The 119,148-nt window shown below is 39.6% G+C and overlaps 4 protein-coding genes across 8 annotated transcripts; 3 read left to right on the top strand and 1 right to left on the bottom strand.

The window, feature by feature from the left end:
- Positions 1 to 23,880: 23,880 nt before the first annotated feature.
- lhx3 (LIM homeobox 3) lies at positions 23,881 to 34,391 on the bottom strand. 3 transcript variants are annotated; one of them, XM_029516114.1, is made up of 6 exons: positions 34,048 to 34,391; positions 29,524 to 29,695; positions 29,212 to 29,414; positions 27,430 to 27,581; positions 26,047 to 26,218; positions 23,881 to 25,043 (listed from the first exon to the last, which is right to left on the bottom strand). In XM_029516114.1, the coding sequence occupies exons 1-6, from the start codon at positions 34,121 to 34,123 to the stop codon at positions 24,610 to 24,612; spliced, it is 1,209 nt and encodes a 402-aa protein (XP_029371974.1). In that variant the 5' UTR covers positions 34,124 to 34,391; the 3' UTR covers positions 23,881 to 24,609. The 3 variants fall into 3 exon arrangements, with proteins under 3 accessions (XP_029371974.1, XP_029371973.1, XP_029371975.1); XM_029516113.1 differs by having other exon boundaries at positions 34,054 to 34,391; XM_029516115.1 differs by having other exon boundaries at positions 27,430 to 27,578; positions 34,054 to 34,391.
- Positions 34,392 to 46,892: 12,501 nt separating this feature from the next.
- On the top strand, positions 46,893 to 66,394 carry gpsm1b (G protein signaling modulator 1b). 2 transcript variants are annotated; one of them, XM_029515576.1, is made up of 14 exons: positions 46,893 to 47,047; positions 53,391 to 53,612; positions 54,401 to 54,536; positions 54,637 to 54,779; positions 55,970 to 56,093; positions 57,065 to 57,180; positions 57,325 to 57,480; positions 57,590 to 57,698; positions 57,917 to 58,031; positions 59,304 to 59,374; positions 59,503 to 59,673; positions 63,939 to 64,098; positions 64,274 to 64,479; positions 64,645 to 66,394. In XM_029515576.1, the coding sequence occupies exons 1-14, from the start codon at positions 46,977 to 46,979 to the stop codon at positions 64,843 to 64,845; spliced, it is 2,001 nt and encodes a 666-aa protein (XP_029371436.1). In that variant the 5' UTR covers positions 46,893 to 46,976; the 3' UTR covers positions 64,846 to 66,394. The 2 variants fall into 2 exon arrangements, with proteins under 2 accessions (XP_029371436.1, XP_029371435.1); XM_029515575.1 differs by having other exon boundaries at positions 63,936 to 64,098.
- Positions 66,395 to 67,106: 712 nt separating this feature from the next.
- Positions 67,107 to 72,699, top strand: ak1 (adenylate kinase 1). Of its 2 annotated transcripts, none has more exons than XM_029515821.1 (7): positions 67,107 to 67,211; positions 70,776 to 70,801; positions 71,489 to 71,524; positions 71,636 to 71,799; positions 72,130 to 72,246; positions 72,335 to 72,526; positions 72,616 to 72,699. In XM_029515821.1, exons 2-7 carry the CDS (start codon positions 70,795 to 70,797, stop codon positions 72,682 to 72,684), a joined length of 585 nt encoding a protein of 194 aa, XP_029371681.1. In that variant the 5' UTR covers positions 67,107 to 67,211; positions 70,776 to 70,794; the 3' UTR covers positions 72,685 to 72,699. The 2 variants fall into 2 exon arrangements, with proteins under 2 accessions (XP_029371681.1, XP_029371682.1); XM_029515822.1 differs by lacking the exon at positions 67,107 to 67,211 and adding an exon at positions 69,866 to 69,998.
- Positions 72,700 to 78,815: 6,116 nt separating this feature from the next.
- On the top strand, positions 78,816 to 115,478 carry eng (endoglin). Its single transcript, XM_029516124.1, has 14 exons — positions 78,816 to 78,915; positions 79,872 to 80,045; positions 93,254 to 93,390; positions 98,987 to 99,100; positions 102,858 to 103,026; positions 105,805 to 105,985; positions 106,082 to 106,184; positions 106,425 to 106,617; positions 106,788 to 106,939; positions 107,225 to 107,455; positions 107,733 to 107,799; positions 111,038 to 111,148; positions 111,235 to 111,282; positions 111,368 to 115,478. The coding sequence occupies exons 2-14, from the start codon at positions 79,988 to 79,990 to the stop codon at positions 111,487 to 111,489; spliced, it is 1,686 nt and encodes a 561-aa protein (XP_029371984.1). The 5' UTR covers positions 78,816 to 78,915; positions 79,872 to 79,987; the 3' UTR covers positions 111,490 to 115,478.
- The last annotated feature ends 3,670 nt before the right edge of the window (positions 115,479 to 119,148 follow it).

Raw genomic sequence — 119,148 nt, 5'->3', positions numbered from 1 at the left:
AGGTTTCACTGAATCCAGCAAGCAACAGTGCATTCAAGGGCAGGGCAGCAGGCTATCTCTCTTCTTTACTTCATGGGCCCCTTTGAACAAAATCCAGCCCCTGCATTATTGCTTTCTTTGATGAATGGACATATACAGCACCATTACAGCTGCAAATGGCACTGAATGGTGCCAAGTTTAGATGTCGCCTTTCCCCTACATCTGGTTAATAACTGCATCACAGCTGAGGAAGCTCCTCTGTCTCCTACCATTACTAAGAAAAACGATGTCAGTAGAGTGGGAGCTTGTGATTTAGACTTCCAAGTGCCCTTGTAAGAGATATATACTGGATCTAATCATGCATTATGGTTATATTATTGACTCATATTTTTCTCCTCCAAAATATGTAGACCTTTAGAGTATTGCCTCATTTTCTCAAAGGTGGGGTTGGTGGAAAAAAGTAGTGGTTATAAGTACAATCTGTGTGCGTGTTTCAAGTTTCTTTGCAAGTTTGAAAGTAACTGAATAATGGCACTTTTAAAATGACATTGCCAAGGCTATTTCTTCATTCACTGACATACTGCAGAGGAACAAATAGACTCTGTACTTGTAGACTGCAGTTGCAATCCACAGCCCAAGCTTCACTTCCCGCCCTCCCCAAAAATTTGCCAATACATTGCCATCATGACCCAAAGAGTGTCTAGAATAAGTAAGATTAAAGGAGCAACATGTCAAAATCCTCTTTGACTCCTTCAAATACACTTGGGCTAAATCAATTAATTCATTAACTAAGTAGAGGTCACAGCCAATAGTTGAGAGAAGACAAATTAAATCAATTATTCGGGCTAATAAGATGAGAGAGACTTTAATTAGTGAAAGTTTAATCAAAGCCATGTTTACGCTGTGCTATGTTATAAAGCTGCTCAAAGATTCATTAGTCCTGTCAGGCAAAACTTTTACCATATGAAAATGCATGCCGGCTGTGTGGTGCGCTTTGTTTCAAGGGAAGGCTAGTCTGAGCATGTCTTCCTTTTGAGGAAATTATTCATGAACAAGTCTTGCCTAAAGTTAAATAAATAAATTGAAAAGATGAGGAAAGGGCCTAACACTGATCCACTTCCAAGGCAGGCATGCAGGGGATGCCAAGCTTAGGGGGCAAATTAAGTACTCAATTAAACTAATTAAAATAAAACATGATGCAAGCAGTCAAGTCAGGCTGTGGCTTCCAAGTTTCTTTGCTATATAAAGTTGAATTATGAAGGAAATAGCCTCAAGCCCGTTCAAACACTTTCAGCCCCCTTCAGTGTTTTTCCTTACAAATTCATCATCGTGTGTGTGTGTGTGTCAATCCTGTGAAGCCATATGCTATCGTTAAAACCTTTTTCTGTTGCAGCAAAGGTCCTAAGTCTTCATCTGGCCACATGTTAATTTAGAATTGCAAAAGTTTTGCATATGGTTTTCGCATGTGTCAGTGTTGGACTTGGTATTGTTTGGAGAGGAGAGAAAAGGCTGCAGGTAGAGATTATGATCAGTTTTCCATTATTTTGATTCCAGTAGATCTTTTTGGCCTGTCTTTCCTTTTCCTCTGTCTCCAGCCCTTGTGGCTGGATTGGGTTTGGCTGCTGTTAATCCTTGTCATAAGGGGGCTAGGCTGGATTATTGACTGATGTGGAAACATCTGTAAGGACAGATGAGAAGGCTGTGACGCTTGGACCCAGGAATGGAAGTAGGGGTGTTTGAGGCAGACTGACCAGGGGAGAGTGTTGAGATGCCAGCAAATGTGAATCTGCTGTCAGCATGACTAGGGATGGGAGAAATGGTGAAAGTTAGACAATCACATCTGATCTCTAAAATGTCATAATTGCATTGGAGAAAAAGCATAATTAAATGCAGACCCTCCCACCCACACAGTGTTGCGGGAGGGCACAGTATCTTTTAAATACCAGAATCAAAGTTAGAGGGTGCAAAATACTTTTGATCAGCCCATGCACTGTTTAAAAATCTGTGTACGTTGTCTTCTTTTTCATCATCTGCAATCACACCAAGCCTCGTTTTTGCATATTTGCATATAGACCTCTTTCTATCTGGTAGTGATGCACAGAGCTATTAATATGCAGGGATGATTTAGAGGGCAGGGGAGACTGGGGGATTAGGCCCGTTTCAGTCCTCACTGGGGGGAGTTTGAGAAAAGGAGGTGGTTTACATCAACAAACCCTGATTTACGTCGCTGAACAGATGGTGGAGAAATTCCTGTGTTTGGAAAAGATGTGCAATTTATTTTGGTTGATGATGTGGAAGCAGAGAGATTGAGAATAGATTGCTTGAAATGAATAAACAATAAAAAGGTGAAACAGGAAGCTTGTTTAAAGGCTTATGTTTTATTTCTGAGTAAATTCAACTTTGTCATTACTTTCATAGTTTTCCTGTTACTTTTCATAGTTTATCTAATTCTAGAGATCTGAGTTGAGCTAATGTAAAGACATCTCAGGCTAAACACTGATTGCTCTCCAAAGCATGTGTCAGTACCTTCCACCACCAAAACACTGCAGATCTTTCTGTGAAGGAGGAACATGAGAGGCTCACTTACTCACTAGCTGCTACAATCCCACACATTTAGGTCCAGATGCTTCTTTTTTTGAAGCTGAGCAGTCTCAAACCTAAAGCAATAGGGATGGTGCAAGACAAATGAAATTATTACAAGATGCAGCATTTGTAGCGAGCCAACAGTTACCATGAGAATTTCACACAGGGCTTTTGTAGGAAAGTCTTTTTAGGATGAAACATGGTTTAAAAATTGAAGAGTTATGAGTTCAGTTGTTTCAATTGAAATGTGAATTTCAAACCACGTGTGAGTCTGAGCATTTAAATTTCATATCTTGAAGTGGCCTAGCTAAGAAGTAACAATGAAAATATGGTATATTGGCACAAGTCCGTGGCAGAGCTGTCGCCTTTTTCTCTGTCCTCATGTATGCTGACCTGTCAATTAATGATCCATACACTACCATTACATCAAATAAGTGGAAACATGATACACTTACCAGATTCTGAGTCAGATCAATACAGCTGCTACTGCCACATCTCATCAAGACATCCCTCTTTCGATCTACAAGAATTATTATATTGTGCATAATTTTAAATCATTGATCTGTGGAGATCCAACTTGCTGAAACATATAGATTTTTGTAATGTTTGGAGGAAATATGGTGATTCTGCATTTCTTATGATTAATATTTAAAATAGCTCCACGTTTATTTTGTACATTCACATAAAAATGGCAATGGTCAAAAAGTTAGTAGTTATTCCAAAACAGGCTTAGACTTGTAGTCATTGTGTGTTATTGCATCGTAAAGTGAAATGATTTTAACAAGGATGCAGGGAGAGAAAGGTCAATGCTAACAAGAGTCCCCCAGTGAAGGGCGTGCCAATACAGGCAGTTAAAATTGAGATTGGTTAGAAACCCAGGGTGTGAGGTAGGCCTGGATGTCAGTTTGCGTTTGTTTATGTGTGTGTCTGTGGACACACAAGTAAGTGACGCAACTGAAAGGATACTATGAGCTAAAGCTTGAACCACTAGCTGCCATTAGCCTGATTGGCCTGAGAGGTCAGCAGGGGTCAATTGATGGGTCAATCACATTGTCGATTTGATGACCCAGCCACATTGGTTTGGCAAATTGAGGGCCGGACGCTGGACACGCTTGCTCCCTCCCTTCCTTTGAATTATTGTGCACACCACGGCAACGTTACATTAACACAGAAAAATCTATTCGATCACTTATGCTGATTTACGTTTGGATTGCATTGCCCCGTCAACCTTGTTGACCAGCTCAAGAGAACATTTTTAATGCAAGGAGATTTATGCTGCAAATTACTTCACCGTAAAATATGAGTGCATGAGATCTGACATCCGAATGGTATGTTTGTGCTGATTTTTTTCAAACTAGCCAGACTAAGCAAATGCATATAAAACTAACAGGGGATAACAAAGCAATTTAATGTATTAGTGAACGCTGACATTTGGACCCCACTGTATATTATTAAAACTTTTTAGTTTATCAATTAAAACCATCAGTTTAAAAAAACAAAAGTAAGCAAAACAAAGAAAAACAAGACCTACATGTGAGTTGAACCAAAGCGTGGCCTAGATGGAAAACGCAAGATAAACGCATCAGTTTTCGAGGCCTGTCTCCTCATCTGTAGCAAAGAGCCTGGAGCTCTGAGTATCTTTATCAGTGCCCCATTAATGATACAAGAAGTACAAAAGTACTCCAGCTCAGATACCACTCTTCCTTTAACCTGCCAAATCCAGATCAGACTGAGCCTCGAAAGAAATACCTCCACATGATGTCAGGGGTTAAAAGGCTAAGGGGCAGGAAGACAGGTGACCTCAAATCATTTTCATCATTACCTCCAACACAGTAAATAAAGGATTTTCTGCATACTTAGAGATTTACAAGATAAACTGAAACTTCTAGGTTTTGTTTGAGGCGTGAGCAAACCTGGTTCCAGGACCCAGAGTCAACACTTGGGAACACCTGAGCTTTTCCTACTGAGAAGTCAAATATGTTAAGAAGTCTGCTAAAAAATATCTTTTGTGGCTAAAACAGAGGTCAGAATAGGGACTCTAATGTCATACACATATTTAGACAACAAGTGCTGTAATGCTGTTAAAATAGGTGGAAGCTGTTTTGTTTGCGAAGAAATTCATAATTGTTTACATTTTTAAAATATGCATCAAAGCTGATTTCTTTAAGCCACTTGGGTCAGGAAGCTGTAGTAGGCACAAGTCTGAAATATAATGACTTTAAAGTTAATATGACTAGTATGTTACCAAACCAGCTGTTCTAGTGGCTTATTTTCTCTCCACCAGGAAACGATGGTCTACTTTGTATTTAGCTGTCTAAACCTTTCTCCTAGATTTCCCTTCTCCATACTTTACCCATAATGTCAGTCTAGAATTTAACTAGCTGAGTGGCTTCTCTTGTACTTCATGTTTCTTAGCTCACTGACAGATTACCAGTGTATGTTTGTGTTTTAAAGAGTTCCCAACACTGGTGTATCAACCTGCCTTTTATGGAATGAATCCAGTGTTTCTATTGTTTTTGTTGCAGATATTTCATATTCAAATTTGAATTATACATATAAATTGACCTTTAACAAATATACGATACAGAGGAGCAACTAAACAAGAGCCCTGTTTGCACCAAACCCGTCGGACACAAATTGTATCAATGAGTGCCGCAAATGGAACAAAAATCAGGGTTGGGATATCAGCCTTCCAGGCTGCCTTTTTTACAATAGCTGTGTTCAGCAGTGTTGCAGATCAAATATCCAGCTTCACACACAGTGGCCCCAGGTTTGCGGTTACCTCAAACTCTTCCAATATTAAACACAGACGTAAACTGCAACTGGTCTCCCTTTACACAGGGGACACATGCAGGAACGTAGATGCATGTACGTAGACAAGTGGCTGCCTGAAGGTGCACAATTGCTTCATTTGGTTATGTTGAATGAATCAGTATGTATGTGTGTGAAATAAGCACAACGGGTAGACTCACAATGAAATATTTAAGAAAAAAGAAGCACACAGCCTGTCGGGTGTGAAAAGGTCATGTCACCAGCAGCAAGAGGAGGAAATGGATAACATCAAACTTTGCAATCATGTGGAATGAACTGAAATAGCCCTGACCACCTGTCCTTCCCTGTCTGACTGTCAGCCTTCTCCTGTTCCTGATGTCCAGTCTGACTGAACTGACACTATACAGTACTTGGATAAAAAATATTCAGTATGCAGTAAAATTTCATAAAATGTGAAAATCCTTTTTACTTGAAATTAGTTGTAATGTTTTAAATGCAATTTTGTAAATTTTGCTATTCTCAAACTGAAATCTTCTACCCTTGCACTTGCAATTTATAAAAAATAATTATAGAAAATATAAAAGCTAACTTTAAAAGGTTGGAACGACACATGTTTTTGGTTTGGTCCAAAGCACAAGATTATTTCTAACACGACAATTAGTCTTGCCTTCTAGCATTTCTAGTATGTAACAACATTTTCATGCTATGAGAGCAGACTTTCTGCAGAGCTTGTGGTGGCTTATCCTGCCCAGGTGGAGTTTTGTCCCAGTCAGCTCACTACAAAGGGCGTTTAGCCTCTCCTGAATAATCCAATGAGAGCATCCGGCAGATGGAGACCTGGGGTTCGAAACCTGAGAGCGACATCTGACACATATACACAGGGGGGACCTGGGGACTGGACTTCATGTGGTTGGTGTTGGTGTGGCTTCTGTACATGTCATCTAACCCACAGCTCTTTGTGTTTCCCTCCCTCTGCTTACTTGTTGATGCCCAAATAGAGATGTGTGGGCAGAATAAACACAATCTCTCTCACATGGCCTTAAAGGGGAGAGTCTCTAGTATGATTTGGACCTCATCCTTATATCTGGCCTGTAATGTGCTTTTGCATTCCATTGTGAAGAGACTGGGAGAAAAATAATAATATGCCAAGTTCCTAGCTGTGAAAATGAACAAAATCTATATGCAACATTGAACCTTTTTCTTACATTTACTCTCAAAGTGCATCATGTAGTGGTTCATGTCCCAGCTCTCAAGCAATCACGATTACTGTGTATTTGTTGGCAACCTCTACAACTCGTCCTGAACGCAGTGCTCACTAACTTATTGCCCTGTCCCTAACCTTTCTGGGCAGAGGTAGCATCCGTCATCTTAAAGTGCGATCTATTCCGGTCCACCGTCAGTCATGAGAGAGAGAGTAAATGCCTGAGCCAGCGTGTGTGTGTGTGTGTGAGTTGGCAGAACTTATGGGCTGTCAGCACAAAGTGCAGAGCCTTGCCGGAAACTGACACCCACTGAATGACTGACAGTGACATTGCAACATTATGTTCACTCTATATATATATATATGTGTGTGTGTGTGTGTGTTCTTGTTGTGTATAATCATGCACATTAAACAGTTTTATTTCTCCCTTTGCCCTTAAGGATCTTTCTCCTTTTTTCATGCCACTGTTCACGTCGCAAAGATGCACAGGATCACCACTCATCATGATGATGGCTTCATCACTGTCACCAAGGAATGTTACTGTGGCAAATTAGACAAGCCTTCTTTACTCATTGCTACAGTAAGGGCAATCATTTATCCCTAAGGTTCCTACATATTCCTTTTTCTTTTCTTTTCTTTTTTTTTTTTTTTTTTAATTTTTATGTGCCTCCATACATTTTCATATCCTCAGAAACATAGAAATTTTCATTGACACAGACCCATAAACAAGTGGAAATTCCGCTGTCACCTTGCTGCTTTAACAGTACACCCATCTCTTTGCTCCAAAGTGCAGCTCTTATTCTCAAATTTTCCCTTATGTGACTCCTCCTCCTTCATTTCTCCTTTTTTCCTCCGTTTTTCTCACTTTCGGGTATTCTCAGCTCTTTTTCGACTCCCTCTCTCTCTGCCAAGTGATCCGTCGCTCCATCTCCCCCTCCTCCTGCCGACCCTCCTCTTTCCCATCAGCACCCAGGGGCTGATGAATGCGTGGCCTCCTATTGATCGCGATGGGTGATGGATGATGGCTGGGAGATGAGTGATGGGGTGCAGGCAAAGGTGCCAATAAGGGGGCAGCCAGAGGGTGGGGTCTCCCCTACTGGCGCTAATGGGAGAAGACTAGGGGAGATGGCTGCTGTGGTGAAGCCGCTCAGTGCTGCCGTCTCAGCCCCAAGCACACAAGGTGCTGCGTTTCAGCTCTGCTTAACATTTTCCTCCCACATGGAGAACCTGTGGGTCATACTTTTATGTCCTGCTTAAGATGGACATTACTTGGCATCAAGTGTGTGGTTGTGCATTCATGGCTGTAATTACATTAGTTTGCAGAAAGTTTTTGTGGGTTTCTGGATGTATGAATATGATAGTGAGGGCAAATCAGAGGCTAAGGGTGTGTAAATGTGCTTGTGTGTGGGTGGCTACAGGCTGGGGGGGTATGGGGGGTATGGGGGGTTGGAGTGCCCAAGTGGTGGTTAGTACGAAAAGATGATGGATGATGGGGCAGGAGGGGAAGACTGCTTCGCAGCTCCAAATTGATATCCCAGCAAATGTTTTTGTCTGCTGTGAAAAATGGTGCCGCAACTCTCATCTCCACTGCTCCCCTCCTCCCCCTCCCCCACTTTGGTCTCTCTTCGGGCTTCTCTCTCTGCAGTGAATCATGCCTTGCAATCCATTTCCAACACCCGAAGCTTTACTTCCCGCTCCCCCAGTTTTCTGACAGCACCTGATCACAGCACTGTGCTCCTGGCTTTCTGCTCTCATTGTATACCTGGCTCTCATTTCCTTGTTGCTATAGAAACGTGCCCTGGATTATTGTTCAGCACCTCTCATCCTTTATCTCTTTCTTTGCCTTGCCCCTTCTGGACCAGCATTTAGAGTAAACTACCTATCAGAGTGGGCTATCAATTGTAAGCTATTTCTGTAGCTCTATGGGGAGGTAGAGAGGAGGAAAAAAAAAAAGGCAAAAGTCCTCCAGGTCAGCTGGTTCTCTAATTAAGTGGGATGATGTAGAAGTTTAGTAATACAGCTACACAGTTTAGAAAGGCTAAGCTCTCAAATTAAAATTTATTATAAAACATGAGGAAATGTTCAGTCTGTAGAAAAATAGATTAAACGAAGGTCTGTTCTTGCAAGTTTTTGCCCTTTCATAGCTAATTCCACAACATTTCTGACCATTTCTGACTGCTTCACATTTTTAGATTCATTTTCCCACATTTCTAATCAGCCTTTGTACCAATTTCTTTGTTACAGTATGAAAATCAATTTGCAAACTCAGATGTGCATCTCCATAATAGATGGCGTCTGCATTAGCTCTGCAGTGCAGCATCTTTACTTTAATTTCAGGTGTTCTTATGTCATTTCTATTGTGTATTATTAAGGTTAGGGTTAGTTAACATATTCTGACCAACAGTTGGCTCCCACACAGCCTTGCTGAAAATCTATTCCCACATTTCAGCAATTTCCATATGTTACAACTGATAAAGAATAATCTACAAAAAGACCTAAGTTACATTATATTCTCATTATTTAAGTTTCACATGAGGGCCAGATCCCTCCTTATTCCTTAGGATTGAAAGGAACATTCACACACTCCGATGCCATATTTGAACAAGTTCTGTGCTTTATAGTTGTGGGGAAAATCAAGTGTTCAGGATGAGAAATGAGAGTGTAATGTTGGGGGAAAGGGATGAGCGAGTTTAGAGATAACAGGGGGATAACAGTAGAGATGGGGATGAGCTCACTTCTTTTGCAGTGCTTAAGGAGAGAACCATCTGCAGGAGAGATTGTGCCTCAGATTAGGAGTGAGGCGAGGCTCCAGTGGAGAGGATTAGGGCTGCGAAACAGAAGCAACACTAATAGAGGACAATCCAGCTGCCTGGAACGAGCTGTGCCACCCACCTAGGAAGACATATGAGTGCAAAAAAAAAGAAGAAATGGGAATACTCGCATACATACACACACACACGCACAAAATCATACTCAAATGTGGATTTTATTAGTTTTTCTAAGTTCAATGGCAATGAGGCAATGTGCCAAAAGCAATATTTGGAAGCAATAAACATTCATCTGTGCAGATGTTGTAAATCGGACTCATTAGTTTTCACCCTGATTGCTCTGTGCCTGAAACACCTTGTTAATTCGCCTTTATTCTGTTTTCATAGAGCATAACGCAACATAGATCAACCATAAACTGAGAAGGTGTCAGTGTCTACAGATGCCTTGAAACCATGACAGACACCAAAGATTATATGACAGTATTTTAGATAAATTCCTCTTTGTTCCTTAACCTTGCATACTTAAACTCTAAGGTTTGAGCGTGGCAATATTTTGCTCCATGATGCGTCGTGACACTAATCCTAGTTCGCTAACTGGGCTGCCCAGTGAAGGGGCCAAGAAGCCTACTCCCATAAGACCAATCTAACTGACATCTGGGCCTCTGCCTTTCTCTGGGCTTCAGACAGATGTTGGATGATTGTTGAGCTCCCAGGGTTCTTAGGGCGGAGAAGTGAGAGTTGCCTCTGGTTTAACGGTGGTTATAAAATAGTTCATGTTTAAGATGACAGGAGGTGTACTGATCCTGGGAATACATTGAAGTCATTTTGGAAGATTTTGTGGGGAAATAGATTTTGGCAATATTTATCAAAAAATATGTTTGTGGCAGTGCAAGCTGTTTTGACTTTGCTCACTGGAATATCAATTATTTTTCTAAATAAATCTGATAGCATTTGTACAACTCCATGCTCTAGGAGGCAATATTCACAAAGGACAAAAGCATCTCTGATCCAGATCCAATTTGACAAGGCTGTTGGCTGTTTTCTAACAACAAAATGACCTACTGTGTGAGACGTTTGGTCAATGTAAATGTGCTAAAACTCCTATCAGAATCGTTTTCCTGCCTCTGCTAAGTTCAACACGTTGCCCAGATTTACAGCTGAGGGTCAGATCTCTTGTTATTCTCAGACTCTGCAGATTTATGGACGATGGGTGAGTCTCTCTGGTCAGCCGCTACTGAAATAATTAACACATCCCTGACACATACACACACAGCAAATTGCTTATTAGTTCATAGAGACAGATGCAATATTAGCCATTAGCATTTGTGTCTTTGCACTGTGGAATTATTTTTAGTTGTTGCAAAGCCAGCTGTCTATCAGTATGTTTTTTTATTTTTTTTATTTTCCAATTTGCAGATAGAATAATAAGGGAAGCGTCTCTGCAGTTATAATTGTAGACAGCAGTGGAATGACAATAAAGCTTCAGGAACTTCCAACTCATAACTAAGACACAAGACAAGATGAACCTCAGGTAACATTAGCAAACCAGCTAAGAACTCAGGAACTCAGCTAACTTTTCCAACTTTGGTATAAATGAAAGCTAGCTGTGTTTCCTGCCCCTCTCCTGTGGTCATGGTTGGACATAGTAATAACTAGTTTTGATTAGAGAGAAGTTTGGAATTCAGGTTACATTAAAAGCAGTAACATCTCAATTGTGTATCCAACTCCTGCAAATCAAGTAGTTACTGTGATATAAACGTAAACTGTGGGGCTCACTTTATATGATTTAAATTCACTTCTGTAATTATCAAGCATTCTTTTAAAATACAAATAAGCAAAAATTATTATTTGTATATAGTCTAGCAAGTCTTTCAATCTTGCAGGAGCTAAAAGATGCAAAAGCGTTAGCCCAACCTGTTCACCCCATAATGCCTAGTTGTCACTCTATAATGGCCATGATATAGTTTGATTGGTGGATCAAACACTTATCCCTCCCCTCAGTCTGCCTTATTGATTTCCTCTGTCCGTCTCCCCCCCACCACCTTTCGAACCCCCTCGTCTCTTAAAGGTGAGGTGGACGCATGGCCTGATAAATGGCAGAGGATTGATTCGTATTTAATTAACAATTTGCTGGAGACTCTCTCTCCCTCCCTCCTCTACTCCCCATCCCAACCTTCTCCCTCTTCCTTCTATAAGGTCTAAGACTGCTTGTGAGACACGCAATGAGCAGAGGAGAGGTGATGCATGGGTAATTTATAGTCTGATCGATAAGTCCTGGCCTAACATCCACACTGCTGGGCTACGAGGGCTGGAAGGACTGTCAGGGTCCACAAACGGGTTAAGAAGGTGAATGCTGAAAAGGAAAGGAGTGACAGAGAAAAAAGGATTGAGAGATGCACAAAAAGACAAAAAGCAGTTCGGAATTTTTCATATTTCCAAAGATTGAAAACATAATAAAAATGGCAAGGGGAGAGTAGAATAGAGAAGCTTATGCAGTTTTCAATGGAGGCAAGGTAATGTAGCTGAAATGTGAGATGTACAATAAGAATAACTAAAAAGAAGTGCTTCTTTGGGTAAGCAAAAATCATCTTGATGAATGAGTGACAAAGGTGACATTAATTTACCCAGAATTCCATTGAATTAGTGTACCAGTCTTTATACATATATTTTTTTTAACACTTCATTAAACCTTTAAATGACAAAAATAACCTAAAGTAGCTTCTGAAGGTTACTAGAGTAACCAATCACAAGTGATCAAATAAAACATCCTTGTTATATCCATCACATTAAATAGTTGAAAGACAATTGCCTCATCAAAGAGTCTGTAATTCTGACAATGTGGTGTTAGTATTTTTAGTTTACAACTGAAGCGATTTGTATATTTATTTGCCTTTTTACAGAAAATTATTTTGCAGTTGATTTTGTGATTGTTTAGGATCATTTTAGGATTTTGGACAAAATGGGTCATTTTAATTACAATCCCTTCTGATTTTTACCATATTTATGACATCTTAACAATGAGTGTAATAATGCATAATTAAATAACTGTTGGTTTCTGCTCTATTTCAGTTATATAACACTTTATGGTAGTGCTGTTATTCTGTAAGTCATCCATGAGGGGGCAATACTGAGATCATATTTTCTTTCCACTTACACATGGTGCACAAAGGAAGGAGCTCTGCTTCAAACCAACTTGGAAAAACCTATCTTTGTCAGCTGTCCACAGCAAAATAAAGTCCTTGTTATGATAAAATGCCTCAAGAAGAGACAGATACTCATAAAAGTGATGCTTCGCTGATGTCTTCCACATAGAATCCAGTGTTTATGCAGAAGAAACGTGTATCAAGGTGAGAACAAAGACAATTAGTCAGTGTAGCTGCACCTCCATCTACTTGGGATCACCGGATCTGGACACTGGACACCATCACCCTCCCCATCCCACATACACACGTAGACAAAATGGGCTACTGAGTGAGTACAGTGTGGGATGAGACTGCAACATTTACAGCCCTCCCCATAAAAGTGTTTTATCACACATCTTGTAATGCAACACATTAAGAGTTGCTGTTGTTATATCCAGTAAGGTCATTTTTACCCCCTTTCCCTGCATCTTACTTGCCAACACCATCGTCTCTCTTCTTCTCTCTCTCTGCTTCTCCTCTTCGCTCTTTTCTGCAAGCCACCACACCATGGCATGATAGTGTGATTATACTCATAAAGGTGTGAACATGAGGAAAATATATAGACATGTAGGAATAGCTGAGGTCTGCATCGTGACAAGGTTATCTAGTCCTGTAGCAGCTGGCCTGTGTTTGCAGGCAGTGGTTTAGTTGTATGCTTGTGTTTGTGTACTGTCTGCATATAGGGTTTTTCTTTTTCTTTTTTTCTCTCCCTTTCACTTGAGCCAATGTTCACATTTCTTTGTTAGGGAGCCTATGTGAGATGTGTGCACACTAAGTTTCTGCTCACCACGTGTAATCGTGTGTCTTCTATGCCATTGTTGAACTGCTTTTGAGCTTATCGTGGGATTATTATTCTGTGTCAGACCTACTTTTTACTACCTTTTTATAAGTGTTTTTAGTCCGTTTTATTCAGGTTTTTCATTCAGTCATCATCTTAATAAACACATATATGTATTATTTATTATTCCTCTCTTCAAATTTAGGTCCACAAGCTTTTCTGGTAATCCTATCAGTTCGGGCCTTACCCCCAACCCCACAACTCTTCTTCAGATCTAGCAGTAATAAAAGAAAACCATAATCCAGTGTTTAGAAATATGAGATTTGCTTGTTGGAATCTGGCAAGCCATGTCAGATTAAGGATGGCCTAGCCTGGACCAGAGGCAGTGTGTTTGCCTCCTGGTGATTGTGGCTTGGGAAGAATGGAGAAAGACCAGGAAGCAAGTGTGAAGGGCACACGTTCCATTTGGTGAGAGCTTTCGTTCAAGAAAAATCAAAATTTTGTTTTTAAGCAGTTACACAATTCAGGCAAAAGAAAATGCACAAATAAATAGAAAATAACTTTTATAATAATTTGGTTACAGAATAACAATATCTGTAACTTGTGTTAAAAACAAAAAGGGAGATCTACGCTACATACAGTATGTGTCTGATAAATATATATATTTTGTGTGTGTGTGGACCTATAAGGGTGATTGAGACAGAAAGTGGTTGTGTGTTTGGGTTATTTATGGCTGCCAGGATTTGAGATGATAGAACAGGAAATTGGGGCGCTTTTTCATTTTTTCTCCTCCCTATTTTACTGCACCCTGCTCATTTCTTTAATACCCTCTAAAATGTAAATCCGTATGCACACATGCATCCAGGACAATGTCCCCGATGTGAATTTTATGTAAAACGTACCCATAACTCTAGTCCACAGAGTAACATATGACTCTATGTAATTTCATTACGTAAAAGGGTTTTGTGTTTGTTGCAGAGCTGGAAGTGTGTGGGGGTGTGGGGGTGGGTGGGTGGGTGGATTGGCACATGTATGTGGTTGGGTGAGTTAAGGAGATAAAAGAAGTGATTATTAGTAAAGCCTTATGTTTGTGTCGTGTGTGTGTGTGTGTGTGTGTGTGTGTGTGTGTGTGTGAGGTTGAATGCATGTCAGCATCAAGATCCAAGAGATGCAAATTGGGCAGAGGTATTAAATAAAGAGGAGAGCCTTTCATTGACATCATAATAACCCATGCAGTTTTTTTGTTTGGAGATTTTATTGTGTGCATATGTAGGTGGCCAATCAGGGACTGAATTGAAATGGTCTGATATCACAATCATTTCTAATATTGTAAGTAATGTAGCAGAGGCTGATCTCAGGTGCTATAAAGCTGATGAAAATCATAGAGGAACCTTAAAAGTATAATACATAAAATATTAAAATTTTGTTTACAGTAAATATATTCTGCTATTGTATTTAAAATCAAAATTCCAATTTACTGGAATCCCATGCAATCACATATGATAAAGTGAGTGTGTGTGTGTGTGTGTGTGTGTGTGGCATGCAGTGAATGGAAAATCGTGTATGTATAGCAAAACAAGAAGAAGAGGTGGGAAAAAATGTAAATGAGAACATGTCCTGAGTTATGTATACAATATTCAATGTTATTAATGTTACTGAAACATTTATTTTAAATATAATCTACTATTTTAATGAATGCAGCTCTACAGTCACAGCTGAGAGTAATTTCAATACTACTTCTAAGAATAATCATAATAATAATTATTTAGATTTATTTTGGGACGTTATTCTGAATTTCTTCAACTGTTTACAATAAATACCTGAATGTTCAAGCAACTGATATTTATTTTCAGATGTGTTGGGATGTTCCAGTGTGTTTATCACTCTGTCCTTGTGGGTGCATGTTATTATCTCCTCATGCATCGGCACTTATGCCATAATTCTTAGTAAATGTGTCCTTGTGTGGACTTCATCCAATTAGTGTAATTGGAGTTTGAGTGGGACGGGGTGTTGTGTCTTTGCCTGTGTTATTTTTTTTACCCATTAACCTTTTTCTTGTCTTTTGACAACTTAAATCTTTTCCACGCATGTGTTCGAAGCAGCCTTGCATGTGATACTCAGAGCTCTAAATAATTTTTCTTGTGCATATTGACAGGTGCAGATCCAATGTGTCTGTGGGTTGCGCTGGTTTAGTATAAAAAAAACAAAATAAAATAAAAAAAAGCCCGGTCATGAAACTACACCGCTTCAACTGGAAATATATTCACGTCACTCTCCCTTTAACCTCCTATTTCTTTCTATTCACAAACAAGTAGGCACACACTGCTCACACAGGAGTCGTACACAGATACTCACTTTTTCTTTTATTAAGAAGCTGCCAATCTATAATGTGGAAATCATGCTCTCTTGGTATTGATTGTGGAAGGAAAGGGCGGGCTGTTTTAGTAGCAAGACCATGAGTGTATTTGTACATATGTATTGGTGTGGTGTGTGTGTTTTTTTTTTTTTTTTTTTTTTGGTGTGTGTGTGTGGGCTGTACCAGACACTCCAGTCTATTGGATTGAGATTCATTCGCTGTTTAAGGGTCAGGGTTCGGGCCACGTGTGCGCTGCATGCCTCACTGATCAATATCACAGCCACACACCCTGCCTGACCTCGGCATTTAGTCACCGTAAATCCCAAAGCTCCCTTTTTCTCCTGTTCGTCACCCCCTCCATCTTCTCCTCCTCCTCCTCCTCCTCTTCCTCTTTTTTTTTTTTTTTTGGCTTCTTAAGTCATTTAAAGAAGTGATGGAGTCAAGTGGGAGCACTTTGTAAGCTCTAAATACATTTAATGTAACTGGGAATGGCTGTTTGATGGCTAACGGTCAGAGATTCAAGTGATGGTCTTGTCTCAGTAGGGGTGTGCATGTGATTTTCCTCTGGGTACTCCTGTTTCCTCCCACTGTACAAATCCAGCACCCCCGTGACCCGAAACCGATAAGCAGTAGAAGATGAACGAATGAATGTCTGGGTATGACTCTGTGTGAGGAAAAAGTTCCAAAAGGATTTGGATATTGTAATCAGTGGGATGCTATTTAGCTTTGTGCTGAAATATGAGCAAAACCTCACTCCATAAGGTTTTCCACTCAGTCAGGTTACACCTTTTTGCTCTAATTTTGGCCGGAGTAATATTTCCTAATGCTTCACTGTAACCAAAACCTAATTAACCTGCAAATGAGACCTGAATCTTCCATAAGATATGGCAATAACATTTCCTCTGTATCTCATGGAAATAAAGTTGAAAGCAACTCCCAGCAGAAACACCTACGTGGAAAGACACGCACACGCACACACATGTTGTGTATTTGCCCTTCAAACATCCTTCAGCTTTGCTCCTCATTCCATACAAAATGCAAACGTGTTGCCCCTTCACCTCCCATCTCTCCTACTCTACATATCTCCCCTCCCACCCAACTCTCCTGTCTGCCGGCGTTGCCTCCATCCTTCCCCTCTACCTCTGGGCCAACTGTGGCAGCCGTCACACTACTCAGACATGTCTGACTGTCTGCTTTGATATAGTGGCGTAAGGTTTGCCTGATCACCAAGGTCAGGGACGGACAATCTATTCAATCCACTCATTATTATTATTAGGGGTATGAATACATTTGAAGGGGAGACTGCACCTTGAACTCTGATCCTTTATCCTCAGTTGAAATTTATCTTTCATTCCCCCCCCTCCCAGTTGCTTGGTGACAAAAGGTGTTTTCAACCTGTACGTATTGACCTTATTTGTGGTCTTTGATCCTAGTGTGCAGCAAATCCATTAACCAAATGAGATCGGTTGTGCCATTCTACATATGCATTATTTGGACATATAATGTCCTTACTGAGGTTCACTGTCAAGTTAAATACATACAAACAAGTGAGTCAGATCATCTTCAAAAACCCATAGCCTCTATAGCCACCACTCAATGGTGCCTCCCAATAAAGATGTTTATGGTTTTTTGTCGACTGAGAGCTAATAATGAAGTGGTGTACCATCAAGGTTTTTGTAAAAACACATCAAATGAGAAGGTGCTGATATGAGATTCCTCTCACTGCTATCAAAAAATTTATTGCCAAGAGGATAAGTGCGTGTGTGCTGTAAAGCGTAAACCGTTTACATGCAGTACTTAAGCTCAAAAAGACAACACTGAAGTAACTGCAGTGCATTCATGCCCCCTGTGTTAACAATAGTTCAACCGCGCCCTCTTGTTTTTGTCCCTGATCCTTCCCCACCCTCCCTACCCCCAGAAACCAAATTATAAAATCATCGAGAGCATGATGAGATTGCTGCTTGGTTATTAATCTTCAATAAATACATCTTGACCCAGGGATTAAGTGTATGCCCTCTCCACCCCCTTGTCCCCCCCCCCCCCCCCACCCCAATACACACCACCCTCACTCATCTCTCCAGAGATCCTTTGACATGAATTATGAAAAAAAAAAGGAACAACAACCAAAGCGTTCAGGGGCTAGAACAAATGTTGCAGCCTGGATTGAGCTTTGGCGTCTGATGATAGTGACCTTGGGTTGCCCTCGGCCAGAAAAACGGGATTACTTCTTCTCTCTGGGAAAGACAAATAGCATGCTTTTAGCTGGAAATGTGGTGGAATAGAAAAGTGCTCTGGATAGACACAAATACATGAATTTACAGACAGGTATTTTTCATACGTATAAAATAAGAGAAATTTCAGTAAAGCCTAACATAATCAGAACAGTATCAGTATAGTAACACCTTGAAGAAAATATAACTATACTGTAGAAACAATTGCAAAAGAAACTGACCCAAAGTTGCACTGTGGCAGTTCCTGATCACAAAGCCCAGATCATACATTAGCAGAGGTAAATTTTTGTCTGTTTGGTTGTATTGCCCTGTTGTGAGATCTGATAGGACGAGACAAGCTTCTGGCCTCATCGATTACTTGTTGCCCTCAAACTCCGACACTCAGTGAGTAGTTTATCAATTTGAGAAATATGTGTATTCATTTTCCAAAAAGCATCATGAGAAAGGTTACCCCTTTGACCCAGAAGATTCCTACTGTCCATCTGAACGTTTTGCCCCTCTTCCCAGAAAACATATAACCTTTGATATCTGGTAATTTCTAATATGTTGAAAGAATCTGTTAACGGTTAACGATGAAAGAACGGATTCGCCGACTTCTGGAAACCGCTCGAGTAGAAAGTGATATGGTAAACATTTGCAAACTTATGGTAATTAAAAGTTTGGTAGCCATTGGCGATGACACTCAGTTTAGAAGGGCTAACTTAAAAAGTTATGGATCAAACATTGCCTCATTTTTACTCAACTGTTGAAAGACGTATCAGTTTTAATTTCCAGTCATGATCTTTGTTGTATCCAGCGGCTCATTAGAAAGGCTCAGAGGAACAGCTTTGTGTAGTTATGTCATGCCCACTGATTTGACACTTTAATCAAATGCTATCTACGCTCATAAGAAGGTAACTTAAAAATTCACATCCAGTAAATTTTTCCAAATCGTGTAAAATCAATTAAAAAAAGTGGCTTTTCTATAGTTTCTACCGTTTCATATCTCACAATATGTCATCATGGATTGCATAGGTACATAAAGTAAGAGCCTGTCATCCAATCACAATGCTAAGACAGGACATTGAATTATTCTGTAACAAACATGTTATAACTGTAGATTTGTCTTGAATCAACCAACCCGAAGCAACAACGTCATTACACTAAACAGCACTGTTCGTATTTCTTCTTCCCCGCCCCTAAATGAGGCAGTATTCAAATTAAAGCAATAACAAGCAAACATGCAGGGCTTGCCCTTCATGTCTCTGCCCCCCCTCCCTCCATCTCATAGCTGGCAACAAATGCGAACCATGAGTGCTTTTGCAACACTCTTTCCTCTGCCACTTCAACTGTTGGCTTCAAAAACAACAGTTATATGAAGTGATTTATTGACTCCTTCAGCCAGAGATCTGAGTGGAGGAAAGATCTTCTTTGATTGTCACAGCAGACTCATTGCATCTGCTTTCCTCAGGCATGTATTGCAGGTTGAATTTCTGTCGGGCAGCATCAGGGGATGCATTTGCGTCCTCTGTCTGTTTCTTTGAGGCTTTCCAAGTTTGGGATACTGGAATCCTCCATCCCCGATGCCTCTCTGGCTGCTCTCCTATCCCCCATGTCGCTGAGCGGTGACAGCTGAGCAATAGCCTTCCCTGGGCGTAGCGATAATTGAAAAGCCTGATGGTTGGCTGCTGGTATTGCGACCATCTGTGAGTCTGAGTGGTTTGCTGAGTGTTGCGTTCGTGGGCGGGGAGGTCGAGGGTTATGTGAGAGCCAGACAGCCTCCCGTGGGGAGCTGTTAACACCTCATAGATGCCAAAAGGCCCCGAGATGGCCCTTTGTAGAGCCAAAGCTTCTAATGAGAAAAAAGGTGATAATCCCACTGTGAGGAAACTATAAGCATGTACCGTTATGAATGCTGACAATAGTAAGACAGAAATAAGATGCAGCTGAAATACGGTAAAACATAAGTATGTAAAAATACACAAACAGGTTTTCCACAGCAAATGGCCACTTCATTGTTGTTATACTCCACCAATGAATCTGGTGGTGATAAACCAACAGATTTGTGGCTGGGAGATTTATAACCTATAAAAAATCAATTAATGCTAAAATAATTACTCTATTACCCAGATGATCCACAAAATTTTAATTAAAACCAGATCCAATAGTAAGGCATTTTAGTCATTTATCAAAACGGACTCAAAATGCTAACGAGCTATTCGCTTTTCTCGATATGAAAAATTTTTTTGAACATTGGTTTTTAGATTAAGTGAATTTAACACATTTTAGGTTTTGCATTAGCACAACTGGCAAAGGTAGAGTAATAATTATGGCATTTGATTATGATTTTTTTTTTTTTATGCATTTTATAAACATAACTGATTTGACAGAAATATCAAATGACTAAAAGAAAGGAACTGGGAAGTTGTGATTATCTAGAATACATGACCCAATATGCTATCTGCATCAATATGTGCCTCATGCTGCATTAAAAAAATGAAACATTTAAATGCAGCACTGAAAAGAAGAGCTGAGTTGTAACATTGACGAACATTCCCAGTGCGAATGTATCCGAACGCATTTCAGTCAACCATTGCAGATAGATTACCAGATATTGCATTCCCGTCTAAGAATAAAATGAAGAGATAATTATGCAGCTGGCGAGTAATGGAGAGGTGGAGCCATGATAGATTTGATTAAAGTTGTCAGTGAAAACACAGGCTAATGACCGTGTTGATTAGTTAGATTGCTTTAATGCTGCTGCTGCCATGAATCTAGAGCATAAACAAAACTATCCTGGTCAGTGCTGTGTTTGCAGTTTGTTTTCCTCTCTGCACCAGCATAAAGATTCCCTGCTTTGTATTTGTGTAAAATTTTTGTTTTTTTACTCTTCAGTCACTCAGCTTTCTGTGTTGAATTTTTAATGAGGAGTATTTAAACAAAAAATATTCTCTAGTCTGAATCAGATATAATTAATAGTAAGTGGTTTTTTAAAAAACCCTAATCATAACCTCTAATGATGTGCAGCTAACCCCCCCCACAACACCTTTATTTTTCTATACCTTCATCTCCATTCACCATACCTTTACCAATCCCATCTCTGCCTCTGCACAACCACAAAGCCCCAGCCGCTGGAGGATCTTGCTCATTAACACGTTGCCTTAATTGATTGATATCTGTACCAGGGATAATCCACCGTGCCCCCACCCTCTTCTCCTGCCCTCCCCTCCTCCAGAGGTCCGAAAATGAAAAAGAGTGCACTGCTGCTACCATGCACCCATGCATACATTTACACACACAGGCGCATGCGCACACACACGCACGCACTCACCAAGCGGCCTCCCCTCTGTTGCTGCTCCATTAGGTCTGAATTGTAGTGGTGATATGTGGGACCCAAGGGAGGTGTTATTGTCAGACCTGATTTACTCAGCACCATCTGACACATGGCTGTGGATTGGGGGGGCTTGTGCGTGTGCGGGCATGTGCGTGTATAAGAGACAACAGGCGTACTGCCAGGCTTAGAGTCCCTTACAGAAAGGACAGTTAAAGCAACAGTTTAACAGTCCCTGCAAAGCAATAGGCAGCCGTAACAGTCACTGCCATTCAAATTCATATTTCAAAATGTGTACGTTTTTAGTTTATATTTCATAAATGTTATTCTGTCAACACTGCTGACTTAAAGCTACACAATCACTATTTGTTTTGTAATTTAAAAACTGAAGTGGCATATAAATTTAATGACAGAATTCAGTTAAAAGCAATCTCTGAAATTGAAAATAAAGCCACGACAGTCCAAATTATATCGTTCTTTTGAAGCATTTTGAGGCATTTATTTAATTTTTAATATCAACAGAAAAAGATCTGTGAATTAACTGAAAACATTGGTAGAGTTATACCAAGAGAGAATATAAAAATTACATAAGAACACATTTGTTTTTGTATTTTTTGTCTTTTGTCTATATTTTTATGATTGGAGAAAAATTGCCAGTTTTAAAATGACGATGGACTGCTATCCTTTTAACTTTCTAATAACACTAAAGGAATATACTTCATTTTTATGTAGTGAATGGAAGATGAATTCAGCTCTCTAATAATACTGCTAATTAATACTGTATGATGCTTCAGCTCCAAGAGCTTTGGTTGGCATAGACTGTAAACGAGAAAATTTCTCGTAACACATTAGTAAGCAGTTTTTTTGTTTGTTTGTTTTCGTGTTTTTATGGAGTCAGGTTCATTCACTTTTCTCAGCCAACACTTAATATAAAAATAAAGTTTGTTTTCTACAATCATGAACTTAATTTTCTTTATTAAATTAAATCTAATCTGCCTTAGTGTCTTGTATCTCAGCATCATCATCTTTAGCAGCTTTAGGAACTAAGTGTTAACACAAACAGCCTTTTTTCCGAAAAGAATTCATTTCAACTAACTGCCTCACCATCCAAACATCTTTTCCCCTCCATTGCCTTTTTCTTATATTATTTTCCCACCGTTTTCACACCTTCTGCCATTCTTGTACAACCCATCTCACAAATTACAACTTGATCTAATTCTTTACTCAGAGAATGGTGGATTTCCAGCTCAATCTGGAAGATTGGGGTTGGATAATCCCAGTGATTTGCTTTAAAGAGTTCAGGCCATGGTCACCAAAGTCTCACACCTGCTGTGTGACAAACAATATGATCAAGCTGAGTGGTCACACACAACATCAACACATTCAATGATTTTTGTAAAAGTACAAACTCACCAAGACAGTGATCGTATGAGATTAACATAGTCTTTGACACTTCACTCTCACCCCCTTCCTGTCTTTGGGTCAGGTTACACACCTGTAGTTTCACCGAGGCAACAGTGATACCTGCCACTCAGCTGGAAGGATTCAGCTCAACATCCTGTCTGCTGTTCCTTTCTTTGTCCAGGGAAGCTGAGCAGCACAGTGGGCAGCCATCGATGGCGGAGGAAGGTGGAAGTTAATTTGAGGACACCTGCCTCTGACTTTCATGTATGTCATACTTTATTGATGTGCGTACACAATACCTAACACACTTTGAATGCCTTGCCTAGAGCCGAATTTACTGCTTTTGTAGGAAAGCAACACATTTGTGCAGTGAAAATATAGAAGCGCAACACTTTTTTGACCTGCAATATTTAGGAGAATTTATTTGAATTTGATGAGGTGGCGAAAAGGACTGTGCCAAAATGAATGAATGTGTTTTGCAAAACAAAGCAGATGGTTTAAAACATAACCATTGCTGTAAGGTGTATCTTAAAAGATTTATATGGATTATAATATAGCCAACTGAGAACCAAATGCGTAAACATGCAGTTTCTCTCTCTTTCTCACACACACACACACATTTCAAAGTTTAATCTATTTAATTGAACCTGACTTTGAATAACTAAACAAATGAGGAAATTCACAAGGGGTACATGATCCCTTCTCCGCTAATGGATTGGAGATTCCTTTCCCATAGTGGCGTTTAGACAAACAAGACCCAGTAATCTCTGAATTGATGAGTTGACTCAGTCTGCATCAAATTTCTCCACTAAAGAGCTTTTGAACCCATGATACAGTGTTGGTAGTTAGCCAGAGACTCAATTTGCAGACACTGGCAGAACTATGGGCTTGCTCTGGTTTCACTTTCACTGTTATGCTATAGATGTGTAAGATAAACGTATATGTGATTGATTGAAAGGGTGACTCTACCTGGTTTGTTGGCTCATGTTTCTTGGTTTTGACGAGAAAGGCCCAAAATTGTCAACTGTACACTTGTATTAATATAAATGTATTAATCGTGTTTCAAAATATATGATTTAAATATGGAAAAAATATAATTTAATTTTAGTGACACTCATTCTCATACATGATGTACGATTTACGTCGTCTGGCTAGAGAGGGGAGAACGCCAACTTGATTTAGGTGACAAATTTATTAAAGTCCTGTCATTTAATCAGGATCATCATCATTATCATTACCAGAAGGAATAAATAAGACAAAACATTTTCCACATAAACAAACATATACATCAGGCCCTGGATGCTATAGCAGTTCTTCCTCAGGGTTGTTTTCTGTAGAACAAAACGAACAAGATACATCTGAGAACACACAAATGCATAGAAGTAATTGGACCCCTAGGTACCATTTAAGACAACATCTACATTTATGTCAGTTTCCCTGTTTATGAATGTACAAAGTCTTCATATCTGGGTTCTTATTCATGTCCAAGGAGGGGTTTATATAAAAATAAAGTCTCCACAATGATAAACCATTATGTGTGGGTATATATATATATTTATATATATATTTATATATGTAGACATTTGGCAACAACCAGACATTTAAAGACTCTGAACGTTGAATTGAAGCCTGCACCTGAACGCACTGTAGAAAAGAGATTGCAGTAGTGGGAGTAGATGAGAATAAGAGGGGCGGGGGGTTTGTGAAAATCCAAATTGATATCTAAATTTTCTCAGTCTGTCTGTACATTGTTCTGAAAAAGCTTGCAGTGGTTTCTGAAAAGCAAAACGTTTTTGACAGATTCTTTGCTTTACATACAGTTTTTCTTGAAGGAAAATTGTTAGACCGAGTGCTTTTAAGGAAAGGCATTCTTCACCTTTCTTTCATCTGGATCACAAACACCGATCAGTCAGATATTGACAAGATCCAAGCCAAGGATGGAAGTCTTGTCCTTTACACAGTCACTGTCCAGTCCCCAAAATCCAATAGAAGACACAGAAAACCAAAAAGGGAAAGAAAATGTCCAGTTTCTTGTAGATGACCAATCAAAACTGCCCATGGTCAACTTCATCTAACCAGGAGGCAGGACTGGCAGGAAAGTCTGGGTATCCTCCACTGCTGCCCGTGGAGAGGTCCGAGCTGGGGCCGTTGGCTGCCCCCATGGCCACCCTCACAGCAGGATTGATCCCGGGCCCACTGCCCTGGGTCATGATAGAAAGGCCGGAGTCGGGGTAGACCAGGCTGGAGATGAGCGGCTGGTGTCGAGGTAATGCCTGGTGTGACCCTGGAGACTGAGGAAGACCATAGGGGCTGTTCGAGCGGATGTCGTGGAACTGGTCCTGAGAGGGCAGGACGCTGTGCTCCAGGGAGAAGGAGCCATGGTTGTTGCCCCCTTGGCGGCCCCCCATGGCTGGAGATGACTCACTCAGACTGTTGTAAATACCGTTAGTGTGGCCAAGGTCTGACATGGGTGGTTCATCTGTGCAGAATGAGAAGATAAAACAATTTTCTTCAAGTAACGAGAGAGATTTTTTTTTTTTTTTTTGGGAGTAAAGCACATCTGCACGGATATCTCTTTGATGAATGTTGAGATACTGACCAATAATCTTAATCTTTAAGGGCCAAGAAAGCCCAAATGGGGAAAATATGTATTATGTGTCAACATTATTTTTTTTTCTTTTGACTTCAGATACCAAACATAGCATTTATAGTTTTGAGACAGACTAACCATGTCAAAAGAACACAACATTTTATAAACGAGTAAATTAAAAATAAACTTGTGATATTGTGTAAATGACTAACTGAATGCTTGAATGTTTCTAGCTGCTGGTGTGTTAGCAGTTAGATCGTGAGCTCCGCTTATTGACCAGCTAAGCATCCATGAAAGTGAGTAGTTGCTAAATCGCCTAACTGATATCACTACACCTTCTGTGATGACGTAAATTTCTGGTGTGGTGAATTTTTTGAAATTCATCTTAAAGCTCAAAAATAGAAAATTGAGTCCCATGGCAACAAATTGGAAAAGATTTTTAAATGCTATATAGAACTGATCAAATATTTAAGGCTATAATCTTTATTATTTAGAACTATGAAAATCACATTTTAGCTTTTTGCTTAACAGTTTATCTTTGACATTTTATAGCCCTTTATAACAGCAGTCAATTTGAATTTTCATAGCAGCAAAGATGAAGAGCAATGGGATTGTGTCCCATTAAGCTCCTCTGTTGGCCATTACATATCAATATAGTGATGATGCATATTTTTTATTACATCTGTGCCTTCAGTCCTTTTCACATAGAAGACATTTTGAAATGCCAAAAGATGAAAAGCACAGGCAGGAAATAAAATAGATCCTTCAGCTTCAGGGTCCTGGAATCGTGCTACCTGAGTGGCAAAGCCATCATTAATGTTATTTAACCTGCCTCTTCCAAAATGTTTTTTATAGAAAACGGCTACACTAATCATTTTGTGCATTGGACTACCTGTGAAGGAGACCTCAGCGTCACTGTCCATGCCTTCCTCCTGGATGCTGTCCTTATCAGATTTGGAGCCTCCCCGAGACCGTTTCATGTTGCGGAAGTACTGGCCCCACCTCTGCCTGCCAGCATCTTTCTTCAGCCTTTTCTCTTTAGCTCGCCGGTTTTGAAACCAAACCTGGAAGGTAAAAACACAATATTTCATATTTGGTTATGGCTTTGGTGATTTATTAGAAATGCATTTGAATATTAAAAACAATGCCTTAAATTTTAATGAGCAAATATAGGCCTGAGCATGGAAGCAAATGTTTCATGGTCAAAAACTCCAGCCTGAGCTTTCTTTTAGTAAAATAAAACAAGCATACGCTTTCTAACAATTCATTTAAGTTTTTATTTTATTTTACACAGGCTTGAGAAACATACCCAACTGTCCAAATGCCCATACTGTTTTGTTTTTAGTCATCATACCTCTCATTCACAAGACAAACTCTGCTGCCTCTTTGCTTGATGCATGTATTATGGCTTGGCGCATTAAAACCAAATTAATTTTCAAGGACTGTCTGGACACCACTTCAGGCTTTGATGAGTCAGACTGGGGGACTAAAACTGTGACACTGAACAGTAATCCTGGGGCCAGCGTCCCCTTCACCTGATTTATCACGCATTTAATTAACTTCCGACAGCTACAAGTTGTCCTCACCCCGGGGAGCAGACAGGTTAGCGCGCCATTGACTTCAATTATCACTTTTTTTTTTCCTATAGCCGCATTTAATCGTATCTATAAATTCTTTTGCTTGCAGTTTAGAAAACATTTAAAGCACAAGCAGCGTGTGTGGCCCAGATTTCATCTAATAGCTCACTTCTTGTATATGTTAGTGACATCTGATACAAAATTAAAGAAGGTCCCATTTCTTATTACTTTTATTTTTTTTTCCCTTGCACACAAAATTTAATCCATTTCAGCCACAAGCCGTTTTATATTCTCCTTAATGATATTCAGCCCCGAGCGGAGCCCCCGGTCACCCCTTCCCTTTTACTGAATAATGAGGAGCATTTTAGTGGCTTCCCTCTCTACTTTTGTCCTTGCAAATAAAACAATATATATGACCAGCAGCCAGGACGCCGTGAGGCTCCTCTGCAGCAGACAATATGCGGGAGGCCTCAGCATTGTTAACGAGCCCGCACTTAAGCCACGCACACTTTCACTTGGACTTCATTTGACTCAATCTGGCCGTAAATCCCCCCCCCCAACACACACACACACACACACACACACACACACACACTTGATTGTACAGTTGGATTGTGCCATTTCAGCCACAATTGTGCCTTGATAATGAAGTCGGGACACTAATGGAGCAGCCCTTAATGGATAATGATAAACTCTACCTGCACAACCCGCATATCCAGGCCGGTCTCTGAGGACAGCTGTTCCCGGACGTGGCGGGCCGGTTTGGGGGAGTTATTGTAGGCGTTCTTCAGCGTTTCCAGCTGTTTAGCTGTGATGGTTGTTCGTGGCCTTTTTGCAGTTGAGTCTGCTTCTGAAATATGAAGAGACAACCCACACTGTCATCCAGCGCCTTCGTATGTAGACCTCCAATTTGTCGCTTCTTTTTTGAATAGATAGAGAAAGGTCGTCGTCTAAAAGCGGTTTCATTCTTGTATTCCACATATGTACAGTGTTAAAATAAAAAAAGGTATGGGGGGGGTTAAATATGAGGGTGAAGAGAGATTGCTTCCCAAGAAGGCTCAGGTAGTTATGTGTATTTATTCTGGGTCAGTAATTAAACGTCTCTGTTAAAAACACACATGTACGGCAGCATATAAAACAAACTCCATAATATACGACATTCTAATTTAACCTAAATGGATAAATTTTGTCCCGCCTATAAACTAAAATCTGGCATCCTGTGCTTAAATGCATCGTGTCTGTTGGCCAGCACAGCAAAATACAAAAACCATCATCCAAATGGATGCTGCCCAAGTAATTGCACCCTCTCATTAGTAAAATAAACGTGTGTGTTTTTTGTGAAAACTTGCGTTAACACGTTGCATAAATCAGCACTTGGTGTCGGGGCAGTAAATTCAAACAAACAGATGGGGAGATAAAACTTCACCATGGCCGTCTATCCCGTGAGGAACACAGGCTGCTGCCGCTGCTGGGATTTTCAGCAAAGTTAATGTTGTGTTGGCAGACTTGGTATTTAAACAAGCTATCCAGTGAAAATGGGTTTGTACATAAAAATGTATTCCCTGACAGCACTGCTACAAATCAGCTGTATCTAAAAGCATCTAAAGCTTTCCCCTGAAGAAACAAAAATTATAAAGTTTTAGAACTAAACTTTAGGTAGGTTCAGTATATATTATTATTCAGATTTAAAAAAATCTGTCACCTTTACAAATTGCATTGTAGTTTAGTCTGCCTGTGAGATTTCTCAGTAATTTTATTATTAGCAAATATGTGTAAGATTTGAAAATTTCTAATTACTATAGGTATAGATTACAGATACAATAACTGGAAGCATCAGCATTATTTTTTTCTGATTTGCAGTGTGGCGCCTTATTTGTATTTGTAGAAAATTCAAGTTGTCTGGCAACTGTTTGAATAGTAGTCCACCTGCTAGTTAAACTAATGCACTGACTTAATAACAGCAAACATGGAAATACATGGTTAAAACAACAAAATGAAATACATTAAAATAATTAAAATGAAATAAAACAGGTGACTATGCCTCAAAGGCTGAAAACTTGGTTGAATAAAGCATTAAACAGTAATTTATTGTTTGCAAGATAGTGTAAATAATAGGGAGCACAGGAAATTAGACACAAACACAGAGGCTGATTGGATCCACATGTTACTGAGTCCATCTTATTACAGACACACACACACACACGGGAATAAGGGTTATTGAAAACTGATTCCTTCAAGTGCAAAGTGCAAGTGCTCAGCCTCTGGGGTTTCAATGTTTGTTATCGATTGGGGTGCGGGCAACGATGCAATTAGCACAGGAGGGTCAAAGTTTATCGGTGACCTTATTGTCACGTCAGATTGAGAGTGATTATAAACAGGACAACACATCATACAACCTGACGCAATGTTTTACTTAGTTTGTTGTTGTTGTTGTTGTCGTTCTAGGCCTGTGACTGCAGTGTCCATGCGGCTCAGCTCACCTCTCTGTTTGGCGGTCTCGTAGTCGGCCTTGCAGACCAGCCTGCTGTCCTCCATCAGGTAATACTCGTCTCCCGTGGCCAGCTGCCTTTTGCACACGACGCAGGCAAAACAGTGCAGGTGGTAGACGAAGTCCTGCGCCCTCCTCACCACCTGAGTGGGCGGGATCCCCTGCTGACACGCTGCGCATTTGGTCCCGAATCTCCTTTTAGACAATTTACAAGGTTGCCATCAATAACTTGGAAAAAAAACAAACAAAACAAAACTGGAATTGAATAGAATATTTTTGATAAATAACCGGAGACAGGACTCACTTGAAGAAGTCGTCTTTGCAGTAAACGCTGTCGCCCCGGCTGAAACACTTATCGGCCAGCTGAGCCTGGCAGTCGCTGCATTTCAGACACTTGCTGTGCCAGTGACGGTCCAGCACTTTGAGGATGAAGCGGTCCACGATGTGCTGGCTGCAGCCTGCACACACCGGGATATCTGCAGGAGACGTGATGGAGGCACAGCAGCAGCTTGGTCACTTCAGTGGCTTCAATATTATTGATAACAACAAATACAAAACATTACAAAAAAAAAAAGGCCAGCGTGAATACACCGAACCCCATGAGCAATAAAATTACAATTTTATTTTCAAATTATAAAATAATCTTTAATATAATAATAATTATCAGATTATATTGGCTTGTATTTAATAAAATGACATCCCTTGACCTTCGTCCCCACTAAATCACCAACCTCAATGCTTTTGTCTCACATTATGGAACCAACTCAACTCATTGTAAATGTGATGAACACAACAGTTTTTGTCTAAATGTATCAACACAATTGTGATACAAGTGCATCACTTCCTACTTTCCCTAATGACCCAGCAACAATTGGAAAATAAAATAAATGACACAAAGTCATATTACCAGAAAAATAAATACATTAATAAATAAGCAAGAAATAAACTTTTTATTTATTTTTTAATTGAAATTTTTATATTTGGTCTTGTAATCCAGAAAGAAAATATGCAGGTTCAACAACCAAATTACCACAAGCCTGGAATATATAGGTGTAAAGGTGAAAAGGTAAACATTTAAAATTAATCAATTTCACATTGACTTTTGGATGCAGTTGCCCTTGTGGAGATTAGACTTCCAGAGGGGATTTCTTATTCATTTAATGACTGCATTCAACTTGAAACTACTTTTGTACACAGGCCTGTCAAACGAGGAATATATAATTCACTTGTTCACATTTCAGTGAATTTCAATTAGTGAATTTATTAAAACAGTTTTTCAGTTATTGGGACTACACGCAATTATTTATGCAAATGATCATCAGGTTGTTTAGACATGATTTGAATGATGTAAATTATATTTATACATTTATTTTGCTGTGATTCTCAAGATTGAAAGTGGGGAAAACTGATTGACGTTTCAAACACCCATTTAAGTTGTCCAGCACCCTCTCAGAATAAACTGCTCATGATGTATTAGGTCTGCAGTGTAACATTACACAACTCTCCCAACAACAACAACAGCAACTGCTGACAAATTTGAGTAATAAAGTAAATAAAGTAAATAAAAACGCAACAGGCCCAAACCAGAACAAGGCAAGAGGTTACCAGCGTCCTTATTACTAATTAAAAGAAGCACAACCATTTCATATTCGTACAGGGAATCGCATTCCTTTTGTCCTGCTGCGGACAATTCATGAAACATTAACGAGCCATTTCTTCTTGCATCACCACAAACCCTGCACAAGTGCGGTGGGAGCCACGTCCAGAACAGGTGGATCCAGGTCATCATTAATTCAACACGGGCTGTAACGCTACAGAGCTGCGGCCTCCAGTCCAAGCAATGTGCTCACAATAAGATCTTAACCTTTTATTATGTATGTATGTATTATTTATTTATTTATTTAGGGTCCAGGTAACTCCATCAAACTCCTCCCAAATTTTCAGTAGTGGATAATAAATCAGTTAGCAAAAGACTAAATGATCAGAAAAGCATTACAATTTAACTGAATTCATAGAAAGAGGAAAAACATCTCTTGGAGGTGGTTTGAATTTTTTATTATTTTGTAATCAAGTGCATAAAATTACGTTTTAATTAAAATGGCGTCGAAGGGAATTGAGCCTGATTAATTTACCCAAACAATATCGAAATTTGTCGAAATCTTTTATGTGCTTGAAAACCTGATGCTTGAAAGTTGCATTGCCGAGATCTGGAGCAAGGGACATAAAATACAATTCAGGTCACGGCTGCTGAGACTCAGTTTCCCAAAACCAGCACGTAGTAATGATCCATAAACCTCACTATTAATGAACTTATTGGAAAAGAGCCTCTCAGACAGCCAACACTCAAAGGCCTGATTGAGAAAGATGCAGTCCAACATAACCTCTGGCCACACTGACTGTGAAAAAACGGTAATATGTTATGCTGAGACTTGCCGTTACCTTTCCGTAGCTCTTCACTGTGCGACAGCAAAGCGAGAAGCATCTCCGCGTTATTTCGTGCCTCTTTTGGAGAGTTGCTCTCACCACCTCCATCCATTGCGCATGATCTACGCCCACTTTAATGCAAAACTGCCTTTTCTGCGCCCATTCACCGCACAGCTGTAGCCTAAATTGTCATAGCCCGAGCCGCTGACAACAGTAATAGTATTGCTAAGAATAATAATGAGAATGAAAATTAAAAAAAAAAAAAACCAACAAATATGCCGGCTGGCCGCGGAGTGCTGCTTTTATGCGCCACCGTGTTGGAGCCTGAGTTGGATTACGCTGCGCCGTTTCCCAGGCGACATCAGTTACTGAGCACCTCACCCGGAAGGAGAAGGTGGTGGTGGTGGTGGTGTGTGTGTGTGGGGGGGGGGGGTCAATGCTGGGTGGTAACGTTACCCAGAGACACGTTACTCTTCAATCCGCAGGACATCAAGGGGGAGACAAGAAAGCTGCTTTTAATTTGGGAACTTACTTCAAATGATCTAACTGTGAATGGACCTCATCATGTGACAGTGTGTTCACTTTGACAGTAAACGCTTTCGGTGGCTGACCTCATGTGGGAAAGGGCTGTAAATATTTTGAGAGATGCGTGCATTGTTTTGTTTTTCTTAAAAACACCACACCAGTCTCTGCGGTTCTTTGCCTTAAAGGCCGTAAAGTGTGTTAGATGCCCCAAAAACTATTAGCAGCAGGTGTTAATGAGTCCTCTGGGGAAAAGAGACTGATGGTAAAAACAGAAACTGTCCGGAAAATGATGCTGGCTGATTCTGTAAATCGACCAAAGCGGTTTCTGGTCAGGATTGTCCATGAGGCCCCGAGGAAACACTTCAACCTAGATTGGATCTATTTCCTGCTGCTCTTTTAAAACGTTTCCTTATTTACTGTGTAAAATATTGGCCCTTTATTTTCCAAATAGTTATTTTCTCATTCGTGGAATTTTAAAATAAAGCTTATAGTAGGACAAGTGAGAACAGCATTCTTTTAATTTAACTGTTTTAATATATTTAATATGGTGCTGTTACAGGATGTGTATCTGATCGTATTTAAATAAGTGATTTTAAACATCTTAAAGGTACACAGACACACACACACACACACACACACACACACACACACACGCATCTCGTGTGTTGAGTACTCAAAGACAAGTGTTTATTTAGGGGAGAGATTGGCTGTTCAATAACATGTTGATCGGGCCAACACCCCAATGAATTTTATTGACACTGATCTTTGGCACAAAAGAGCGCCTGGGGAAATCACTGGTAGTGCCACAGCCACCGGAGCCGCTGATGAATCTAAAATCAATGTCCTATTTGCCTGTATTTCAGCATTATATGAAAGGCGTTTTGGAGACAGCCGTGGGGTTCATGTGTGCCCCTTTTACTTTTCAGCTTTGTAATAATTTTTATGTCATATCGATCGCTAACTTTTGAGGAGGTGAGGCCCACAGTAATGTGACAACAAAGCGATAAAAGGGCCATCAGGCTGGTGGCCAGTCAGTTAGGGGCAGTCTCTTTTTCCTTTAAGTTTTTATTTTTCAATTGAAAACTTTTCAAACATCTATTAGGTGAGCTAATTTGATCTAAACTAACCCCCCTTTATTTAACAGGAAATTGAAGCATACTTTTACTTTTTAAGCGTCGGACACAATGAATGTCGATTTTCTAGAATAGCTCAAATGTTTATTGCAGAAAATGAAATTATCTCCTCTTATTTGGACGCAAAATATATATATATTGCCACAACTCAACAGTCAGCAAAATTAGAACAGGACTGCTCTTTGAGTAGGACTCCGTCACCACCTCCGGTGTCCCACCTGTCGGGGCGGGAACGTGACACCTGTTGAGAGGGAGCGGCTCCACGGCTGCGGCTCCGGTGCTCTGCCCGTGTCCGTGAGCCCGCACTCCGGTGACAGCCTCAGGCGGAGGCGGCGGTGTGAAATGACAGCGTGCGCACAACAGCTGTCGGTGTGACTCCTCAACAATGAAAACTCATTACAAATTCATAACGTCTCCCACACGCTCTGCGCGACCAACGTCAGCTCTCTCTGCAACTTTCAAAATCTGCACCATTTTACGCGCATTTGAGCAGAAACGGCAGCTCGTGCGTTGTCTTTTCACAACAAAATGCACACAATCTAGGGCGTCCTTTTGGTGTTTGTCAGTGCACTCAGCAGAACAAGCGCCCGCCATCCTGCTGCGCCGCATTATAATCGGTTTCACGCTTAAGTGTGACCCATTCACGCACCGCAGGACGTCAATTAAAGCTCGGTGTCCTTTCCCAAAAACAAAACACACACACACACACAAATGATACATCGTAGTAAAAATGAGTTAACTTTGGCTCTTACCTTGACCTGAATTGTACCGAGAGAAATTCCCGGTGTTTTGACAACTTGACCCCGGGTGCTCCAGCAGCATTTTGGAGACGATCCTCTGCTCCAAATGAGGGAAACGGCGCCGATATACGCACCTCTGCGATTCAATTGGTTTTGTTGCTTTGTTTGTTTGTTTTCTTTTAGTATAAGGATTTATATGGATTCAAAGTGGAGCTTTCCTGGCGTTTTATCCTCTTAAGGTGGAGTCGTTCTCTGTTCGATGCTGGCTCGGTCTCTGGAAGTCGACCGTCGATCTCTCTCCTCTCGTCAAGAGCCGGGAACGAAAACTTTGAATATTCATCAAGTTGCTCTTTGAGTCCACACTGATCAGCTAGAGATGAGCTGGAGATGAGCTGGATGGGGTGAAGGTGGGGGCGTCGGGGGGGGGGGGGGCACTCTGTGACCATCAGCTGACCTGGAGCTGGTCTGTGGGACTGGGACGTCTCTGCCTCTGTCCGCGGTGCTGAAAGGGGGAGTCTCTCTGAAGAGGTTGGAGGCGTGTGTTTGCTGCTCCTACATCCCCTGACTATCTTTAAGCGCGCTCTCACACACACACACACACACACACACACGTTTGCCCTACCCTCTCTCTCTCTCTCTCTCTCTCTCTCTCTCTCTCTCTCACCCTCTCTCCCTCTCCACTCCTTATCTCCGGTTGTGGTGCACGTGTCTGTCTTTCAGGGCGCACAATGGGTCAATTGGGCATTGCTCGGGACATTGTTGTGGTGCGTTTCCATCACTGCGTCTCTCTTTTGTTTGGGTCAAAAGAGACCGCATCGCATTAATGATACAAATGGACTGAACGTGCGTGCAGTTACGGTTAGGCTGGACTCAAAAAAAAAAGAGAAAAACTGACAAATGATGTGTATCCTAAAAGGCTTCACGAACTCCCTTCCTGGTGATATTAGTTTAAAGGCCATTCCAAATGAAAGTGTTCAGGAGAAAATGCTGACAAAGTTTTTCATCCAGTACAGATTTAAATTGAAAAGGCCTGTATGAGTTTAGTTAGAGATAATTGAGGTTGACCATGTAGGCTGATTCATTCATTCTTTCTTTCTATATCCAAGATACTGGTCTTTCAGCTAATTTTTCCTGTAAAATCTCATTTCAGGCTCACACTTGTGCAGAGCTGGGCTGGGCTGGATTTGGCTAAGTGCCATGCCTTCATCCTTTTGATAATGTGCCAATTTCCACCACAATGCACAGAACTACTCCAACATAGTCCTACAGCTTTGATTCAATTTTACTTGCCCAGCACGCCAGCCCACAAGTGGTGTAAGCCAATTAGACCTACGCTGATCATTAGACCACTCAGGGCAATTAGCTTCCCAAACTTGGAAAGAAATCAGCCACCCCTTTTCTCTCTTCTCGTTATTATACCTCTCTTACATCCTCAGCTCTGTCCAAAAAAAATCCACGCACAATCACACAATGTCAGTAATTTAAAAACAATATCCAGTTGTTAGTTGGTAGTTGTTTTCATAGACAAGGAGCAAGTTTTTGTGTTTTGGGGGACAGTAATCTCCTAGTCAACATGCCAGTGTGGATCTTTAGGCAGATTAAAGGAGAAGTGTTTGTAAATCTGGAAGGAGCTGTACACAGTAACTGGGATCCTTAAGCCACCACAGCATCAAAAGAGCTTAGATGACAAACACAACAACACAACCGCTTTCCTTTTCCTGTCGTCTAATGTGAGAACAGCATCTCCTTGGATTTGCCTTTGTTGTTACACTCTCGATATTGCAAGATGAATTGACGTATCATGTCTATTTATCATTTTGATGCCTATAATCACAAAATTGTGTTCAATGAGCAAAAATCTGAAATTGTATGAAAGATGTTTCCATCACTTTTTCCTGAAAAAAACAAACACAAAAAACCCAAGTTGTTTTTCTTGCATGAATATTGCAATGAACCAATCCCCTAAAGCACTCTGTCGCTTTTTATCCGGGTTTGCTTTGTCTGTGAAATGTAGAGCATCATCACAGAAAATTGGTAAAATGTTTATACACCTGAGCCCTACTTGAGAAAGCAGCTGCAATCAGCTGTTAATGCTCCTCCATCAGGACTCAGCCTGTTGCACCTATTACAACTTGATTTTTGACCTTGAATATGAGCCGGTTCAAGAGGCTTACAAGTGCTCTGTGGATAAGGGTTTCACTTCAAAAGAACAAAAAACCCTATTTTCCTTCAAGAGGGGACTCTTACCCGACTGAGAATGGAGTAGATTCACAAATAGAAATCCTCACTCAGGTCTTACATTTTTCTTGTATAACACTGAAATAGTCTATGACTCCAGCCAATGCAAAGACGTATATTTTTCCAAACGAAATCAGAGATTAGACGGTCCCAAGTTTTACTAAAAGTACTTGTGACTAAATTCTTGATTTTTGTAAACAGCATTCCATAAAACGTGTTTTGTAAAAATGTTTTGATTTCTGAATTTGTAGTCATGTTAAAAGGGTACAAAGTAAATCTCCACCAAAGGCACCAATTTGATATCAAAATTATGAGAAGAGGAATAAAACATTTAGAGAACATGCTCCTTCAAACTGCTGCTTTTGTGGTGGTGTTTTTGTTTTTTTGTTTTGTTTTTTTTTGCCCATCTCTTCAGCTTTGTGTATACTTGCCATTTTACACACGTGCGCATCTCCACAAGTGCATCTCTGTCTTGAACATGTGAATGTGCATACGAGTGTAAAACTTCTTCTGTACGGCTGAGCTGGATGACCAAGTCATACCCCCCGCATGTGTGTGGCCTTGCCACCCCTCTGACACCGGGCTGCCATTGTGCTCCTGTCATGATCCATCACATCCTCCAAAGGCTGCCCTTGTCCAAGAGGGAGGGGACCAATCACACGCCTCATTACCCAGGCTTGGTTACTCCTACGCTGAGTAGTCCCAGGACAACTCAGCCTGTTGCTGTCTGGAGAGACGGAGGAAGAAGGAGAGAGAGAGAGAGAGAGAGGCAGAAGGGAAAAGCAGAAACAGTAGCAAGACGTTGTCAGATGTCAGGGGAATGACGTCTGAATTTGAAAAACAAGCCTTGACTATAACCGTGTCACAGTCATTGAGCTGTTGTTCAGTTTGGTCTGAATTAGTTGCTATCAGAGTTCCTGAACCAAATAATATTTCTAGACATTTCTAACACCAACAACAATACATTTGCTGTCCATAAAGGTCCTCCTTCTGCGTCCCCAGAGTGACCGGCCTCTAGTTTTAAACGATAGCGAGCAGCACTCATTGTTTTGAAATGGCTCCATCTGGCAAGGTTTCACTGACCAGGCTGGCCGTGGCTGGCTTCCTCAGCAGCTGGCTAAACTGCCCAACCGCTTTTCTGCTTGGCCCTCGGAGTAACCGACACACTTTGGAGGCTTTGCCCCTCACACACACGCACACATGCAGAACAGGGGCAGGGGCTAACTGTCTCCCACCCTGCCAGTCTTGGGGTCAGCTGGCTCAAGTTGAAGAAGGGGAGGGATGTGTGCTGTGGAGTAGAGTTGCAGCACCAGAGAGCCCTTTGTGTTTCACCCCCGACAGAAATGGGTCAAAAGTGTTTTATGTGCGCTGTCAAACATTTGAAGCTATTTTTGTTTTTGTTTTTGTTTGTTTTTTTTTTTAAGATCGATCATGTTAAAATCCCCCCAGCTATGACAGAAACTCAGTCCTGCTTCTACTTCTTATCGTTTATAGGCTTAACTCAACAGCTGGCTCTTAAGAGTTGAATGCATGTTTCATTATATGTGCACAAGGGTCTACTCCTGGCTAAAAAGAGCTGCCACCTCTGCCCACCATCAGCCCCTTCCAATATTGATATGCTAATGATGAACAACACAGGGAACAAAGCTTGACTGCTACCACTGGAAACCAACACAATGGCTCCTCAATCAGGCTTTGACACTTTTACCACCCAACATGTGTCCCCAGTTTCATGCTCAGACAATGAAGGCCAACAACTGTCCTTCCATTTATGTGTATGGGGGATGCTGTCAGTTCCAACACACCGTCTGAGGACATGGTTGGTTATGTTTGACCCGGCGGTGTGTTTTACCCATCTTTGTCTAGGGTGGGAAATATCAGCCTTTTAGAGCAATGACAAGCCACCCTAGAGATGGACATAATGCCTGGGAGGTCAGAGTTCAAACCATTCAGCCGAAGCTTGCCATTACAGATGTTGGCCTGCTGTGGGGTTTCTCTGGGTATAGGTGACTCGTTTTGGGTTAAAAAAAAAAACAAAACAACCAGACAAAATCAGCCTTTGATACTTTGAAAATATATTTTTGTTGTGTTGCACAATAATGAACAAGAGGCATCAATACAACTAAGGACATTGTCCAAGACCCAACCCCAACACTTACAATACAATTAATACAATTAATAAAATATGACAAAGTCAAATAAGTACAGCAATTTAGTGGTTCTGCTTTCAGTGTTCAGGTTCTATGAGTTTTGAGTTTTGTATCATTAGAAGCATCATTATAAATCGTGCTGGAGTGCTTAATGAAAATGAACATGCTGTACGTTTGCATTCACAGTGTTCATATGTAGATCAATATTTCTACCTTTTTAACGAAAACAGCTACTAGACACAAAATGCTGAACCAGTTGAAAGGGACCCAAGGGCTCAAATTAGTATTGTGTTTGCATGTTTAAGGAGGTCATGTGTGGTCATGGCTGCTTATAATTGAACTTTAATTGAAATCTCTGTTCTGCCCCCGCCCCTCCTCTTTCTCTCACTCTATCTAATGAACCCACACAGACACAGCCAGTCTCCCCAATCTGGATCAGAACAGTAAGATCAACAGATGAGTTATATTTCTCTTTCTGCAGTGAGAATCACAGGAAACTGTGATTGTTGTCCTTTTCATTTTTCACTTTGTTCTGAACTGCTCTCTTACAACCACCTGTCCGAAGTATCCTCTCTGCCTCTTATGCATCCCTTTCATTTGCCATCACAGCACGGGAAGTAGAGAGGAGGACTGTACATGGCAACAGTGACCTCACATGATGGATGTAATCATTCTGCTGCAAAATGAATGTATTTATTATTAGTCATTTATTTGCTGATTAATCATGCTCTATGTCTGAGCATACCAGACAAGCAGCCTGCTGTTCGTATCACGGAGGGTCAGCTGTTTAAAAGCCAACATTTATCATTGTGTCGCTATTAGATGTCATTATTGTTGAGCTGGCAGGGATTCTGGAAACTATTCATTGAGAACTTAAAAAAAAAAAAAAAAAAAGTCACGTCCTTGGCTGACTTGTTTTTTATTTATTTATTTTTAATATTTAGGATAAATTATATTTCCAAGTCTTTAAAGAAGTTGAGCAGTTGCAACATGATGCCTTCCATCATCGCTGTTTGGACTCCTGAGGCGACTGGTGCAGTGTCTGTTCTGTTCTGTTGTCTTAGACTAACAAGTTCATGGCTGAAGATTAATTTTTGTCTGCCCATGAGTTGGGTAGTGGAGTAGTAGTGGTGTTTATTTTGGTTGTTGTTGTTTTTTTGTTTAGTTTTTTTTAGCCTTTCTTTTCCACCGGAGGGGGGAGTGTGGGGTGGTGGGGCGGTCTAAACACTACGGATAAGAGGCGGCCTGGCACACGCCTGCCTGATGGTCGGTAATCCCACAGTCTCAGACTCATGACCCACTTTCTTGGAGGAGCGTGATGGAGCAGCAGCCTCTTACCCAGGAGGAGCCTCCAGACGCAGTTTGGAGGGGTGGTGGAGCCCCCCTCACAACCACCACCACTCTGTAAAGACAAAGGAAAGATACTCTAATGAATAGACTCTGGAATCCAAATAAGAGGTTCAACCTGATGCTCTTATCATTCAGTCTATTGAATAATTTCGAGCACATGCTACTTATTTCTCAGTGTAAAATACCTGTTAGAGGAGCCATTTATTGTTAATTCCACCTGTTGTGCTTGTGATTCTTTATGGTATCACAGCATTTCAGAAAAGCTCAAAAATGAATGATTCTTTGCTTTACAACCAGGCAAATGCTCCCACCTCATAGGTCTGATCTTCATGTCGCACTAATCGTGATTCTTCTTGGGGTGCTATTAAACAGTGGATACACTTATGCTAGTGAAATGTAAAGACTTTAATTTGTAAAACCAGGAATCTGTGATCTGTGAGATAATATCGAGGACGTCATTAAGGATTTTAACCATTTCCTAATTAAAGCACAGAATTTAGAAGAGGTCATCCACTAACACAAAGGAAATGGAAAGAACAGCTTCTCCATTATTATGTCTTATCCATTGAAAACATATTGACTGAGATCCTGGCACGCGCCGTAGCCAAATAGGTCAACAAATGCTGCACTGGCGTCTCAGATCATATCAGCACCATACATCTTATTTTTTTTTTATTAACCGCGGCCCGCCCATCCTCTTTCGATTTTTGTTGTTGAAAACATCTACCCACGCACACCACAATGCACGCCGCTCTTACTTCTCCCTTTATCTTAATCCCTGGCAGACTTTAAGTGTCTGGCATTGGGGCAAAATCCCAAACTGGAGAGGAGCGTGTTTGGAGACCTAATCCCCTTACCCATAGACTAGAATTGCCCTCAATTCACCTCTCCCAAAGTAGGCCAAGAACAAGGAGCCACAACAGAGAGGACAAGCGGCTTCACAAGGCTCAGTATTATCACACTGCCAGACAGGCAAGACAGTAGGAAACACATTGGCACATGCACGTACACACAGACCAACATATGAACAGATGAACTGATATGCGGTGCAGTACGGACGCACATGCTACAAGGTGGCGTACACACAGTATACACACAGTTTCTCTGCTGCAGGACTCAGCTTCAGTCATAGCCTCCGTCACTGTCCTTCAGGAGTTTACTTCTAATGTTCCACCTTGCTATTGAAAGACAAAATGGATCAGCTCCACTCCAATATATGTATACTCCTGATGGGATAATAACTTTCTTTGAGTGCACAGCAGCTTAATGGGAGATAAGACCCAGCTCACGCAGAGTATTAGCTGCAAACGCAAATCATTAACTTTAGAAATCTTATTGACTTCATCAGTAACATGCTGCCGCTTCAAAAGTTGTTTGAGCTATTTTTCAGTCACAGAAGGACACATAAAATGGCAAATTTAAAAAGCTTAGCATGGATACCTGAACAAATGATAAAAGATCCCCTTCATTTATAGAAGACTATATCAAGACCATATCATATATCATATATCGTCCAGATTTAATGTAAGTGTGAGCCACATATGTAGAGGAAAAGCCACCACTAAATTAATTTGTGCAACAGTATAATTGCAAACACAACTGGATGGCAGAGCCGTGGTATCATTTGCCATTCATTTGACGATAAAAGCCTCATTGTTTTGTGTTTCAGAGACTGTGGATTTTGGCTCACAGCACTTAACTTTGAATCACAACGGAAAGGAATTTATTTTATTTTTTTTAAGGTGAGATGGATAGAGGAACAATAATATCAGTATAAATCTGCGTGTGCGCTTGTATGCATGTGTAGACACATATGCGTATGGAAACGTGAGCACTGACTCATCTAATGTCTGCAAGCTGTTTAAGTGTTTCATCCTTATGCATATGTGTGTATGATGTGTAGACTTGTGCCAGAGCAGAGAGGGGTAAACAACACTGCCACCCTTTGGTTATCAGGAGAGATTCTTCCCATGGCCACCATGGAGTTTCCAAAATTTCACAGAAAACATAGAATTTGATGACAGTTAGAGACGGTGTTTATCCCCAGAGGAAATTCATGTGTGTGTATATATTTATATACATGTACAGGCAGATACAAAAACACATTTTTTAGTCTACGTAAGGAGATTGTCACAGGCCTGCACAGTCTCTGCGACTGCCAGAGGAAAAGAAGTGTTTGAAGAGGTTTAAGGTAACTTAACTTAAGGTAACATCTCATCAGACTCTCAGATTTAGCGGCTCATCCATCGCAGCTCGCCTCTCTTTATCGTCTCTTCTTCTCTCGCAGCTCCTACACTGAGTTCTGGAAAAGATTAGGCCCGATTTTTTTTTTTCCATTACGCAAATTGTTTTCTCCTTCCCCGCCCGCTGTCATCGCTCACTTTTATAGAGAGATTGCTTCATCATTAGTACAAAAAAGCACAGACAGCTGTTGTACTACTTTCAGAGACTAAAAGGTCCAGATGCTTGATAGGTAATCAAGACACCACTGTCATGGACCAGGTGTTACAAAGGGAACCTTGTGCTTTAATGAATATCTGTTGCATATTTATGTGTTTGACCCCAAAAATGATGAAGCATTTGTGAAGCTTGTAACCCCAACACAGCCTATCTGGTACTTAATCCTGCCTAAATCACCGGCAGTAGATACATGGTTTTGATTATATATGATAATAACAGAGATCTGAAAATAACCATAAAGTTAGAAGGTCTATATTCACATCTTTAGATTAATGTAAATCCCTCTGATTAAACTAGAGGGCACAGATTGAAGGTAATCTTCAGACTGACTCACTGAAGGGGTCAAGTGTTTTAAACAGGCTTAGCTTATGTGCCAAAGCCCAAGCTTTACATATTCAGCAATCTGTACATTTGACAGGCTTCCTTTATACCTACTGTAAGTTTAGTATAATTAATTATATTCTGTCAGCGAGGACCCTTAAAATAGGATATATATTGCACCTGGATACCGCTCAGGAAGGCAGGAGACGAATGATGTAGGTATTGTTCTATCAGGCATGCGACCATAAATTTCCAATCTTTCATGTTGGGACAGTCCTTTCTGGTTATCTCTGTCTGGAGGAACTGCTGCCTATAACTCTGATATTTATGAAACTGGACACTTTCTGATATTTGTATGTGGCGAAAGTGGACAGTTCATACCTTTGTGTGAAACATTTAAGAATATCCTCATTCTGTGACTGGCAGAGAGCTAAATCTTCACCAGAGGAGAATTTTCTGAGTGGTGTGATCTAACTGTGGCTTTTCCATTGGTGTTTGTGCTGCCCTGCCACTGCTTTTCTTCTTCTGCTCGATCTCACTGTACATGCAGGCACACACAGATACAGTTTGAAATGAATCTGATTCACTGAATTTTATGTTTCAGTCTTTCTGACCACTAATAAGCAGATGAAGCAGAAAGAAAATTGCTTGTATTTTTCCCAAATTTGTACACCTGCTCCTTGTAAACTCCTCTCTATCTTTTTTTTCCGCTGGCAGTGAAATAATAGCTGGCAGCTACAGAAGTGTTCTGGCACAAACTGATCCATAGATGCTGATACAATGATAATGTTCACACAATTGTTTGGAAACACACACACACACACACACACACACACACAGAGGCAACCAAGTGTCCTGGAGTGGAATCAAGATACACCCTGGAGGGTTGAATATGAATGTTCCTGTCAGTGTGACAATTACAAGACAAGCATTTTATTTCAATTGTACACTTTCTGATTGGCTCAAGAGGATAATGCAAAATACACATACACATTCCTGCTTTTGTAGTGGCTGGTAGGTGCAAGGGGACCAAACCCAGACCACCTACTGACCACAGCATAAGACCAAAAATAGCCTAGACGTCCCTTACTTTGTTGATGTTGCTTTATGTTTAAACCAAACAGATTCAACCACTGTGAGTCACCTTCACCGAGGGGCTTAATCCCGCGTGTGTTTTTGCTCCTCTGAGCAGCGACGGAGCAGCATAAACTACCTTCTATATGAAGGCAGATGGTTTTGTTTTTGTAAAATGGGCGAGAAACAAATTTGAGTTGGTCAGTTTAAATCTGAAATCAGCTTACCTCAATCTCATTTTGCTTTTGTTGCTTCTTGTTTTGTGTAATGAGCTGTTGCTCTTTACAGAAGAGCCGCGGCTATGGGATTAAGGCAAAAACACAACAAAATATAAAGCAAAGAGCAAGGAAAAACAGGAGCTTTTGTAACAGCAACAAAAAGATTTTTTTTTTAGCAGTATAAAGTAGCTTCTTGGTAGGGCTCATTATTCTGAGTATACAAATGACATTTCATTAAAAAGAGTGGTCGCCAAAGCAATGGTACAGTAACAGACAAAAACAAATACAATATGAGCATATGCTGATGATTAGTAGCTGGTCCTTTGTCTTCCAGCAATATTCTCTTTCTGAATAAAAAAGAAATCTGAACATTGGATTAAAAATCATTATGCCGTTTATATACACAAAAAAAAAAAACTATAAAAAATTCTAAATAATCAATTGCTCTTATTTTAATAAATTATTTCACTGTAATGATACTGGAAATCAACAACAGCAAGTTAGTTAGCTTACCATAGAAAACTAAAAGCCAATAAGCACTGTTTGTGTCACTGGGGTCCACATAAAAGACATTTAAAAAAACAACAGAACAAAAATAGCAGAAACTTACATTAAACTTTACAGTCCACATAAGTCATCATCCAAAAAAAAAAGAAAAGAAAGAAGAGACGTACATGAATTATTAACCGCTGAAACCATCATAAACCCTGGCCTGTGCACGTGTGTATTATGTGTTGATCCTACAAATATGACATTCCAAGGTGTCTTTATTTGCTTCTTAAATATTGCTTTTTCAGTCAATTTAACCATTTGCAGTGGTAAAACGTTCCATGCTGTCATTGAACCTTTTACGTCTGTCAGCTTTGGAAACTGAGTGTTTGGGCTCAGAAGTGAAAACCAGCCTTCTGCATACGACTGTAAGTTATGTTTTTACTGATGTGATGTATTTTTTGATTGTAAAACTTTCAGCCATTGTAGACAGAACTGCTGGCTGCTGATGTTGGTATTGTATGGACATTGGAGACTGGAGTTTGCTGAAATCTTTTTTCGTGGCATTCAACCATATTATTCTGCAAAAGTCAAACGTTAAAAGAATAGTGCCATTTACGTCAAACCTGTTTTAAGGTATTTTCTGCATGGCCTCGCCACTACCAATGCCTTGCTCATTCTGTTTACAACAGTGTTAATGTGTCTTCATCAGGGTGGCTTATTGTCAAAAATGATGCCCAGGAGCTTAGTTTCCTTTACAGCCCCTGTGATGCTCCAGCAATGAGAAACACGTTCAGTGCCTTAGCCTTGTCCTTTATTAGTACATACTGCCATCTTATGGTGAACATTGGGCACTACAGAGAGCTCATATGTGAACTGCATCATCCCACAAACTGATTTATATGACAGTTGTTTTATTTATTACGATTTAGAGCGTAATTTTACTTTTTATCAACCAGAGCCAATAGACAATAGACAACAACATACATACACCAGAGCTCTGAGGAAAAGTTTGTTTTTCCTGCCTCTGTACCTCATACTTCTCAGTATAGTAACAGTTTCAACATGTTTTTTGAAATCCAGCTGACAAACAGCAAACGGACATGAGCAGGCTCATAACGCCCTGAGAAAAAAATCACAAAGGCTATGAATTTATATCTCAATCAGTTTTCCTGAGGATTACTAGGTTTCATTCATTTTCTTGTGCAGCATAATTGGCCTCAACTGCAGGAATAAGGCTGTGTTACCACTTCTAAGAATTATGAGCGCGATCAGCAGCTCAAAATGACATAATGAAGAAAGATCCTTCTCATGGTATGTTTAGTCATTGATGAGGGAGGTATTCGTTTTCCAGGTTGCAGTGGCAGATGGGTAAACAAAATAGCCCAGAGGTATATTTCCCTCCCTAACGTGAAAGAGGAGCGTTGTCACACGACTTTGCCCTGTTCGTCTTGTTGCACAACTGACCCTGAGGCTACGAGCAGCTCCCGAGTGGCTTGCCACCACCCAGGAGGTGAGAGAGAACCTGGGGGCAAGGCGTACTCTGGGAAACCAGACAGAGCTGCAGACTGCACGTCCCAATACTGCCAACACTTTCAGGTGTTGTTTTTCATTTTCTCAACAAGTTTGAATGAATTATGAGCTCAGACATGATCACACAAGCATATGTTAGTCATGTGGCATATTTATGAGTGTACAATACAACACAATACAAGTTTGTATAGTTGTGTTGCTGGCTCTTTTAAATGGTTTTGTGTGGGTGAAATTGAGACAAAAAATACTTCCATGCAACAATGCTTAGCAAAAGCAATCAAAGTCTGATCACAGTTGCGGTTTGCATGTGTTGCCAACGAGCATAATGAGGCCATGATATTACTGTCTTTTTGTGTTTAGCATTTAGCATTTCTTCAGGCCATGAAATAAAAAAAAATGCAGAGCATTCAGTTGCCCTTTGAGAGTATAGTGTAGCTGATAGACATGAAAACATTTACGTTTATTGTCAGTGAGTAAAGTCCAGATCATTTTAAGGGGGCTCGTTGGACTCATCCAGGCCATGTGGCGCTACTGTACTGAGTTATTAAACCTCACACTGGAACTTGGACACGTATAGTATCTGACATATCACATAATAGGGTGTAAAAGCAAAGTAAGCAATGAACCCAGGTGGACTCTGGGAATCTGTGACGTCACGGATGGAGGTGACACCCTCAGCCCAAAGTGTGTGTGTGTTGGAGGGTTTCTCCGTGAAGGAGGTTAGAAAGTTATAACACCAAGTTTGTGTCTTTTATTGTTATTATTATTATAATTATTTCTATGAATGAATTGTTTCCGTTAATGTGTGTGACACAGTTTCGGCAGCACGGCTCGTGACGTTTTCCGGGTGGGCGGGGCCTCGTGCTTCCTTCCGTCGTTCTTTTTTTTTTTTTTTTTTTTTTGTAATGGTTTATTTGCTCCCTTCCCTTCAGCAGCTGCCATTACCGTGCTGAATGAAGGAAGGGGAGAGGGGGAGAGAGGGGTGAACAACCAGACAGAGGGGAAGGACGGAAGGACGGAAGGAAGGGAGGGAGGGAGGAAAGCTGCGGCAGCCTCTGGAGGAAATAACTCGGGAGGAACGGAGCTCAGAGGCGGCGGGGCCATGGCTCAGTCTGCCGCCGCTAACGGCGTGGACCAGGACCAGGACCCGGCCAGCAAGAGGCTGCATTCAAGGTAGGACACCCACACCGACACCGAACCCTAACCCAAGGCAGGGAGGGGGAAAAGGGAGCGGCTGATAGGAGAAGTGCAGAAGCTGCCAGCTCAGGGCTTTGCTTACTAAAGGAGGAGCCAAGCTGAGGTATGGTGGTGGGGGGGCAGCTCTCAGTGATTTAAAGCCCAAGACCCAGCCACGGTTTTCAGCCAGAGCCCAGCTCCAAGCCTCATTCCTGGCATGGGTCACTGAGCTGTTGTGGCTGGAATGTGCAGACTGAGAGGAGCCTCCAGAGATGTGGACTGAAGGACGACTGTAACAGAGAAACAGAGACTGGAGATCACACCAACTAAACACAAAGTGATGCACAGAGGATGTGGGTCGGAAGTGTTAGCAGGGTTACCCCATGTTTTTGCACACTGGGGTAAATGGGATGAGCGCCTGCCGTCTCATTGGCATCTCCTGTCCTCTCTTGTATCATCAGCGTTTTCATTCTTTTCGCTGAGAACTGTTAGATAGAAAGCATTAATTGTTAAGTTTTCGATGCCGAACACTGACATGGACATGTTTAATCACTGATCAAGTTTCCTTTTAAAGTTCTGTCAAATCCATCGATTGAATAATGCAGCTGTTTGCTGAATTGTGCAGTATTTTAGACACAGATGATCAAGATTAGATGAACTGGTGAAAGAAATGTTCAGAGCCTTTTCGTGAAAATTACTCACTTTTAATACTGATTAGATCGGGACTTCCACAAGTTTGCTAGTAGTCAAGTAGAAAAGACAAGATGAACAAGGACTGACACAAAAACTTAGGCCATTGTGTACCAATTGGTCAAATGTTGATTTTCTTAAAAAGGAATGATTTTGGAGAAAGAATCTCCAGTTTACTTAAAAGTTTAAGTCAACAGCAAAGTCATTAACTAGCAACATCTTGCTCTTTCACTTGTGGGGGTACATACACTATATTAGTTAACATATACATAACATATACCTGAAACTATATATATATATATATATATATATATATATATTTTTTTTTTTTTTTTTTTCACAAAGTTAAATTACAAACATTTTTAAACTAACAAACATTTAACAGAACAGACTTTTAAGTGCAGTGTCTGTGACACAAAGCAGGCTACTGGGAATGCCTGTTTAGTTGTGAAGTGACTTTCAAAAGCCCTGCAAGGTTGTGAAGTCCTTGACAGACACACAAAGATAAATACACAAGAGTGAGTCAAAGTTCTGGTTATGGTCTTACGGCCAGATCTGCCCTCTGCCATTGCTTTCCCTCTATTTTAACAGATGAAGTCAAAGACATAAACACATGACCTTTCCTGTGTGGGTTGTCCTTTAACGATCTGTCAACAAACAATTGCTTTAAAATATATTCTGGAAATGTCCTGAATGTTACACCATCAGCCTGTGGAAAGAGGACACTGTGAAAGTATCTTTAAACTTGTGTTATCCATCTAGATCAGCCAGAATTTACTGCAGTCAAAAATATCTCGTTAAATGCCAATTCATTGTTAAAGGATGAATGCCTGACATTGAAAAGGGACATGTCATTTGATCCATGACATACCGTTCTGGAAGACTGTCTTGAATTTTGGAAATGAATGCTTATACAGTACAGGCCAAAGGTTTGGACACACTTTCCTATTCATTTGAATGAGAAGGTGAAACCTTGCAGTCAAAATCTGAAATGCTTAATTATGTCATATTCGGAGTGATGGGTGTGCATCACTAGCACAGCCCATGAATGGTTTTTATCAAAACTTTGTGGGTGAATTGGAACACAAACAAACAAACAAACAAAAAAAACCTCCCCACTAAAACAAACAAAACAAACCCATGGAGCAAGGTCTGGCTTGGTCCGTTGTTTCATTTAAGTCTCTTTATAAGAAGCGATTTATGGTCTGATCCTCTGTCTGATTTTTCCATAAAATTTTAGTATTAGTGAAGGTTTTAAAAATTTTATAGCATTGCCTCTGTGTCCTATTGTTGCTCCTAATTTTCTATCTGTTGTTTTTAAGATATATGGTCTCATGTTTGCTTTTTATCCTATAATGGCCCCTGTAAGCCTTTTTATGTGTGATTATGGATATATGTATTATTAGTAGTATTACTTATTTTGTTTGTTATAATTCCTTTTTTGGTTTTATTTTCTCCCAGTATTTTCTATAACCTTATCAGATGAGGCCACTCCATTAATACCACTGCTGATGTCTGGGTGAAAAGCTACGGGAAACAGAATAATGGAGAATAAAAATGAAAGAAAGAGCCGTCTCTGCTCTGAATGAGACATGAACTGCAAGAGGAAAAAACATTCCTGGAGAGTTTTTCTTTGGTTTCCCTGACAACTAGCCGTGGCACTCTGTAATTATGGCTGGATTACCACTCAGAGCACAGAGTTTCTTAGCTAAGCCAAGACTCATACGAAGAATAGTGCAGAACCTAAAATATGGATGAAGGGTCTACAAAAAAAAGGAAGAACTGCAAACGGAACAAGTTAAAAAAAAAAAAAGAAAAAAAAAAAGAAATTCTTCCAGAACAATATAATCAATTTCTTATTGGGTCAGATTTCCTTTTTCAGGTTGTTACATATATGAACATTAATTACAGTTGGAAAATAATTTTCTAATAGCTTATATGCCTGTTTTGATTACCCTGCCCTGCCAACTGTAGCAGACATTCAGACAGGCTTAAATTGTCATGGGGTGCACTACACAGTTTCTATAAAGGTTTTGTGTGGAAGCCAAAGTATTCGGCACAGCTTGAAACACAAAGCACAGACTCACACTGATTTGGGTTTGTGCCATTCTGGTCAGGGGTGTGCTTCATTTGAGAAACTGTTTTTATCACATGAAGGTTTGTTAAATGGATTGTGACCACTAACAACTTCGTTTTAGTCTGTTTGGCAGAGCCTGCCTGTTGAATATTAGTCAAAGCTGTTGCACGTCATACTCGGAAGTGTGTGCCGGGTGGAGCGGAGTTTCACTGGTTCTTCATTCATAAAATAACATGTCACTCACACTTTTTTTTTTTGGGGGGGTAGTTTGTGGATTCTATGGAGGGGGATGGGTTGTCTTCCTCAGTGAATATAGGAACTGTATAGTCACATTTATAAATGTGACTATGATCAGGTTTTACAGTGCTAGCGCTTAACCTCAGTTGATGTAACATTGTTCATTTCCAGTGTTTGGCCAAGCAACTCTTAGTCATTTATTATATCTAAGCTGTTCTATGTTTCAGTAACCATTTTGTGACATTTTAAGTTTGTTTTTTTTTTCCCCACTACCAATTCCGGAAATTAAATCAAATCAAATCAGGTTTATTTGTATAGCGCCAAATCATACCAAAGTTACATCAAGGCATTTTACATATAGAGCAGGTCTAGACCAAACTCTGTATACAATTATTTAAAGAGACCCAACAGATCCCCGATGAGCAAGCACTTGGCGACAGTGTCATAAACATGATGCTGGGTGTTTGTGCTCATAAGTACAACTAATTCTTACCTTAAAGCCTACCTCTTAATATTCATGTATTTAGATGATTCACCATTTGGCAAAGGCTCATTGTTGCCATAATGATTTTTCTTTCTTTCACACGAACATCAGTCTGACCTCCAACTTCCTGCCTGAAACCTGTCTAATATGTTGCATGTACTTTGTACTGCCATGGTAATGGCTCTGGTCTGTTCTTAGACCACAGGAAGGCTGTTATGGGCTGTACGTCTCCCAAACAGACCAATTAGAAGAGTAATCAGAGGAGAGAAAGGCAAACTGCACAGACTCATTCTTCCACCAACCACAAAGACTACAGGACGTAAATTCACTTTGTCAAAATCATCATGCGTGCTAAAACACGTTTTTCAGCCTCTGCTTTGCCTGTTTCCTTTAATGTCCACCTTTTTTTTTTTTTTTACATTTCTTAGTCTTCCATTTAACACGCACACTAATCCACATATTTTTAGTGATGCACAAGATTTTTAATTATGTCGCAAGACTTACTTAAAGCTGCAGCCATTTCCCACAAAAAGTTTTACAATTCATCAGAGGTTTTCAAAGAGCGCTTAACAATCTACAGCTGGACTCACTGTCTTTATAGCCTCCACCTCATCTTCTGCACGACCTCCAAAAACATTTCTGCTGTTCAAGGAACAACAGAGGAACTTTACTCTGCACTGCCATCATGATTCTTGAGATTACTGAGTAAATGTGGAGTTTTTAGTCTACCTTCTCCTTCATACCTCCTCCCTATGTGCCGTCCATTCATCCAAGTAGTCCTGCAAAGTGATGACTTTCCTCCCTTCCTTGTGATAAAATTTCTGGAGTACTTGTTGCCCTAAGGGCTTAGATATCTTTCTCCAAGAACAGCAAAAGTCATTTGTCATGAACGAGGAGAGAAGTTAGATCATTTCATTTCACATTTTTGAAGGACAAATAACAGACAAAGCAAAGCTCAGCAAGTTTATTTATACAGCTCATTTCATACACAAAGGCAATTCAAAGTGCTTTACATACATACAGGGAACATACAGAAAAAAGTAAGGACAGTGCTGAAACAATAAAACATAATTACAGGACATTTGCCTAAGCAAATGCTCATATGTGAATAGTTCTTATCGAATTTGAAAATATAAATGTAAACATACATCGAAGTGCAGCCTTGTCATTGAAGGCCTCACCTCCTCTTCACCCAGTCTTACTCGTCATGGCCAGTGACCTAATAATGTTCCTGCTAGTGTCAGCAGATAGTTGGATTAGTCCGGGCCACTCACTGAGCTGTGTTGGTTTCTACCAAGGAGATGCGGGCTACTGGATTAACCGTTCTCTCCCTCTCTCCTCCTTCCTCTCTGTCTCCCATTGGGGCGGTGGTCAAGCTTAGAAGTGCTGCACCCGCTTTGTCGTCACCAGCTGTCCCCCTGCGGTGACCTAGAACGTTCCCCACATTATACCTTCCCTCTTTCAAAACGTGGCTCATAATGACAGAGCACAACAATAGTTGTTGCTGTCACAGCTGAGGGCAGGTAGAGGAGGATAAAAAGAGGGGATTTATTTCTGTTGGGGAGCTGAATGATGTAAGATCGCTGGCATCTTAACCTTGTGGTTAAATCTTCTTGGATGAGTTTAACATTCCCTCCATGGACTTTTGATTAACAAATATTACTACATTTCTAACTGGGCTCGCTCTTTTGTGGAGTTTTCAACAATTCCCTCGTGGTCGTCTCGGTTTCAGGAGTAGACAGTCTATTGTTCTGTTTTTGGAGCACTCTGGAAACCTGAAAAGCAGATGTGATTCTTGGCCGATCGCAGACTGTGTGCAGCACTTCCAACTGGAAAGTGTCCAGGTTTGCAGCACCGCAGCTGACATTGTGGATTCTACTGGACTCATTCTGTGGACTTTATATTCATAGCTGGAAATTTCTTCTTAATGAGTGATGTCACCTGATAACACCAAAAATAGCAGTGATGATATCAGTGACACTAAAATAAGTGAAGACTTGCTGATTTCTCAGAGTTCTGGACTTAGCTAGCTCTTGTTAGCCCCTATCATCATGGCAGCCGAGCCTTGCCCTTTGACTGGAGCAGAGAGGGCTATGTGCAGGCTGGTCCACCATGGACCCAGACCTCAAGCTATGCTGCGGCCATTACACTTGGAGCTACAGGTGTATGTGGACAAAACACGAACCAGGCAAAAACACAGGTATGGCCAGAAGAGCCACAGGCTTTTAAGAGTCTGTCCAGTTGACAGTGTAAAGAACTGAATTAGAGTAATGGCAGCCCTACCAGAAAGGACTAAGACACGGTGAAACGTTATTTCAGAAAATGTACTGAGATGAAAAGATGAAACTCAATGACGCAAACTCTGTACATCAGTCAGTTTATGCCATGATATCCATTCCTTTGATACGTCTGGCTGTAAAGGGCTGACTCTGTGTCAGTTTTTTTCCTATGTTGACAGACTGTTGAATCATGGGTAAATGACTGTCAGTAATATTTTTACTAAAAGCTTCATCATACATAAAGTGTGAAGTTTATGTAGTCTTGTTAACTCACAGTGGGGTGATCCGAGCACCTTAATCAGCTTGATGTCGCTGAATGAACATGCAAGAATGATATCTCTGTAAATCCTTCTCATCTTGAAGCTGAGACTCAGTTGCTAAGACAACAATCCACAAATATGGCTACAGAACCTGTCGTCATGGTGATACTGGCCAGTTTGTACTTTACTGTGCAGAAGCTGCAATGCCACTGTAGTAAGTGGGCATTTCACTAAACTGTTCTGTCTCTGAAAGTGCCCCACATGCTGAGACTGTTTTCTGTGTTTTTTCTTTGTGTGTGCGCGCCACATTTAGGATGGAGGCCTCTTGCTTGGAGTTGGCCTTGGAAGGAGAGCGGCTGTGCAAGGCTGGAGACTTTAAAGGGGGTACAGCGTTTTTCGAAGCTGCCGTCCAGGTCGGCACAGAAGACTTGAAGACCCTCAGTGCAATCTATAGCCAGCTGGGCAATGCCTACTTCTACCTCAAGGAGTACGGCAAAGCCCTGGAATACCACAAACACGACCTTACCTTAGCCAGGTGAGCTCAGCACTCTTGAGTAATCCAACATTTGTTTTCAATACAGCAAGTATATATTTATTAATCTCAACGTTCCACACAGGCACTGAGAAACTTTACAGTATCATCTTCACAACAAAAGAAACTTATAGCAACAGGCAAATTGAATGAATATAAACTGTGACCAGTTTGTATTGATGAGTTACAAACTGAAGCCCTGAATGAAATTAATTTCAAAAGAAATGCTCATGATTTTCTTTTTCTTCAGAATTTTAGCCAATTGATAAAGCAACATATTTGACTACATTTATGAAGCAAAGGCTGTAATCTGCTTCACTCTTTCAGCAAATGATTCTTCTATTTGATGTGTAGAAGGAGAAGAATCCAGGTTACTGTCTGCAAAAGAATTTATGCACTATTCTTCTACTATCAGATGGATCAAAAAATCAGGGATTCTGTTGTGTTGACTGTGAATTCCATGAAAAAGTCAGGGGACTTTCATATAGTAACAGCTAGCAGCTGGATATTTAGCTTGAATGAGTAATCCACTCCCCTGCTGTGAGTGCAGCTGGTGCTTCAGCAGGGAAGTGATTAAAGGCCCTGGGGAGATTTACCTTGTTACATTACTGTCTCACCAGGGCTGCAGGGAACAAGTCTTAGAAAGTAAGCAGCCAATTACAAACATGCAATGCAACATCTCCCAAATGAATCTTGTTGTCTTAATGGCTGTTGTTTAACTAAATGAACTCTTAACATAGAAAAGCTATAGTCTTTTCCCCCGTGACTTAATTTTTCTGTTGTTTTCTCAGAACAATAGGAGACAGAATTGGAGAGGGGAAAGCCAGTGGAAACCTTGGTAATACATTAAAAGTGTTAGGGCGCTTTGATGAGGCTGTGGTGTGTTGTCAAAGACACCTGGATATCTCTCAGGAGCAAGGTGACAAGGTAACATGCGTTCTTTTTGCTGAAAATCTGCACACACACACGCTAAAAGATCTTTCTGCAGACTTTACCTTCTCTGTATGTCTCTATTCTCTGCCTGCAGGTTGGAGAGGCCAGAGCTCTGTATAACATAGGGAATGTGTTTCACGCTAAGGGCAAGCAGCAGTTATGGGGGTGCACCCAGGAACCAGGGGACCTGCCTCCTGATGTCAGAGAAACACTGCAAAGAGCCACTGGCTTCTACGAGTATGTTCAGTTGTCAATGTAAAGAACACACATGTGTAATAGCTAAATTTTAGTTTGTTTGGCGGTAAAATAAATCCACAAAAGTGGGACTTTTTATACACAGAAAAGTCCCATCAATTAGCACAAGCGGTTGGTCCAACATTGTCTTGTTACACCTTCACACATCTGTACCTGTCTTCTTTTTTTTTACCTGTAAATTGTGACCTAGCTTTAGCTTTAGCCGCACCACTATTTCAAGAAAAAGACGTCATTTTGCTGTGAAATGAACCACCCGATTGAAAGCTCTTGCTCCCTCATGTGCAGAATAACATTTACTTTACTGCGCTGCAGCGTGCTGTCACTGTTGTATCTCACAGATGGGACGCTGTGAGAATTGATAAGTTGAAGATGAGTATCAGTTTTCAACAGAATGTCACTTTACATTGCTGCTGAAGATTTCAATGTATTCTCATCTGACCACAGAGGGATTCACCCTGTATTTGTGGCATTTCACATGCCCTCTGGTAAACCTCAGGGGTCAAATTTGGGTGAAAGAGATTCTTTCCAACTAATTCACTCCATAGCCAAGTTTTTTGAAATTCTGAATGGATTGTTATTCTTCTGACAAAATCTTTCTTGCTGCCACAGAACTTGGCAGTCTTGCCAGATGTGTCCTCGGGTCACTCAGTTTAGTTGGAAAAAAGCATTTTGTGAAGAAAAAATATAAAACACAGATGTCACCACACACAACTTCACTATCACGACATACAGGCTCAGAAGTACTGCAAACTTTTTAATTCATGATCGGTCCAGTTGAATTTGTCCCATTTTTATGTAATGACAAAATGCTTAGACGTTAAAAACAATGACATACTTTGATGTTTACATTTTTTTGTGGAAAAGGCCCATTATAATCCAAATTAAACTGTTAGAATATCTCTGTAGCCCCATGGATGTAAAACAGTTTGATAGCGAAAAATAACAGCTGTTTAACAACAAGTGGTAGAAATTCTGTCAATATTCGTAATAATAATATTTCTTTCTATAATTATTTATTAAATGCAAGCAAAATAAAAATCTAGTAACTAAACAAGTAATCAGTTTGGAATTGTTTTATACCAGTATTTAGAGAAATGGCTTGATGCGTAGTTGTAATTAAAATGTGTTGCTAAAATATCATCAAGTAAATTGGTGTCTACGTTTTTCTGCAGGATGAACTTGTGTTTGGTCAAAGAACTTGGAGACCGAGCTGCTCAGGGGAGAGCTTATGGAAATCTGGGCAACACCCACTACCTGCTGGGAAACTTTGTTGAAGCGATCAAGTTCCACCGTCAGGTGCGAAATCCACAATATTTACTAGCGTCATATTCATGCTACTGCAGCGCATCACATGCGCTATTGGCCATTGTTGTTGTGCCAGAACAGCACAGAACAGAGTCCTTCTGTCAGCAGAGCTGACCTTGTGATACAAGGTCGCTGACCTCACAGCTGTTCAGTGACTTTGTGACTGGTTGTGAAATTTTCTGCAGAATTTTGAGCAGGAAATGGACCTCATCACAATGGAAGTAAAATTAGGAAAATATGAATGTTCATCATTATGTTTTTATGTGTTTGGTTGGTCTTTTCTACACCCCCTGACCAGCTGTGTCTGAGTGTGAGCTTCCTGTCTGAGGCCACAGCACCACATCATAAACTTCCAGTGTGTCCTCATCACCCTGTTCCTTGTAAACAGTGAATAATGAGTGGCTACTTAATTTGTCATCAAATAACTCTGTTAACAATCAGTAAAATACACTTATTTTTAAATCTTAGTCATTCCCTCCAAACAAGTCAAGTTTTCACCCGTCTGTTTTCTGGTTTGTCAGCATGATGCCACAAAATTCTGAACAACCCGTGAAATCATCAAGCCGTTCGGGATAATTTGCTATAAATTGGATTTTTTTCTCTCTCTAAAGATTGGTCTATGTTGCTTGAAATTGGTCTCAGTGGAGATCTTAATTCTACGCTTCCTACGTTGAACTTGAAGCTTCTAGGTGCTATACTGCTGTGTATTACAGGGAAGGCACCAACTCAGTGTTGAGAAAGGCTCTTATCTAGTTTGCCTTTTCTCAGACTTGAGTATGACTAAAATTTTACATGCAAAATAGCAAGACTCACCAATGCCCAGTGGGTTAGTATGGCGGAGGACAACTTGAGTCTCTGTTCTGAGAAGAGCATTTGATTTAACTTATCTTCTAAAAAGAATAAACATCCTTGCTATTGTGTCATACTGATTTGATTTGACATTTCTGCTTTGTCATTCACAGCGATTATCCATTGCCAAAGAATTTGGGGACAAAGCAGCAGAACGGAGGGCCTACAGTAACCTTGGCAATGCCCTAATATTCCTGGGCCAGTTCAACACAGCTACAGAGTACTATAGGTAAGGAAAGAAGCTAGCCTGACATCTAGTGGATGGAAGGTGAAATTAACACATTTCTGCTAAATTAAAAAAGCTTTTCTCTATATTATCCTCTGCAGATTCATTTTCCTGTACTGCCCTTTAATCAACCATTATTTTTCTTAGGAAAACTCTACAACTCTCCAGGCAGCTGAGGGACCAGGTGATGGAGGCTCAGGCCTGTTACAGCTTGGGAAACACCTACACTCTTTTGCAGCAATATGAGAGGGCCATAGAATATCACCTGAAACACCTGTACATTGCCCAGGAACTTACTGATAGGTAGAGTGAGCCTCAACAATATCTGGAATACCCACAAAAACATACGGAGGCAGAAGAGCATTTTTTATTTTCCTGTTTTAATTAAGTGTGTATGTCCATGACTCTGCAGGGTCGGTGAGGGCCGTGCTTGCTGGAGTCTGGGAAATGCATATGTGTCTTTGGGGAACCACAAACAAGCTCTGCATTATGCCCGAAAGCACCTGGACATCTCAAAAGAAGTGAGACATGTTCCTAAAGTCAGCAATAAAAAAGATAAATGAATGAATAAAATCATTTGTAAAATTTGTCATTTGTATGTTTTCTTGTATGTGAGCTAATTTATTTCCCTTCTGTATCCTTGCTTTTATCCTGAAGTACTTTGAGTTTATGCTTGCCATAGGAAATGTGCTATACAAATAAAATTGCCTGTGACTTTGTGTCTTTGTCCCCGTCTCAGATCGGAGACAGAAATGGTGAACTGACAGCAAGAATGAATGTGGAGCAGCTGATGGAGGCTCTGGGTGTCAATGACAGTGACCTCTCACCTTCTAGTTCAGAGTTTGAGATGCAAGGTTTGTCTAAAAGTTCTTTCTACCTTTTGGATGGAATATTAGCATTTAATTTTATTTTAGGTCAACACATATATAAACAATTTTACACAATTTGATGTGAGAGTTTATGATTTAAAGTATGTTTGTCACAACTCTGAAAGGATGTGACAAATAGACACTTGACGTCTCTTGTTATTACTATGTCAATAGATTGTGACACAATTAACGTCCCCACTAATTCAGATAATGAGATGCGGTGAAAGACAAATATAATATTACATTTTCATGATATATTAATCTAAGTGTGTTTCTTCTTTAGTAAAAGTGCTACTAAACTCAGAAATTATTCATTTTATCTAATTAACACAAACATTATCTTTACTTTGGTTGAATTCTGTTTGAAAATTAATGCTTGTACTTCTTATCTTTTTTTTTTTTCCAACTATAGATTGTTCATCTTTTCAAATGTTAGAATTAATCTTCAACAATAGATGTAAATAAACCAAATTATCACGTGGTGTCATTTAACAGAAGTGAAATGATGAGTCTCCTGTCTTGGAGCTGAACTTCTTTTTCTTTTTTTCTGTTTTAAAGAAATTGCCATCATGCTCTAGGAAATTGCTCAAATTGTACAGATCATTTATTGGGCATAGTGTTCTGTAAACTTTTCTCAAGCTCATATTTTTGCATGTGTACACAATGTGGCCATGTTAGATGAAAAACTAACTTGACATAACAGATAAACATTATCTGTTATGTCTGAGCTAAGTGGGACTGTGAGAAAGGGCATTTGGGGTAAGATGAGTATTCTTTTGGCTGGAAGTAACAAGAAGGAAGGTGCATGTGTTTTCTAAAACACAGCCTGTCTTGAACATTGATTATTATCCATTCCACTCAGATGACCTGAAATAACAGAGGATTTCCAAACTCTTTATGATAAATATAATAAAGCATGGCAGGCAAGGCTGTATGATTTTTGTTCAATCATTCTGGCTTTTGGTGGTGATGTTTGCTTTCATTAACTTTTCTCCAGCCAAACACTCACACCAAGATTCTACATTTCCCTCTCTGGTGCAGAATTGGCAAATATACTCTTCTTCAGACTGTTTGTCCAGTAGTCTGCCTCGAACTCACAGCCACAGAGGGCATGATGGAACCACTACTGACAAAAAGACAAAAGAGGAGCTTGGAACATATGAAATCATTTTTTTCTACAGTAAATTGCATGAGCGTTTCTGAAGTTGCAAAATATTTCTGTTATGCTTAATTACGCATCTCTTTTTTTTTCTATAGGAGCGAGACCCAAATTCACTAAGAGGAACAGCATGGACAGTGTAGAACTGTGGAAATATTCTTCAGATAAGGTGATGTGTCTCTCTCTCTCTCTCTCTCTTGGTTTCAGTATCAGACACCATAGGAAAATGTGGCTGTAAATGTAAATGAGATCCCCACACAGTCATCAGACCCTCACTAATATGTTCCTGTACTGCAGAATGGTGAAAACCAAGAATTGGAAAGTATACCCCGGAGATCCAAGAGTCAGCTGTCTCAGCCTGGGAAGAGGAAAGGCTATCCTGACAGTCAGTCGTCAGATGAAAGGCCGTGGTTGGACTCTCCTGTAGACACTGATGACATCACTGTGCAAGTCCCGCCTCCAGCACCAGTGAGTGGTGTACCTTTGCTGCCTTGTCTTTTTTTTTTTTCTGTTTTGGTCTTTACTCACCTTCACTCAGACACATTGGACCAATGTGTTACGTGCTATCCACTCTGTTATGACAGGATAGAGCCAGGTTAGCCCTTTCCCATTGTTTCCAGTCGTAAAGCTTATCCAACTAAATGGGATCTCCTCACCCACCTATCACCAAGACAGTGAGCAAGACATAGTGTACTCTTACCAGTAAATCAAATTTCAACATATAGCACCATCTTTTTCTTATTTATAATCTCATTCATTTTAAGCATGTCTATCTTCCCAACCTGGGATTGATGTTTTTAGGTAACATAAGTCTACAATATAAGCATATTTAAACACAAATATATGAGCAAGATATACCATATACAAATTATTAAATTATTCTAATTTCTAATTTGAATAACATGTATGTAATATATCAACATTTCATAGTTGCACGCTCGCATATATATGTAAATGAAATTCAATACCAGAGCAGCACCAAAACACACAAAAATATTGATAGCCTCTTGTTCATATTTTTCTTAAATCTAAGAAAGATATTCTAGCTACTTAATTTAGAGTCTGAGAGAAAGTCAAGTTTCTTTTTTTGCTGCTGTTCATCTCTTGCCCAATATGTCCTCAGGGCTTGTGCTTTAAAGAGAAGAGGAGAGAAATTAGAGAGCTTAAAATGGGAACGTTACTTTTAATTTCCCAGGAGCTTGTAGGTATGATGTCAGATGTCAGCTATAGTGTAAGGGTATCTTCTCATTATAACAGTGATCCATTTGCTATGAACTAGATTTGGAAGAAGAAGCCTTTTCACAGCTGTGGTATCCCTAAACTTCTGTGTCCCAATGGCCCCTAATCACAGCCCGATTCTGTGCCAATGCTAATTGTTGTAATCGGGAGGCTAACATCCTAGAAAGAGGCAGAAATTACTGGGCTGCATGATGATAGTTCATCACAAGGGACTGGAAATAGCATCCAAAACTAAATGCTGGTAATCCTGCTGTCATTGAAATATACCCCTTTTCAAATATGCTAATCTTTCTGAGACCACTGTGTGTGTGTGTAAACTCAGAGGGACATTTACTGTGTGACGTCATGAGGAAGTATCCTCAGGACCAGTTACAACATAAATGCTGCACTAACGTGAAGCCATCAATTATGATCAAATTGGCTCAGTACTCAGTAATAACATGATGCCCCATTAAGTATATGATGTAATGCGAGGAGATCGAATGTAAAGCTGCCTGTTTTAAGTCAAAAAATTTGAAGATGATGATCCATATTGAAGATGTAGACATAAGTAAGTTTCAGCACAGACCTGGTTAGACCAATTAGATTTTTAAGAATCATAAAAACTTAAGGGGCAGCATGCCAGCAGAGTGGATAGCCCTTTTGCCCTACAACAAGAAGGTTGTAGCTTCGGTTCCCGACCTCAGGCTTTTCTGTGCAGCGTTTACATGTTCCCCCTGTGCCTGTGTGGGTTTCCTCCCACCATTCAAAGATATCATGTTTGGGTTAATTGGTGACTCTAAATTGTCTGTAGGTCTGAATGTGAGTGGTTGTTGGTCACTGTCTCCTCCTCCCACACACATGAATGATTTCATTTCCAGACTTCTTTCTATCTCCCTCCCTCTTTTCTATCTCTTTTCTTTCTTTCATCATCACATGTCCCTCACTATCTCTCTTTCTCTCTGTCCCTTTGGCCTACTTGATTAATTGGACAGTACAGAGAGGGAAGTGAGGAGATCCACTCAGATACCAGGGGGCCAAGGACACAGGATACAAACTGTTTATAAGTCACAGCTGATTAATGTGCAAAGAGCAAGTAAATAACAATTTTAATGTGAAAGGTAGTAAAAAACAAACAAAAAAAAAAAACAACAACCTTTGAAAAAGAGTGCTGTTGTATTTGTCATTTATGTTTTTAAAAATTCAGTTCAGGTATTGGTGGTTGTAGTCATTTTTAGTGTACTCTCTGCAGGGATGCAATATACTCGTAACTTCGCCCATTCCTATGCTCAGTTTCTCCCCCTCTCCCATATCCTCCCTCCCCCTTACCCCCAGCTCTCCCTCTCTCCTGATAATGTGACCTTGATCACAGAACTGCAACCCTCTCCGAAGAGTCACCCCCCCCACCCCCCCACCCTTTTGCTTCCCATAATGAGTTGTTTTCCCACAGTGAGTGAACGGACAAAAATGGTCTGCAGGAGAGCCGCAGAGAGAGAGAGAGAGAGAGAGAGAGAGAGTGTGAGAGGGAAGTGGATGGAAAAATTAAGAGAAGCTGAAACAGAGGGATAAAAGAAGAGTGGAAATTAGAGGGAGGGAGTTGAGCACAGTGGAAGAGCGAGGAGAGGGAGCGAGAGTGATGTAAAGTGGTGGGTTAAATTAGGGGAGGAGGTGTTAGCGGGTCATGTGGATAAAGTGAGGGGGAGAGAGAACTCTGAGAGAAATGACACTCGGATAGTTGGAGGACAACGAAGAAGCGCCGTTGGTAAGACTTTATTTGTGTGTTACAGCTTAAATAGGAATACGGTGAAAAATATGTCAGATGTTGTTGACTTTTTTCAGTTTGAGTCTTGACACGTGGAAGTGTGTATTTGCAATTTGTGTGTGTGTAGGTATTTATTTTATTCATTTGTATTTGTAGTAAATCTTGTGTCTTCGATGATACTTCACCTCTTCCTGGAGGCAAAGCAACAAATCCAAAGTGATTTTCACTTTCCCAGCTAGTCGGTGTCAGAAGTGTCATATCTTCCCCATGACCAAAATAACGAAATTTTTCTGGTTTTGTTGACCCTGTAATTTCTTTTGAAACCTTTTTTGTCAACCTTCAGGCAAATCAAATTCCTTTTTGCAATGTTGTGGATATTCCAAATTCTTTCACTATAAGGTGAAATTTGTTGTGGAATATGAGGAGGATTCTTAAATGCCACACAAAATTTGGCCATTTGATAGAAACAAAGTAATCAAGTTTTTCATTAAATGAAGTTGTAGTTTGCATAGAGAGTTACTTTGACAGTTTGATATATTCTAGCAGTTCATATTTGTTCCATATTTGAGGGGATTCCTGTGCTCACTCCACAAAGTTTCGCAGAGATCTACGTAACCTGCTTCTCAAAACAGACCTAATTTCTAAGGAAAGGCACTTTTCGTAGTGAAAGATGGAGAAAGTTCACTTTGTTCATTTGTTCGAAGATACGATTGCAAGCTTATTTCTTTTATTATGTTTTTGTTTTTATCTGTTCTGACTTCTGCTGTTGGCAATTTTGTCTTCTCAGATAATATACGAACCTAATACATAAAATCCACTGCAGTTGAAAAACTTCAGCACATATCTATACTGAGTGTGTGATATCTGGACTGTGGCATTTGAGAACAGAACAAGATGCAGCACAATGTGAAGGAACAATTCTTGATGGTGGATGAAGCACTGTCAGGGTTTTAAGACTTTTCATTGGTTGAATCATTGATAAGCTGAGTTACACAGTAATTAAACACCGCTGGTGTTCGAATAACACGTCACCAAAACATATCTAATTAATTAAAAGTGTCAGTTTCAGCTTATTAGGTCAAATACATACAGTAGTCCAATATGCTATAATATTTAGGTATAACTCTGTGTCTTAAAAGAGAAGTATTTTTTTGATATTTCCAACTGATTTTCCAGGTAAACTACACTGTGAGCTACTTCACTTAAATGTAAATGGGTTATTTATTCATATACAATGATTTAGAATATTATCTCATCTTCAGTATCTAGGTCAGGGTAGTTGCAGGTAGCACTAGGATGGTGATCCATTGGGAATTAATCACATTATTTTCCCCCTCCACCAGTTGGCCATCTTGAAAAATCCTCATTATGTAAGTCATAATGGCACTGAGTTTAAAATTCAAAAGATTATGTTTCCTAGATGCAGACCCAATAAAAGATAGGCAGCTGAATTCTCTTAGCTTGGAACTACATGTTGCACTTGGCTTTGTGCTGTATTGTTAAACAAACCAAAGTATCAAGCCTTAGTGCTTCAGATATAATAAAACAAACCTGTATGAGATGAAATGCTTTGACAAATAGAAAATGGAACAAAGGCATCTTTGGAGTTGGGACAATATCCGCCATTTATGTAGTTAACTGGAGATATGAGCACAAAGACAAATGGCAGGATTTCCAGATGAAAGAAGAACATATTGGTTTATTTGTCCAGCACAAGAATGTTTTACTAAGGTGTCCCTTTTTGTTTCAGAAGCTGGGCCGTGACCCCTCCAATGAAGACTGCTTCTTTGACCTCCTCAGCAAGTTCCAGAGCAGCCGCATGGATGACCAGCGCTGCCATCTCGATGAGCCACAGAACGGAGACAGTGGAGAAGGTGCTGCGAACTCTGTGCCTTCCCTGAATGAGATGATAGGTCAGTGGATCTTTAGCGCAGATCTCTATAGGATAAGTGAGAGTTGAGCAACACCTGAACTCCTAAACAAAAAAAAAACAAAAAAACTTTGATACATGAAATATGTGAAATTTAGAGAATAAACAATCTCAGCAAGAGACACATCTGTACTCACTGGGTTCTCCTCTTCTCTTAGATCCTGTGGCCACCACTTCCCCTCAGACTGAGGAGCTATTTGATTTGATTGCAAGCTCCCAGAGCCGACGTCTTGATGACCAACGGGTTAATGTCGGTTGCCTTCCTGGCCTGAGAATTACCCACAACAACCTGGGACACCTAGTGGGTGAGGGAGATCATCAAGAACCCAGTGATGACTTCTTCAACATGCTTATCAAGTGCCAGGTGAGTCCACAGTTCTCATATGATGACTGTCAATGGTTTTTTTAACTTTAGGACTTTGGAGCTGCTTTTTTCTTCACCAGATGTGCAGCCTTATTGGTTCAGTGTTTCGATGCAACAATCACATTTGCCAGCAGTCTCTAAACATAATCATATTTGCATCTTCAGTCCTCCAGGATTGACGATCAGCGGTGCTCCCCACCAGAAGCCGGCCCCCACGCCCCCACAGTGCCTGATGAGGACTTCTTCAGTCTAATCCAGAGGGTTCAGGCCAAGCGTATGGATGAGCAGCGTGTCCAGCTGCCCACAGAGGACCCTGACAACGCTCAGTCCCCTGATCCAGAGCCACCCGGTGGATTTTCCAGCTAGGACCTGGTGAATAATACTGCATGACTTCATGTCAAAGGAAATAAAAGCTGAGGGAGGGAGGGAAGGAAGGAAGGATGGGCCACCATTAAAGAAAAGAAACAGCTGTCAAGGCTGAACTAACGCAATTTGTAATAACAAGACAAATTCCATGTGCAATAGGTGGGGCCTGTCAGATGTTGCTCTATGTATTATGTTCTAAATGTCTGTAAACATAACGGGAAAAACAAGCAGGATTTAAGCTTGGCGGTTTGGGAAAGAAGACGATATACTGTAAGTGATGAAATATGTACTCAATCTAATGCCTTAATCAGCAATTTCCAAGACTAAAGATTGTGTCCCCAAGTTTCAGATTTTTTTTTATTTTTTTTTTTTTTCAAAGAAGCACACAATGGGCATAGAATTTATACAATTAATATATACAATTAATGTGGAAAGGTACCATGTAAGTCATGAAAACAACAAGGAATTGTGTTTAAAAAGACGCAAGATGAAAATTTGCTGAAATCTTAATCTGGAAACTAATAATTTTCAGCAAAATGTCAGTCAGCTCAGTTATACTCAGATCAATGCTGCTTTTACCAATCAAATTTTATGATTCCACCACTTAACTGGTGTTACTTGTGCAGTAGCAGTATTACGGGAATGACCTTCCAGTGTTCGAGAACCACTCCCTTGATTGGAAACCACCAATTTAAATTGACACGTAAGCTCCAACCTAAATGTTGTTGATATGCATTTATTAAATGCATCAGTCTCTTCACACAGTATGCAGTAATTGAGATTGCTGCCAAAAAGATACGAATTAGCTGCTTATCTTATAGATTTAAGGTTAGCGTTTTGTGATCATCTCCAGTTAGTGTTTCTGCTTGGCTTTTGAAGTGACGCTATATGCTGCCCATCGTGTCCTGAACCTCTGATGACAGACTGACTCTTACTGCCTTTATAAATAATTAACATACAAATACAAGCAGTTGGATAAGATGGATGCTTCATATTTGGAAACATATGAAGCTCTTGGTTGTAGTACTGGTTTAGTGCCACCCTGTGGTCAAAATATTGTATTTCCTGTAACCTCTGAAATGCAGGGAATGCAGACTGGAGTCTGTTTTTCAGTAACTGTTGGACCACACTGTAATTGTGATATTCTAATTCAAGTAAGACAATTTCAGCATCAAAATTTTCCCAAACTCTACCTTAAATGGGCATTTTTGTAGAAGTAGGCACAGTAAGATGCAGCTTATTGTGCATTTCAACTCATTTGTTGCTTTGAATGGATAAGAGATCAAGAAAAGCATTTAGAATTTTAATTGGGTTTAAGTTTAAAACTTCTTTGCTGCAAAAAAAAAAGCAACAACAAAAAAAAAGTAACATTTTTACATTCAGGCTTGCTTTTTATTGAAAAGTAGTGCATACCTCATTTTTGTACCTCAGAGAACCCTGAAGATCCTGAATTCTGAACCAGGATGGATCATGTACCAAGTTTTAGTGGTTATGTCTGATTCATCCCTCTTTGATTTAAAAAAAAAAAAACAAAAAAAAAAAACACTCATTGGGAGCAATGTTAAACGTTTTCTTTCTTTTTTTTTTTTTTTTTTTTGTGAATTAACATTTTCAGAAATTGCCCGGTACGCTTCTATTTGTCTCTGCCATGATTTGTACATATAAATATATTTTGTATTTATGTTCCATTTGAGGACATGAATATGTCCCTTCATGCTTTTAATAAAATGTTTCAGATGTTTTACTTGGGCTCTGTTTTGTTTATTTTTGGCAAAAACACCAAAAAAGCTCAGTCAAGCTTTGGAAAATTACACTGTAACATGAGGAACTATTGCACTGAATTTCATGCCATTCAATACAGTAGAAATGCAATGATGGGTTTGATTTCTCAAACTCAATCCTTTTTGTGAAACAACAAACAAAGGGCTAAACAGCCTGTTGGCTAAGTTTCACTTCATTTGCGTAACCAAGACTGTGTAGGAATGTAACAGCAAGTTACAGTTTCCCTTCAATTAGTAGAACTGATTGCTTCATAAGAGAAAGATAAGACTGCCGCTTTCTGAATACACTCATTCAGGCATGCTAATGATTTGAACTCAAACTTGCTGTCAAACACACTCCCCTCCCCTCCCTCTGCCTCCTCCTGTCATTCATCCAGTCTCTCCCTCCCTCATGCTTCTTGCTTGTGCTTCCTCCCTCTTACCCAGAATGCAGCACTGGCTGAACAGGCTCAGCTGAGCTATAAAAAGGCATCGCATGGGGGAGGGAGGGCTGCCGCTCAGTAGGAACTGTGCAGACACACACACGGGGATCCAGGGACAGCAGCCCCTTTGCACTGGGATCTAAAGCCACAGCGCGAAAGAGAGGTCAGTACAGAGGACAAAGGCTCCATGAAGGAGAAGCAGGCAGGAAATGGCCGGGTCTGGTTCTGAGTGAGGAGTAGATGTCAGAAGGAGTGTGGGCAGGGCTGTTGGATGGGATAGAGACAGGAAATAGCAGGAGACTGTCATGACCAACTGTCATGGTTAATGTTTTCTCAACAAACTTTGGTTATTCACAACGTTTAAAATGGTTGATGATATGAGAAGTTCCTGCATTTCTGTCCTGAACAAAGGCATGTCCTCCTGTGTGTTGCATGCAGTGTGATGATACTGAGCTGGGTTTGAGCTGAAATAAGCCTTCATTCATTCTTCTCTTTATCTTCAGGCGTTTAGGTTGACACTTCACTGCAGATGGGTTGCTTTCCCTCGAATCTACATTTTAATGTTCCTTTTCAAGGGACATTTTCATACAATTTGCTCTTGCCTTCTCTTTTCACTGGCATGCTTTGATTAGCGGGAAAAGGTCATCGTCAGCTCATTAGCAGTTAAATGTTAGTGTTCTTACGGGACAATGGTGCACATTAAAGGGAACCAAGCTTACATTTCAGAACGCAATCATGTCCCCAACAGCCACAGCTGACAGTGAATTTCATCTCGCTCCATCCTTTCACAAACAACATGGAATATCTCCTCCTGCACTGACGTCAAAGGGTCCCCTGTTCTCCCTTAAAGGAACAGTACGCTCAATTCTCCTGCACAGTACCTAAGTAACCAACATTACATGGAGAGAATGTCCAAGTTGGCCATGTGCTTGGTTCTGTTTTCACTCCTGTTGCTTCGAGGGACCGTCAGGGAAAGCTTCATCCCCATGTGCTCTTAGACATGCTATCCCTCAACAGCTGCAGACTAGCTCAGTCTTTTTTTAGCACGGCCGCATCCTAAATAACAGTAATAAGACATGAAGGCAAGATGAACAAAATGTATCAGTGTGTCTATATGCCATTTCAAGGACTGAGTGACAAAATTCCAGTTTGAATGTGACTGCAGTCTGCTTGAGAAGTGCACTCAGTTTCATGCTGTTAGATTACTTATGCAGAAATGAGTGTAAACAATATAAGCTCACTCACAGCATAAAAATCTGTTGGCTTTGTCTGCATACGACCAACCAAGCCAATGAAGCAGGGGTCCCAGAGCTTGGTACCATAATAGGCCAAAAGTGGGATTCCCAAACAGGCTCTCTGCTGACTCAGATGCCAGCCTCCAAGTGACATTTGAACAGAGTGCAGGGTTAATAGCTGCTGACCTATAATAGGACACCTGAGAAGCAGCAGCACCAGTATGAAGGCGCATTACAAGTGCGAATCAGAGAACAAGTGGGCAACATTTGCAGCTTTGGTTTGCTGAAATATATCTTTAAAGTCAACATGGTGAAACTTGTTAACTCAAGACATTTCCAGATCTGTCATTTGGGCCATCTATAGTGCAATTATCATTTAGATTTTTTCTTCTCTGATGCAGTATTTCTATTATGAAACATACAATCAGGGCAATTTTTGCCATGGCATTTGGAATGAATGTCAACTTTCAGCAACCCCTGGTGCCTTATGGCTGGGGCCATGAATTTCTTGCTTTTTTTGCACTGATGTACGATCATAACAGTCATTCTATGTGTGCTGCTCACATTTTACTACCCAATTTATAGATGTCACTTTAGCCACTGATCCTACTGAAACACATCTGTGCTCCAACAATGAACCCCCTGTCCAAGCTACCTTTTCTCCTTCCCTTCTACCCAAAATCAGGATCAAATGGGCCTGCTCACATTTCTTTGTCTGCTTAGGAGCCCAGCTGGATGTTAATTCCTTAATTATGTCATAACCCTTTTTGAAAGTATCTGGGTTATTTGTATTTCTCTTCTCATTTATGTAGTTTTTAATTTGATTTGCCTGCAGTTTGTATTTGTAATAGTACACATTTCTTAAAGGGCCAGGGTGTATGATTCAGAGCTATTTAGCAGTCAGGCTGCACACTGCAGTCAGTCATCAATGGAACTCAAACCTCCCCTTCAGGTAATGTAGAAACATTAAATCTCCTCTCTAAAGCCAGATTTTGGTTTGTTGTACTAGGCTACAGTGGAAACATGCACTCTGTGGAAGCGGCCCCATTCCTAATGTATAAAGGAAGGGCCTATTCCAGCCTAACCAAAATATAATAATTCATAGTTTTTATAGTCATACATGAGGGGACATTTAATTATGAATATTTTATCCCCCTTTTTAAATAGGTCTTTCTAAAACTCACACACTGGCGCCTTAAAATGCATTCATTAATCTCTAGAAGCTTTTTTAAAAGCAGGCAGTGAGCAAACAGCCACATTGTCACACAGTTAAAACTTAAAACACAATATATTCAGTCGCTCCCTGAGGCTTGTGACAGACTCGAATCTTAATGTATGAGGTCTAAGTAAACTGGTGAAAAGCAAATAGAATAGCCACAACATCAGGATGCAAAAGAGAAAGTCACCATAAAATGATAATATAGACAGATGGCACTACTGTAAAGTTAGTCAGTTCTTTAGAGCACACCCACTTTTAACAGGAGCACAGAACACAGACAAGCAGCGACTTGCACATTTCTATTTTCACATGCTGGTGTGACTGACGCCACCTCCTTCCTCATTCTCTGCAAAGTTAAAATGAAAGTATAACCAAGAAACTCCATGGCTGTTGTCTTCTTTAGATCTATTGAATATATTCAGGACCAGTGATAGCACCAATGAAATGCTGAGGGACTCGAATGGATCTTAATGTGAACTGTCCGGCTGACTCTCCAGTAAATAACGGGCTTTCATTGTTTTTTATCAGCGCCATGGAAATAAAAAAAGGAAAATTAATTACTGCTAAAGGGCGTCAGTGTGGTTGCTGTTGAAATTCGATACGAGTTCAGACATACTGTAAATGCTATGTACCACTTGTTACGAGTTAAGTGCAGCTATGTTCTACAGATAAATAAAACAAAATAAGCGAAAAAAAAAGTTTTCCCGATTACTCCTCCACATATTTGGGAGCTGTATATGTTGACATCAGCAATATTAATAGTACAGCCAGCAGTTAGACATCTATTCCTGTTTTTATGTGTGTGAATTAGAAAGTCTGCATCAGAAGGATACATAGTCTACGAAGAACAGGCTCCCGTCAAGGAAATGTGTTTTCTGTTAAGAGCAGATTGTGTTGAAGTCAAACAAAGTGGTCTCTTAAATACAGCAAGACAGATAAAACTGTCATGCAAATAATGACATAACAGTAATTACTTAAAAGGCGATGTAGTAATCTTGCATTCACGATGGTGAAGAATTTATTGCATCACTCAAAATGTAATATTTGATAAATCAAATCCTAAATGCATGATCACTAAAGCTGCACCTGTCTTTTTTTGACAGACCCATTAATCCTGGCCCTAAAAAGGAGCCACTAATTGTCCACTCTTGCCACAACAGTGACAGTCTGTAACTGATTAACTGATTAAAAATCTGTGTGACCTCCTCAAAATGTCTTGCTAATATTATCTATTATTTGCATTTCTCTGTCCTTCTCTGCCTTTTCTCTTTAGTTAAAGGAGAAGCATCACAATGGCAGGTAAATAAATTACTTGTGATTTCATGTGATTAAATTATTTACCAATGATGATTTGGTGCTATGGGAATTTGTTTTCTATTTGTATTATGAGTCTTGTGGAGTAAAGCAGAGGCAAGTTTGCTGTTTTCTTTGACTCTACTGCCATCCTTTGGTGATTTCTGAGATTGCAGTGAACGCCTCGTACTTCACATTTTAAGATCAAGATATTGCACTGTGACAAGCTGTTCTACTTTTAATGTCAAAGAATGTGTTATGACATGACATGAACATAACAGCACAAATATTTATTATGATATGATAGCTGTACAACATGAATTTTTAGATTGATTAATTAGATTAATAGTTGTTTTGTTTTTTTTTCATTCTGTGTAAATTTGTTAGATTTCTGATTCAAACCATTCATGTTGTTTGAACACTGAACAGTTCTACCTGAATACATGACTTTGTGAGTGACAACAGTTGCCAGGGCAACACTGTTTGAGAAATAGCGCAGACCGGCATACCGACTCTCCATACAAAATCTGTACTCTACTCTTTAACTTGAATGGGAAATTTATGTATCACTGATTCCACATGTCCTGACGGTTTGTTTGAAAACACCTCCTGAATTTAACTTTTGGCTGAAAAGAATTTTCACCCTGTTTGCACATTTGGACTCAAACCTCTTTTGCATTACTCTTATTTCAGACAAAATTAAAGATGCCAAGATCATCTTCGTTGTGGGTGAGTACAATCTGTTTGGATTTTGTCTTTTTCCATCTGCAGCAAGACATGTAAACACTAGCAGCTGTCTCATTTTGTGCTATGCTAATGCACTCTGTCTTTCCTTTTCAGGTGGACCTGGCTCTGGAAAGGGAACCCAGTGTGAGAAGGTAGTTGCAAAGTATGGCTACACCCACCTGTCATCTGGGGACCTGCTCCGTGCTGAGGTAGCCTCTGGCTCTGAGAGGGGCAAGCAGCTCCAGGCCATCATGCAAAAAGGAGAGCTTGTGCCCCTGGTAAGAGAGGGAGCGATAGTTAATCTGAATAAAACTATTTCGATACTTTTACTAATAAATTAAAACGTTGTGCAAGTAAAATTTGTGCAAAGATGAGAACTAAAGTGAAAGTTCACGTTATTTAATTGGGTACTTTCAGCTGCTTCTCTAAACTGGCAGTGCACCATTTCTAACCTACTGCAGGTAATTTACTGATTATGTATAACTATAACAGCCCCATGTGAAATAACCTGAACTATTGCTTAAAAATGTTCCCTGGAAGTTATTTTCAACTACAAGTGCTAAATTATGCTGTGAGGGTTGGTCATAATACTTTGGGGTTGCTTGCAGGATACAGTTTTAGACATGATTAAGGATGCCATGATCGCCAAGGCTGATGTCTCCAAGGGCTTCCTTATTGATGGCTACCCCCGTGAGGTGAAACAGGGTGAGGAGTTTGAGAAAAAGGTAGGAGAGATTGTAAGATTTTGGGTCTATAATTCATCCCTGCAGGAGTGGAAACAAGCTTAAATCATTAAACTGTCTTTGGCCCCAGATTGGCAAACCCTGCCTGCTGCTGTACGTTGATGCAAAATCAGAGACTATGGTCAAGAGGCTTTTGAAGCGTGGCGAGACCAGCGGCCGTTCTGATGATAATGAGGAAACCATCAAGAAGCGCCTGGACTTGTATTACAAAGCAACCGAGCCAGTCATTGCTTTTTATGAGAGCCGTGGTATTGTGAGGAAGGTGAGCGTGTTGCCATGATCGTCTGTGAACACATTGTTTGTGAAATCAAATATATTTTCTCACTTATTGTGTTATGTTTCTTTGTCTAGGTGGACTCTGAGCTGCCAGTGGACGAAGTCTTCAGCCAAGTCTCCAAGGCTATTGATGCACTGAAGTAAAACAACATGCTTAGACAGGCTGTGTCTCGTTTTTGTTTGACTTTTTATTTCCTGTGTTAATTTCATAAGAAAAAAACCTGAACATATGAGGAAATAATTACATTTCCGCGGAGTTTGTTAAAAAAAGAAAAAAGAAAAAGAAAGAAAAAAGTACAACTAAAGGCCATGAAGGATCAAAGACGCCTTAACTCCACCTCTGATCCAGCAATATGAATCTACAGTAAGGCAGCATTTAGAAAGCCATTTGTTTTTTCATAAGTTCATTCAAGTGACATTATGAAACAGGGGGTGTCAACAACATGCCCCCTCTTACGTACCCTGCCATAGAGTTCTGGAAAATAATAGACTCCTTCTTCATTATGTGTTTTGTCCAATGACATTAACATAAATTTCTATTCATCCATTTATATAAATATTTAAAGCACAGAAACTTTATAATTTTTCATCAAGATGTACATGTAATATGGGTGTCAATAAAAAGGGTATATGTAAAAAAAAAGTCAATTAAACTATAAGAGAAAAACAGGGTTGGAAATCTATTTATTTGTGCCGTTTGTGTCTTTCCTGAGACATGTACATGGACTGACATTGTGCGGACTTCTGAACAAACACATATCGTAATCCCAACAGACACAAACAACAAGCTTCCAAGTTGAAAACGGAAACGCTTTTTACTTCAGAAAGCATGTAGACACAACAGGATGCAGGGCACGCTGCTACAGCCATAGTTCATCACTGTTATTATAACTTCTCCTTTGAGTCCGTGATGACCAACAGGTCTTCCTTTGCCTCTCACCTTCCTCACATACACGCACACACTTCCAGGCGGCCCAGCAAACACTGCAACAGGTATCCGGACTAACCTCCAAGGAGAGCTCTGATCATGACTGCGCGCTGTAGGGATGAGGAAGAGGAAAAGGGCTTCTGAGGGGGGACAGGATGTGTCTGTCGGAAAGTCAATCAAGAAAAGGCGTCTGTAAGCACTTTCGTACAGTCATCGAGGATAATGCTTGAATGTGAGGAATGCAGCGCTTACCTCATGAAGGTGCAAAACAAAGCTGATGAAAGGAGGTGGCGGTGGAGTCAGTCACATACAGCACAGGGTGAAGGACAGGTCTGATCCTGTGAGTCACTGCGAGCTGCTGTTCAGGTATCATGACATTGCATTACTTATTCAACATGTGCAGAACATTTTTGCACGGAAAACAACTGACAAGAATACAAACAAAACCTCACCATTTTCAATTTGCTCTAAACTCTCGTCATAGTCCTCGCCAACCCTGTACATCTAGTCCTCAAGACTGAACTGAAATCCTGCAATAAAGGGGAAATATATTCATTTTGCATCCTTGCCCAGAGAGAATTGCCTGCATTCCATCAAATGAGCACCGTTTATTCATTCATCACTTGCAGACAGATGCCGACCGAATAATTTATGGTCCACCTGTGTGTTTTAAATCGGCTTAATGGTGATGAAGATAGGTTGATAAGCAAACTAAGTTTTCTAACACAGCAGATAATATGAACTGATACTATATCATTGTACATGCACTCACAGCAGCTGTAGACTCCCATGTAATTACAGTAAGTGCGTGTGCAAATAGCTCTTAATAACATATCAGTATGTTATCATTAAGTCTGGAAATGCAGAAATGGATCTAATAGAAAACCGTGTAGTCACAGGCTGATTGCATGATGACTGATACCATGTGAAATGGTAGTGGCTTTGTTTCTGCTGTTAGATGGCTGAAATACACAACATGAAGAGCCCACGAATAAATGTTAAAATGGACACTGTCTCTCACAGGGGCTCTAATCCCTCTGAGGGTGATCTGGGAACATTCATAGCTTTAGACATGCCCTGCTTGCTGAGAAAATTACCCCCTTTTTTTAGTCTGTTGCAGACAATTACATGTGGCGTTGTGACTCTGAGGTAAAATTAACCAGGACCACTCCACTTTGCTGCATTTTCCAACAAAAACACTGAATCACATTCAAGAGTGAGATATGATTTTGCAAATAGCATGTTTCTGTAATGAGGGCCTTGTCAATTAGCTGCCTTTGATGCTGACAGGCTTCAGTTCTGTTCTCTTATCAGTCCTGTATATTACTGCTGTAAAGCCATGCGTCAGATCAGCCCTTGGAGGACGGTAAGGAAACAAGTAAGCTGGTGCGTACTCTTTATTCTTTCTCTCTCACTCTCATTTGCTGTGGACTGCGGCAGGCTGGCTGGCTGGCACCACAGAGACCCTGTGGCACCGTGTGGGAACCAACGTCAACCTGTGATGAAAGACGATGGCCGATTGTTTCCTGTTATTGAAAAACTACTGATGGGTGGGGATGGAGAGTCGGGGACAGGCTCTAATATAAAAAGGAAAGCTATTGAAGGAGAGTGCTACTGTAAAAGTGTCCTTTGGCCGGCCTCGGATGACAGAGTAGCATAAATGAATGCCAACTGTGACATATGCCTCCACTCTTAAATCCAAGCCATGCAAACTGCTAGAAGACTGAAGTTATTTTAATCAACAAAATAAAAAGTAGCGTAAAACCGTGTCTACTTAATCTTATATCCCATTTCTTTTTTGTTGCTGCCTAAAGGAATGGGGTCATCACAAGTTCAGCCAATAGACAGAATATTAACTAGTCCAACCAAACTAGTAGCTGTGAATGGCTGCGTTTGTCACGACACTGACTGAGTTATCTGCATTCATGGAGTAACTGGACCAGCCCTGAATAATATTCAGGAGCATACCATACCATGTAGAAAAAGAAAGCAAAAGCATTCTTTCAGTTTGTTTTTTTTCCGTAGTGTCAGGATGAGGAAAAATGCAACTGAAATGCCTAACTGACTTTTGTCTAAACGCTGAGAGTACAGGCGGACCGAACACGAGTATTGTTAAAATCACCACTTATGATGCACTTGAAGAGGAAAAGAAAAAAAGGAAATGGGGAGAGACAAACAAAGTTGCTGTTTTGTATAATTTTCTTTGCTATGGCAGCATTGCAATTATTCTAAATGCTTTTGTGCCATTGTTAAACTCTAGTCTACAGTATATGTCTCCTCGGCTTGGGTTGATTTGATGGGATGATGACTCCTCTGTGTCGGCTCTTTTTTTCCTGACACAGTGGCAGTGGTGCAGCAGCCAGAGATATATTATCTTGTTCAAGAGAAGCTTTTTTTTCCCCCTTGTTAAGTTTAATTCAGTTAAACAAAGGAACCAATAATTGAAACACAATGTTTTTGAATATGCATCGATAAAAAATGTGACGTGTATTGCAAAAATATCGTCTGATTTCTGAATCTCCGTTATTTTGCAGATTGCGTACTATACAGCACATTAGACTTTATCTGTAATTGTGTTTGAGTTATAATGGCTGGTCCACAAACAAGTCATTTGCTAATTTTTCTGAGTTTGGTAGCCCAGCCCCATTGTTATTATAATAATAAGATATTCAGTGAGCCAAACGTTGATAACGTAACAGCATAAACAGAAACGTAATAGATAACATTAAAAAGTTAGCTGAAATGCAGTGTCTCCTAGTGCTGGCTGACTGCTTTGGCTTGCCAGGACAGTTAAAGGGAATGATCATTTGTCCATGAGATTGTTCCACCTGTGCTTTTTCCTGTTATGACAAGTCAAACTGTCTGCAGCGGAAACATCTGCCCATGCTGGCTCGCAAACTATATTTCCATCCACCTGTTTAGATGTATATTTTTGACAAAGCCATTAAAGAAAAACCTGGATGGAGATGCTTGAAATAACTTTTACACTTGTCTGTAATGGAAAAAGTGATGTATTGCAAATTGTGCCAAAAACAGGCACAGCAAACATAAATCATGTTAGACAAGACAAATTAATACAAGAAATAAACATACAATAAATGCTGTTGTTTGAAGTCAAGCTTGAGTGCTTTTGTTATGACTAATCTAATGTTATCTTATTGAAGCATATTCCTCTGCCATTATTTTTTAATGATATCAAATATTTGTTATTAATGATGCCTGTAATTTTCCCATTTTGACAAATCAAAATGTCTGCTTAACAAAACCCTATCAATATGTTGCTTTTTTTTTCCTGTTTGCAAGTGTCAAACTGTTATCATTTATTAGTGCTGTGTTGACTGTTTTCCTTCTCTCAATATAAAAGTCACCAGTAGGCAATAAATCAGATGTCACGATTTATGACTCATTGGCAATATGTATTGTCACTGATAAATATAAGGTTTATAAAATGCATTGCTCTGCATTATGTGGTTGTTAACAGAAAATAGTATGCACAGGAATGGCACCTGTCATATCACCTGCTGAGTGAAAATAGGTAAATCATTTTCACTAAACTAAACTTACAACCATCTTAAAATTTTGCAGCAATTTTCTCAGTATATACGATAAAATTCAGCATTGACCTTTAACTGACAATAGGCAAATGTTTCCCATAATACCACCATATTAACACTGAAATTGCCTCCTTGAGGCAGAGCAACAAAAACTCACACACTGTAGTAGATTACATCTGAGTGTGATGACTATATGAGCACAGGTAAAAAAAGAACATTAAAGTAAATTGGGCAAAAAGTCAGACATTTGTGGTTATGCATTTTGGGAACATGCTATCAGCTCTGGGCAGCTTCGACTTGACTGAAGAGCTATTTGCAGATAAATGTAGATGAGAAAGAAACATGAATGTAAATGAGAGGGTGAAAAAACACACCTACTAAGCCAGCTGGTCTCATCAGCATCAAATTGCAACACAACAAAGACACAGTGCTATACTGTACTGGGTTGTATACAACATGCATCACATGTGCTGTGCAGGTGAAAAGCTGGAAAGGTTTCTGCAGACACGTGTTATTGTGTATATGTGGGGGGAAACATCACTGTCAGTTGTATCTGTGAAAACACTTAGTGTGGCAGGTATTTGAGTGAATAACCTTACAACTGTTTCATACTTCATACTTTATTTTATCATCACACTCTGCTGAAAGATTAAAATAGCCCCCTAAACCTTGATGACAACAATGTTAGGATATTACACATGACATACGGCTGGAACTCTGTCGGAAACAGCCAGATGCCAAAAAAATGATCATTATGACTCATAAATTGTCATATCCTTTCTGGTTAAATGCTAGTTCTCTATCCACCCACTTGTAAAAACCCAAATGTTGAGCAACTTTGGAAAGAAAAACCAAAGAAATTTCTTTATCAGTCCTCATTATTACACTTCTGTGGGTCAGATGTCATAAGATAATCTTAAGATTATACACAAGACATTTGTTTTCTGCTTTGCAATATAACAATACGCCAAGATTAAAATTATATCACAAGCTTTTTTTACTGTTAACGTTGAGGAAATATGCTCTCTTGCCAAGGGAAAGTCTAAACAATGATTAAAAACATTCTAATCTTATAGTCGAGACAAATATATCTTATATTGTGTCATGTTATGTTATCTTATCGTATCATAAAGATTAAAAGTAGTGAGAAAAACTTCAATAATTAAATCCAGATTTCACAATCAGGGCTTAATTGTAATTTTTTCCCTTTTGATTGTTTTATTAAGAACCATCTGATCTTGTCCTGTGTCGTTGTATACCATTGGCGTACAGTGAATGTCTTTGGTAAGGAGGAAATCATGAAAACACACACATACAACACAAGTTCTGCTTTTGGGAGTGATGAAACATTTGATGTGGGTCTTATGATATTGTTTTTCTTTCCTTTTTGTTGTTATTATACGATTGTCAGTAAAACAACCCTGATCATCGAAGTTGTGTCCGTTTTTTAATCTATATATATTTTTTTATTTTTTAGTATTAGTATAAATTATTGGCTGTAACTTCAATAAGTTGAGATCAGACGGCAATTGGCGGCACCTGGGTAACCATGGAAACAAACCACTTTCAGGAAGACCCTGTAAAAGTTCGTTCCCCCCTAAAAAAAAAAAAAAAAAAAAAAAAAAAAAGCAGAACAGAGATAGATTTTTTTTAAATTTATTAACTTTAATTTATTTTTTATTTGAGTTGATGATTTACCCCCATTTACCCCCCCCCCCCCAAAAAAAAAAAAAAAAAAAAGCCGGTGGGAGGGGAACCAGTGTAAATCTGCACCGCCCAGCCAGCACAAAAACTTAGGAAAGTCCTGCCGCCGCTACTCCGCCGAGTGCAGCCAAGTCCTCTCCTGTGGATTATCAAGCCTGCCCCGCTGAAGGAAGACCACCTGTTTGAAAAGTAAGCCGTGAAACTCACTTCACTTTGAGTCTCCCCCCGTGTTTTGTTTTGTTTTGTTTTGTTTTGTTTTGTTTTTTTTCCAGAAGTGTGTGTGTTTGTTTGTGTTGTTTCCCTTGTAGCCCTAAAGTGGGCAGCTAGTTAGCTTCGGTGCGTTTATGTCTGCTGTCAAATGATTAACATTAGCTGATACTAACGGTTAAAAAACGTCTGTTTGTGTGGTTAAAAACAACAACAACAACAACAATTAGGTCAATTGGGTGAATTAAGTTGCCTCTTTGTTAGCATCTTATTTTTTTTTTTTTTTTGTCTGAAAATGGACACAATACCTTTTTCACTTATTATGTCTTTTTATTTATTTATTTATTTATTTGGAGATCACTTTTACTGTCGTTGTTGCTAGTTGGAGACATCACAACAGTTTACACGGACTCTTCCTTTTACCTCACATGAAACATATAACAAGAGCAAGTCTGCCGTCTTATCTGATCCCGGCATTGTGATATTATTTAAAGAAAGCCACGTCGTACTGCTTCCTGAAGTTAGCGGTGACCAGCAGATAACCCTTAGGTGCTGACCCTCATTGTGGGTGAGAGAAATATTGTGGGATTGCCCCATGTCCTTCTCCTTGAAGGAATTTTAGACATTTAAGCATCGACTCCCTCACCGTCCGGTTGTGCAATTTCTCTTATGTTTTAGTTTTGTTTTGTGTTTTTTTTTTGCTGCATAGAGCATTTAATCCAGTGACTGAACAGTTAATCTTAATGTTAGTCATCAATAATTATGACCATGTGTTTGGTTAATCAGCAGCAGAGAACATATTTCTTTGAATAATAGGAGATAGATTTGCATTGAATAGTTGTTTTCAAAGTGACATTGGCCTGAATTAGCCACATCCTCACCTATCACATCCCCTGCCCCCCCCCCTCTCTCTCTATCTGACCTTTTGACCTTTGAAGACTGGAATGCTGCTCTGCTGCTAGACAAGGACAATTCGGCCACCTGCTGCGTACCCTTGTACTTCAGAGAACCACACTCACCTTCTACCAACTCCTGAGACTTAAGCTAAGCAGACATGGAGAATCGCCTGGTGTGGTTTGCCCTGCTTCTGTGCATCGCTGCTACCGCCTCTGGTAAGCTTCATGAGTGATACTCTGTGTATTCAGCATTTCGATCTTTATATTACTGGATTTACTAGAGCATGCATTTATTTTAAAGAGTATCACCTTGGCCAGACTCCAAAGTGTGTTTCTGTCAGCCTTCAGTTTGGAGGAAGATATTTGTCCTCTTCTGCGCTGAAGTCACGCAATTCTCAAAACATAAAAGTGCAATATTAGCTTTGTCTTTTTTCTTGCATGCTACATCAGGTTTTTCCAGCTATACAAAGAAAGGTTATTTTCAATTTTAAAATAGTTGCACCTCTTGGCTTGAATGATGATTTATCTTTACAACAACTTCTTCTTATTTGATTAGAACCAAAGCTCAAAGCTTTTGTTTGTGTCATTCTTCTGTTCAGTTTTAGTGATGAAAACTTCCACAATCTTCCACAAGGACAATCCAAGCACAATAAACAAAATAACATTGTGGAGTGCACAGAGAGTTAGAGCAACTCATCTGTTGGCCACCTCTAACACTTCCTCCAGTGGATATCTGTGACTGCCCATATCAAATTCAAACCTGTAATCCCTACAAGGTGGCTAAGGGATCTGAAACCCTCTCTATGCCCTCAGGCCATAATCCAGCATGATGCTCTTACCACCGTGCTGCACTGTTGCTTCGGGTTGTTTGGATCTCACTTCCCTGCAGCAATCTGGCATTTGGGAGGGCCACATCGAACTAGTAATAAAACAATGTTGATATATCTTATTATTTGCTCACAATTGCCTATTATTGCAAATATTCTCTATATGATGATCATTCAATCCATCCACTGATTAGATTTTTACAATTTTTCAAAAATTTTAAAAATAGTTTTTTTGGGTAGAGCATATAGTTCCTCCAGGTGGTGGTTTTGTTAGTTTAGTATAATCTTTTGCCTCCTGAGAGCACTACAAAATAAAATGTAAAAAGTGATAAATGAAACTGCAAATTCAATAATCACAGTGGTGTTGTATTTGAAGGTTAGAGTATCAAATCAGTCCCAAGAACCTTTTATTAAACAAGAAATTTAGAAAATTAACTATATCTATCTAGATCCATAATCACAAAATAAACACAAAAATAAACCTCTCCAACATGCTTTTTTAATAAGGCAAAGTGGTCTTGGCAATCATGCATCTCCTTTTAGATTATGTGGCATAAAAACAAGCCTGCTCACTGCTTCCACTTCCAATGCTGATCTACTGTATGTCACAATATTGCCACAGTGCTAAACACCCTCTCAGCAGATAGCGGGTTGCAGGGATACAGAGGTATTTTTTGGCCAACTGGCAGACCTGCAGAGAGTTGACCTCATGAAGTTTACACCGCAGGGGACCACTCTTACTGTCTGCTGTTGGAGCCTTAATTGCCTCTCTGACACATGGTCTCATAGTGAATATTTTGTTATTTATCTCTTGTAAGAGGTTCCAAGATTCTTCTATTTCCTTTTTATTTTTGCATCTGGTACGGCTACTTTAGGAGAAGGCCCAGAGGAAGATGTAGAACTGTTCTCAAACAGAAGGCTACTCTGTGTTGACACATTAATCAAAACATTAGTGTGACACATATTGCTCTTCTATCTTTTTATTGTTTATTGGACGTCATATAGTCCAGTATTGTCATATTAATTTGTCATTTTCTCCGATTTTGTCTCCTGGGCTTAGCGCTGCGCTGTTGAACAAATGAGACACAAACATCAGACTGACCAAGGCCGACAGTAAACTCTATACCAAATCAAATTTACACATCGCCAGACTGAATGTGGCTCATTGGGGGGGGGGGTATTTTTGTGTTTTCGCTGGGAATCAAGGGCTGTTTGTTTTTAATGGCATCCATGCCAGTTTTGAGCAGACACGATATGAAAGTTCCTCCAAAGACGGAGTAAACACAGAGAGAGTGCAAATAACCCAAAATAGGCTTCAGCTGGCAACAAATCTCGTGACACTCTTGGTCTATTGTGTTTTGCTTGAGCTCAGTTTTATTTTATTGGAATTTTTTTTAATATGTTTGAGCTTCTATCAGTTCCTTGATATTAGGCTTTTTAAACAATCTAACATCCTTTGAAGCATGTCTTAAATGTACAGCATCTGTTAAATAGAAGTACAGTTGAAGGCCATCGACACTTGATGGGTTTTGTTCTGGTTGTGTGGGATGAATGTTTGATAGATAAACTGGTGCAACAGTCAGTATAATGACACTTACATACTGCTGGTTCATTTTTAATGTTCCCACAACTTTATGAATACTCTGAGTTGCTTTAACATTATTAAATCAAAATTTAACAACTCCATAGTTGAATCAAAATGATGTATGTCTCCCAATCGCCTTCTCTTGGTGGATCTAAAATTCGGGTTACCTTAATTAGCCCACCAGACTCCAGTTCTTTTGTTCCGACACTGACTTTCTGTCTACCTGTCTTGAGCTGCAAGCAAAAGAACCCTGAAACAACTCCTAACAATACCTTGAAATTTGAAAAACACAGAAACATTCTGTTGTAAGATCCTATTTTACTCAGTTCTGGATTATTTATGAAGTCAAACCAAGCCTACATCTTCCAAACCAAGAAAAGCTCATCCATCTTGCAGCCTGATTATTAAAATTCCCTATGTTTTGGGATCTGCCAGGGCTGTTTTGTTTGCTTGTCTGCTTCTGGGAGGCTCAAGTAAACCAGACATCACACCAGTCTTAGTTTCACTACACTACCTCCCTATGTGGTTAATTGTTTAAAATATTGCTGTTTGTTTTGAAGGCCTTGTTTTGTCCTGTGGTGCCACAATTCATCTAAATCTCTGAAGTCATTTAATCTAGGGTAGGATTAGTTGTTTGTGCCAAGATCATGGAGGCTTGTGAAGCCTCTGTAGTGGAGGAATTTGTTCTTCCTTGGTGTTGGATCTGTTGAGACCTTCTTTTTTAATAAAACATAGCGATGACTTGCCTTTTCACTTTGGTTCCAAATCTGCTCCCTATTTACTTTTTTTGTTTGAACATTCTTCTTTTGTTAATCTTTATTCCATTCTGTTATTCATTGCTGCCATTAAACACATTTGTCACTTGGTGCTTAAAGACAATTAATGAAGACAATGCTATCATTATGGATGTAATAATATCTGTCTTAGGGGCACTGGGGTTGATTTGTTTTATTCCTCCATCAAGTTGGGTTATGAAGTGAATTGGTGACTTAAAAATGGAAATAATTGCATGAAATACATTAAAAGTAAATCATTACTAGATTTTATACTCTGGCTTTAGTCTCTTGTTTTACTGCAGTGCCTACATTTCCCATAATACAACTAGACAATTTCTGAATGAACTCCAAGCTCTCAGTTTGAAAGAGGCTTATACATTTATACAGTTATACATTACCCACTTGAAGCTGCAATGACTTGATTGACATCCTCTAGGATATTTTCTCATCCCCTAGAGTAACAAAATACATTATACAGCTGATATTCACGGATAAAGTTTGTGTCTTGCCCTTAAGGCTTTTAAATTCGGTGCTGCAGGACTGACTGGCCTTTAAAAGACTCAGTCTGTCAATCTGCTTGTTAAATGTGAAGTATCCTACTTATATAACAATTTCATTGGAGATGAATGTAATTATTTATTTTCAGACCACTTTATAATGGCAAGCACAATAACCCAACCACTTAAACCAACTGTAGCAGTCAAACACATAAATAATTTTCTATGCATCTCACTAAAGTCTTTGTATTAAGTGATTTTTATCCACTCTGTGCCTGGCATTTCCTGGCAGGGAAGTGTTGAATATGCCCCCTGCTGCAACAACTTTCTCAGTGGGAGCCAGACATCATGATGTTAACTGCCAGACCTCCCGCTACATTTCTGCCTACCCCAGAGTCTCCCTCCATGGGCTGAAGAAAAAGTACAAAAGTGACTAGCGAGCCACTTGAGGGGGAGGGTGGGCTGTCAGAAAATGGATCTCAAAGAGGGAAAGGGTGCCAGACAGACAGACAAACAGAGATAACAGAATTCATAAAGACTGAATCATGGAGACAGAGGGAGTGGGGGGGGGGCAGTTTTTTGTGACTGTCAAAGAGCAGATAAGTGGTTCAGAAGAGAGATGTGGGGAAACAGAAGTAAATATGGGATTAAAGAAACAGATGTAGGAAAAAGGACAAGACAGATAAAGAAAGGGAACTAAGTGATAAGTGAAAAGCAAGACTAGGTAATTAGCCAAAAGATAAATTAATGATGATGATAATGATGATGATAATAATAATAATAATAATAATAATAATAATTTAAAAAAAGGGAAGTTTGTAAGTTGAAAGAAATGGCATGGCAGGGGTTTAAAAAGAACAGAAGACGTATGAAGATATTACAAAGGCATGCTGGAGCAGAAGCACAAAAAATTAAAAAGAAAGGATAAAAAAAAAAAAAAAAAAGTCATGTTAAAAATGGCGTCAAGTCAAAACAGTCCACTTCCCCTGTTTTACTGTAGTACGCCAGCTCAGGCTGCAGTCAGACTGGGTGGCAGGGAGACGCGACCACTTGTCGCTGCCTCAGACCGATTTCAATCTCCTTCAGTGTTATGCCCCTCCCAAATAACAATCCATTTCTGACTGCCTTGCTTTTCCTCTGTTTGACTACAGAATGCAGAGTGAGGGAGCCTCACTAACACTCTGTTCCTCTCATACTTTTGTTCCCACATGAATTTCACTGCCTACAACTTGATTGGTTATTGAGACCATATGATATAAGTTATGAAATTGTGGCACCCAAAAAGAAAAATTCAAAGACGTGAAACCTACATCTGTTTAAGAGAATGAATGAATCCCATTTACCAGTATTGGATATGTGTATTAAAGCAGCTTGAAATCAGATGAAAAAAAAAAAAATAAAAATAAATAAAATAATAATAATCATGGATGGCTTCAGCACAATTATTATTTTATTTCTCTGTGGGACTCTATGGCTAATCTGCAGCATACTCTGCAGAGCATTCTGTTGTCTTCCCATTTTATTTTTCACTTTTGATTACCTGAAACATACTTTTCTCTGTAAATTATGTTGCAGGTGTGCTTCAGCAGAAAAAGAGCAGACTTAAATCTAAAAAATAAATCCCGCTGTATCTCATTGTGACTCATATAATTGTATCCATCTGATAGCATACCCTATAATGGCATGGTGGATTAAGTACAGGAAGAGTTTAGTAGATCACTGTACATCATTTACATTTCAGGCTTATTGCCAAGTCTTTCTGCATCATCACTGTGTGACTGGTAAGTCTTGGACCCTCAGGCCTAAGGCTTGTCATGATGCATTGCATTATGCATGTTCACTGAATGGCTCATTAGTCATGGGCAAGATAAATGCCTCGTCAGCATGGCGACCACTTGTGCCCATGTTAACATGCCTGCTGTCTGCGCAGATAAGGCATGGCATTATGTACTCTTATCTTTAGGTCTGTCTGCTCAACCCTGGAATCTGCACAAACACGAGAAATGTACATGCATAGTATGAGAGAAACTGAAGGAAAAACTCTTAATTGAGTCAGGTGACTGACCTTTTAACCCAGGTTGGGTTAATGAAACCTCTGTTAGGGTGTGTATTTTAAGTAGTCTGCCTCCTATGTCTCTAGTTCATCAAAACTTCATTCTCTGGAGGGTTAATTATAGACAGTCCTTTAATCTTCCTTGGCTGAGAACTCTTGAATAAAGAGTTCTCACATAAAATATTCCTAAATGCTTCATGGAAATATAAAATGCCTTTGCTTTCAACCTTTCTTTTGGCAAAAAAATTCTAACAAAAATCAATACCCTAAAGAACGCTTAGCATGCTAATGCAATATTTTTTTTTGGTTCTACACATGTGGTATTTGTCCTTTTAGAGAACCTATCTGTCTACAAAGACCATGCTGGATTCAAAAATAGCTAGAGCTGGACAATGAGCAGTGTGCAGCTGTTGAGTAACTGCAGAGTCCCCTGATTCATGCACTGGGTGTATAGTTTCCCTGTTGATTCTGGTGAGACGCCGGTCAATCCGTATTTAGAGAGCTGAGATCTCTCTGATGTTTGACTGTTTTTGTGTGCATGTTCAATGTGATGAGAACATTCCTTTGTGGACACTGGATGTTTATTGGTTTTTGCCATATGTCAGAAAATAGAATATGTGACTCAAAGGGAATGCTTTGAGACAGCTGACAGATTACTGTAATTTGCTAATAAACTATATCTACAACAGATCTAACAGTCAAACTGGCAATACTTAATAATGTTTTCACACAGATGCTGGAGGGAATTAAGTTACAATTGTCACACAACTCACCATATTCCAGACACGTCCATTAGTTAAATTGTAGAAAACGAAACCAGAAACGTGAAGCCATCTCATTGTATGAGATGATTTAAAAACCCTTATACTCTTAGAGGCTGAGTGTGCGTTTTTGTGACCATATTAATTCAAATGTACCCCCATGCATATAGAAATAAAATATTTATTTTTTTATTTTTTTTTTAAGTCCCCCTTACACACTTGGATTGGGGATTGGATTGACTATCTTCACTTAAAATATGTTAAAAAATATCAGAGCCGTCATTACTATGCTGCCCTCACGTCAGAAGGCATTAATATTTGCTGGCAAAAATCAGTCAAGAAAAACGAGCTAATCTCTGTTGGTTCTACTCCAAGCATATGTTGTGTGAAGCTACATCAATCTTGAATGATTGGGAGCAACCACTGTGCAATGAATCTCTAACACTTTAGTCTGCTTTGGTTGCACGCAGTTAGAATGAAACTTACTAAATTAGTCTGTCCACCAATTACCATTCAGATGATTAATTATGTTTTGCTTTAAATGTTGTTTTTCTGTGTGTGTGTGTGTGTGTGTGGGGGGGGGGGGGGGGGGGGTCTGTCTAACAACGAGTAAATGGAAAGGATGCTCTGTACCCAGTAACTGATGGTGTCTGGACTGTAATAGATCACCCATACATAAGAGCATTAACATGAAAACAACCATATATTTTTCATGCCTGGAGGTGGGATATGCTGACCACTGACAACGAACCACAATTAAGTGAATCTGCATCAACGAATATGGGATGTCTAATGACTAGGAGCAGACAGGTCATAGAATGAGTGAGTGAACAACTGAGGAAGTGAGCCATAGACCTTTCATACGCCACTGTTGGACTTGTTTTTCCGCTGGCTTCCGACAACGATGAGACGACGGATGAATGGCTCCCAGAGGTGTAAACAGAACTAGTGTGAAGACAGGCTGTCTCCAGACCCGCTATCACATCCTCAGTTCCTCTCCAGCAAACATTGGAAGCAGGACTTGGCACACAGGCACACAGACCAAAAGTCTTAGGCCAGTAAACTGACAAGGCTAATCAGAAATTTTTTTGGGGGGGGGGTTAAAACTTCAGGACTTACCAGAGGGAGGTGAAATGGTGAGGAAGCTTGTCTGTTGTATGGACTGAGTAATGTGTAGTATGCAGGGGTTAGAGGCCAGGGGACAGTGCAAGCCCCTGCAGAGCACTGATAAGGGCTTGTTTACCTTCCTGTGGATGGTCAGGCCTCAATCTGCAGTTGCGGAAACTCCGGGACAATAGGTGTGTGTGTGTTCGTGTGTGTGTGTGTTCGTGTGTGTGTGTGTGTGTGTGTGTTTGTGTGTGTGTGTGTGTGTGTGTGTGTGTTCGTGTGTGTGTTCAAAAAGGGGGGCTTGAGCAGCCCTTGAAGCTCCCTTTTCCCTCTCCGTCTAACGCTGATAGGGCCACTGACCCCTCCCTGCCCCTTCCCCATCATGACTCCGTCGCCCGACCCTGGACACAAACAGTTTACTCTACCCCAAGGGACCAAGGGAGACAGTTGGTCTTGACGTTGTCTGCTGTCAGGGTTTTCCCTCCTTTTTTTTTTTTTTTTTTTTTTTCCTTCCTTCCCTCTCTCACTTCTTGTTCTTGTTCTCTCCAGCTAAGAAAGTTCTGCAGTTATCCATTGTGTATTTAACCTCGAGGAAAGTAGATGATGCTCTTCTCCTCAGTGACTGACAATGAGGGAGGGCATGAAAAACAGCCCGTGAAATCAAGCCTGCCTGCTTTTTTTTTTTTTTGCCTGGGGTGAGCGAAAAGGCAGATAGTTAGTGGGCTGCAGATACTCAACCCCTGGAATCTAAATCAACATTTAGTTAAGGTGTGATAGCCATTTTAAATTCAATGTGCTCACCACTGCTTGTCAGTACGCAACATTGCCTAGATACTCAAAATTCAAGCAATATGAACAGACAGTCAGAGATCTTTAATTTACAGGCAGAAGTATTTAAATGATATAAACAGCCCTGGCAGGAACAATCCTAATCCTAAAATTGAACATAAATATGCTTAACAAATCACTGAATTCATAGGAAAGCACCATAAATATTGACTCTGATTCTTTGCTGATTCCCAGCAAATCACAGCAAACAACTGCAACAAAAATGTATAACTTCAAGGGGACATCAGTCTGATTTTTATCAATTCAAATTTCCTGATACTTATTATGGTGCTTAATTAAAGAATGGCCTTCATACATCAAGTAACTTGTTCTTTTTGGTCGTGACCCTTAATACCAGAACTTATCTAATTTACATTTTAGCTAAGGTCATTTTTATTTCTCTTTACCAATGAATTTCTGACACTTTTGTGTAAAACCAGAAGTGAAATTATGATGTCCAGTACTGATTACTGACTTACTGTAGAAGATCTGTTCCTCAACATATACTTCTACTTTTTGTGCAGTCATAAACAGCCAGGCACTTTGTGTGATCCGCGATTTCCAAGACATTGCTTAAGGTGTTCTGTCATCATGCCACTATAGGTTTTTTACTTGAGCTCTTCACTCTTAAAAAGAGACAGCCCTTTATAGTTTGCTCTCTAGGAAGTGCGCGTGCACTTGTCATGATATGCTTTGAACCACATAGCCCGTTCTGTTTTGCATTCACACACACTATTTAAGGGCACACTATTTAATTTTTGCAGTGATTGGACAGTCAAGGAATAGTCTGTGTTTACACATTGTTTGCTCACGCATTATTTTTTGATTTTTAGCTTTCTATTTTGAACTATTTTGATGAAAAGAGGAAGAAGGTGGAGAAGAATAGGATGTCAGTGCTATGTAGGACTGCTTTGATTGCTAATAATGTCAAATCACCTCAAGTCTCTTTTTGTGCCCAAGCTCAGCCACTCAGTTCAGCTATGAAACACTGCATAATTATGTTGGTCTCTCCTGGACGGTGAAACTGGATTTGGGAGGTTCAGTTTAGCATCTTCAATTGATGAGGTTTTTAATTTAAATTTTTACTTGTTTTTAATTAAAATCTTACACAATATAAAAGCAACAAATTTAACACACATACACAGTCCATTACTGGGATGGTTACAGATATTTTAGTTGACTCTCTTCAGCAGAGAAAAGGGGGGGGGGGGGGGGGGAGTTATAAGGTCAGACTGGGAGAAAAATTTTACTTTTGATATAACTGCTAATGCCAAGAGTGTGGGGTGCCATTGGTGGCTCAGATCAATTAAGTCACATCAGGTGAACCCCTCAAATGACAGCCACACAGAGAAGGCTAATAAAGAGACAAATTTATAAATCCACAGGCACATAGCAATTTATCCCAGTATAAACAATGGCTAGTCCAATGCTAAAGGTTTTTGTTGTATAGCATCATGCAGGGTGAATAGATATATAATAATAATAAAATTCTGACTTAATGTCAGTTTGTTTAATCTACAAACTTCCTTTGCTTTCAGTTTCATTTTTTATCTCTCCCTCTTGCCTTGGTGGGGTGTTTCCACTTCCTGTATATATTGTTCCAAATGAGTTTTTACATTGCTGAAGTTTCATGACATAGCAGTGATGGCAATAATTTTGCAGATGCCACAAAATGTTTAGAATGGAAATATAATAAAATAGCAATATTGTAAGAAAAAGTGTGTATATGCGAACAAATTGAAGCAGAATGTAGTTTATGTTAAGCTGATTGCAATGTCCCAAAATGTTCTTGGAAGTAGTACTGGTGTAATTGTGCGATGTGTATTTGAACACCTTCGGAAAACGGATGTCTGTGATTTGGCCAACTGGTCTGCTATCTTCTTCAGGAATGCCCTGTGGGTTAGGAGAGCAAAGGCAGAGAGACCTTGGACAGGGAAACAGTTGATGATTCTCTTTTCGCTTTAGATGTGGATGAAGGGTACAGCAGACAACCAGGAGAATTGATGAGGGGGAGTTTCAAATGCATGATATTGTTATTCATTACCTGCAAATATTGGCACAATTCACCAAAATTTGCTGTTTCTTGAAGAGCAAACTTGCAGCACGGTGGCGTAGTTGTTAGCGCTGTCAATAAGAAGGTTGTGGGTTTGGTTCCCAGCTTGGGTCCTTTCTGTGTGGAGTTTGCATGTTCTCCCTGTGTCTGCGTGGGCCTCCTCCAGGTACTCCGCTTTCCTCCCACCGTCCAAAGACATGCATGTATAGGTTAACTGGGGACTCCAAATTGACCGTAGGTGTGAATGTGAGCGCGAGTGGTTGTTTGTCTCTGTTTGTCCTTGTGTGTTGGCCCTGCGATGGACTGGTGACCTGTCCAGGGTGTACCCTGCCCCTCGCCCAATGTGAGCTAGGATTGGCTCCAGCAGCTCCGCGACCCCGAAACACACAAAGCGTTGAAGATAAATGAATGATTTTTGGCTGCACATTCATTGGTCTTAATTTTATGAGCAAATTCTGCAATATAGTGCTATTAATATGGCAATGAACAAAGCTTGAATAAAGAATTCACATTTATGTAACAATACCTTTTTAATGACATTTGTAACTGTTGAGATTGACTTTTAATTTGAGATAAAGGTAAACTTTAAGATGAAATGTGATTATATGCACTTTTCATGAATTGAGCCTGTTTTCTGTGCACCTTAATTCCCTAATGGTTTATATTCTTCCCTTCATACCTAGCATCAAAATGGAAATTGCCAGCATCCATAAACATGTCTTCTCATGGAATGGGAAATGGAGGGGACTGATATAAGTAGATAAAGAGGACAGGGAATGAAATGGTTCTTCTATACCTCATTTACCAGCAAACCGCTTAGTGAGGCCATTGGCATTTCCGGGGTCAAGAGGGCAAAATGAATGTTCTTCACATCCTATGGTGACTCGTAAAAATTGAGACTTGTGACACATGCATTTACGGAGATAAACACACACACACACAGTCCTGCACAGTCAGTTTGATTTATACCAAGACCTCTTGGGCGACAGTCATGGGCCGTTAACTCTGTCACAGCAGAACAGGAGAGAAATAACTTCATGGATGTGGGTATTGAGAAACAAACATTAGCACAGAGGGCCAGAATAACAGGAAACCAGCCTTGACCTCCAGGGTGAGTGAGAAAAAGAGAGATGGCAAGTGAACATGGATGACTCTCTGTCTTGATTTGAAAGAAAGACTGAGGTCCAAAAATGAGAAAAGCAAGAAACAGTGAAGGTGTTGGCCCCCTAATGCCCACACACCATCACAAACCAAATTCTAAAATTACTTCCAAATGTGCCCTTAAATTTGCTAGAGGGCAGTGGTGAACTGCAAATTATGTATCAGGTCCCAAATCTTTCATCGATAAGCAGCCCCTGACAAGCTATTTTACAAAATCACATTACTGTGGAAAAAAAAAAAATAAAAGTAGCTTTGCATCAGTAATTTTGTGGGTGACTGTCATTATGAACAAGTCGATGAATTGAACAAATGACTAAGAGTGGATTACACCAACCCATTTGCATTATGGAGACGACAACAACAACAACAAAAACAACAGAATAGGCTGGTTATGTAACGTGTCCTAGCTCCATTTTTTTTTTTTTTTTTTTTTTTTGCTCTCGTTTATTGCATGTCCATCCTCCTCCACTGCTGGTTATGACTTTGCCTCAACCAAGGTCTTTGATTAGTCCTGCTTCTAAATAAGGCACATCCTGTTGACCTTATAAACTTTGCAATTTCCTATTAACCCTTTCCTCGTGGCTACTCTTTCTGTCTCATCTCACTTGCTCCACATCTCCACTCTCAGAGGGATTGAGGTCTTTTGGGTAAACAGACCAAATACATCATAAAAGTTAGTGGAGCGGCAGGTCATGCAGCATTTGCTAACTAAATTAGGTGTTCCTGTTTTGATATCACACTTGCTCTCTCATGCTTCAGCATGAACTACTAGGGCTGATGGAGGCATGCACAGTGGATGCACAGCCATGCATTGCTAAGTATTAATCTTGCTGTAGATATGCTTATCTTGTAATTGGGCACAGGACAAAGTAGTTCTGGTTAATCCCATGAGAGCCAACTTCATCGTGAAGATGAATGTCCTCATGGGCCAAATATTGCAATGCTGAGTTTCACAGGACTTTCTTAATTCCTCAGTAAGATGCTTTCTTCTTTGACCAGCTAAAGGTGGAAGATGGGCAAGGAAGGAAAGTTAAAAAAATAAAATTTTGTCTCCACTGTCTTTCTAACAGAGGACGTTTGCTAGAGAATATTTTGTCCCCACCAATAACCTTAGGCAGGTTAAAATGAAACGTGCGCACACACATACTTCCTGCATTCTAACGCAATAGAACACACACCACCACACACAAGGCACACACACATACATTGCACAGGCAGGTCAAACAGCAAGCATTTATACCCAACCTCATCCATGACCGCACGGCCTTGGCTCGATTAATTCGGCCTCCTGAGACACAGATCCCCAGGTTAAACAGCAGGCTCATAGCAGAGAGTAGAGTGAGCAGACTTGATGGATGACTGCAGCCCGCTTTCCTGACATGTCTGATAAACGTGAAACAGCAGATCCGTTTTTAAACAATGTAGTCCTACCCACACATTTAACATCCATACTCTGAGAGGAGGGAAAAAAGCTTTCATAATGACTAATAACAGATAAAGCCCCTTTAGACAAGGTATCTGTAACATTTCTGGGTTCATCTATCTTTTTAATAATGGCTTTTTGGTTGTCACAAATACAGCTCTTCATTCATGTGGTGTTCATATCTACATATGGCAGGGCTGATATTGATAAGGCCATTATCTTGAACTACTTGGCATTTGACACATCAATAATGTGGGAAAGTCTGTATTAATGCTGGAGGCAAGACATTATTTACTGTGACTTGATTATATGCTGCTGACACCGCTTAACTATTTGTGCTTGCTTTCTTTTAGCCTCAAGTCAAACATGTGATCCACAAAAGGGTAATGACAACAAATGGTTCCACGTGAGAGAGATGCTAATTGGCTGTTGGACCAGCTTCGTCACAAAGGACAAGGCAGAGGTCCATATCATGCATTTGTCTGGCAAGGTAGGTACAGCAAGGATATACAAATAAGATGCTGAACAACCTGCTTGACAGGGAATAAGATATGCAATGCTCCTGCTTGCTTATTTCAAGAAAATTAAGCAGGCAAATGAAATCTTTTCACTTTTCTCTTGCATCTCGGTTTACTTGTCTGCTAATCCTCAAAGTACACTTCGCCAATAAATAAACACAGAACGTTGTGCCAGTGTAAGCATCGCTCATGTGTTCACCTCGTTATACATCACACACCTTTGGTTTGATAACATATGTCCAACACAGATTCGTAATAATAAGGCACATCAGACACAGATTAATCAGATAAACTGGAGGAAGAAGAGGCCAGAAGGATGAGGAGTGCAATGCATCTACTGTAATACTTACATATGCATGTAGGTGATATAACTTTGTTGGAATGCATTTAAATTTGGTTTTATATATTGGTTATATAGCAAAATGATGTACATTAAATATCACTGCACAAACTTAAAATCTGGCCCCTGAAAATGAGGTGAACTCTTTCCTCCCACACTAGAAAATGTACACGCACACTCCGAGCTCAACTCTAATTGACCAAATAACCAGATAACCATTACCAGATGCCAGAAATAACAGAAAGATAGGGTTACCCAACATGTGACAGATGTTTTTTCACGCTAAACAGACCTTACAATACCTTTACCTCTGACTTGGTTCAAATTACTTTCTTTTTTTTTATTTTCAACAACAGTGCGTTGGGTCATTTTGACTGTAAAACTTTAAGCACAAGTGAATGACACCTAAAAGTAACACCAGTAAACTTAATCTATATGCTGTTATTGTTGTGCCAGACTCACATTTTTCACTGTCCAATATTGTCAGTCGGCTCACATTAGTCTTTTTTTTTTAATCAGTGTGCTCAGTTTAAAGCTGCTTCTTTTTTCTTCTTTTATACAGTTCTTTTTGGGTACTTTACATAACTCGTGTTAAGCAACTGCAGTTTTCCTATCTTCTTCATTTTTCATTCTACTGCTCATTCTTCCTCATTTGGTGGAGATTGTTACCAGCAAAACAGACGTGCTATGTGCACTCTAGCTAAGACCCTGTCAAAGAATGGAGCAATATGATACTTCCCTGAAGAATACATTACCTCTATAAAATTAATGAAAGGATCTTTCTTTATGTTGCTTAGGACAGACTTTGAGAGTCCCATCAGAATTTTTTTCTCTTAAGGGAAACCTTCACTAGTAAACTAAACTGACTTCTACTTCAACAGCCTCAGTATTTTTCTGACCAAATTAATTATTTTGAATTTGATGCTACACAAAGACGCACATAACTGTGTCTCTAAAGCCCAGTCTATAAGATGGGTTTTTCATTATTTAGTTTTGTTTTAAGTAAGAAAGATGACTTTATAAAAGAAGACGATTGTTTTTGGCTCAAAGATGGGGTTACTGGCATAAATGTTGCTGAGATCTTTGAAGTCCTTTAGTTCATTTGAATGGACTGAAGATTTTCAGCATATTTATGGACTGGAAATCAGAGGAAAAATGTGTTTGATGACAAAGCAGATTTAAAGCGTTATGACGGAATGGCTCCTCATCTTCTTACACCAGAAGACTGAAAATAGATGTGTTATGCTGTGGAGGGGGAGTAAAAATGGGTATATATTTTAGGGCAAAAAAGTTGGACATTGTTTATAGAAAGAATGAAAAAAGTTGTCTGACCAAGTGGTATAAATTGATGTTGGTGGGAGTTCATAAAAGGAATTTGACTGTGGATCTGTGTGATGCAGTGGACATTGTACAATATCCTATTCTCTGGTGGGACGATGAGTAGATGTTTAATTAAGTGAAGGAAGAAAGTGGACGTAAGATCTTCTCACACAGACCTCTTATCTGCTCTTTACTCTCTGTGCAGAGCAGATTTTTCTTTTAAACACAGAAGAAGGGAAACATTTTAATCCCTTGCCAAACTTCCCAGTCAGATGGGAGCTTTGCCTATGTCCCATTTGTCCTTTGAATTTTCTTATCACCTCCTTCCTCATCCCTTTTTGTTTTCATACTGATTTACTACCTGCCAGAGACGGTTGACTCTCACAGTTTGACCACCCAGAGAATTATAGAGGGAGCGTCAAGGGGCTGCATAGGCCAGGAGAATTCATAGGGAGAAGCTGATTGTACGCGGCCCACTGATGTCACACGCTCACTTGGGTAGTCAGGGTCTTGGCGCAAGGCCGAGTCTAGGCCAGTGGAGCCAATTCAAGTAAAGGGAGAGAGCCAAAAGAATAACTGGAAACTGCATCAGCAAAGGCCCTTCAAAAAATGCTCCCAAGAAAAAAAAATCAGAAAAGGAAAACAATTGTATCTTGAGGGCACAGGAACAAAAGTTGCAAAGGTGAGTGATCAAGGTCAGTAACAGTCATGATTCAGAGTTCAGAATTAAAGAATGAAAGTCACAAAAGATAAAGGGAGGGAGACTAGACAGAGACAATGAGGTTCAAAGAGTCTATGAGGAAAACACCACTGAGCTATTTCTGTATGAAGCAATGAACTTCATAGTAAATGCCGATGATTCATTTACAGTATGTTTGTGACACATGATGCAGGTAAAGAGTTCTATTTCTGGAAAAATAAAATCTCTGCCTGTAATAAGTGATTTGACTCATGCTGCCTCTCTTAAAGGTAATAGACCTATCAATCATCTCTGTTATGTTTCTTTGTTTTTATTAAATGTTGTGCACTGAATATGGAAAACAAGTATTATCAAATGTGATACCCTCCAACTTCTGCTGCCACACACACAGCACAAACTCATCGGCACAGGTAGATAGAAACATGGATGGCATTATTTTATATTATCTCTCACCCTTCCCCTCCAAAAAATGTCTGTTAAACTCTCTTTCCTAAATTGTGTTAATTTTTAAAATGCAATGTTTGCGTCATACAAGAAAACAGATATTAGTGTTAATTATAATGATGGACAGAGTGCAGCACTTAAATATACAACAGATTTATATAGACATTATAATCACCTTTTGCTCTCTTGGCAATTGCTATTAATTTCATGTTCTGTGACAAATGTCTCCATCTTCTCACCTGAGTTTGCATTTTACCTCTTGGCCAATGTTCTGAAAAGGAAGGAAGGAAGGAAGGAAAGAAAGAAAGAATGAAACAAAAAACAAAACTCTTCCACAATAATTAAATATATTTCAAAGTGACCACATGTTTTAAGGTTGTGGTTTACAAGTAGTGTGGTTAAGTTTAGATTAAGTCCTCAGGAAATTAATGCTATTCTTCCTAATGTCCTCTGAAATCATGGAGCTATAACTCTGTGTGTGTGTGTGTGTGTGTGTGTGTGTGTGTGTGTGTGTGTGTGTGTGTGTGTGTGTGTGTGTTTGTGTGTGTGTGTGTGTGTGTGTGTGTGTGTGTGTGGTGTGTTGTGTGTGTGTGTGTGTGTGTGTGTGTGTGTGTGTGTGTGTGTGTGTGTGTCTGTCTGTTCTCTTTGAAATGCATCTTTGCTTTTCCCATACACAATTTGTCAATGGTCTCCTTGGACCTAATTTGTTCAGTTGGGGTCTGAAGATTTTTCATCACTCAGGCCTGAGTTCATCACAATTCTCTTGGATAACACAACATCAGGAAGCGAGTAAATTAATTTAATAGTAGGGATTCAAGCTGTTTCCCCCAGCATGCTCATTGTCTTCCCATCAGGCTCTGCTCTGAAAAGCAATCCAACTTCAAATATAAAAGGAAAACTATTTAGTTTCAAAAGACATGATGGATGAAAGCAGAAATTTATATTTATGAATGATACATTTCCAAAAAGTCTGGAGATATTTCCAAGCCCTTTTTTTTTTTGTAAGGCAGTTGTTCATTTATAATGCATCGAGTCATAAAATTGAACTGATTTCCAATCCATGACTCTTTCACTTTTCCAAACCCAATTATCTTGGGGCTATTACAGAAGTAAAAGTAATTAGAGGTAGGATTTATTGAAATTAAGTCAGTCTTGAAAGAAAAAGAAAAAAAAAACCCTCCCTGAATTCAGACTTGTGATTCTGCTATGAAAAGGTTTACCCACCACCACTTATAACCATAAAATTAAACGGTTCCAGCTTTACCCCACGCACTTGTAGAGCATAGTGTTTAAAGCTGAACCATGCAGTGACTGTGGTGATTAACGGAGCTGTTAACCTGAAAATATAGTTAATGAGGTATTTCATTATGTGTTAAATTATGTAATTGAGGTTTTATATAGAGTGTGTATATATAGGAACATGCACTAGGGCACAAGAAATCCACAAAAATAACTAAAGTAGATAATACAAAATATTTCTCTGAATTCATATTGTTAGTGTTGTTTTTCATGTCAAGATGGAGTGTGATTTGGATTATTCTTAGTCTTACTCCAGAGTATTAACACAATTTTTAGCATCTTTAATGTTGCACAGACACGCAGCTTAAATTTATGAAATTCAGTTCATTGTACATCAGGTAAATAATTCATTTTGATGTCTTTTCACTTGCTTTTGACTTGTTTTATGTGTAGCACAGAGATGTAATAATACACGCATGCTACATTACTTCATTAATGGCTGTCAAGCTGGCAACAGACAGCAAAGACGAGCTTCCTTCCTTCCTTTCTGCAAAACCTCCTTAAATGACTGGCACTGCTTTTTTTTTTTGACAAGATGCAGCTGTTGACATTTTGTCATTGCAAAAACAAGGATAATTGCCATATCCCCTCCTGATTTTTGCAATTGGGCAGGAAAAGGACTTGTACAGAATTAAATTACAGTTGGAACTATTTTAAAACTTTTAGCTGCAAGCAAAATGTCTTTCTACTGTGTCGAGTTGAGGTCTTCTCATTTAATGATGCTCTGTGCCAGATGGGGAGGTTTGCAAATTGGGGAATAACTGTGATATTTTTTTTTTTTTTTTTTTCCCCCCCCTCCCCCCCCTCCCCCCCTTCCCCAACACTATATTTCGTGACATATGACTTAGTTTTTCAAAGATCTGACATTTTATAGAATGGGGGGAAAACCATGTATTTATGGTGTTTTCAATTTTTAATCTTTGAGGTGACATGACTCTCAGCAAAATGTTACATTTTAACAGAGGCTAGCATAAAGGCTCTTTCTCTTTTCTTTTATCACATCATCATGAAGATATTTTTCATCGTCTGCTTTTATTGATCCTAAATTGGGATTTGTGACAGCTTCTGTGTTTCGAGTTGATATAGAGTGCATATATAAATTACTCCTTGCACTGTGCTGCATGAATACAAGATTAAGAGGGATAACATTTTTTTTCTTATTTTATTCTACTGCTTTGTTTGCATAACACAGCATGCATTCAGTATGATGAACTTACCGAAAGAAAGACTTGTTGTAGTAACCCGGTATGGATGATTGCATGGTGTAAGTGAATTATTATTTTCCTCATCCGTGTTCCACCTGGAGAGTTACACCACTGCAAAACTTTCTCTGCATACAGCATAATAATAAATTTCTTCTTGCAAAAATTGATGAAGTTCAGTGCAAAATCACCAGCATTGAATCTGCAGCTACATGGGTGACATTGTAAATAATGAATATAATGAATGTTTCTTTTCTTCTCAGGGTAGTGAGATGTTCTCCCTCGAGATGATGAATGGCAAGCCAATGCACCTTATCCTCGCGTCGATAGCCCCTCATTATGTTATGTTAAACATCACTGCTGATATTAACATTTATGTAAGTACATTTTTTTTGTTTTATGTCTTTCTTGGGGTTCCTTTTGCACATGTTGGGAAGGTGAAATACAACAGAAGTCATGCAACAAAATGCCAGTTTGATCTCATTTGTTAAATTTTTATTTATTCCACAACAGATAGTTTTCTGTTGGTGCTTGAGGCTATTCAACAAGCACTAAACTAATCTTGAAAAATGAACAGGTTGTGAGGACACTGTTGTAAGTAGTTATTTTTCAGTAATGTACTTAGCTCCTGTCTAGTGCCAGCTGTTTAAATACAGTCAAACTGCCACAGCTGTGCAGCTCAGTAGGCTTGTTTAGAGAGAGCGATCCATGCTGCTTTTGCATAGATACTGGTTGCCCTGTATCAGGCAATATGTGCTGTTGTTGTTGGTGTGTGTGTGTTTTAGTTGTTGTTGTTGTTGTTTTTGTTTTTTTTTTTGTTTTTTGTTTTTTGTTTTTTGTCTCTGTCTGTGTGCATGTTTTTTTTACTGTTTTTTTTTTTTTTTCTCCCCCCTCTTCACTCTATAAAATCCGTAAGAGAAGTTTTATGGTGGCCAGCAACGAGAAGGGCTGATGGCATCGGCTGTAAAATTAATGATCCAATGAAACTGGAGATTCTGACTTTTACACACTCAGATTATATCTGTAAATTAAATCTAAGGAGGCCACAAAACAACTTTCATTCAGTTGCTTGAGTGTCTAATTAAATAGAAGGAATAATACTATTATGGGACAAAGCGCTGCACCGGTTGTCAGAGCTTAGTTATTACAGCATGTCAAACTATTTATAACAAGGTGAATCAAACAAATAAATATTGTTAATGAGAAAAACCAATGATTTCTTTGATTGGAAAGTCACCTTAGTACATGTCATGGTCTTTTATCAACAAACTGAATATGCATACTTTTAAAAGAACTCCATTGTACAAAGAAATTGTATTGCTTAAAATGTTATTTTTCATTTAAAATATGTTTCGATGAGGTATCTTATCCTCCTCAGTAATGACAACTTAGCTTAAACCAACCTTCAGGCAATTAAGCAACTCCACTTGTTAAAGAACCCTGCTGCAATTTAAATACAGATATGTGGTGTTATTGCTGAGCTGGCTTGAACCTATTGCTGTTTCCGATGTCAATGTTTAACATTTTTTACCAACGTCTGGAACTTGTTGGTGTTGGTATCAGTTCATATTACTGCACGATGCAGGGTGGAATGAGACTTTAAAATTTCCTTAAAAGAATAATCACAGTGAACATTTTATCAACTTTATTTTTCTGTTTAAACGTCATCATTACTGTGCTTTCAAGACATTTACCAGCTCTAATTGTCTAAGTTTTTAGAGGGAAAACTTCGCAGTTAGCAGTCAAATAACGTTTTAAAAGTGAAAAAATCAATTACATTATCTTACCTGTAAGATATGTTCAATAAATATTACAAAGCTTTAGCTCGTTATTTGCCATTGATAATTAAGTTTAATTGCTGTCTCGCATATGGCAGTTTTCTTTGTGACCATGAATGCATCACTTTGAAGACTTCAGTGCCTTCCCCTATTAAATCTAAAAAACACAAGAATAGCCTCATGTTGACAGCAAAGAGGCATTCAATTTAACTGTGCTGCTGATGACCTAAAGTATATGTGTACTGTCAGATTGACACACATTAACTGAAACCTGTGAAAGGCAAACTAAGCTTATGTTGGAAGGCTATAGTATGCTTTGAAAAAATGTCAGCGTGATTGTAAATGGTTTGCATGAGGTTAAGGCATCAATAAATGTGATGCGTTCAAGCTGACCAATCACAGTGCTGAAATGTTTACAGAAATGTCATCAATTAGTGATATGCTGACAGCAGCGTGCAATACTGCATCCTGTATCATGTCCTGTCAAGAATCTGCACAACATTGCCTGTGACCACAGGATGTTTTCATGGGATGAGAAATCTCACTGGGGGATAATAGTGTTTCACTGCAGATTTCAGTGCAGGAGGAAGAGCATCTGTTCTGCATCCGAGTAACTTTGTCACCATTCCTGACAGCTTGGCTCAGTGTCCATCACAGCTCATTGGCCCCCCCAAAGCTGACCTCAGTGCAAAGGGTTTTTTTTTTTTTTTTTAACACACATTTGTCTATGAAGTCTGGTGTTTGTTTGTTTGTTTTTTTTTTTAGTTTTTTTTTTTTAGGCATAATATGTAGTAGATACACAATTTTCTGTAAAATAAGCTTATGTTATTGAACGGGTGAAAAGAACAGGTGGTCTTTAAAACTCAAAATTCCATGATGGGCTGAATGAAAAGGTTCTCATCAGAACCCTCTGTAATCTGCTGCAGATAGAAATTGAGTTTTCACTCTAAACATCTTTGAGTTCCTTGAACTTTACTATGAGGCTGCAAAATATCAAACCATTTTCCCACAGAGATTCCATGGGGACCAATCAGAGTCCAGTTCCACTCTAATCATTAAAAAGATTACCACTGTTATTTCCCTTGTTCTTCCCGTCCTGACTCTCAGGCCTCCCCCCTGTCTGCCAGCTTCTGTCATGACTGGCTTCCCTTCTTCTCTTCCTGCCATTTCCCTTTACGCTATTTTTGATCCTGTATCAATCAAATATTCATGTAGAAGGACTGATGGCTCTCTTGGGCTCATTTGGCTTTCACTTTGTGACGCAAGGGCAAAAACACACAAAAACTGTTAAACACGCTGTATAAGTCAGGAGAGTGTTTTTCATTATTTAAAGACACACTGGATAAACATTAATAGGTACCAAAACAGTTCTTTCTAAAATTATTCAGCATTCTACCGCTCAGCTTATTTTCACAAACCAAGGAGGCTGAATAGTTTGAGTCAGAAACCAGCATGTGCCGCACTGTCCATTCGCTGTGCTATAATGGCGCTCCATAATTAATCAATAAAGTATTTAAGATAGAAGCAAAGAAGTTCTGTGTTGTTTAGTTAATTCATTTTTTTTTACAAAATATATTCTGTTTTACAAAACTATCCCTTACTATGATTGGCTGTTCTTTTGGATCACTGTTACCAAAACAAGGGGATGGGGCAGTTCTTGCACAGCCTCTAGACTGCTGGACAAATCAGAGTGAAATAAAATCCATTTTAATTTTGAGGCCAAAATAAAACATTGAATTGTAGTTTATTTAGCACATTTTCACTTACTGTATGTCTAACTATATAGATTTTAGACAGTTAGTGACTTCAACACTGTAAAAGCTGCTATTCCATATTGTTCATGCAAAGCTTAATGTAAACTCCATTATTTCCCATTGGCCCAGACGGGGAAACAGCAGTGTCTAGATGTATATATTTATACCTTGTATGGAGCCAGATTCCAGTCGACTGTGGTGACGCACAAAGCTAAAAAGGTCCCATTTCCTGGCCCCACTCAGGAAGCAAAGGAAAGACCTTGGCTCCAACAGGGTTGTGCAACTGGGCTCGTGGACACTTAACCATAATAAACATTTCTTTTTAACAGGACTCTGCTAAGAGAATAGAGGGAGAATTGGGTGGAGGGTAATACAGGAGAATGGGAGGGATGGGCTAACAAGTTTGAAATGACAAAACCTGAGCGGACGTGAGGTAAATGCAAATAAATATAAAGATGACTCAGTTAATAATGTGTTTATTATAGCATTGGGCAACAGGCAGACAGGCATGCCTTTTAATCTAGCTAATTCTGACTGAGCTTTTATGGGAAATTGCAGCCGATTAAAACTAATCAAGATAACTTTTGGGTTTTACTTTCCAGGTGAGCAACAGTATCGGCCTGTTCGGTAACTATAAAAACAATGTCTACAAACTAGACCTCCCCAGTGAAGATGAAGAACTGGTTGAATGGGCAAAGCAGGAGTTTGGGGGAGTGACTTCATTCACCAAAGTCCAAAATCTGAAAACTATCTTGTTAACAGGCACAACAGGTGAGAATCATTTGTGTGACCTGGATGATATTTCATCACACTAACTCTTCTCTGATGTCTGCTCTGAAAATATTTGTGCACATTTAGTGAGGTAATATGCAATACCACTGAAATGAGAAGGTATGTAACGCAACACTCATCAGATCATTTCAAAAACTGTTGGAGTTTTCTGGCTGTTTAAAAGTGCTTCAGATTTATTATCCTTGTCGTCCATGTTTTTTATCTGGAATATGCTATCTGCATCTTTGTTTGGTCTGAAACAGCATTTTTTGGTGCTGAGGAGACAAAGTAGTAACAGTCTGGAAAAATTACATCTCCAGTTTATATTGTTCAACAGCGAGTCTGCAGTACAGTAATTAAGGTTGGATGCTGGAGTGTTTCCAGAACTCTTGATAAAATTCATCACTTTTTTTATCTTATCTTAAGTGTGAATAGGAACCTCTTCTGATGTATCACCAAGGAAACACTATGCTGTGATGAGACCAGGCTGTATTGAAAAAGTTTTTTCCCCAGTGTCTGCATATTCTATCTTACTGATTTTATTTATTTAGCTAGCTATTTATTTATTTATTTATTTATTTATTTATTTATTTATTTATTATTTTAAGTTTTCCCAGCAAAACTCTGTTGCTGTAGGCCATCTATAGATAGATTACAAATCTCACCATCTCAGTTTGCTACAAAAGCAAACACCAGGTGAGTTATTATTTGATCTTTAGAGATAATCATGCAGACATCACATTCTTTGAATAAAGAGAGATTGAGCATGTTACTTTGAATATTTTCTTTCAAAGCAGAAAACTTGCATCATGTGACTCGTGATGAGAAAATACAGTGTTAGCTGAATGAGAGTGGACAACAGCTGCCCCGAAAAGTATCATTGCATACAAAACCAGACCCCATGGTGTTTTCATATTATATATTATTTTATATTATTGTGTGTTTTGTCCAATCTCCATCTACTTAATGGCCACTCTCCTACCAGACCCTGTCGACCATTGACGGAATATACAGTACTCTGAAATGTATTGCAATTTTGTATAATTCAGGCACTCAATTAAATTCTTTATCCACGGACAACATTGCTTGTGCTGATTTCAAGCCCAGAAAAGCTCCAGTAATGCACCATGTTTGAAACATAAATATCTGTATATTGATAACCTTGCTTTATGATGAAATGTCATGTAATCAGTGCAAATCTTTAGCTTGGATAAAGTTTAATAGTGGAGACTCCTCAACATCCCAACTGCACAACATATCATTGCATTAATATTTGGAAACCAACAGTGGTTAGATTGGAGGCACAAAATGCAACATGATTTGAAGTGAGCATTCAAGGCTGAGTAAAGGCTGCACATAAAGATATTATAAGCTGCTTTTGCCAGCAGCAGCAGCAGCAGCAGCAGCAGCAGCAGCAGCAGCAGCAGCAGTAGTAGTAGTAGTAGTATGGTGCTCAATGCAAGCAAAATCGTTTCTTAACAAAGCCCTCTTGAGGCAGTTTGAAGCACAGCAGAGCTCTGACATGGTAGGAGTGATAGAAGTAAACGATGATGGTAGAATAGTGATGGCCACTTTTATGTCCAATGTCTTTCACTGTGTTACGGGGAAATTTATTTTTAATCTCTCCTCTTGATGACTGCCATTCTTCCTCGGGGTCGATCAATTATAGGGACTATAGGTGAGGGTTTAATACCCCTTTCTGTCAGTGGCATACTGATCTTTCCCGTTTTAATTGTGTTTTGCTTTCAGCCATCCTTAGTTTTAGCTAGTGCTTTAATTTAGTCATAGCCCACAAGGGCATTTAAATTACTCAAACATAAGAACAGTTAACATTGCCATTTTGTTGCATCGGTTGGCTTGTGTTCAGGTGTTGGATGAACTTGCTTAGGCCTTGTCGTAGGCGTCTGAAAAGTCTGTGCAGTGACTACACAATAGTGTTATGCCAAGTTGAAGGCTTATTAAATAGCTGAGAAGAAAATATGTACATGTCCCTCAGGTTTCTTGAATGTCTCACTGTGATTTGAAATTCATGTCACACTATTACTTGTGCCAAAGAGGAGTGTTAATCAGGGTGAAGGTAGCTACTTTTAAATTCCAGCTTGAGCTGAAAGCCAGACAGAACTTCTTGTAACTAGAATTAGCTTGAACTGATACTGCATCCAAACCATTCACCAACAGTGAGCTATAAAAGACAGCTGCTCTTGGACAGAAGTATCCCCTGCGTAAAGGAGGGCATCAGTTATTAGCTTGACTTTTTGACACTTTTTTTGACAATATGCATATGTTTTATTCTTTTTTTAATATGTTTCAAATATGATCTTGTTTATCTCACATGAGGCTCTAAGAAGTTAAATGTGAAATTCAACCACATCAGTTTTATGAAACAAAATGTGTGTAGCAACTTGAGCAGTGTGGACTGTGGTGCACCTGTCAACAATCATCATTGTATGTTTTGTATGGTGTATTGTATGGTGGCTGAGAAAAGCCTTTCCACCTTTGGACATGAAGGCAAGGTGCTGATGTTCCTGTCCCAGCAGTTTTACCTTCTGTTGCAGACTATACAATAACTTAGCAGCACTTATCACCAAGTGTTTTTAACACTGTAAACTGTAATACCCAGAAGTAGTTGCCAAGGACATCACTTTGAGGGAATCAAACTTGTAATATTAAAAAATAACAGGTTAAAATTACTGGTTATTGCAGCAATGCCATGGTCAAATACTAAAAAGAAGCGCTGGCAGTACATTTTATGTAGCTGTTGTGTTTGTGTTTTTACAGGAACCAAACCTGACTCCCACAGTTGTGTGCTTAAAAATGAAGATGCATCAGAGAAGCACTTCATGAAGATTGAAACTGGCCCTTCATCCTCATCATTCACATCTTGCTCCCCACAGCAGCAGGAAAAAAGTGATGACGTTGAACTTCACATCATAAACATCCCAGAGAACACCAGTATAGGGTAAACCTTAAGATTCACAAGACATCTATCTCATGTATTGTTTTGCTCTCCTGGTTGGCAAACCTCCCATGCAATTTTTGTTTCTTTATATTGCAGCAATGTATCACTACACATGGGCACAAAGCAGATCAGGGTGTTCCTGAGAGGTCCTCAGGGCACCATATGGATCATCCTCAATCCACAATACACCCAGTTCAGTGTAAGCCTGCACATATTCAGACACCAATAGTTTTAGTTTAGTTATTATGTTTGTTGTAAGATTACCAAACGTAAAACCACTTTTATTAAGAAGACATGCTGATTGAAGTTCACGTAACAACAAAATTGATTTCTTACACATAAGCTTTCCATCATCTGTGAAAGCAAGTTTGATATTGAGTGAGTGCTTCCTAAATCATGACAGAATTTTCAGATTTCTTCTCGTTTTGTCTTTTTACAGTCTAACAATCATGTGTTCCTTCCCGTCCTGGCACTCTTAATGCAACCTACCCACACACTGAACAGTGACAGCGCAGAGGATGTGCAAAGGCAGGCTTTACAAATTTTTAATGCCAGTTCTTTCACCAGCTATACTGAACTCAGACCTCTGGCCCCAGCTGTTCTTCTAACTCTAAGAAAGGATCGCCTCACAGGTAAGTAAGTAAGTAGAATGTAAACATTAGATGGGATATGGCCACACATTTTTCTTTTTGGCAATGGTGAGAAAGCAACAGGATAAAGACTGCAACTTTTAAGGGAAAAAAATCAACAGTATTAAAATGTCCATATTTATATATTTGTTTGTTTCTTGTTCTCCTGACAGAAGAAGACCAGGGACACGAACAGGTCACTTCCAATTATAGTGATCGTTCTGATCCGATGCCTCTGTTGATGCAGCTGTACCCCTCCAATGATTACCTTTATCCCCTGGACCCGAACACCAAGATACAGAGTGACAAGAGAATTTATGCAGAGGTAAGAAATTATTCTTCCTCCTGATAAATATATTGATGCCTCCAATAGATGATATTTGAAGTAAATATGTTGGTTGGCAGGCTCCAAATGTTTCAAACTCCCATTACCATACTTACAGACAATACTATTTGTCTTTCTGACACACAGCTGTTAAAAATTTGTCTGCTGTACTCTAAGGTTTTATACTCTTCTATTTCTAGCAAATAATGCTACCCCTAATTTGGGTGATTTAACAGATTGTTGTTATTGTTTCATTTCACTTCATCTTCTGTGTGTCTCCTGCAGATTTCATGGCATATTTTAGGAGATATTATGCTGACCATCAAGGTGATTAGCTGTATTGTGCGCTCCAAGGACTCGTGCCCTGTTGTGAAAGAGCTGCCCTTCATTCCAGAGGCCTGCTCCTTAAATTCTTGTCCAAACAGCACCCGACTCAGCTTCTCCTTAGATCAACTCCAAGATCTGACATCTACCACATGGGATCTGGAATGCTCTGTCAAAGTATGCTCCTATGAGGTAGGAGTTCAATGACAGTTTTTGACATAGCATGAATAGACCATCTCAAAAGGTCTGAGAAACCTTTTATTTCTAAATAAAATCTTATGCAATAGAAATAAGATAAGAGCATGTGTCAGAATTTTAATTTGGTAATCGAGAACACTTGGCATTGAACTTATGAGTTGACCCCTAGTAGTGCCATGATTGTCACCACCTTCTCTACCTCTAGCATGGTCAAGGGTTTGGGTTTGTAGATATGCTTTTAGTTGTTAAGTAATTTTTGCCTCCCCACTAGAAATGTGGAGATGGTGGAAGAGTGAAGAGGAATCTGGAGGTTACCCAGCCGTGCCTGCAAACACCAAGTGAGTTCAGTTTAAACTCCAAAATATGCATCAATACATGATGATACTGAAACCCAAAATAAGACAGTGTTATCTTATCCTTTGCTTTTTCATGCAGCAATTCTGCTATAGCAGAAATATAGCAAAACAATATTTCTCGATTGTACTCTCAATTACTAAAGCTGACATTTAATACTTAACCACTCAAGGCCAAACTTGGTCCAAATTTTCTCAATTAATCAAAGTTTTGATTCCTCGTGCCTCTAATATAAAAGTTATATAATATATCATTAATCAGTTAAATAGAGCAAAAAAAAAATTCACAACTAAACAAACATTTGCAAGCCCCCTACCTCACTTTTTTTTAACAAAGAAATAATAAATATAAATTGCTTTCACATTACGTATAATGTTGTCCTCATGATGGCCTTACTATGAAGAATAATGTTTCTTTGGTCTGTTTAATTCTTTGACAATAAGCGCTCTGGGGACTCAGACGAAAAACAAGAACTTTTTAAATTACCTTATTTTGCCCTTAGGAGTTAATTGCTACTCTGATGCTGGGCCATTGTATTGGTGTTTGCTATTTCAAATTTCAGTCTTGTTTGTTGCTTTCAATGCGCAGCAATCACGCAGGCGGTTGACATAGCAGTGAAGTCAGGATATGCAGTGAAGCCACTAAGGGGCTGTGGGGCAGGGCTTCGTCCTTTAGGAAGGTCTGCAGGCTGACCTTGTGGCCAAAAGCAGAAGTAATGACCCTCAGGGGAGGGAGGTGCAGTCCTTTGTGTTTCCAAGGGGGTATGACTATGATGCTGTCCAAACACAGCCACTGGACCATGCGCTATTATCAGACCATTCAACACTGTTGAATCAAACAAGGAAAGATACCTTTCTACCAAAAAAAAAAAAAGAGATGTCTCTAAGCGGATGATTAATTTCTTGGAAAATTCAGATTTTATTTCTAAGGGAAATGACAGGAAAAATCACGCACTGATTAAATGAGGGAATATGCCAGACTTTTTTGTAAAACTGATGAAAGATTTGTTTATTTTCTCAGCTTCCTTTATCCTCCATTTCCTTTTAAATGAGATGTACAAAGGCAGGTGTGTCAGCTACAGTGTATGTGATGAGGAAACTGACTAAACTACTCATCCACACTTTCCTGTGTCCTGTTTGACCTTGTCTTTGCTGTTTTGCTAATTAGAGATGTTTTTGCCAGAGTGACTGAAACAAAGGAAAGGAATGGAATTACTTGTGGAATAACTTGCTGGATTAGAAAGTCTGTTTATGTAGCTCCATTCATCATGTGTCAGAGATTGAAGGGTTATATCAGCAGGACGAGCTTCTGTTGTGAGCTTACCCAGAGCCAGCCTCAGAGTTCTCCATTCAGCAATCCTTCCTGTTTGGTGGTTTTCATGCAGAGGCCTCTGGGGAGTCAGAGCTCAAGCCTGCTGCGTGTCTCCTCCTCTCCACCTGCACTGGAGCTTCTGCTTCCTGCTCCTGTTTATTCAGCTTTGCTGTCAAAGCTTCACTTATACAAACTAACAGAGCAACTGATTACAGAGAGAAAGAAGTTACGGGATAAAGATTGCTGAAGCTGCTCTGATGTTTCTGGCCCATTCGAGGGTCAAGGAATGTTCCTCATTGAGAGTTAAAACAAAATCAGTTGACTTGTCTGGGATGCAGTTGGTTCAAATGCCCACAAGATGTCACTATTCAGAACATTGTGAATCAGCCTGTATTTTCCATCGTTTAATCAAATGAAGTATAGTAGTATAGTATGTCACATAATTACAAAAAAAATCGTAATTATTCTGATTTTAAAATTAAGTGAAGTTAAATGTGCAATAGTGCGTGCACGCACACACACAGACACACCCCTTTTGTTCAAATGTTCATGATGTGCAGAGTGGTGGCAAATTTCTACAAAACAAACCTGCTGTCTTCTGTCCTTCATGTCCTATCTTTAATATAATTCAGGAAAGGGGAGCTGTATTGTATGAGGCCCAGTATAGTATTTAGCCTAGCACATTTCACCAGGAGGCAGGAGCCAACAGAGGCAGGTGAGAGAAACTCGTGCAAAGGTGATGATTAGTTTCTTCCAAATGTTGTGATACATGTGGGAAGATCTCTGCAGGTACCCAAAGAAGAGGGAACTGTTTGCACTCTGTTTTCCTTGATATGCAACACATATCATGGGGACTTTGGTTGCTGGTGTGTTTTCAGACAAAGTTGGTTTTGTAGCCTCTCAAGTTTGATTTCAGTTAAAAATTTAAGTCTGTCAAGAATAGAATATCCAATTTAGCCCAATCGGATTCAAAGAAGTACCTACAGCCAAAGTTGAGCTCACAACTGTAAATTACCAAACTGCTTTCTTTACCAAAAATAATTTAAAAACTGTATTTCAAGTAATTTTCAAGGACCTATTCAAATATTCAAGAACACATAGCATGGTTTTCTCACCTTGAGAGCTGGAAACAGAGATCAATACTTGCCCAGTGAGTATGTTGTTTGTGATAACAGATGTCAGGAACAGTTTGAAGTGATGTCTGAGTGCAAGGGAACAACTATCAAGAATCTATTGTGCATCCCTTATGAAATGACATCTGTCTCAAGGTGATGTGTTCATACCTTTGACGGACCACAATGAGCGAAGCAAAACCATGGGCTGGGGTATAAAGATACTGGATCAAAGTTGTTTTGTTTTTTGTTTTTTTTGTTTTTTTTATTTTATTTTATTTTTTTGTTAGCTTGTTCACCTACTCTTTCTCTGCTTGAAGGGAAATTATTCTTTTATTGCTGCTGGCTCCAAGTTTTATATTCTCTATTAAGTTTGTTCGCAGAGATGCACATTTTGTTGGGCAAGCCAGTACACAGCTTGCTCAGAGAACATCAGCAGCTCCATAGTTGATTGTAAATTGAAAAGTGTATCATTACATTTGGTTAGAGGAAATGATAGACTGCAAATTTAATGCTTTATTTCTGTTAGGGGAGGTCACCCTGCAAATGTAATAACGTTTTCTGTTTTGTGCTGTGGCTTTACTTGTATTGTCTCTTCATCTGGGAAAGTAGAGGGAAGCAACAATGGTGTCAACACAGAGCAGCATCAGAATGTTCACTGGGATTGTCAAGCACATGTCTTTGCATACTGTGGAGTAATTACCAGTAATCATTGGCATTGGCATGTGGATATTGCTGTTTGCTGTCGTTTAACAGAAGCTTGTATAAATAGTTTTGTATTTTTATGCCTATGTTGCAGCCCAGCCGTGCTTTGATTTTGGCCTACCCGGTGTTCTGGGCATTGCATTTGGAGGGTTCCTGATTGGTGTTTTACTTATTGGAGCACTGTGGTTTATCAAAATTAAAACAGGTAAATATATCACTAATAATTTAGTGCCTGTGGTTGAATGTAAAACTGAATTTATAATTTTAGAAAATGTCTCCTGCTTAATTCAGGGTATCCAACTGGGATAGACATGAGTTCAACTGCAGCAAATCTTCCTGGTAAGTTTTTGGCTTTTCGCTTTTATTTCATTTGAGCTGCGTGTCATCATGTGCTGATTTGGAATTTTTTCTCCTATTCCTGAAGGATGTCCCTGCTCAGGAGCAAAACGACAACCAGTTTCAAGCAACCCCTCCCCATCTGAGAATAGCAGCGCCAATGCTAGCATTGGAAGCACCCAAAGCACACCGACCAGCAGCATGGCATGAGATTATGGTCTCCACCACTGACAGAGCCACCATCTCCCTTCAAAGTCACCTTTTCGGGTTTTGTGCTTATATTTTCTTTAATAATGCTTAAGCAGCATTCTTCTACTCCTAATTTGAATTTCTCTTTAAAAAAGCACAACCACCATCTTTGACACACCAAACCTGAAAAGGATGTGATCCGGGAGTTTGTAATGGAAGGTGAAGGGAGTCTGGGTGACGAATAACAAAATTCTAATCAATGGTTTCTGATGCTCACCTCTGTAGCCTCTCTGTAAAGTCAAACTCCTAGACAGGAAGTTAAAGAGGGCAAGAGGCGAAAAAAAAAAAATTGGCTCCCAGCAACAGGAAAAACAAACCATATCCCCCCAAGAGCTAACAGGAAATTCACTGCATTCCTTTCAATGAATTGTGCTTGTTTGATGGCAGCACAATAATAGTTAGACAGGAGACAAACCAGTCAAAAGTTTGACTTTGAAAAACAGATGAAAAGCTGTTTTGCATTCACATCCAAGCGACATAAATACGAAGAGCTTTTTGTTCAGTCCAAAAGGTTAGCAACAACACTGAGGGCACTAAAAAGCTCAACAAGTGAGGATCTCAAACCAGTCAATGCAATGCTCATTTCGAGGGGTATTTGTTCTTAATTGGAGTTCGAGGTCAACGGTTAACAGCTACCTCCTATTATTTGGAAAGTCTAGGGCTAAGTTAAACTTAGCACTAAATCTCTCTGGTGAAGTGATCTAATATTTTACCTTATTTGTCACTTTAGGCAAATCTTATAGCTGACCAACAGGGTCATTTGTAGCTCATGAAACAAATTTATGGTGCCATTTTTGTGCTGTCCAATAGCTGCACCTGGGCCCTCATGTCAAAAGATTTCTTTACCTCTGATTTGCTTTTCTAATTACACAATAAAACTATCTGAAATCATGTTTATGGCCAAAAGGCAGCAATAAATTAGGGACCATTAAGAAAAGAGCTTTTATTTATGTGTGCTCAGAAATGATCACTTATGTATAGCAGCAGATTCGGAGATGCATGACTGTGTTCAGAGCCGAGCAATGTGTCCATGAGGAGGAGTTAAATTCAAAACCCTGCAGTATTGGTTTTTAGCCCTCACACTCATAAATGGGCTTCAGCGTCATTCATACAGCTTACACCCACAGGGTGGAGCCTCCTTAAAATAGTCTGTCTGGAGGTTGAATTCCAGTACTTTTCCTTTGCGCAATATCCGTGTCCATCACCACTGCCTGACGATTTGATGCAAAAAAAAAAAAAACACCAAACAAACAAAAGACAGCCATGAAAACAAACGTATACATAAAAAGACACCATTATGTATCGCAATTTGGTGTCTTTCGGCTGATTTTGTTTTCCTCCTGTTCAGTAAGCTCCAGCTGTTTAATGGTTAATGAACCATTAAACTTCCATCATTCAAAGATCAAGACTTGACATTAAGCTGGACATTAACTGTCCAACCTGCTTGCTCATTTTTCATGCCTTTTCATTGGATATATAACCAGCTGCTAATGCTCTTCCCTGTGGAGAGGAAAGCAAAGAAAGAAAACCATTTTTAGACCTTTAATGGTTATAACAAATCACCACTGCATTTGGAGCTTTTCGCTTCGACAATCAAAACCATCAGTGCTACAGGTTGACGAGTTGCCACTACAATGACTAAACTTGGAATTGGGTACAGAAAATAGACTGTACTGTAGCTTTCTATGGCGAATTTGATATTCAGTTAGTATTTCCTGTCCAGAGGAAAAAAGAAAAAGCAATTTTAGCTAAATATTTGTTTTAAATTAATAGCTTTTCCCTAAAAGCTTATCACAGACAAAGACTGTCAAACTGTAAAAATGTGCTGAATGGAAAAAAAAAATGTTTAAGCTCCAACTTCTTTTGGTTTAAGCTTTAAACATAAGCTGTCAGCATTGGCCTTAGGTTGGACCCAAAAGTGTAATCACTAGTATAATACCAGATATTGTATGTTCTGTTAGCTTTAGATACATTAGTTAGTAAATTGTGCTTTAACACCATGAAGATTATTTTAAAGAATTATTGTCTATCTTTGATATGGAAGCTGAGCAATGAGTTTAACATGAAAATTATGAACTTCTTACTACATTTGATAGGCTGCATCAGCCACTGCAGTGCAAATGCTAGACAGAACCTGCACAGATGCATGATGGGGAATTTCCATGAGCGCTACAACTAACCCTAACGGTTGATCCGTGATACGTATTTTTTTTCTTATTTCTTCAGTGTATAAATGTAAATGTATGTTACAGTTTTTATTGCCCCTCTTTTACCTCTTTCAAAAAAGTATTTCCATCATGTATCAAGAAAACTGTTCAAAAAGTCAGTTTAGAATTGTGATGTTAAAACATTTCTTTACATACATATGATGGACTGACTTACATTTAGTGGTGACATATTTTCACACTCCAAATAGTTTATCACCGTATTTGGTTTGTCAAAATAATTTATTCAACCTCAAACCTGATCGCGCTGTCATGTGTTTTCCGAACCAACTTAATTTCTAATATGTCTCCTTGTTTTTCATATTTGTGTAGCAACACAACAGCGGGCCAGTACACATTGCCACTTGAGTATTTGTGCAATATGATTAGGTTAATTAGTATGTAATGTCTATGTAGTATTTTTTTTTTTACTGTTTTTTTGTGATTGTTGTATGACATTCTTGCTTTCAACATTTTCCTTAACCTGCTTCTTTCTTTCATGTATTTGAACTGAACTGGGACAATTTCGAATTAAGACACTTAATGCACAGTTTGTTTTGTGTAGAAATCTTTTTTTTTTTAATTATTATTATTTTTTCCAGTATGCTTACATGTAGTCGCTGAAAGTTTGTCTCACATCGCAGGTCTGAGACAGTAGCAAAATTTGGTTTGGTGGTTTTACCCTTGTCTGACATTAACCCTGCAGTCCCAAAACACAGCATATCTCTTATGACACTGACATCCTGACATTGTATTTTGTTCCTCGCACTGTGGGCGTGATGGGAAAGAGTCTTCTGAATTCTGACAGGCAGAAGGTCTACCCACAAAGTAGCATCCCAGTTAAAATATGCCACACTGACATTTTTTAGAGAATGTTCAAACTTCAGAGTAAAAATGCAGCAAGTAGTGCAGGTTTTTTTTTTTTTTTTTCTAATTATAGAAAATGACTGCGATAAAAGACATTCCTTCCTTAAAACACAGACATACCTGTGTTATTCCAGTCCTAGTGTTGCATTGACAGTAAAATCAGACTGTCAGGTAATTCATTAAACCCTTTGTTACCTCTGACCAAACTCTTCAGACTCTGCACAATTCAATATGATCGTGTCTCATCCATCTTCTACCGCTTATCTGTTTCTGGGTCGCAGTGGTTGCTGGAGCCAATCCCAGCTCCCACCCTGGACAGGTCACCAGTCCATCACAGGGCCAACACACATAGGCAGACAGAGACCAACAACCACTCACAGTCACACTCTCACTCAGACTTACAGACAATTTAGAGTCACCATTTAACCCAAACTTGTCTTAGGATGGTGGGAGGAAACCCGCAACCCTCTTGTTGTTGAGCAACAGCGCAAACCACTATGCTGCCGTGCTGCTCTGTATCACATTAGTGTATGTGTGTGAGTACATCTGCACATTTATGTGTGGGTCGGTGTGCAGGTACAGTAAACTAAGCCTCCCTACACTTATGTAAGTGGATTCAACCTCTTGTTTTCTAACAGCGTTCAAATACTGAATCCTTCCCAAAAGTCTGAAGCCTGAGCAACGTGTCAGAATGTCTTTTGATTTTTATACTGTATAAAATGTCGTGTTACTTTTCATGCTCGACCAAGCAGCCCTTTGCCATTTTAAATGGGTCCTTTTGTTGAGATAGTAATCAAACAATGTCATGTATTTTTATATTGTCTCTGACGAAATATCTGTCTTGTCTGGAATTATCTAAATAAAGTGAATATGACAGTCTTCTTCTTCTTAGTGTGTTTGTTGTGGGTCACCCTTGAGCGTAATGTGGTGTTTGGAAAAAGCAGACTCTCAGGATTCCAAGGATCTCAAGACAAACGATGGCACAGGAGAAATCAAGGAGCAGAATGCTGACACAGAACAAAGAGGCAGAAACTGAACTTATTCATATCAACGTGGGGCGAAAAAAATCTGGTACACTGAATATTACGCTGTTGTATTTGCCTATAAGCTTGATAGAAATTCTTTTGAGCAGGAAGTGAGAATGTCCACTTGACTGATGAGCCACTGCCTCTTCAGTGGGTGAGAGCTTCTCTTAAACTTGCTCCTGATTTGACTTGACACGAAAGAATTGGCACTGACGTTGCTCAGAGACTTTTCATAATGGACCATCACTCAATGCAAACACGCTATTCAGCCCAAGCGGTGAACATACAGTTTAACAAAACCAAGCCTGCATGCTGTTGGGCAGGTGAACCCTTCGCTCTGCCCCATATAATACTACATCAACACAGGCTCGGATAAAGTAACAATAGTATCGTGATTAATGGAATACTTTTGCGAGCAAAGTAAATAATTACAGCTGTTAAACCAACGTAACTGACTAAAAAGAGCTCTTCAGTAATGTATTTGTTATTATGCCGCTGGATATTTTGCTTCTTTATGTCATCATAATTTTCAGACATTTCCTCAGACTAATGGCTAAAAATTGAACGTGGCACCTGTTTGTTCTTGTGAAATTATGTTCATTCGAATCGTACAGTGATGCAGAAAATTCTGTCTTATTACGACTTTCATGGGATTCAGCAGAGCCTGACTTGTGACTGACTGGAAACACAATGAGCTTCCAGAAGTGAAAACGTCAGGCTACATTTATGCTATGAGTCACTTATAATCTTAATTGTTGGGTGAAATGATGAATGAAAATAACAGTGTTTTATTCTACCGATGACTTTTTTTTTTTCTGAATCTCCAACTCCAATCTTCCTCTTTACGTGCCGATTTAATCGTGTTTTCAGGACCAGAGCCAAGCCACACAATTCATGTTTATGGATAACCTTGATCACCAAATACCACCATGGAACTCATTGGCCTTGTGGAATGAAAGCACACGCACAAAGAAGTGCACACATACAGCAGCTCTGCTACGTTCCTTTGTGCAAAATTACAGAACAAAGTAAAACAACCTTGCTGTCAACTAACTCAACTAAGATGCCTATATGGATGATAGAACTTGTGAATGGTTTTTGGTTAACCTGTAACTTGATTGACTGTGAAAAATTCATGTATGAAATCACAAAGGAGAGAAGCAGAATGCTTGTCAGAGGCCAGCTTTTATAAGCGTTTCCTGAAACATGAACAGATTTTTGTACAGCCAGTTCATCTTTGGGTACACTTACCTTTTAGAATTATCATGTCCTCTGCGATTGGTACATAACTATGTGTTCATATGACCTCTATGCGCTTTGTGAACAGTAATGCAAATTTTCGTTGAATTTGTTACGACAGCAGATAACGAGATAAAATTGTCTCTTGCAGTCTCCCCACATTGCTGGAATATTTCCAAAAGCCAACGTATCAATGGGGAGAGAAAGAGAATGGAAGAAGAAAAGAGAAATGCACAGTTGAGCTGGTGTAAATATTGACTGGAAGGTGGAAGCAAGGGTATGGCTTTGTTCCGCCATCTTCAACAGAAATAACCTCTCACACAGACACTAGAAGATGGAGAAAAGGTGAGTGACGCTTAAATACTCTGAAAATGAGAAAAATACAGAAACAAGAATTGTATTCCGCCATGTATAACCTTCAATTGATCCATCTTAAATACCCCCATTGCTTTGGATGAAACAAATTCCACCACTCACTTTTTCATATCAGACAAATACATTTCTGTATTTCAGCCTCCCATTCACAAAGGAAAAATGAGAATGGGGAAAATGGCAGCTGATACTTTATGAGTTTAACGATGACCCTACAGTTATGTAAAGGTCATGGGCTTAATTATATGTCCTGGAGCTCTGCATGAGGACTCAAACTGTCAATTGTGTAGAGTTGACCAGCAACTATGATGAAATTAAAAAGATAAACTATTCCCGTATAGCTTTCATTATACTGCTGTATTTCCTGGCAACACTGCATAATGACTGCCTGCAGGGGAAAGTCCCGTTACATTTAATTACTCTGATAAATAGATTACTGCTGACCACCACCAGATGGTGCTATATTTTATTAGAATTTTTTTCTGAACTCACTGACTGTATTGCCTATTAACAGAAGATGATCCTCACCATGAGGTAAAGTATTAAGCAGATTTTCCGTTAAAAAAGAGGGAGAAGATGAAATTATGTGTAAGGAGATGAACATTGAATACGCTGGACTACGTTTCTTGCCATCACATGAAAACAGTGCCACTGATTCAGGCAGCACATTTCAATTCTTGCATAAAAACTTCATTTCACGCTGTCAAATAATTGCAGTATATTTGAAATCAGGTTAACAAATCTGCCACTGATCTTGACATGAAGCCTATAAAGCCTCGAGGGCATGTTGAATTCAGGAAAGCTCCATGCAGGCATAACTGAAGCTACTCAGAGTAAGCCACCTCTCCCTCAGACTTTCACACCCTGAGGCGTTCTGCAGCAAACAAGGTTGTTTACATGCTCCGAGACGGCGCACAAGCTCAGCCTCGCTCCACATCTCTCACCCACACTCAGCCGTTCACTCTCTCACAAGCACCCATACACTTGCCTAACACCTCACTCAGTATCCACAGCCTGGCCCGGGATAATCCTCTAACTTATAGGCAGTGTTGTGCGCTTGAAGCAAATCCCATCCCTTGAAAATGCAGACACCTCTGGAGCCGATGTGAGGTCCATGCACCTTGAAGTTGATACAGCACAGCAGTTTTGTCTTTCATGTTTGCTCCTATTGCTCCATTTCGTGCCCCCCTTGGATATATCTCATTTACAGTTACCAAAATAACAGTTTGACACATTATTTGGGCTGGATATTTGCTGTAAGTATTTCAGTATTTTGAAATAATAATCAGCACAACCTAAAGATCAAGAGAAGCGAATGTCATTAGGAGAAGGTGTATGCCTCTGTGATTTGGAGCTAATATGCTTTGCATCAAAATGAACAGCTTCCTCACAGGATGCAAACCAGGTTGGCTAGAACATTCACTTTCAGTCAAGTTGAAAGGAAAGATATTGCAGTAATTGTAAGTAGTTTCCTTCCTCAGAAAAATCCCCTTTTATGTATTTTATGCATGCTTTTATCAGTGAGCCGAATTATTTATTTAGCAGGAGTCCAGAACCAACGTCAATCCCTGCATGTTCCAAATTGGGGGATTTATTTGGGGGATGAAATCTTGAAAGTTGGCTGGTTTTGCAGCTGTTCATGGCTCTCACTGACTGTCCAAAGCTTTCATTTATAACAATGCAGCTAAGAAACCAAACCACGTGACTGGATGTCTGTCAAGTGATCATAAAAATCATCTATACACAACCACATATAGTTTTGTGTGGTTTTATACATAAAACTGTGTTGGACCAAATTAAATTCACTTAAAATGATTGTAAGTCACTGAATTAATGGGAAAATGAGACTATTATCATCTTGGCATCAGCAAACGGCAATAACTGACATCATTATCAGTCCGCACAACCCAACG

This window comes from Echeneis naucrates, chromosome 12 (genome assembly GCF_900963305.1).
Source record: "Echeneis naucrates chromosome 12, fEcheNa1.1, whole genome shotgun sequence".
Classification (NCBI taxonomy): Eukaryota; Metazoa; Chordata; class Actinopteri; order Carangiformes; family Echeneidae; genus Echeneis; species Echeneis naucrates.
This window is presented reverse-complemented; position numbering and strand designations above follow the sequence as displayed.

Coding starts and splice junctions, on each gene's coding strand:
- ak1 (XM_029515821.1), top strand. Junction 71,525..71,635: donor CAAGATCATCTTCGTTGTGG/GTGAGTACAATC, acceptor TTTCCTTTTCAG/GTGGACCTGGCTCTGGAAAG. Junction 71,800..72,129: donor AAGGAGAGCTTGTGCCCCTG/GTAAGAGAGGGA, acceptor GGTTGCTTGCAG/GATACAGTTTTAGACATGAT.
- lhx3 (XM_029516114.1), bottom strand. CDS start 34,123: ATGCTGCTGGAGCACCCGGGGTCAAGTTGTCAAAACACCGGGAATTTC. Junction 29,696..34,047: donor CAATTCAGGTCAAGGTAAGA/GCCAAAGTTAAC, acceptor CGTCTCCTGCAG/ATATCCCGGTGTGTGCAGGC. Junction 25,044..26,046: donor CGCTGAGGTCTCCTTCACAG/GTAGTCCAATGC, acceptor CATTCTGCACAG/ATGAACCACCCATGTCAGAC.
- eng (XM_029516124.1), top strand. CDS start 79,988: ATGGAGAATCGCCTGGTGTGGTTTGCCCTGCTTCTGTGCATCGCTGCT. Junction 106,185..106,424: donor CACAATACACCCAGTTCAGT/GTAAGCCTGCAC, acceptor GTCTTTTTACAG/TCTAACAATCATGTGTTCCT. Junction 111,283..111,367: donor AACTGCAGCAAATCTTCCTG/GTAAGTTTTTGG, acceptor CTATTCCTGAAG/GATGTCCCTGCTCAGGAGCA.
- gpsm1b (XM_029515575.1), top strand. CDS start 46,977: ATGGCTCAGTCTGCCGCCGCTAACGGCGTGGACCAGGACCAGGACCCG. Junction 57,181..57,324: donor ACAGCTACAGAGTACTATAG/GTAAGGAAAGAA, acceptor TATTTTTCTTAG/GAAAACTCTACAACTCTCCA. Junction 64,480..64,644: donor ACATGCTTATCAAGTGCCAG/GTGAGTCCACAG, acceptor TTGCATCTTCAG/TCCTCCAGGATTGACGATCA.